Source organism: Cheilinus undulatus, linkage group 12 (assembly GCF_018320785.1).
Source record: "Cheilinus undulatus linkage group 12, ASM1832078v1, whole genome shotgun sequence".
Classification (NCBI taxonomy): domain Eukaryota; kingdom Metazoa; phylum Chordata; class Actinopteri; order Labriformes; family Labridae; genus Cheilinus; species Cheilinus undulatus.
The window spans coordinates 26,664,533-26,792,803 of record NC_054876.1 but is presented as its reverse complement, the minus strand read 5'-3'; the positions used below and the strand labels follow the sequence as shown (position 1 = coordinate 26,792,803).

Below are 128,271 nucleotides of genomic sequence, written 5' to 3'. Positions count from 1 at the left end.
CACGGACACAGAAACGCTCGTTCTGAGCAAGGCTGAAACAGAGGGTTTTTTAGCCATACAAAAATCCAATACTGGAGTTTTTTTCAGCAAAAATTTTCACAGGCATGTTTTGTGGACCTCTGAGACCCATATAAACTTCTCTTAAAGGGGTAAAATATGTGACCTTTGAAACAAGGGCAGAGAGCCACACTAAAAGCTTTTCATGATGAAAAAGATGTTTTCACTCTACTCCCAGTGTTTGCCGGTGTATCCTATGGTTGCTGGCGCAGTAGTTATTACCTTGGATGTAGCTGTCAGAAAGCAGAAGTTTAATTGGAACTAGCTGACATTTTTTTAAACAAGGGCAAAGAGCCACACCAAAAGTTTTTCACAGCAGAGAACATGTTTTTGATAGTCACCTGACCAGCCTTGGCATCAATTTTATTCACCAAGAAGTTCTGCCATTAACAATCTACCATAGCGGCAACCTGTCAGCCTTTGAGAAGTGCATGCGTAAAGCGTAATTTTTGTCTTGTCGCTCTGATTGGCCCGTCATGAACTTGACAGATGAAATGTTCCTCTAATCACCTTTCAAGATTTTTTAAAAAGTCCTGCCCTTCTCAAATGCTTTCAATGGCAGCTTTCCCCGATGAATGTGAAATACATCCATTCAATGGATATTTGAAACAAGATCTGGTGTGCCAGGTTACCCCTCCCGTGTCTGGCATTTTAACAGGCATCCCAGAGAGTTGCAGCCAGTCATATACTGGGTTTTAACCTTGTCTTGTTTAATTGGGCAATGGTCAGTCTGCCTAAAAGTATATAGGTAATTAAAGTAGTGATTTTGTTAGGAGCTAGAAAATAAAAGATCAACTTAACCTGCAGACCACGTTTTTTTTTTTTTTTGTCGCAAAAAACCTATATATATATTTGTATTTAGTGGTCGTGTTGAATGATTAGGGTCCAGCTATGGGTTGCACCAGTTATGCATCAGTTCAGATATAGCCTCATTTAAAGTTCTACCTCGCATCAACGTTTAGACTCTACTAACATTCAAGGTATTGCACCAGTTTAGATGGTTTAAATGTAAGCTTAGGCTATAACTTAAATTGTATACCTACCTCCTAGTAGGTGCTAAGTCCTCCATGAAAAAGGTTGTCTCTGATAGTTTTGAAAGTTGGTGTGACCAAAAGGATAACGAGGAGCAGAGGGTTTTAGTGTGGGCTCTCTGTGATTAGACTTTTCATTTTACATGTGTGGGGATAATTTCTGCTGTCAGACAATTAGTAGGCCACTTTATTACACTCCATCCATCCATCCATCCATCCATCCATCCATCCATCCATCCATATATCCATCCATCCATCTGGAGCTGAAGCTAATCCTTTATTTGGGCGAGATGCAGGCTATACCCTAAACTGCTCACCACTTAATCATGGGGCTGACATATAGAGACAAACAATCAGTCAAACTCACACCTTTGGACAATTAAGCATGTCTAATGAGCCTAACATGCATGTTTTGGACTGTGGATCTGAAGTACCTGAAGAGAACCCATGCAAGCATGAGGAGAAAGGCCCTCTCTGACCAGAATTTAAACTATGAACCCTCTTGCTGTGAGGCATTGGCACTAACCCCTGAACTACCATACAGCCCATGGTCTGATGTGTTTTGCATATACTTTCAGCACTTTTTTGAGATCAATGGCAGTTAGAAAAATTATCTTCAGCTGTTTAGAGACACCGTGAGGCAGTACGGTAACAAACTCCATGTTAAAAAATACTTCCTGATTGGTCAAATGAAGTTAAAACATGTCAGTGACAAGTTTTCATTAGTTCAAACAATGTTTATATCATTTCAAAAATAAGGTTATTAAATACAATCTTGTGTCTTCTATGGAAGCATGTACCATCCTTTCACACCCTGGTAGCTTATGGTAAGTCCATCTCAGGTGGCTAATAGTCAAATTTTGAAAGCAGCATAGACATTAATATTTGTTGCAGATGGCGATGGCACAAATACGTGGGTATGTACGCCTCCCCACTCTCAGCCCTGTCCATAATGGTAGCTAACATGGGCATAGGGGGGGAAAAGGGTGCTGAATATCTGGGCCCACAGTACGGAGGGCCCCTTGAGAAGCCTGCAATGAAAAGTGTGTTTTTATTTTTATTTCTTCGTAATTAGGGTCATTGTTGAATTAAAAGCCACTTAATTTATCAGTCAATAGACTGAAATTTGTATCAAATAGGATAAAATACAATACTGAGGGGGCCCTTAAAATTACCAAATGGTGTAGTCCAGTGCTGCAAAATAATGCAAGTAAAGTTGATTTAACCATAGTAAAAATATTGCTCACAAATGAGGAAATGATTGTTCAAAAATACATTAAAATGCATAGATATTTTTCAAAAATTAAGCAACACTTGTTGCTTGGCTAGTCAGTAAGTGGGGGGCCCCGTGTAATATTCTTTCTAGGGGCCCAAAATTCCTAGCAACGCCCCTGGTAGCTAGTAATGTCTAATGTGTTACTTTTTACAGAGTAACTACCCAGACACTAAAAATATAAAGCTACTAAAGATATAAGATTTTCAGTCTAAACTTTTTTCTTTTAAACAGGTATTGAACATGATAATTAATTTGATAAAAATATACATAATAAAATGAACGTGTATTGACATCCTGGGCTTTAGCAGTCAGACCAGTTTTTTGCTCTTTCACAATGCCGACATTTTCTGAAACTGTAGGTAGCTGCTTAATATTGAGAAAATGTGCAAAGGTTTTGATTAATCTTTTATTGTTCATTGGTTTATTAAAGGGAATAACAACACAAAACACTTTCTAATTATGTGGAGTTTATCCATGTTAAGTGAAATAGCTACAAATACCCAATACACTCAATTAAGAGTGTTCCCTCAATTTAATCCTTCCAAAGCTTTTGTAAATCCTTAACAAATATCCGCAAACTATTAGAGTGGGTGTGATCAGTTTTTATTTTATCTAAACATTTTAGGCTTGTCCAGGCTTGGTGGAAGTAAAGAAAGGGGTTGAATTACTCTGCAGTGCCTAATAAAGCTCTACAGCTTGTGGTCTTACTGCAGAGCTTGCACCTGGTTTGCTCTCAGCAGGTAACACCTCCCATGGATTCACTATCTGATATCAATCCAGCACCGCTGAGATGGAGCGGCAGAGTGCCAGAGCACATGGCCAACAAAGCAGTGGCATCATTTCACCCAGTTACTGTAATTAATCCGTCACTGGTACGCTCAATATACCAGTCATAGTTTAAATGTGTTTTAATGCATGTACTAAAAGAACTAATTGAGAAATGGTTAACATACATTACATTTAAAGAAAATCCAAACATAATTTGTCAGCCAGAAATGGAAACTGCACTGCCTTTCCCTGTAATAAAACACCTCTCTGTATCTCTCTTTTATATGTACCGCAATTACAGCATTGACATTGCTGATTAGAGCTCCTTAACTCAGCAGGAGAGCTCTATTAGAGGCTTGTGGAAGGCACATTTAAACGATGTCCTTGTAATTGTTGAGAGGGAGAGTATTTAGGTCAATGACACACCAAAGGAATTTAGAGACAAAAAACTGACGAGTAAAGCAGAGTGTAATTATAACCGACTGGGACATGATGGATTCTATTTATCTATTAATGTTTGCTCAAAGTACTTATTTATAGAGAGGAAATGCACTTAACCTAACACTCAGAAACGTTCAGTCATGAAGGAAACAATGAAATCCTTTGTCTCATTAATAGCTGGAAAATTAAGCTCAAGTATGTTGTTACAAATGAAAGACTAGGATACTGAATCTTTTTCAACCACCATGGTAACCACTATTTACTCAATCTTATTATGTGGAAATCAATGTGCAAATAAAATTTTAAGTCATCTGCATTTAGCATCATATTAAAAACAAGCAAAGGTTCCTGGGTATTTGTCAAGACACTGATGTGACTAGGCTGAAAAGATGAACAAGTATGCCATAGATATTTACCTTTGCTTCGTTCCCTAAGACACTGTATACTAAAAGCAACATTTTTTGTAGTGTTGTCTGTTAGCCTGACACACCTGTGAGGCTGTTTCATAGATCTATTGCATAGCTATGTTTCCCATTACACCCTGAAAGATCCCATACAAAGCATTTGGGAAAGGCAGGGCTTTTCAAAAAACACTTGGAAGGTGACTGGACGGATGTTCTATCCGTCACATTAATTTCAGGTAGATCAGGGCGACAAGGTAAGCATGCTCAGCTCTGTTATTAGCCTGAGCTCGGCAGAAAAACACTGTCGTAGTTTACGAACAATGGAGCTTGTTGATAGATAAAACTCATGCCAAGGTCAGTCAGGAGAAGAGCAAAAATAATTCCTCAACCAAGAAAAGCCTCCATTGTGGCTCTTTGCTCTTGTTTTACATAGAAATGAGGACCAGTTCTGATAAAACTACTGATTTACTACAACTACATCTGAGCTAATCACAACATCAGCAGCAGTCATTGTGTATACTGTCTGAGAGTATAACTAAATCCCATTTGAAACAATTGCAACAATTGGAAAGCAGAAGATTGAAAAAAATAACTATTTGTCATTCGTGAAAAGCTTTCAGTGCTGTTCTTTGCTATTCATAAAGTGATGTGGTCAGGTTCTGCTAAAACTGTCTCTGTACAATGACTAACTGGTACACTGGTGAAAGCCATTGCTTCCAGTTTTCAGAACAAATAAACCTATAGCTTCTGCCCCGTTCACCTCAAATAATGCTGATTGGTCAGTTGCATTTTCAGACCTGGCACAAACATTGTAGATTGGAGCTTTGCAAGATGGATTTGCCTGATAACTGACATGGAGTCTGGCAAATTTATTTGCTTTGCAAGGTTAACTGTCAGGCAATTTGGTAAGCCACCCAACATAAGCTCTTAGAGAGATTGCATTAGCTAGCTAGGTCAGACTAAGGATGGTCCTACCTCACTAATGTTAAAGTCAAATAAATGCAATGCAAATTTAGATTTAGACTTGTAGATTAATGTGAAGTGATGAAAACACTCAGTGAACTGTCACAATGTTGTGAAGTTTAATCTATCATGGCATAATAAAGGATGACAGTATCCACAGGTACAAGATGTAAAATTGTTCTACAGCGTGTATCCAGTGTTAGTTGTTCTAGTGCTCCCAGCCTTCAGCCCAGACTAGCATGCATGTGCTGGTTACTCATTACTCAGGTTAAGTGCTTATACACCATTTTAACCTGATGCAGCCTAAGACACAGCCTATATCAATCTTTTAGATCTACAAAAATATCTTCTTCAAATCAATGTAGTTAAATAAAAGTACAAAGTTTTGTTCTTTGCTAATTTACACACAAGTTGAAAATCCTTTTGGCAGTGTTACTGTAGCTACAGTCTGGGCTTGAAAATGATCTATTTATGCAGTTTTTTTTTCACTTCTTTCTGAGTAAAGACTTATTCTGACCAAAGTTATGTGACAAGATGAGTTACTTCACAATAAACCTATCTCTACAAAAGAAGGGCAGTACTGCATATTATTATTATTATTTTTGCTCTGTATCTTTATCGTCTTGATAATGAGTAACATCCGGCTATATGATTTCTTCCATCACTTATTCCTATCACTGTTGTAGCGTGGCAGTAAAATTTCACCACTCAGTTAAGCCACCACAGCCTTGAATGTCTCACATTTTATGTTTATGTTTAACATATTAAAAATGTAGTTAATGTACTTGTCTTGTACTTGACTTGTAGTCAGATGTGTTGTACTTGCTATGGAGTTGTTAAGAGACTTACTGCATCTGATACAACATTTTTTTCCTTTCCCATGAATGACCAATGCCATTGCACACTATCCCTTGATAATAAACAAAACTAATCAACAATAACTAAAACAGTGACAGGCACCACAACATTTGCCAGGCATTCTGCTGTGGACTAGTGAGTGTGTTGGATATTTGGCTAATCAAGCACCTCCCCCGTTAAGGTATGCTGTTAGGGTACTTCAAGACCAAACTTTGTAAAACTAGTTTTTCATCTTGATCAACTCAAGTAATCAGGATGACTAAACTGAAACAAATTCATTGTTTGCTGAAAATTTCCTCCTCTGTTTACCTTATTTTTCTTCCAGTTACAGTCACTCTTGTTTTGCCTTCAGGCTTCACTTTATTTGTTCTGTGGCTGACTCCCTGTTGTTGTTGTTTTTGTTACTGGTGGTTTGTCAAGTTGAACTAGTGTCCCACAATGTTGCTCCTGTACCAAAGCAAGACACTGATGGATGCATTAATGTTTAATTTTCTGGATTTTCAGGGATGCCTATCATGGGTTAACACTGAAAAACATCTACAGGCTGTTATGGGAAACCAAGAAGGACGGGAAGGATCTAATTATTTGAAGAAGGTGTCAGGAAAATCTGCCCCCCCTTTGAGTGTCCCTATTAAAGTCCATCTCGCCATTCTCCTGTCTCTTGCATTCTGGCCCCCTTCTTGTAACTCTGTCTTACAATGTGACACTTTCGATTAGCAAATTCTGTGTCCACAGCAGCATACATCCGAGAATAGGTACAACACAAGATAAGATATAGAAGAGAAAATTTATTAGAGTAAGTGCCATTTCAGGGCCCTGAGGCATCTGTGGTAAAACTCTTACATGTGTTATGGAGAACTTTATTCCCCCAAAAAGTTGCCATGATTTTTTGCCAATATTTTTCAATGAGTTTTGAAACACATCTTACAACCTTGCCCAGCCTTTACTGATGTAAAGGCTGGGCAAATAATATATATCGGACTAGATAATAAGTTAAATATTTTCCCTGTAATGCTGAACCTTTAAAGGTACAGTGTGTATAACTGGGAATATTTGCGACATCTTGCAGTCAGATATTAGACTGTGATGCTCACTTCTTGTGGTAACAATGGCAGCCATGGAATTGCTATTTGCTCTCTTCTGTGGTACTGTAGAAACATAACAAGATGCAACAATCAAGATGGTGGAGTTCGTGTAGGGGACCTCCTTATGTGTGAATAGATGGCTATTCTAAGATAATATAGATAAATAGATAAATGAGTAAATAAAAATGTCCACATCTTTGGGGCACAGTAGGAAATGGATGTTGCTAGTAAGTATGGATAGATACTTTAGAGAGATACTTTGTACCCCCACAATAACGGTGCCAGACCTGGGGACCCCCTCTGTCTCTAGAGGTGAGGTAAGGAATAGTTGCACAGAGATGTGCACATTCACTGATTGTAGTGTGCATTCTTAAATTTAAAGGATTTCTATAAACATTACTTTGATTTCAGAAATAGGTCTTAACAAACATGTATCGTTTCATTTTAAAATGAACTTATCTCATCTATTTTGACAATAATGGGTAAAATATTCAATTCTAATCATTCAAAAATTCTTTTTGTTTCATTGAAGGAATCCTGCGACTGTCTTCTTAGTGTCTTGTGACCCCTGACCTCCAATCCAGAAACCACTGGCCTGGGGTACTGTCTGTTTGGGTAGTAGGATTGCCACGAGCCCCTCGTCCTGCTGTGGATGTTCCTAGAGCCCCAAAACAGCGGATGGTCTCCGGGTGTATCGCCAAGGTGAAAAGGAATGTTGTTGAGCTTGACCTTGCGTGACTTTGCCAGCTGTCAAATGACAAATGTGTGTGGACATGTGTCGAGCTGGGCTCTGGCTTGTTCCCCCTTTCCTCCAGCCTGGAAGTGGCACTTCTGGCCCCGTGGAAATAACTTTATTTTCAGTGTTTAAACACTGAAAAAGATAGGCCTACTTATAGGTAGGTGTAATTTTTACCAAGTTTGTTTTTAATGCTGCTTGGCTAAAAATTACACACTATACATTTAAGGCATGAAATATTAAGAGATTTAGACTCTGAACAGATTTAGAGTTTGTTAGCTGGTTTTATCATTTGAATCTCATATTAGGCCATCATTATTTTTAAGATCAGATTTTCTTATTTGAACCCTTGTTTTGAAATAATCTAGTCAATATGAATTGAAATTAATGTAAAACCCTGAAGTTACATCTGTCCAAATACAATGCATCTGTAGCTGTTCTCCCTCTTAAGCTACCCCTACATCAGAAGACTTTGAAAAGATTTGGAAAAGACTCTTGGAAAACTATCAGCTCACACCTGCACACCTCACATCTAAAGACAAGTTTTTAGAGTTTTTAGTCACAGCCTAGTCTCAGACTGAGATTTAACAAAGACTGTGAATTTTGCAGGGTCACTATTTACAAGACTACTACTGGATTCTTTTAGCAATTTTTTTCCACCATGCAATTTTTTCGCCACTCTGTTGTGATATGTTGGACAATTCACTTAGAACAGGCTGGGCTGATCTGCCCACAGCTCCACCAGCCGCTCCTCTTTCTGGACGGTCCATACTGGTCGGGACCTTCGACGTTTCACTGCCGGTGCTTCTTGTTCGTCCATGCCTCTCTGCTGCTTTTGTGGTTGTTTTGACCGGCAGGTTTCCTGTTTCCAGTTTTGTCAGAGCTCATCTATTGGTTGTTTATAGTGTTACATCACTGCGACTTGCGATAATATCACATACGTTTGATATGATCGCAAGTCCAAGACTAGGAAAAGACTGATATAAAACAGCGCAGATTACCACCTTAAACTTAACGATAGAGATGACGGGAGTGTGCCATGACTCCAGTAAGACTCCTAAAATTTACTTAAGACTTTCAGCTTTTAGTCTGTGACTGTGAAAATCTTTTGGTGTAAGCCCAGCATTAGCTGTAGAAAGCAAGGATCCAAGGTTTGGCAGGATTTGTGAGAACACAAGAGTAAATGCTTGGACTTTAAGTAAAGAATACAATATGAGGACTTTTTATGGACTAAAACGACGAGAATGGTTTTCAATATTTGGTGTCTACAACTAGACTAAAACTATAAAGGGTAGAAATGACTGACAAATTCAACAGTACTTATACCATATGATTTGTTTTTTTCTTTAATAAAAGTTTGACTACCATGACATCAAATATATCATTTGTTTAAGGCCCAGTTAGGGATGACTTATTGCAAATTAGCTCAGGCTATAAATGCTGCAGTGTTAGGCAACCATTTCTTTTTTTCTGTATTGAAACTATTTTAGTGCTGTTATCAGACTCCAATATTTGAACCCTTACTTTAGAGTTCCTTCAACAACCTACACAACAAACACATGGAAAAGGATGCCTGAAAGTGAATTTTCCTAGCACAGTAGCCCTGAAACTTTGAAACACAGCAACCTATCAGCTCCATGATTAAGAGGCCCTGACTTTGACATATTTTGGTTTGACATTACAAGCCATTTTAAAATTACTATTAAAAAACAATAATCTCTCCATCTCAGCCAGAGCAGAGCAGCCCATTTGACACTGCACTACTTAATGAGGGACAGCATGGAAGGGATTCATGCATGGCTGGGATGGTTGATGAGAGACTTGCATGTACAGTAGGTCAAGGTTGTTAGAAATATTTATATCTGTAAAAGACCTACATATCCACACTCCCAGCTTATATAGTTATGTGACAGAACAAGCTTCAATGTTACACTTCACATTACCCCTGCTTTAATCAAATGCTTAGTGATATTAAACTGGATTTAACTGCAACTGCATTTGATCCTGATCACAAATAAGATTAAGAAAAGAAATTAAGTTGTGGTGTTGTATTTTTATTTCATTTCATTCATTTTTTCTTTACTTATTTTTGTGTATTTGATTGATCTTGCATGAAATGGTCTTGTTTTCTGTTGTGTGAAGGAGCCCAGGATGAAAAGAGTGGTAAACATGAATTAAGATCCAGTTTAAATGCTTGAATGGATAAATATTGACCAGTATTGCCAGTAATTATGTCCAAACATTTGCCACCATATTTAACAGAATGTAGTCCACACTAGCATTTAATCCATGTTTTTTCACATGACTGGAGGCATAAAAATCCATCAACATTGCCTAAGAGTGCCCATGGGCGATTTTTGGGCTGTGTTTTTTCCATGCAGACCTTGGCACCACCTGAGGGCCCCTGTTGGCCATGATCTCCACCTGTCAGGCAAAATGTCATGCCAGTGGTTTCAACCTCAGTAGTGTAGATAAGCAGGACAAACGAAGCCTATCAGCCAACTGTCATGCCTCATTACCCTCCAGCTACCAAAGGAGGCGCCACCTGCTACCGCTTCAAGGTTACAGCGTCCTTGCCTGCCCATCCACCAACCAAAACAACACATAGCTGGCCCATTACTCGCCTACCTTCACACATCCAGTCTTCCACTATGCCATGACAGACGTGGGTCATCATTGCCAAAACTGATGACAGGAGTCCAGGGTGAGTGTCAGCTTTAGCCACAGTTGGAGCCGGAGGAAAGATGGAGGCGGAGGAGGAAGGGGGGAAGGAAGAGAGGATTACTTGATGGTCTCAGCCAAAAGTCCCATTTTGGTGTCTTGGCATGAGAGGTGATTTAGGCAGTGACACGGGGTGATAACGTGATACTTGGAAGTGGTGTCACCATTTTCCTGGGCCATCTGCATATTACAAGGGCCACTGTCACAGAGTGAGTTACACTGAATGCCATTCCAAATGGCAGGATGCATGGATGGACCTAAAATCTCTTTACATTAGCTTTCTTTCATTAGGATTTCCTAATCTATACTGAAACAATCCCTCCATCTATTCCAGTAAAATTACAACCTTGATAACATTCAAAGTGGAATTTTACTACAGTGTTTTAAGTCCTCATACAGAATAGATCACATTTCAATAGCACAATCATCCTGCATTTTCTAAAGGTTTGCTTTACTCTCATAAGATTTACTGAACAGGCTGTGCACTTCTGAATTATTAGGGGAAATAAATAATGGAATAAAGAGGCTTTATAAAGAATTGTCTCATTTAAACCTCCTTTGAGGATTTTTAGCTGGTTATGAAAGAGAAGAAAATTAATTCTGATGATTCTTTATGATCTACCATGGCAAAACAGACCATCATAAAACAGACTGCTTGCTCCTTTACATGTATAAAAGGTTTATTTACAGCAGGGCCAGCTCTAGCCATTTTGATGCCTTAGGCGAGATTTCAATTTGGTGTCCCCATCCCCAGCACTTCATCATCACCCCAGAGAAAAGTTAAGAAGGTTTACTTCCTAATATATGCATGTAATTGTGTTCAGTTTTGATTTTTGTAGTTAAAAAAAAAAAAATTTGTAGTTAGAAACATTTTTCATATAATACACTATGAAATGACAAACAGGAATTCATTATTAAGATCTTGCATCATGATATGAGAAAACTACAATGTACAAAGATATGAGGATGTCACTGGATCTATCAAGACTTCAACAGCGGGTCTGTGGTGTCTCCCCCAGATTTTGTGATGAAATGCTCCATTTTAATGCTATTTTATACACTGGACACTATTTATGGTCAAATCAATAACTGAAAATTTGAAATGTGTACTTCAAATTTGCTTTGTTTTGTGTAAAAGCATCATTTGAGCAGGAAGTTATGCTTCACTTAATAATAGGCTTTGTCCTTGATATATTTCTGAGCTTTTATGTCTTTATTTATGATATAAAGTGAATAACAGTGGACAGAATCAGAGACAGGGATGTGAGGGTAGGGGAGACATATGCAGGAAAGAAGCCACCAGCTGGACCCGAACCCGGGCCGCCAGCTTGCATGGGGCACAGCCCAGCTATAAGGCCATCTAAGCTCCCCAGAGTTGCTGTTTTAACACAATATATGATCAGTCCTGACACTCTGCTCTCTTCTTTGTGTTGCTGGGTAGGCGTGTGGAGAGAGAGGGGCGTGGCGAGAGAGTGGTGAAGTGAGGATGGGCTGAGGGGTGCAGTAGGAAAGAACACAAGAATTGAAAACCAACATTGAAAAGTTTGTCAAACTATTATGAGATTCTGATGTTCAAATGACTTCTTCATGCCACTTTTAGACTCCTTTTCATCATTGTATCTGCCCATTTACTGCACTTTTTCCAAACTTTTAACTCATTTTGCCTCTTTTAGCCAATTTTTGTCACTTTTAACCTATTTTTGCTACTTTTTAACACCTTTACACAATTCTGGATGCTAATTTTTTGTGACTTCTTTGCTATTACTCCTTTATGCTAATTTTTGCCTTTGTCACTTATTTTTGTCACTTTTTAACCACTTTTCATCATTTTTTTCTGATCATTTTGCCCCTTTCTGCTTTACTAACCCCATTTATGCTGCTGTTTTCACATTTTTGCCACTCTGTAACTACTTTTCATTGCTTTCCTTGCCTATTTTTGCCACTTTTTTCCCTATCTTCCTTGGGGGGTTTATTTATTTTTTTTTGCAGTTGTTGCATAAATATTCCCTCAAAGATTTTTCAGTTCCTTCTATTATATTCTCTGTCATCTTGGTGTCTGTGCATGTCAGCTTAGTCTGGCATAACTTTCCTTATGGTTTATATCTGTTTGTCCATTCACATTTTTAACATGACTAAAAAAGGCAATTTTGTTTAAAGAAAAAGAGTTTATATTTTGAAAAAATATTATACTATATACAACATGTACAAATAATTTCTTTTGGTTTCTTTGAAAAGATCCAGGTTAAATATAAAATATGGCTATCAAAGATTAACTTTTCAATAGATCATGAATTTCCTTACCTCCATTGGACCCCATTTTGCTAGGCCCCAGAAAGCTCCCCCCATTTCCCCCCTTGGGTGGCCTTGCTGGTGCTTCATTCAAAGTGTTCAGGGATCACATCAGTGTGACACCCTGAGCAACTGTCTATATCATTTATGCCCAGAACCAGCCTTGACTTACAGGAAGCAAGAGGAGATTTTTCAACATAAAACACTTCTTTAAAATGTACAGGTAAATACATTTACTGCTTAACCCATAGAGATGGCCAAACACTTTGCAAAAAAATTCTTACAATAGCTTTAAAGTTTCTTTATTTACATGTCTATACTCGTAAATGAACTGTATCCTTCATGGGGAATAAGCTGCTTTCACCAGGTCAGGCTCAATCAGATCAACTCAGTTTGCTGATAGCTCCACAGAACTGGCAGAGTACCACCTCTGCAGGCTCGCTGACTTCAACTTGACATTGATTCTTTTTCCATAACTACAAGTGGTAACCATGGAGACTGAATACTAACTTTCTATTCTTACACCTGCTGAAGGAGGAAAAGATATGCACAAGCGATGGTTCAGAATGTCAGGACAAATTTAGCATCAACTATTTGTGTATTCTTCAAGATGAAACAAGTGTTGAAAGAAACATTTAACTCAAAGGATTTATGTCTGCTCTCGTGCACGCATTAGCAGCGTATTTTTCTTAATTCATGTGTAGTTTTTATGAATGTATCTTGAGTTATTCCTGTTAGCTTTTAGGTGGGTCTCTGGCTTCAGCCTGAGGATGTTTTGTGAATAGGTTATTGTGTAGGGGGCTTTGTCAGGAACATTTCTTTTTTATAATTGGAATACAGTTTTTCTTTTTCTCCATTTTGACAGAAGACAGAGAAGTGTTGTTATGTGTTAGTGATACATTTCTAAACGGTACTATTTCATTCAGACACAATAGTTAATTGTGTTGTATGAGATGCTTCTGAATATACTAAATGTTGTGCTCCTCAGTGTTGAATTGATTTTGATTATGTGTGCTGCCAGGCCAATTTTTTAAAGGTATATGTTAACTTCTTTTCTTAAGGCTCCTGAGGAGCTAAATCTAGTTATGAAACAAACTTATATGAACTCGGATGTCTCTTCCACACAAAAGCTAAATTTAGTTTGTAGTAGAAATATTTACTTAAAGAAATGAATGTCATGAAAGCAATGGCAGAGATGAATGAGAGTCTGCTGTCAAAGAAAAACCTTTAGAGCTGTAAATGTAGCCCACAAATGTAGTTTAGAATTCAAGGCTACGGCGGAGTGATACGTGATGTGAAAGCAGATAGTTTGGTCAAAACGAAGTGTTGTGTGCAAACATCAATTCCACTACACATTCCATGTAAAAGCCCAGGTTACAAGGGTTGGACATGTGAAGTGGGGGAGGTTTGCCTGCGCTTGTTCATAACTAGTGAAAGGATTGGACCTGAAACATCACATGTGATGGCATACTTCATCAAATGGGAATAAGAGCTGCTTCTGGGGTTTTGACTCAGTCTTACTTTTTCAAAACTGCTTCATAGCAAGTCATGCTAATAGATTGCACATACACCATATCTAACCCCTAGATGCACAAGTGGGCCAAAAATGGCATGGTGTGGTGTTTTTCAATGTTTGTTCTTCAGTGGAGCATCATGGAAGCCTTTGATTCTTATTAAAGGAATCAGATGATGGAATAATCTCAACAGAGAAACCAAAGAGTCTAAGTCAATAACTCTGTTTAAAGGAAATATTAGAGCTCGTATGATGAGAAAGTATGAAGAAAAAAGGTAAATTGTGTTTGGGGCCATGGTGCCATAACATTGATTATCTGGTTGGTATTCTTACTTATGAAATGGTTCCAGGATATAAGCCTCTGTTTTGGCCTGCAGCTTGTTTGTTTTATTTTGATTTCTTACTATGCATGTTATGATTTGTTGATCAATGTTTTGTGAAAATGGGGCAGATATTACAAGACTATTCTTCATTCTGCTCCCTTTCATTCAAAGTGGAAGATTTTATGTTGGATATAAATGGTTTGTTTTATTGAATGAAATATATAAATATATAGATAAAAATAAAAATAAAAAAATTAACTGGCATTCAAGGACATAGCTACTGTTGACCACAAATATCTTATCCAGAAGTCTACAGTTCCCTGCAAGGTCAGATACATTTAAGTATCACATTTAAGTATAGTAGTCTCACAATTAGTGAAATGGGATTCACCTGAGAGCAGTGAATGTGTCTAAAATGATTGTTGTATAAAGACACCTCTGTCTGGAAGGTCCAGTCACCTGTTAATCAGTATTCCTGGCTACCATTTCACCATGAGGACAAAAGAACACTCCGAACAATTTAGAGAAAAGGTTATTGAAAAGTGAAGTTACGGGATGGATACAAAGAAATTATTCCAAGGCACTGAACATCCAAGGAGTTCAGACAAATCCATCACCAACAAAGAGTTTTTTTCATCAAAAAAGCCAATTTATATCGACCAATCTTGATTTGTAAAATCAAGAAAAACGTAATCATCCAAGGGGGTGAATGATTATAGTCTCTTTTGTGAGATATTAATAATGATTTCTTTGCTTGTTTGTCAAAAAATACTCTCCTTCTATCCTTTAGGCTATATTACTTACCTGTAGGAAGTAAAGGCAGCTACTCACAGTGACTGGAAAGCTACAAACACACAAAATGACTGCAAAAATTTTTTAGTTTCTGTTTTGTTTAGTTATATTTTTTCAGTGATTACATGAATGACTGGACAGTCAGTCTCTCTCACAAACAGATAAACAAACACACATGAAGTGTCTGAAGGTTGGCAGTTTCTATTCAATGTTAGTATTTTTTCCCACCAAGGTTTTAATGTTGAAAATAATTTAAAAGGAAATCTTCTGGAGTGAAAAAAAAACCATATTGAATACAATACTGGAGAGCACTGTTAACTAAGATGGCAAAAATGCATATACACAGTTTGATTCAGGTCATTTTTGATCCACCTGTGACTATAAATGTGTGTCTCTTGTCTCTTTATACTTTTACTGTACATATGACTTGAATCCTCATTTCTATAAACAGCCACATCTTCATCTGACACCTACCCAGTGACAATCAATACATAGAAACAATAAAATAACTATAAAGAAATAGCCAGTCTTCATCCTGAAGGCTTTTTGTAGCTCATAAAGAACAAATGCATTGATTTAAACATTTTTATGATGAGCTAAAACATCTTGTTAAAGGTTGAATGTCAAAATATATTTCAACATAAACCTAAACTACTTGTATTAGAAAATGAGCTGCTAAACTAAAGGCATTGGTCTTTGGCACTGTAAACTTTGAATTATTCGAGTTTCAGTGGGGGCTGTTGGAAGAATTTCATACACACAAAACTTTCTGTATTCTCACTTATTCACTTTTGGTTTAGATCGACACAAGCAGAGGGAAAACAGTTTTATTTACAGAATTTCCTGTAAAATAGAAATATTTCTGCTAAAGCTGAACTGTAACAGATTTGCTTTTAATGTTTATTGGCAAAATACCTGGGATTAATAAATTCCCGTGTTCCCATGTACTGTACATGTACCCAACTCTTATATGCATACATTTACATTTCAATAACAACTTCAAACCTTAAGGCAGCAGAGTTTATTAAATTAACTTTCTTTACCGCTTCTTTTCCTTCTCTTTGAGCTGCAGGCTCTTGGAAGCTGTCCAGCTCCGCTCATTGTGAAGCTCTTGGCTTCAATCAGCCAAAAGGTCAACTGAGACAGTGAGGACAACTGTTTTCTGAAAATCAACATTTATTTTATCCTACTATGATATGGTTTGGTCTCCATGGAAACTGCAGTGGATTTTTTTTTCCCTGACGTCAAATCTACTGGAGGTGGTTCAGCACATCATGTCTAAGGAGAAGAGATGTTTAAAGAATTGTGGATTGTGTACACAGTCTGTGGATGTTTGGCTAGGGGGGTTGATAAAAAGGACGAAAGTTTATTCAAGCTGAGTTGGGAAGTTTTTTTAGCCTTCTAGTTTAATGTGGGACTGAAACAATGAGGATACTGACAAAGAACGACTTAGAAACTCATAATACTCTTCTGTCATCCTACCTCAACTGCATGCACACAATACCATGCCCAATATGTAACCGCTTATCTAAAAACACACACTTATGTAGGACAAATCATCACACTTTTCATTCCTTACCCTTCATTCTAACTTTAATCTCTACTTTTCCCCAACAATGGCTCATTTCAAGTATCAACCATTAAAATACTTCAAAAGAGATAGTGTAAGTAAGTCTGAATATCTTTTTTTCCATTTATACTTTGATAATCAAATGCCATCAAAGACACTGAAGCAAGGACATGTAAATGTTTAACCTCTACCATCACTGGTCATAACTAGTTAATATAAGCGCTTTTTACAAATGCACTCCTGAAAATTTCTAAAATATTTCAGTACAGCCTTCATCAGAAATCTTCATGAAGTGGTATTTCCCACAAGATCCTCAGTGTTATCTCTGTCAGGAAAGGGGTCCAATGTTCTCAGAAGACAAGAGATCAAAATAAAACTTGTTGTGAAATGCCAATGGGATGTTTACAACACATCCAAGATTGCTGGCAAAGCAGAGTCCAATGCTATGATGACAGCTTTTGCCTTTATATTAATATAATGTATAAATGAAGTATCAACTAAACAAAAAAGGAGTAAGAAGGAGCCTAATGACATGCAGGATACAACCATCATCCACACACTTGCAATGAATTTTCATGTTACCATCTGTGTTCAAACAAGTGCATGCCATCGTCCTGCAGAATTGTTTCTAGGGCACTGGCAGGAAAAAGTAGAGTGGTCTGTTGTACCAACTATGTATAAGTTATGACTTAAGTTATGGTTTAAAGTCCTTGTAAAGTGAAATCCAAACTTTGTATCTTAACACACTCGATATGTTGAAATAAGGTTGCCACAAACACGTGAAAACACTGAAATCTATGTGTGGCTGAGTTTTTAATTAGATCATTGGAAAGTTGTTCACCTTTTTCCTGGCTTGGTTTAATTTGAGCAGGGCTAATATAGGGGCCTACCATGTAACCAAAGCTGAGGGAAATTACCCTGCCCCCTTAATGCTGCAATAATATTAAATCACCAAGCAGTTCATCTCAATATAGCCTGTTGTTAGCTGATGTCACTGCCTTCATTGAAAGTCAACAGCCAGTTAGTTACATGCTGTCCAGCCATGGTGGTGTATGGGTCAATAAAAGTCTCATAATGGAGTGATATGTACCAGAAAACAGTAAATTTAAGCCCCAACTTCTGTCTTGAAATTTGAGAGAATTGTATATCTCCTGAGTGGGTGCAGCTTCAGCTCATTCAACCATCATGCCCACACAAACCTAAAACAGATTCTACAGCCTCATTTTCCATGATTTTGAAGCTTATAAACTTTGAGATGTTTTATCATGACTGAAATTTGGCCCGTGGGTTCAAAACACAGTGGCCTTTCATACAACTAACCTAAAGTAGAGATCTTTTATTTCTTTAATCATTTTACAGGGACTTTAAAGTTCACACTAAACTCTTCACTGAAACTAAACCTATGTTGTGCCATTGCACCACAGAGACTCAATGTTCATCTTTACTAGTTGAACATAAGGTCCAATGAACCAAAATATTACCACAGATGACATTTACACTGCATTTGACCAATCGTTGAAACATATTTTTTTAATTCAGTGGTTGTTGCAGTGCTGTCTCTTGTCCCTGATTATTTCTGAACAGTCTATGATATGTCAAAGCATTTAAATTAGATGATAACTAAAGCTATAAGAACTATGATGGTATGAATGGTATCAAAGTAGATAATGAGCTAATTTAATGATACTTTATAAATGAATGGATGGAATTATTTCACTAATAAAAAACAAGGGCCAGAGTCCAAACAAAATCCTCATTCATTTTAGAGGGATTGAGTCTATCAAGGAGATTGTGCTGGCACCAAATAGCTGCTAAAACTCATAAATTCTCATCACACTCTGACTGATCCCTCATTTCAATGAGATACACCATGGCAGCCCCATTTATAGAGGACTGCACACCTGTTAAGAGGTGTCAAATTTTAAGTTGCAATTCAGGCTTAGGTTTAAACTCTCAGCTGGTGCAACACTTAAATTCACAGTACACAAATTCTGCCACCAGAAGGCTCTCATTCAAAACAACAATAAAGATAAGGAGAAGTTATGCACTGCTTAACTCTGCCTCTGGTGCTTACTTGTTATCTTAAAGCATAAGGGATTTAAGACCCTTTGTAGGTGCTGAAGCACCCGGGGAAATTTATCTCAGCACAACTAAAAATAACAGAGGTATTACCCAACCAGATTTCATAATCTAACTGGTATTTTGTTAATATCTTTTAATTTACTATTATTTTTAATGAAGCAAAATAGAATAAATACTATGTATTCTACCTATATTGGCGCGCAGATGGCCTAGCAGTAAGGTTGCGCCCCATCCCGGGTTCGAGTCTGGCCTGAGACTCCTTACCTATCCCCTAACTATCCTCCTCCCTAAAAAAAGCATAAAAAGCTCAAAAAAATATCTTTGAAACAATACATCTAAATATATGTGGCCTTCATCATGACTGAAAAACTCAACTGCTCCTCCTCTTTCTAAAGTAGGCTTCATCCAATAACCATGCTGGAATTGGTGTGCTGGTGTTCAGTTGATTTCTACTATCTATCAAATTGTGCCACTTTCCATTGCTGTGCATGGGTAAATGTTAAGGTTTAGGATTGGGCTAAGGGTTCAGGTTGGGGTTAGGTTTACACTCTGCTTTTGTTTTGCCCTGTGGCAGCATTTTTCGACAGAGCAGTAGAAATCTTCAGCACACCAGCAAGCAAACAAGCAGAGACACAGAAACGACACAAAGCAGTGAGTAGCTGAAGTTGTTATTAAAGTTCTGACTTATTAAAATGTGTAAATATGAAATATTATTACCTTAAAATTATGCACCAGCTTAAATATTAGCCTTCCCTTATCCGGGAGCTTTAGTAACTCATTAGCTTTCTTACAGATAGTTTGTAATGATGTAGGAACCAGTTAAACATTGATCTTTTGATCGTTTTTTTTTTTTTTTTTTTTTTAATCTATTTTAGGATATCCCATGCCAGGATGCAGCAAAATGTACTTCCTTCTTTTATAAATGGCAGGACAAAAAAATAAAGCATAATGCAGAAGAAAGGATTCCTATTGGCTAATAAGAGTTATGAGCTAAAATCCTGCTGTCAAAACTTCATGATTTTACAACAATTTAGCATTTGAATATTTCCAAACCATAACTAAAGCCTCTGTTCTACTTAATGAATCATTAAATCATGATATTCTATATTACCTTATTATAAATAGGCTTATTATGCAGGAAGTGTTAGTTACTTTAATATCAGCTGGTAAAGATGAAGCTGCTTTTGTTTATTAAAACTGATCAGTAGTCTCATTCTCAGTTTCTCCAAAACATTCTCATACAAATGTAATCTTTTTCTTTTACTTTGATATATTGTCATGATGACCTGGCAGAAAATACTCAGATTATTACCAAAGCAGATCAGATATGGTCAGAGATATAAAAACGGACTCTGTGATAATGTAAGCATGCTTATTTGTTTACCTATTTACATTTACCACAGGATACCAGCCTCCCACAGGTGCTGATCTGTGGGAGGCTGGTAAACATGGCTGAAAGTTTTAATGACCATGGAAACTGTAGAGCAGAAGCAGGTAATTTTGCTGCCAAAGTGCATGGAGGATGAATAAAGTCTTGAAGAAAACAGACAGCTCCTGCGAGAACACCTTTATCAGACTGACACATTTCAGCTCAAAGCATTCATCAGGGTCACGACAATGGCAACTACATGACAGTAATGACGAATGAAATTCAATATGTAAAAAACGTATATCTTATTAGGAAAAATACATGTTGTGATGTAAACTCTCATTACTTAATTTTATTGTTGTTAATTTAATGATAGATGTAGAAAAATGTGACTTATTTTGGTAGATATACTGAACACTGACATCTCACACAGACTTAAAGTTTTGATTCTAAAATCGCCCATGTTTTGAAGCGGGGACCCGTTTCACATTAACTACACTCCATAAGTTTTATTTGCTTAAAGTAAACCTATGTTTTTGTTTCATGGATGGATTTCACATAATGAAGGAGAAAAGCTGTTAAAAGTGGCCTTTGTGCCATGAATTATTTGCAGAACATTCTGTGATCTCTCACAGCAAGAACCAGGAGGGCCACTTTTCACAGCTTTTCTCCTTTGTGATGTAAAATTCATCCAAGAGATGAAAAAAGTTCACTAAATACACCTCATGGGGTGCAATTTTTCATTAAACAGATTCCTTCATTCAAAATGAGAAGTAAGGAAATGCCTAGTGGGACGAGGGGAGCTTGGCAACAGATCTTGGAGCTAATGGCAGAGAATAATCTTGGTCCACTACAAGAAAGCAGCACAGAATATAAATAAGATACAGCGTCTGGTGACAGTTCATACTTCCACATAAAGAAGTCTTTAATTAAACATCCAAAGACTAATTTTTGATAATATTTCAGGTTTTGAAAACTGTTGTAAATATCTGTGTCATCTGTGATTCGGTAGATTTTTCTCAGAACAGATTTAATTCCTAAGGTTTTTTTTTTTTTTTTTTTTTTTTGCATCTATCAAAGTCCTTTAAATGGGGGATTGACTGTTAACAACAGAGGCAGCAGCTTTCTTTTAAAGCTCCTTTTTATATAATGAGCTTTGCCTATGTTGTCACAGCTCCAGGATAGTAGTTTTATTTTATTCCCTCATGTGTTGTCTTGTTTCCTGTTTTATTTTGGTGACTTACTTTTTGTCTCTCTGTTTTAGGTCTGTTTCCTGCCCTTCCCCCGTGTGTGAGTTTCCCGCCTCTGTGATCACCCATCGTGTTTCACCTGCGTCTCATTGTCTTCCCCTCCCAAGTGTATTTAGTCCCTTCCTAATGTGCCAGTTCGTCTTCAGCCCTGCGTTAAGAGTAGCAGCCTTTTTCCCTCGTGTTTCTTAGTAGTTTCTGACCAGTTTCCTGAATTAGATCTAGTTTTCAGCCTAACATTTTGGATACCTCTGCCTGTTCTTGATTGACTACTGTGTACCGACCTCTGCTCTTCATTAAACGGACTTTGATTCAGTTTCCAGTGACTCTGTTGTGCTTGTGGGTCCTTTTCCTGGTTCAGTTGTGACATATGTATCATGTTGACATTTACAATGTTAACCATGGATCATGGATAAAGGCCAAAACTTGTACTCAGAGCCACGTAACAAAGAGATTGATTTGAAAAGTTGGGCTCCAATTCTCTGAACTAGCACAGCACCATACACAAGCTTGTGGAAAAACCTCATTCGTGCAAAGACATGCAGCAAAATGTGCATGTGCTCGCACGTTAGATGATCTTTCGCAATTTAGAGACTAGCAAAAAAACAAAAAACAAAAACAAAAACAAAAAACAAAAAACAAAGGAAAAATGTACTAGCCAAACACTAATGCTACTGATGTCATCACAATATCACATGAAATACATTATTATATTTTGAATATGATTGAAGTTGTCAATTGTAGCTGAAAGAGGTCATGTAAGTTCTAAAAGCTGTAACCCTTCCTTCTGCGTAAATCAACATTTTTTTCAGTAAGAATGATAGAAGCATCTGCCTATGCTGCTCAGCTCTGTCTGACAGTAGGATGAAATAACTTTGACTACTTTTCATCTAAATGTCCCAAACATATAGTGCGTGTGCCCAGCGGACTTACTTTTTTGTCCAGGAAGCATTAACAATTTACAGATAAATAGCTTTGGTAAATGGACCAAAAATCAGAGTAAGACTTGGTGTAAACTTTTTTATTGAGCTTATATATTTAGGTGTCTGACATTCAGACATGCTGCTTCAACATATGTTCTCATACTGTAAGATATTAAAAAAATTCAAACTCATTGCTTGTCCTTAAATACTTCAGCCAACAGGGTTTCTTTTAAACACAATAATACTGCTTTCTGATAGGAGATGAGGGGCACACATGGAAGCAGTGTAAGATGTGGTCTGCAACAGACAAGACTAAAATGTCCCACCAGAGGTCTGCAGACAGATCCTCTTGGAAACAGCACTGATTTAATACCTGGTTTCATTTGGTGTTAAGCTGCACTGCTTTTCTACCTGTGGCAGCACTGGCCTTTGTGGATTAGTTGCTATTTGTTATGAGGCTTATCTACATATGAGGTGAGCAATTTTGCACCAAGTTTTTGAAATTTTAAATCCACCTGTTCATTTATATGCAACTGGGACATGGTGTTGTTTGCTTGACTGAGCGGTTTCCATGCATTTTTGATTGCAGTAAACATGGATTTCCCCTTTGCATGTGCTCCTTGGATCAAGTGCTAACCACTTGGTTTATTTATTTCAATTATATATTTTTGGGTTTTCACAGCTGAAAACATGCAAAAAAATTTGCTTTTCTCTTGTGGATCTGCCCCTAAATGTGCAAAGACAACTTATGTTCCATCAAGGCTACATTTAAACTGGTGCATAGCTGGTACAACCCATAGCATGTAGAGTTGAGATAAAAATTGGATGTTCACATTTTCACACACGCATTCCATCCTGAAAGATTTCAGGAAATTTTCAGAATTTTTGTGCATGTGTCAAAAGGCTGATGTTTTAATGCAAAGCAGTTTGGAAGGAATATGCTTTGGATTTTTATGCAAAAAAAACAAAAACAAAAAAAAACAGAAATAGAACAGAAAAATAAAACACAAGAAAACAGCATTTCTATGGTTAAAAAATGGTTAGAAATTAAATTCTTGATCAAATATGTAACATACCTGCTATAAAAGAAACCTTTTGTCTAGTAAATTTAAGTTAATTTGAACTCAAAGCTGTAATCTAACCCCCTATCTGCAACTGAAGTCATTTTCAGAAGCAATGAGCAGAGATTTCTCACCTTTCTATTCTTATGAGCATGTTAAGTTCTAAATAGTCTACAAACACACACACACACACATTCCAGCACACAAGCAGCAGAGTTTCTCCTATTGTAAGTGGTTACCATAGATACCACATGGTGAGGCTCATGAAGTACAGTGGGTCCATCTCACGTGGGAGATATCGAGTATTTATAGAAGCACTGTGGTGTGGCCAGAAATGACTTTAGACAATACACTTTTTTGGGTAATAACAAGCGATGAAGTGCTGTAGTGTGTAAGAGGCTGTACGCTGTGCAGTACAAGTGTCTCAGCGGTGACTTTGAATTGTCATTGTGTGTCGAGCTTTAGTGTGATAAAAATAAAGTGGATGTTGGAACTGTCCACGGTGCTGAAAACATGTACAGTTACAGCATTCAGAGTGTCTCTTTCCTTTTCTTTCTTCTATTTCTTTCTCTCCCTGTCATCTGTTTCTGCTGATTTTTCTTCTCCTCACTGTGTGCTTTTATGTATGTCAGTGTCAGTCTGTTTTCCTTAGAAGAAGAAGTGGATGACTAGCACTGAGCAAACAGCTTATGACAAAAAAATACTCCGGTTCTGCCATCTGAGAGCTCTTTTCCCTTCACAAAGGTCAGCAAGTTTTTGAAAAAGTTTCTCGCAATAATCTGCTTGCTCGGCACAGCGGCTGCATGTTCGGACGACTTGAATCCACAGTACATATCGTGACATGTTTAATTAAATCCTATTTAGTGGAATAATGAACTAATTAACAAACTCCAACTGAAGCCGCTTTTTCCGTCATCAAAACACGCCTGGGTTTTGAAGTATGTCCCCTTATCTTCCCAAAGTAATTGTACTTCTGAAATTGACATAATTGAATTGCTACCCACCCTGGCATACGTGCTGGTATTGTTCTCATGGAATGAGGCATTCATAATTGCAATCCATCACAATTGCTGCGCCTTTTTCATCTCAGTTCAGACCTCAAGTCCAATGAATGGTTCAGTGATTATATTTTGTAGAAATATTGTCTACAAGGGATAATAGCCTGCACTTATTAAACATTCCTCTCTTTACATTGGCTACACAAGAAGTATAATTTAGCCTGGATGGAATAGACAACGTGTCGTCAAAGTATGAGAGGATAACCTGCTAAAGGACTCACCAAAACAGGCAATCATCTGTATTGACTTGCGGGGCTAAAATCTGTTCAATATTATGATCAGCATTTATGTATCTCTAAATTTAGCCAGTCTCACCATCTGCTTCTCTGCAGCACAAACTGTGGATGCTGGCGCTGTGACTGACAGAGCATGCTTGGTATCCGGGGAGATGGTGTTCCAGTCAGGAAGACAAGCTCTTACTTTTTGATAGCCGTCCATAAGTCAGTCATTCTGTTTGTTATTGGGCCATTTAGTAGAAGCATCTTGCTACTTAGCATGCTATTTCATCAATCAGAAAGCCAGACAATCACCGAGCCAGCAAGCCTGTTTATCTTGGAAAATAATCCCTATACTGAGAGGCAGGAAATAAAGTTTATGCAGAGCACATGTGTGAGTGCACATATAAAACCTGGTTTAGTCTAATGCAATCTAATCTAAATGACACTGAATGTCTGCAGACCTTCTTAGCATCAAGGATGCAGTCTAAATCCAAGTATGAGCTGAATTTGACTGTATCATGCTAATTTTTTGCAAATACTAACAGATTTTATTATAGGTCACATGCCTAAAAAGCAGAGATTAATAACGACTGCGTGGGTGTGTCCAGTGCATGATACTTAAAGCTACCAGCTATAGAGGTGGATTAAGAGTAATGGCTCTCATCTATGTCATGTGAGTAAGTATGTGTGTATCTATGTGTGTGCAGTACACACGTGGTCCCGCTTGGTTGTTTTGCTAAAGGCGTAGCATGCTAAGCACAGGAACAGTAATAAGTGGTCCTGGCTCGTCCACAAGCTCATCGAGTGCCAGCAAAGTGAATCAGGTCAGGAGCGTTTGGTGGGCAGCGCGTAAATGAGCTGACCTCGCTTGATAAGATCAAGTTGATCACAGCATTAGGGTCAGGATACTTTGTCAAGCAGCATGCCAAGGGGGGAACTGAAACAGCAAATTGCTGACAAATTATGCAAAATTCATCTGGAAAGACACAAGATGAAGCTGTCACTTCTCTTACTTTATTACAACTTTGTCTTCCACTCCTGCTATCTCTTTTATATTACATAAAAGAATGCTGCACCTGCTACTTCTACTCCTACTCCTGCAACTTTTGGATGCCATGCTTCATGCATACAAAGAAAAATCATCATAAGATGTTTGATTTGATCCCCAGGACTCTCAGTGTGGATGCACATGTCCCAGATCGACAGACCATACCAACCAAAAGAGACTGTTTCACTGTCATATCTCTGAGGAAATACATTTACTCTGAAGTATCACATGTGGAAACAAAGTTTTACTTTGTGCAAACTTTGAATCCTGCAGAAAATTCCACCTTTGTCTGAACTATAGAGCTAAATCCAGCAGCTCAAACCAGATGTTTTTTTTGGTGCAATCCAAAGGGCATATTTTCATCAGATCTGCTACCGTTGTATCTAATCTCCTTTGAACGGACTAACTCTGGGTTCACTTGACCTGAAACTGATCCATTGTAGTTTGCATATGATTTTAATCATATTTTGAGATCATTATATAACTTCTGTTTGGAGTACAAAAGACCGGGAGTTGAAGGATTATGTTGCGTAATCAGTCCCCACATTTTAATGCTGTCAGAAGAATATCCTATATTTTTTTTCTGCCTTGCAGTGAATTATTGATAACATGACTGTGATACCACTTCTAATGAAAAAGTAATGCTGTGCCAAATAAAATGTATTCTAGCTCACTGATCAATGGAGATCAAATGGAGTCGAGACATGCGCTGATGCTGGAACATCAGAAAACATCAGATCTTGGATTTGCTTTGCTTTCTCATATTTTGCAGTATCTTTATTGTTCTCTTTGGGGTCAAGTATAGTTAAAGTAACTTATATGTTCAGTGCATGAGTTATATTTAGCTCTGAAACAAGATAAGGTGGTACAGAAGAAAAAATACTCCCACACAGTGCTTGGTTAACCACCTCTCTTTAACCATTACCACTGAAAGGAAGTTAAGGGGCCACTTTTCATCCAATATTCCCACTAAAATATCAAAAAATGCACAGATTCTACATTTGCAAATCCTAATGTGCCATCTCTGGCTGGACTTATCATCTGACACATGTTTGGAAAGTGACTGAGCACAGGTAGAAATGATGCACTCTCTTGATGTGCACAAATGAAGAAATGCCAGCCTGTTTGGAACAGCTGATTTCGGCTGTGTGGTGTGTTAGCCTATCTCCTCGTCTATGGATATTGTGAGTTTGAAGTTGCACTAAATGTATCTACCACCTACTCCACTCAACCACCCAACCAGTATATGAATCACGGTTCAGTGTGCTTTATCTCGAGTAGCAGTTTTTTTGTCTTTGTATGGCCAAAAAAAAAAAAACAAAAACAAAAAAAAAAAACAGATTGTAACAGCTTACAAGTTTTCAGTGAAAAAATATAACTAACAAGACAATTCTGGATCCATAAGGTTCCTAAATATGCCGTCGATTTATTTATAAGTATTGTATTTATGCAAGCATTCTTCTTCCACTTCTCCCTCCCCTCTCTCTTTCTGTCTCTATTTCTCTCCTTTCTCTTAAATCCCTTAATCAAATAGAGACAGGATCCATTCACACGCGCGCTCCCAATAAACACGTTACATTTCAGACCAGTGTTATTTCTTGTCAAATTCCTTCTCCGGTGGATGGCTGCTAATGCCCCCCTCGTCCCTCCTCTTCACTCTCTTAAAAACTCTTCAGGTTTTTCCAACTGAGCGATTCAGGCTGAGGCGGGCGCAACCGCACTAGAGGGAAAGTCAAGTCGTGCTGGACTGGCGCGATATCCTCGCACGGTTCACAACTAAAAAGAAGACCTGACGCGCGTATTAATCATGTTTCTTAACGATGGAATATGCTGATTTTAAAAGTTGACCAGGGATTTCTAGTTGTGGGGTGTTTGCGAGGGATGGCTTTCCTTTTAACTTGCTTATTCTTGTCTTGGTGAGTATGAAAACTCTTTTCTTCTGCATGTTCTCCGACTTTTACGCACAGAAATGAAGGTCTATGGCTCGGTGTTATTCAAGGAAAGTCTGTGTTTTCTATTTCTTGTCCGTTTGAATAAGCTGTCATTGCTGCTTATGTACTTTAGTTACAGTGCGAGCTTTGTTTGGGGAAATAAGCACAGTGAGACCAGTATCTATTTGGATAACATCACGCGCATATTGGATAGATTACTGGATGGCTATGACAACAGGCTGCGACCTGGATTTGGAGGTATGTCCATGACTGTGTCATGTTATATTCTAAAACATATAGTCACATAAAAGATGGTGTCATTTTCGTCTAAAAGAAAAGTTTTACTTCAGGAGTTGTGAATGCATCATTTTGTGCTAGAGTTATCTAACATGGTTTTTATTTTCTTCACACAATAAAGAAAAAAATAACAGCTAATGATTGGAAAATTAGAAAAATAACGCCAACTTGGACTCAATTTTCATGCTCCTTTGTTGCCTAAGTGGATTTAAGATGATCATCATTCAGCCTTTAAAGGCTATACATTAAAAACTGGTCTATTTTATTGTTATTTTATTCAAAAACCCCTTTTCCAAAGTTGCTCTTTGTTTTTCTCAAAGCAACTACTTATCCCTCCGCTGCAGGTCCGGTTACAGAGGTCAAAACTGACATCTTTGTCACCAGCTTTGGACCTGTGTCAGATGTTGAGATGGTAGGTAAAACATGCTGACTGCTGAAACCCTCACACACCATAACACAGGCTGATTTCACTGGCTGACATGCACACGCACATGTTTCATCACTTGTTATCAAAGTCAACGTCAATACACAGACAAGAAAAAAAAAGAAAACAAGAATATGTCCAGTTTTCTCCGTGCATTGGTCTACTCAAGTCATGTTTCTCCCAGTATTCATTATTCCAGCATTTGGGCAGGATGTCATTAGTGCAGCTTAGGATTTTAATCTGGTTGACAATCCCCCCCCCTCTCAGAGAGGGAGAGAGAGAGAGCTAGAGAGAGATGTGGCTGATGTTGGGATGGGGATAGTTTTCTACTCCTGACATGGGATAGGTTGAGCGCTGTATATCTGTTGTCCTGTGCTTAGGCTTTAGGCTTTAGACACAGTTTGCCTGCATCTATAGCCTACTTGAACTCATCATGTGATAGGCTGGTGACAGTTCCATAGAGAGGCATTTAAAAGGCTCTCCAGGGAATCAGGCCATCCATTTGATCTAAAAGCATCCAGGATAGACACTTATTGAAGAGTTTATGCTTACTCTGTAGATGAAATAAAGTCTATAAATAATGATTCATGTTTAAAAGATTATCAGTCACAATCAGTATATTGAGTTTATTTTAATATCTGACAGTGCGTAGAAATAAGATAAAAGCCGCAATAACCGTGAAAAATGAAGGAAGTGATGTCTGAAGATGAAGTATACGGTCTTTTTTTTCAATCACTTCTAATGAGGACAGCCTCTTTTATTTTTGAACTCATGCAGCACCATATGAATAGCCCATAAATAATAAAAAAACAACAGCTAATCATTTTGCCAGAACTCCACCAGCAGGACCAACGACACCACGGCTCATAAACCCATCTGTTATTCTCTCTGGGGGTACTGGAGATGCTAGCAGCAGGAGCAGAAGCAGCCCCAGCAGCAGTAGAAGAAGAAAATGCTAGACATGCTTGCACATAAATTCACGCTCTAACCCTCCCGCCCAGGAATACACCATGGACGTGTTCTTTCGTCAGACGTGGATCGACGAGCGGCTCAAATTCGAGGGCCCCATCGAGATCCTGCGGCTCAACAACCTGATGGTCAGCAATATCTGGACGCCGGACACCTTCTTCCGGAATGGCAAGAGGTCAATCTCGCACAACATGACCACCCCCAACAAGCTGTTTCGCATCATGCAGAACGGAACTATCCTCTACACCATGAGGTAAACAGTGCCGGACAGTCAGCTCCAAACACAGCCAAGACCGGAATAGAGCACAGACCTGGAAAGCAAATCAAACAAACAGGCATCCAAGAATGTGCACAGACATGAAAAGAAATGAGGAGTGCTTTTCCAAAATACACGATATGTGCCATCTGATACTGAAAACAGGCCCTGGAACGCAATTCAAACAAACATGACTCCACTTTCGTTCCAAAAAGGAGATGTGTAGCATGAAAAAGTAAATCCCCTTGAGTTACTAATGGCACAAAACACAGTTTTAAAAATAATTAGGTGAATCAAGCAAACTTAAAAACATTTGATAATTAAGAAATCTCAGCCAAATTATTCCCTTGAATGAAAATTGACCCACACTTGAGGTAAACTTACTTCTCCCTCTGCAACAGGATGTGATCTATTTCTGATTCTTTATATATTCACATCTAAATTTCACATCTGTTTCATTCTTTCAGATTAACAATAAACGCAGAGTGTCCCATGCGTCTGATGAACTTCCCAATGGACGGCCATGCCTGCCCACTCAAGTTCGGGAGTTGTGAGTTTGTTTATTTGTACATTGCTGGTCTGACAGATGGTGTCACTCTAAAATGATCACTCAGGCGCTGAGCGACTGACTGATGGGGTAATCTGACAGCATATCATCAAAGATTTCAATTTGAAGTGTCATACACAGCACATGTGGGGAACTAGAACTACATGAGCTTAGCCAATCTTTAAAATGTGCTCAAAAATATTAAATCTAAAGGTTATCTGTCATCACTGTTATTTTCTATCAGCATTAAAACAAGGTATTTGCAGCTTTCTCTTTGAATAAAAGTGTCATAAGTCGAACTCTTTCAAAGAATATGGGAATACTTTTTTTGGCTCAAGGATGATGTCTGAGTTGTTTTTCAGTGTAATGACACACAGGTTATTATTTTAAGGCTAGATGGTTTGTTTGCTTTTTTTATCTGATTTCTTATTTGTTGTAATGCAGACTAGAAGGTCAACTTTGAAAGCCAGACAACACTGAAGCGTTACAAAATGTTGTCTTTTCATGCAGTCCTTTTAAATTTCCTAAGTCTCTTTGCACTTTGGGTCCTAAGCAATTTCAAATTGAGCATGCTTAGATACAAGAAACTCATGTTTCACATGATGGATCCAGCATCTTTACTATAGCTCTTCATGTATCTCGCCTAGATGCCTATCCTATCAGTGAGATCGTGTATACATGGAAGAAAGGTCCCCAGTCGTCTGTGGAGGTGCCACAGGAGTCATCCAGTCTGCTACAGTACGACCTCATTGGTCAGACAGTGTCGAGTGAGCGGCTAAAGTCCAACACAGGTGAAGATAAATTTTTGCCATAAGTAATTTTGCAATATGTTTCAGGATTGTAACTTTTCACAGCTCTGTATTGTATTGCTGGCTTTGGGCCAAAACCTTGTATCTCCAAAATCTCTACTTTTCATGGAATGAAAAAAAAAAAAAAAACATTGTATTTTTCAGTTGATTTAACACTTAATGGTCACAATAAGCATCTTTTTAAACACTTTTTTTATCACTTTAAAATTGCTTAAAACCTGCAGACAGATATGACCAATAGCAATGATTTATGATTTATGAAAAAAAAAAAAAAAACTTTTAGATCATGAAAAATGGAGTGGTATGGTAATAACAAAAACTACTTCTCTTTGGTCATAGCACTTTCAGTAAAATAAGGCATGCAAGACAAATGAAAGATTATTAATGCAACTTTTTGGATTCTAATTCTACCTTAAATAAATAAGTAAATAGACAGTAATATTAAAAGTTTATTTGATCAGCATTAAAATTCAATTCTCACAAGCAAAAACAAAAACTATATATCTATACTAGTATGTGTTGGGCCAAAACCTCATATTGCCAGAATCACCACTTTCAGGGAATAAGAAAAACACTTTATTTTGCAATTGATTTAACTCTGAACAGTCATAGTCAGCATGTAAAGGCTGACCAATAGCACTGATTTATGAAAAAAAAAAAAACATGAAGTATGGAGATTTGAGGTTTTGGCCTGACGCCAGTGATATTTGTATGTGCATTATGGTGCTTCTCTGTGGTCAGTGTAGGCTAAGGTTTAAGCTTATTATACCATTATTTAAACATAGCATATACCTAATGGTAACTCTTCAACTATTAGGTTTAAGTTACACCATACAAAGCAAAGACTCCCACATTTGACACAGGAAAAATACAATGCAAAATAAACCCAAAGCTCAAGACACTTCACACTAAAAGATTAGAAAGCCTAAAAGAAGATACAACCAAGTTAACATTGTTTCCATTTTTACACAAAATTGTGTTTTAATATATTAAAAAATGGAACACCATGACTGTATTTGCCCTAAAATGGCCAACTAATCTGGTGCTGTCCCCCTTAGGTGAATATGTCATCATGACCGTCCACTTCCACCTGCAGAGGAAAATGGGTTTCTTCCTCATTCAGACCTACATTCCCTGCATTATGACCGTCATCCTGGCCCAAGTCTCTTTTTGGATTAATAAGGAATCGGTTCCAGCTCGGACTGTGTTCGGTAAGCTTATTTTGAACTCATTTCATTCTGTATGAGTTGTCTTGTCAGATCTGAGCTCGTTTTTCCCATCATTTCCAAGTGTAAAGTGGCTTTTTATGCAGAGTGAAGAAGAATGGAAAGAAACACATGCTGCACATTACTTTCTGGCTGGTTTTGGAATCATTTGGACAATCAGAGGCTATTCTTGTGCCAAAATTTGCAACAGAATGATTTTGCAGATAATGGAGCAGTCGTCTCAGTTGTCATTTTGCAAGATTGAAATCACTAAGAGAGCTGTAATGTGGAGAAAAATGGAAATCACGTCAATTTGCTGTGTAGAACAAGTGACTTGGGTATTCTTGTCTCTGAAATATTCCCTCCATATATCGTGTCTTTCTTTGATAAGTCTTTATCACAGGTTTTTACCTTCTAAAACTCAGCTTCATTTTTATTTCAAGGATCCAAACTCAAATGAAAATTTTCTAGATTTATCAGCTCACCGCCCACTGCTTTCCCCCAGTGTGTCTTTCTCTGCAAAACTTTAAGCCAACATACTTTTCTTTATTTGCTGCACTCTTATTGGTTCAAACTGCACAAAGTCCATAAAAACAACCCCGTCGTCTGCAAAACAAGGAAACACAAACACAGTCACTGCAGTATGTTTGAACCTCTCTTCATTATGTTTATTCCTCCTCCACTGTGGTGCGGCTGAATTAATTGGGAAAAAATTGTCCTTTCTTTTGAAAAGATTGGTCATGTAAGGGGCCGGGAGAGGAAGGATGTTTACTTGGCCCTCATCCGAGCACTCACAGGTTCCACTTGCTCACATTACATTACGCTACAGTTGTCATCAAGCTCTAGCCTCAGGAGCAGAGAGGGTGAGAGAGCGAACAAAGACAGAGACTTAGTGGAAAGAGGGAGACAGGAAGATGGAGATAAACTACAGAGGAAAAAGTGTGCAAAAAAGTAGAAATTCCAGCCATGTTTTTCATGAAATTTCTCCTTGTGTTAATTTTTCAACAAGCTGCAGCTGAGCGGCTAAGCACTGCCGGCCCTGATAGGTTTTTGGTTCTGTAAGTCTGCACTCATCTTTGGAAACAAGCCAGAGCTCCGACAAGCCTGCACACTTCTACGGAGAATAGATCCCAATCATTAGTGATGGTGCAGAAGTTGAGAACCCCATGCTGAAAGCACATCTGTGGAAACTCATTAACCTCACTCATCATGCTGTTTTCTTTTCGCTCAATATTGGGGAATAAGATGAAAAAATGGCTCTTTCTCTGTATTGGCTGTTGTTCTAGAGGAGCCCTGGGCTAACCCAAGGGACTCTCACTATTTTAGTAGATGTTTAACTGAAGAAATAAAATACCACGTATTGGATTTTTCATGGCAAAAGGGCTTCACTTTATCTTCAAACTGTGATAAAGTTTGATTCTTCTATTAAAGGATCCGCCTTATGAGCTGCTAAACTGCTTGGAGCTACAAAAAGTAGTTCCATATGTTTCTCAGTAAGGATCAATAATAGCTGTTGTCCTAAAAATACTTTTCTAGATTTTCTTTAGGTACTGTATGAGCTATGAAGTTGAAATTGAGGCAAAAGTGAATTTGCCATATGGATGTGCTCCACCCTAATGGCATATTTAGTACTAAGCCATCGTATGTACTGTGCTGGATTGTCAACAACCTCTAAGAGCTCAAAGTCCCTTGAGCACAAGTCTCACAGACTTAATTGAGTGTGGCCTAATTTGTACCTTGCTTTTTTCCCTATAAAAGCACATAAACGCCCCAAGCATTTCATCTCTATCCTGTCTTTATATTTCATCCCCCTCCCTCCCACACTTGTTCTTTCTTTTCTTTCTGTCTTTTTCTCTTGCCTCTCCCTCCTACCCTGACAGGCTTTTCTTCCCGTGTCCCTCCTCCCCTTTAGCGATCATTTAACTTGTGCTTGAGCTGGAGACAGTCCGTGTTGCTCGTCTACGGGAGGAGATTTCATAGGAGAGCTGCTAACTTTCACTGTCGGAGTGTTGTGCAGAAAGAAAATGCTTCAGAGACATTAGTAGGTGCATTAAATCCCCCATAAGTTTCTCCACTGCTAATGAAATGAGCACAACTACAGTGCACATTTGGTAAAAGCATGGACAGCAGTGCTCAATGGACCTTTTTCCCTGCTTGCTTTAGCTTGATGAAAGTGAATTAGATATGTACTTTGTTAATGGGCCATTAAAACGGATGTTCATTGTCAGCATCTTTCTCTGACTTAATAAGGATGGAATCTGTGCAAGTCGGAGGAATATCCTCCAAATGAGTAAGGTGTTTCTTTGGAGGCAGAATTCGCTCTTCATATCTGTTTCATTTTAACACATTCTGATTGTTTGATAGGTCAAAAGTGCCTCTAAATGCACCACCAGAGACCTTTTGTTTGGGCAAAAGCAACACTCATGTATCTAAGAGAATTTATGAATGGCCTTGAGGCTGAGCTCAAAGGGATCATGCAGTCCAAGCCTCTATGTGGAGCCATGGCCAGAAGCTTCCAAGAACTTTTGACAGACATCAAAAAGCATAATTTTGCAGAGAAAAATATCAAAAACGTGTCTTTTTCCCTCTCTGGATTCGTTTATTGGTATGATCCCTTTGTCTAACATCTCCATTGAATTGTTAAATGCTTATTAAGGGATACACAAATGTTTGCAAATGCTTTGTGGCTAAGGTCCGATCATCCTACTGGACTGCTTTCTTGAGAATGTTTACACATATTTGGCCTCTTTGCTAAGTGTGCCAGGGCGGGGGCATGGGTTAGTCTGCTTGTGGACGGATTACTGACGTGTCCTTTTGGCAGACTTCAACTGAATTGAAATTCTGCATGGCCTGAGTTATGCGCCATAAACATAACTGCTGCCATATGTCCAAGATATTTCTTGAGAAAATCAATTCTTTACTCAGTGGATTCTCTGGAATTTAATTTTCATAATGTATATGACACTGCATTTTAACAATTTCTATCATAAACATCATATAATAGAAATATACTTAAGAAGGACCAGGGCAGTTTTTGAACAAGTGATTTATGCAGGGTTTAAATGAAAATTTCCATCATTTGTTTAATCATTATTCTTCATTCATATGTTTGAAGCTATTAAGCCTTGTGATTTCTTTTGTGATTTGGACAATGTGTGCTACCCTGGTGGGTCAAATTTGACCCTTTCTGACATTGCAGTTTTTAAAGAAAGATAGCATAAAGTGCCAAAATGTACTGTATGTGTTAAATCATTTATGTCACAAAGGTTTTACACTTTTTAGATTAAAAATATAGTCAATATGACTTATAGGTTATTTATAGGACAGTCATTAGGAATGAAAAAGAACTGAGAAGAGTTAGTACTTAACGCCTCTAAATGGACCTCTAATATCCTCTAAATTGCCTTAACGCTGCATCCAAATGGACTTGAAGCACTTGTAACACTGATGTTGTTTCTTCTTGTCTAGATCTTTGCTTGTGTTGTACTTAATCTCAAATGTACGTTGCTTTGGACAGAAGCTTCTGCTAAATGACACTGGTACATTGTGAGAGTCTAGAGGAGTCTTGTACTGAGCCAAGAGGCTAGCTGAACCCTTGTAACATATTATTAAAAATATTTGTTACAAAAATGATTTTAAATGGAATTGTTATGTATGGATAAACCTTGTGGGGTAAGAGACCAAGCAATGATGTTGCAACAAAACAGCTCTTTTACATTAGCTGCCATAGCTAGCTGCCGTTTGAGTGCCAGTTTCCTTTCCTCCATCCTTTGTTTTTATTTAATCCACATCTAAAAAAACAAACTGGTAGCAAATGAAAAGACATTAGGGAACCAAACAACCAGCTGTACCGAGCTGAGCCAACTGTGACAGACAGAGGAGAGAGAGGCTGGAGGTTAGAGAGACAGACATCAGATGAGGAAACACCAGTGAGATCAGAATTTATTGAGTTAAACAATGACAAACTATGCTGAAAACTTGACCACTTTGTGGCAACGGACCATACACAAGTGTTGTGTGACACTGCTCATTCAGGCTTTAGAAAGGGGCTTGTTTAGTTCCTACCTGAAACTGTTTCTCTGTGAGTTTTTTTAAATTTAAAAAAAAATCCTTGAATATTTCAATATTTTAAGGATGCAAAAGTATCTTAAAAAATTGAAAATGTTTCTCTTTTAAACAGCTCAAAATCTGGCTGTTTTCGTAGAATTTCTCTATGTAGAGATCATTAATTACCTCCCAGGGGTTTTTCTCTGGGATTCCTTATCTTTTGCAGACTGTCTCAAGTGGACAGTTGAGGAACTAAAGTTTTCTCGCATGTTGTATTTGCTTCATTTTTTTTTTTTTTTTTTTTTTTTTTAACACAGGGTGTTTCTGCTTGGTGTTAAAATGAATATTTAAGATTTGATTAAAGACCACAGGTTATTTAGAATACAACACATTATCTAGTTAATACTACATCTTAACATTTCTTTATGAAACACAACACTCAACCCTAAATCCTAGTAATGAGTAGACTGGTACTATTTTTTAAGGGCTGATACAATTAAAGAAGTTTATAAAACCATAAACTAATCTTTGGATCTGATATGCTTTTATTTTGAATACAAGTATAAAATGTACTGAATGTGGCAAAAAGTGAAATGGCATGATCAAAAAACAGAAAAAAATTAGGATATTCTGCCCAAGCTCTATCAGAGTGAGAAATGGCACAGAGCAACACAGTCGCAGCAGGAAAACACAAAGTGATGCCGTACACTCACTGTGCCAGTGGCACTCAGGTTTAAGTGTTGATTGGCTAGTAGTCAACTGGCATCTTACCAATCCGATTATGTTATATACAGGACATATGGTGAGACGTTAAAAGAGAAAATAAAGCCGGAGGGAAAGACACACTTTGCAGTGGAACTAAAGTGGCACACTTTTTTAAATTAACTAATTTCATTGATTTTTGGTTCGATAAAATGCTGATATGATATTTGGTCCAATGCCAAATATTGGCCTCCACATCACCTTAATGAAACAAAAGCTCAAATTGAGCCACTTTTGTCAACTAATATTTTCAATATATATGCCAAAACATAGATTACACTTGAGTCATTTGGTATTTTTATTCACAAATCAGAAAAAACAATAGTTCTGCAAGGAAACTTTTAGATCACTTTATTGAATGCTGATTGTCAGTCAGACCTGTGTGTAAATAATTAAAGTATATGCATCCTCCTAGCTATGATTCACCCTGCAGTATCATGGTCTAATACATACAGAAGACAAGAGTGCTTCAGTGGCTTCCTCTGTGCCATACTGAAGTGATCCTAGACATGCTTAGCCAGATGGTAGATTGTGCTAAGAGAGCTGAGATGGAGAAATCCATAGAGATGCAGCAATTTTTGTTTGCCACTTAAACACTAAAACAGCTTTGATGAGACGACCTGAGAGATTTGATGCATTGATTCTGAGAAAAGGTACCCTGGAGTCCAATAAGGGGCTAAATGGGAGCTATTAATCCCCCATTTTTTTCCTAGCATATTGTGCAGAGTTACATTGTGATTGTAGGTGTGTTTGTCTGTCTGTGTTTGCTCAGTTTGTGCATTCAAATCAAGCTGATTGCAGTGATCTCCCATAATCAAGCCTCTCCATTGTTGTTCATTGACAAACATTCCCATGTGTTGAATCACATGACAGAAACAAACAAAGACATTCAACACTCCCTATCTCTCTAGAATTCCCTGCTCATTTAATTAAGAATAAAGTTAATGTGTAAAAACAATGGGGCATCGATCAATAGTGTGGACCTCTTTATTCTGAGCAGGACGAGGACACCTCATACCAACTGTGAAACCGAATTAGGGTGAAAACAAACTAACAAACACCTGACAATAGAATTAAATGTGAGGGATAAGATCAGATTTTGCATAGTGCTTGATGCAGCCATTTAATTAAACCTTATTAAAGCTCCTGTGAGGAATTAACAGGCCTTGTTGACTTTGGTGCCCTCTGTTGACAAAGTGAGTTCTCTTCACCTTCACAGCAGCGATTACTGACTTAAAAATAACCATGCAGAAAGGATCAGTCTTTTTGCTGAGGTGTTTGAGGTTATAGAGAGCCATCGATAAACAGTTAATGTCCTTTAGTTTCTGCAGTAAAAGAAAACAATAGGAGAATTCTGAGCTCTTTCCATGATGTATAAAACCTCAGCCAGGGGACACTTAGCTATGTAGGACAGAAGTTAACCTTGCTAGCTGATAAGTAATATGTAACTGCTACCAATTCTTGGCGGTTAGCTTTATAGTTTTTGCAAGCAGAAGAAAAGAGAAACTGCTTTGTAATCTTAAGTAGGTTATGAAGCCTTCACCAGGAGGTGCATATCTTAGCGTAGTGTTTACTATAAGTGGGACAGAAATTGGCTATCTGATAATCATTTTGTAGCCAATATAAGATTTGGAGGTTAGCTTTATAGTTTTTGCAGACAGGCTAAAACAGATGTGGCTTTCATAGGCATTCATTCCCAGCCTAAAATAAACTTCAATCTTACTATCTCTATCCATTGTGTAGCTTTAGCCCCTCTACTGCCTCTACCTTAGACCTTTGAGAAGGTGCACTCAATTTGCTTACCCAGCTGTCCAGGAATGATATTACAATTATTAATTATTATTTCGTGTGCACGTTGTACCTACTTCGTGGCCACAAATTAGTATTTCAAGCACACATTATACTTATGTTGTGGCCACAATTTAGTATTTCGTGGGCAAGAATTAGTATTTTGTGGCCATGAATTAGTATTTTGTGCGCATGTTATAGCTATATTGTGGCAACAATTCAATTTTTTTTTGACCATGTCATGTCTGGGGCTCCGTACATTTCCATTCTGAGATATTAGGCATCTTAGATGAACGGTCTGTGAGAGTGGCCATCTGAGATGACCAGTCTGCAGCTAGACCCCTCTTAAAGTATCTTTTTATTAAGTAGCCTATAAAGCCTTAGGCTAGAATGCACACAGCTTAGCATCAAGACTAAAACGGGGTAAAATGGGGTAACATAAACCTAGTTAGCTATTAGGGAAGATGTATGTCATAATAATTCTTTGTAGTTAATTTCTTATTTTTGCTAACACCAAAAGTAAAAAAACAGCTCCTTATTGTATCAGGAATATAACTAATAAGACTATTAAACTTAGCATTGAGACTGTAGTAGGATTGTTTGTTTGCATGGCTAGCTAGTTATGTAGGAACTATCTTCCTTTTTTTTGCTAACAAATGAAATGCAAAATGAATTTTCATGGTCTTTTCTGTGTGTGGTCAAATTTGCAAGGTAGGACTGCAGAATATTTCGGATCAGGCAAGTTGTTTTAAATTTGGAAAGAAACCATTCTCGGTTTTTCATGTGCTTCAGTTTTTAACCTTAGGATCAGCTAACCACTTGAAGTGCCAAAAAAACTCTGCTGTATCTCATTTCTCAAAATATAAAATGATCCTTTTTTCAAAAGAAAAAATATACTTACTTTCCACAAGATCGAGTCAAACCCATGAAGCCCATTAATATAAGACAACATTTAAGGACACCATGTTACTGTCTCCTCCCTGTTTGCAGGTATCACCACTGTCCTGACCATGACAACACTCAGCATCAGTGCACGCCACTCCCTGCCCAAAGTTTCCTATGCCACAGCCATGGATTGGTTTATCGCTGTTTGCTTTGCCTTCGTGTTCTCCGCCCTGATTGAGTTTGCAGCTGTCAACTACTTCTCCACCCTTCAAGCCAACAGGGAGCTCCGAAAGGCAGCAGCCATGAAGGCAGCAGCTCAGGAGGCAGCCGCCGCAGCAGCAGCTCCGGCTGCAGCCACAGGGAACGATACAGAGGTTTCCTCAGTAAGTCTGCTCTACTATTTTTGTACTTTTTGTTTGGTCAAACAATAAAACAATTCTGAACTTACGCTGGATCATTCTCATAAAGATTGACATACACACTTTGAACTTACTGTCCAGGTTGTTTGCATGCAGGGAGAGGACTTTTGGTTTTGTGCTTACATTCATGAGGTTCCATAAAAAATGATGATTAGTGCCAGAACTGCTCTTAGAAGGAGAGGAAATCTTTCACTTGGCATTTTAAAGTGCATCAGCTCATCAATTGTGCATTAAAACTTTATATTCTTAGAAGTGTATCAAAATCTGTAAGAAACAGAAAATTATGATTGCAGTAACACACATGCTTTTCTTTGGTTGCGAGGAAGCAGTTGTCGACAGACACTATGTAGATATGTTCTGGAGAAGAGAAAAGCAGTTTAGAAAGGGGTGTGTAACTGATTTTATTGTTTTACTATCACAACGACATGCAACCACAGGCCAGTTTGACATGTAGTCAGTTAGCAGCTTATGCTAAAGCCAGATGAATGAGCTAGAAATCAGAGGACTCCCAGCTGTGGTTTAGAGGATTAAAGGAGGAGTGGATCTATGCTGTATTTTTTAATGATAAAAAAATACAGCATAGATCCACATGGCATAATGTAGCACAGTCCTAAATGTATATTTTAATTAGCTTTTGAATCAAATTTACAGCCTACTCTGATGACACAAATGATTAATGCATAGTCTACTGAATTAATCTTATAAATTTGCAAAGCAAGTGGAAAATAGCTAAAACTACCTGCTTGTATTCAAATACATGCACTTTAATATGGAGTTGGTCCCTTTTTGCAGCTTTAACAGCATGTGGGAATTTGTGCCCCATCATTCTGTAGAGCATATTTGAGGTCAGGAACTGATGTTGGAGGAGACGACCAAGCTTGCAATCTCCGTTCAGTTCATCTCAGAGATGCTGGATGGGGTTGAGGTCAGGTCTCTGTGCAGGCCAGTTCTTCCACACCGAACCATGTCTTTATAGTTCTTGTTTTGTGCACAGGGCACAGTCATGTTGGATTAGAAAAGTGCTTTCCCCAAACTCCCCTTTGTTGCCACAAAGTTGGAAGCATAGCATTGTCTAAAATGACTTGGTATGCTAAAGTGTTAAGATTGGCCTTCATTGGAGATCAGGGGCTTAGCTAAACCCTGAAAAACAGCCCAATACTATTATCCCTCCTCCACCAAACCTGACAGTTGGCACAATGCTGTCAGACAGGTGAAGTTCTCCCGGCATCCGCCGAACCCAGACTCGCCCGTTTGACTGACAAACAGAGAAGCATGATTTGTCCCTCCACAGAACATGTTTCCCCCCTGCTACACAGTCCAGTGTCAGTGTGCTTTACATAATTCCATCAAACACATTCCATAAAGCTCTCTCACTGCACAGTTTTTGTGCTTACACTAATGGAAATGGGTCCAATTGAAACACCTGAATTCAATAATTAACAGGTGTTGCCAAATACTTTTGTCCTGTAGTGTATATGAGCTCAGCTAGCTTAGCTTTCTGTAATGCATTTCTCTTTTGCTTTTATTCTTTGTGTTCAATGTTCTATTAAAGGATTTTTCATCTATAATGTTTCAGTCACAATATTAAATAAACATTTGTATCTCTTTTATGTATATTGAACAAAACACATAAAATATATGTGCATTTTAAGAAAATTTAAGATTAAAGAAAATTAAATTCACTCACCAGGATGCTGCTATGTTTTAGTTGGCACTGCTTTTTGGGTCATGTGACATGGTCTGGGGACAGTTCTATTTCTATGCATTAGTTGCCCGTCTACTGTTCATTGTGCCAGGCAACATCATAGTGGTCACATGTCTGCTAAATATTCATATGAAAGTGGACACATTGAGTTTTTTCAACAGATTATTTTTTTGGGCTTTTGCCATTATTTAGACAGGACCGCTGAGGAAAGACAGGAAATACAGGGAGAGAGAGAAAGGGGAAGACATGGACCAAACTGCACAGAAACAGGGAATCAATCCCACAACCAATGAGTTGAAGACAATATGGGTGTCTGGGCTTCCCATTGAGTTAAACTGGCGACCGCTGAGTCCAGTTTAACATTTGTGTAATATCATGTTACCTTTAGTTACTTTTATTTCTGTGATGTGCTGCTGTGCTGTCATTAATCTTGTCTCATTAATCCCAGAGGATGAACTTAAAAGGACACTTTTGGCAAAAACGTACCTTTCTAACTGCTTACTTTTTTCCTGCCGTTGCTATTTGATTGTTCTACTTACACTTTTCAGTGCTGTAGAGTTTTTCCATTCAGCATTTCTTATTATTCATTTGTTTCTGGCTGTCTTTGAGAGGTCAGGATAAAATTTCCAAAAAAATGGGGAAGCCACCAGGGCTGTCTTAAGGCACACTCGCTTGAGTCAAGGATTAAGTTAAAAAGCCTTTATTTGCTCAGGGCATATTTATTAAAAATCCAAGAACACACTGACTGGTTTCGACCTACACAGGGTCTTCATCAGAGTGTGGTGGCACAGATGAGGTTCATTCAAAAGAATCAGGGGCTGAAGCAGCAACGGCATATAGATAAAATGTAGAAGTGGATTACATAAAACCCCAAATAGTTCATGTATATGATTCATATTTCCAATACCAGTATCATGATGAATCCAAAGAGAGAGAGAGAAAAAACCCAAAAATGCGTAAATATGTGTAATTTTTATTGTTGGGAAATAGATAAACATGTAACAAACTGTGGTAGAAATCAAACAAATCCACTTATTACCATAAAAACAAAAAATAAATAAATGAATAATTTTCCTAGGATGGAATTTGTGTTGCTGCATTTGTGATTTTGTTGCAAAGGGTTAATTCAAATAAGAAACAACATTGCCAGTAGCTTGCAGTGCTGAGACTGGGTACTATTTTTGTTATATACATGAAATGTGTCTTCCTGCTTTGTTCAGCACTCATCATGTCATTCATCTGTCTACATCGACTTGTTCAGTTTGAATCACTTGCTAATCTTGTCTCTGCTTCCTCCTCCTGTCTGTCGTTTGCCGTGTGTCCGTCCTTATGTCTTAATCCATTCTCAGCTCTTTCACCTTATATAACACTTTGAATGGTCTGCTCTTTTTCAATTTCACTTTGCTTTATTTGCACGATACGTAAACACATCTGTGCCACAAGGTATGCTGAGTATACGGCAGATGAGGAGGAGGAGAAGAAAAGCGAGGGTAAATATAACACAGCTGCTGATACTGAAAATACAGATTAAAAATAAAAACTTGCCATAAGTAAAATAAAGTACTTCCCAGATTGTGTGCATATGTCTGATATGCACAGCAGCTGTCTAAAGATGTGTAGTCAATGTCTTGCATTATATAGAGCCATATATAGCTCAGAAAAATACAAATTGTCACAATTCTTGGTAGTATAATGAAAATTAAACATTCGAATTTTCTGTGTGTTATATTTGGAATATTGTCAGAAAAAATCAGCCGTGTATTTTCACTTGGGTCAGAGTTTAAGTGCTCAAATGGTATTAATGATTTTCTAGAGCTAGCTATTTAATCTGCCCTTCTCTTTGAGTGCTTTCTGTTTTGTAGAAATGTTGCCAGTTGAATATCTCATCTTAAGTTTCAGCAATAGATTAAATTTGTTGTGGGATCTGATTTCTCATCTTCGTTGTGCTCTGAAATCCTCTTGAGGTGCCTTTGAAATGTTTGTATGCATGTCTGTGGTTTTAAGGCTGGCTTGTTGTTGCTCAGTTTGAAAAGGGTCATGGCCTGCTGTAGTAGTTCGACCACTGCACACAACTGATTGCTTTAAAAAGTTCTTTATGTAATTGTGTTTATCTTACATCTCTTCAGTGTTTGTCTGACTTTCTCCAAAGTTCTTTACCAAGACTATTTCATCTCCTCCATTTCTTTCAGCCTCAAGCACACAAACAAAAATCACACCAACATGTAACATTATTCTTTTCCTGCCTCTTTTCCAGCTCCCTGCTGGTCTCTTCATATGAGCCTTCTATGCTCTCGACGCACATCCCACATGCACAAAACACATCTCTTGACCGTCCTTTTGCCTTTCTCTCTATCTCTTTATGCTTGACTGTGCTGTCCACACAACCAAAGTGAGACAATGTCCACTTTTTCCACGCCTCACAGTCCCACACATAATCTGCAGGAGACATTCAAACACATAAATGCACACATTTAATCTGCGGTAAATGATGCCGCACACATCCATGCATTTCAATCATCATCCATCCATCTACAGTATATCTATCTGTCTATCATCCATCCATCCCTCCAGGCCAGTCCACTGCCTGTAACTAAGTGATAACTGCAGATAGTGACACGAGGAGACAGGCAGTGACTCTGTAAACGATGTTGCTGCAGATTATGTAAGAGCCATAGATTAAGGGAATATCCGGCAGATCACTGCGGGTTCAAAGGAGGAGGAGGGCAGCCACCACAATGAGGCCAAGCGGGAGGGGGGGGCAGAGAAAGCTGGCCCAGTGTGGTTCCTGTGAGCGGGACGGAGAGATGGATGTGAGGGGCCACTGTGGTTTGTGTTTTTCTGCTGTGTGCTTTCAGCGTGTGTGCATGAGAGCGAGTTACACTGAGAGAAAGAGAGAGTGGGAGGGATGCATCATGGAAAATGACTGCTTTCAACAAATATGTAGGAGGGAAGACTCTTCATTACACAGAGAAAAAGGAGAAAAAAAACAATGGTGTATCATCGGGGATAGAAATAGCCCTCCACTAGTCACGATTTGAAAGATTACGACCTGTTGTGACTGTCAGGTAAAGCCGTATCAGGAACGGAAACCTCACAACAGAATAAGATAAATAGCCTGTTTAATGAATCAAATATACAACTGTAAGCACAAAGGGGAAAGGGCTTTTTTTCTGTGTGTGTAAAGGCCACTGCATGCTTTGTCAGTGTGTTGTGTGCGAGTAGGTGGTGCAGTATGTGGTGCAGGAAATTAACAGAAAATAAAAACAGTCGTGGGAGGAGAAGAAGCAGAAGAAGAAGCGAGAAAGAGAGGGAATGAAGAGACCCATATTTATAGGCTCAGCCACAGGTGCTGGGAATCCAATGACTAGTGATCACCACATCATCACAGGAGGGGAGACTTCATGAGTAGGTAGTTGTATCTCAGTAATTACTAAAGCTTACGAGCTCAGTTAAGTGTACAGATCACTAAAGAGACAGGGCATGTTAGAGCCCCACTCCCAAAGGGGAATGTAATGCATCGCTTTCCACTGACTTTGTACTGCACTTAGATTTTTTTTCTGTGCCACTTTTGCCTGCTAGCATTGATGGAAAAATAGCTAAAAGCTGCATTTTGATGGGATACATTACCAACAGGGTAAAGCACCCATAACTGAGCTTTTCAAAGTACCCAGGAAGAAAAGTTGCATCCAGGCAAAGAGGAACTAAATCATTAGCAAAAAATGCAGGAAAATGGTAAAATCCAGACACAGTCCAGACAGTGATTTGGCCAGATTATAACGCCTATAAAAAGTAATCACTTAGATGTTTTACTCTTTTATTGGTTTTATAAATCAGTCATGGTCAATAAAATTTGGCTTTTTGACAACAAAAAAATTACAAAAGAATCCCTTATTGTCAAAGTGAAAACAGATTTCTACAAACTAATGTAAATCACATAAAAATACGTAATGTTAAATAAGTGACTGCATAAATATTCACCCCTTCAAGTCAGTATTTAGTAGATGCACCCCTGGCTGCAATTACAGCACTGAGTCTGTGTGGATAGGTCCCAATGAGCTTGCACATATTGACGCTGCAATTTTACTCCTTTCTTCTTTGCAAAATGTATCAAGCTCTGTCAGGTTGCATGGGGATCAGGCGTGAACAGCCCTTTTCAAGTCCAGCCACAAATTTTCTATTGGATCGAGGTCTTTGACTTGGCCACTACAGCACATTCCCCTTGATGTCTTTAAACCATCACAGCATAATGCTGCCACCACTGTGCTTCACACTGGGGATGGTGTGTTTGTGGTGATGTGCAGTGTTTGTCCGCCTGACATGGTGTCTTGTCTGATGGCCAAAAGGCATCATTTTGGTCTCATCAGACTAAAGAACTTTCTTCCACTTGACCATGGGGTTTCCCACATGCCTTTTGACACACTCTAGTTGAGATTTGATATGAGTTTTCTTCAACAGTGGCTTTCTCTTTGCCACTCTCTCATAAAGCTTTGACAGGTGAGGAACCTGGGCAACAGTTGTTGTATGCAGAGTCTCTCCTCTCTCAGCTGCTGAAGCTTATATCTCCTTCAGAGTAGTCATAGGTGTCCTCTTACGGTAGTCTCCGTCTTGCACGGTCCCTCAGTTTGTGAGGATGGCCTGATCTAGGCAGATATACACATGTGCCATATTCCTTCCATTTTTGATGATGGGTTTAACTGTATTCAGGGGGTTGTTTAGTGCCTTGGAATTCTTTTTGTATCCTTCCCCTGATGTACACTTTTCAATAACCTTTTCTGTGAGTTGCTTGAAGTGTTCTTTTGTCTTCATGGTGTAATTGTAGCCAGGAATACTAATAAACCAGTGACTGGACCTTCCGGACACAGGTGTCTTTATACTAGAATCACTTGAGACACATTCACTGCACTCAGGTGACCTATTTTCAGTAAATGTGAGACTACTAGCACCAGTTGGCTGGGCTAGTGTTGAATTAGGTCAGTCACTTTAAAGAGGTGAACATTTATGCAGTCACTTATTAAACATTACACATTTTTGTTTAACCATTTACCTACTGAGCCGGCGCCAGCGCTGTGTTTTATATGTCCGGGATATTATTACCGTAACGCTGTCAAAGTTTGTCCGATCAGAAAAATTCCAACGGTGTTGGAAAGCTGAGAATTGTGGGCATGTGCACATATATGGTTCAGTAAGGTATTCACAACCATATGATGTGGGCATTCATAGCAAAACACCATAGCAAAACACCAGAAGTATTGCAAGACTGCTTTGCAGATTCTCAACACTGTAACTCCTTGAAAGTTTGCTCAATCTAAAAAATTTCAACGCTGACAGAGAGCTGAAAATTTGTGCTTTCCGGCAATGTATGATGTGTGGTATATATATTACAGTAATGTCAAACAGCACCGTATAAACGGCAGCTTTGGCAGAAGACGAGTGAGAAAAGGAGAGTGAAGGAAGAGAGTAAAAGGAGAGCGAGTGAGAGTGGTGTTTTGTTTTCAAAAAATAGCGTTAGATATTGGCATTTGTGCGTCTGTCATGTGCAATAACAATATGTTAGTTGAGAATGTTGAGAATGCATTTTTTCACCTTTATTTGCACTGCTTTTTGCCTATGTATATAGTTATCGTTTGCACTGTGTTTTGCACATCCAGAGTCCTAGACTCAAAAAATGACTGGTGATTGTTCTAAACATGTATAGGTTCACGTTTCAAATGTCAAATCAAAACTTCATGAGCAATAACAAAATTTCTTCTCATAAAAGCCATGAAAAACAAATCAGTTTTTGTGTTTTTCTTCTTTTAAACTGCTGACAATTCCATATAATGTGCAATCATCATTAACCAGATGTTGAAAAGTCAAGTTCAAGTACTCCTGGGAAAAGGGACCGAAGCTCTCAGACTTAGGGAATTTCCTGACTATTTTACAGCCATAGTAACAAAATATGTCCTAATCTCCATTTTTAGACTCAGTAGGTAAAGGGTTAATTGACATTACTTTGTAGAAATCTTTCACTTTGATATTGAAGGGGTTCTTTTGTATTTTTTTTACATTCATAAAAGTCAAATTATATTGACCACAGAGTTTTAAAATCAATAAATAGGTAAAATATCCAAGGGGGTGAATACTTTTTATGGCACTGCATCTTTAAAGGTTGAGACTAAACTTAGCTAGGCCTTGATTTCATTCCTTTGAAAGTGGTTGATAAACTCACTGGATGACTCTATCAAATAGTTGTTGAAATTAGTGATAGGCATTCCTGCTATTTTGAATATTCATGCTTTACTCCCATTTTTGCATATCAGGTGAAACCTGCTCACTGGTTGGGCTGTATGCACTTCTGGTTTAAAACATTAATGTTACACCATCAAGCAGGGATCCTTAGTGTGTGGTGTGCCTGTTGTGAAGGGATGTGGAGAAGGATCATTGGCATTCAGTAGAGACATGGTATAGGAGGGGATACTAACTACATCACTGAGATTGTAAATGTTATTTTTCTTTCCAATCAACATGGAACACTAAAGTGCTCTTCTGACGTGGCTGTATTTAGCGTCCTTTTTAGCTAGAAACAATTATTTTGAAAGCTTTTCAGTATTTGGATGTATAGCACGGCTCAAAACGCTTCATCTTAAGTGGGCATGATTTATAGAATGTGATCTGTTGTGCTGTTTTTATATCCTATATTTCATTTGGTGTTTACCTGTCATAATGTGTAATGGCCCAACAGTATGAAGTGTAGCACAGTTCACTGACATAGCTTGAATCCATGAGATTTTAATGATTAAAAACTGTCAGTTATTAAAATTAAACCCTGCTGATATTTTCTAGATTAGCCATGTCTTTTGACTTGTGTGAAACATTTCATTAAAAGCTTGGTAACTGGGAAAGTGGGTTATGTAAATGTTGAAGTTGTGCCCTTGGCTAATTGGGTGGCCTTCAAAGGTAAATGCAGTGAAACAGTGAAACTGATTTTCTACGGGAGAAATGACCTGCAAAGAAACCCAGATCACAAATGTATCAGGAAGAAGGAGCATATTTAGTCACCAATGGCGGCAGGTAGATTTAGAGATGTGGAGATGTATTGTTTTATATTTTAATATTCTTTTCAGTATTCTTTTCAGAAGTATGTTCTTCTATTTTCACCCTTCCCCCTTTATTTGTTTTGGATTTTTGTACACTTCTCTATATTTAAGCAGGTATAGCAGCCTGTTTCTACAAATGCAATGTTAAATTTGTGCAATGTAATCCCCACCTTTCTAGACTCCATAGCTTTTATTTCAATGTGAATCCAATAAATAGTGATTTGAGTCTACAAATGGAAAACACGTGATACACAGTGTATTGATATTTGTATCGCTGTTGGGATACATGACCTTAGATCACCAAGTGCTCTCTGCTAAAACCTAAAGCCTGAATTAAAAACATTGTTTTTCACCTGCTAACCAGTAGAGAGTGTGAATCTATAGGTCATGATTCAACAAACTGATTTTTGATTGAAACCAATTCCTGATTCAAAACACATCTCATATTTCTTATAAAGAGTTAAAGAGTTACTCTGATCACCTCCACATGTTGAGCGCCTTTAAATAAAATCTGAAATTGTCATGTGACCATAGCTTTGCCACCACTGGCCAACTAAATTGGCAGTGGTGAAAAATGGAGAAAACTTTTAGTATCATTATTAAATGCTTTAGAACTTTTCTTTCTACTCAACAGTCAGAATTACTAGGATGACCACACAACAGATACAGAGCTATGTTAATGACCACTTAACAGTCACAGAGTGTCAGAAAATATAACTTTAACTTAACAACCACCTTAGCCCTGTCTAATGTAAAATATCCTGCGTCTCTCTTTTGGCTTTCCTGTCACTCCTGTAAAAATGCTGTAGATAGCTCAAAGTTAAAATGCCTCACCTTATATGGACATTTGCACTTATTAATGTAAACTTTCTTATGTTATCTTTTCTACCTCATGTTAATCTGCCCAAATCCATGGATATTTCATACTTCTGATCGTGTCTAGTCAGCATTCTTGCACTTCTTGCACATCTTGCAACCATACAACCATTTCCATTTCCATTTGTATATACTAGGAAAAAAATACCTAACAAGGGCTTGTAAATATTTAAATCATTTTTATACTATTTTCATTTTTATATACAGTGCTTAACAAATTTATTAGACCACCCTAACCCTAATCAAAGTAAGGTTTATGCCACAGCTGCCCTAAATTAACAGCATTGGTTTTTTCCAAAATCATTTTTTATGTTTCTGCAATGGTTAATACACCAAGATGTAGAAGCTCTTTAACCCAAATGGTATTTTTAATGCTAAAATATAATTATTGTTGTTATCCATGAATTTCCAGATTTACTGATTTATAAAAAAACTGAAAAAATAGTAAAGCACATTAATGTTTCTTGATTAATATGTCAAATTGTAGTTATTTACTTGCATTCCTGAAGAGAAAAAATGAGTTTTAGTGGTTGAATGTTATGCTTGATTCATTTCTGACTTCTCAGAGAAGCCCAGTGAGCCGGCTCAAATTTGGGGGAATTCAGTTTGAAATCCCTCATTCCTGTTCAAAATGGTAAAATGTGGAGAGCTGACTGAAAATGAAAGAGTCCGCATTAAAGCACTTCATGATGCTGGATGGTCTTTGAGACAAATATGACAGGTGGTCTAATAAATTTGTTAAGCACTGTATTTATTTTTTAATACCTGTGCACTGAGTGCAAAGGAAACTGGAGTCAAATTCCTCGTGGCGTAAACATATTGTACCTGGCCAATAAAGCTGATTTTGACTATGACGCTAAAACAGAGAGCAGAGAAAGGTAATAGTGGCTTACATTTAACTGACGTTAGAGTTGGAAAGTAAAAGAGTGTATTGACATGTGGGGATTTCAGAAAAATGGTTTACTAATTTTAGCACCCCATTTTATTTGTAATGAATGTAAAAAAATTGTTACAGGGGACTTATCCAAGATACTTTCTACACAGCCTCTGAAGTGTCAATAGAAAAAGTACATTGGCATACATATATTAATCTCCTCCACCTACTAGTAATCATCCATATGTGTATTCACACCCACTCAACACCTACACAGATGACCCTCCATGCTATTACTCCATTCTGTAAGGGTAGGGCACGGATAGAGTTACCTCACATTCGAACAACGAAACGCTCATAAGCACTCTCACATGTAGTTTCCGTCAAAACTCAAACATACGTTTATGCCTACACCCAATCAGCCTCCATACGCACATCCATCAGTCCGTGTCCATCCTCCAAAGTGGGTTTTTTAACTCTAAAGTAGTGCATGGAGAGAGCAGAAGCTGATCCTCTGAGGTTTGACCAAGGAGAAGCCAAGCGAGTCTGTTGTCAGCATCAAAAATAGCTTGTGCACATACAGTGCATTCCCACACATAGGCATGTGAACACGCTGCTGTACATTATTAAAAGTGAGACTGAGCTGATATTTGAAGCACAAGCCTGCTCTTGTTAGGAAGAAATAGACCTTCAGGGCCAAAATTGTCATCCGACTTTTAAAACTAACCTTGAATTTATTCATGAGCATGCCTCAACATGAGAAAGTATACCTAATATTCAGACTCTCGTTCTAATTTAGTGATGAGTAAGCTTAACAATAGCATGACCAGCTGGTAGATCATCTGGACCCACTCCCTCTAATAGCCCTTCTGTCATGTTATTGTGGTGTTTAACAAATCCTGATGTATAGTTTTTAATCATTTTTTTTTCTACTTTACACACCTTTCACAGCTCCTCATCGCATTTTTGATACATGATAACAATGTAACAACATATATTTGATCAATTCAAAATGACATATAATGATAGAATGATTATAAATACTATTTTAACATAATTCAGCATGTGTCTTTCTGTCCCTCTCTTTATTTTATACCTTGTTCTTGGCTGATAAAGGTTCTATTAAACAGTTTAAAATGATCCTGTACATTACATGTATCATTACTGACACAGTTATGGTTTAGCTAAAGAGAAATTGTGATATCACTTATTTGTTTTGGAGTAAAAGTAGATTAAATTTTATTCGTGACCTAAGTCTTTATCAATAAAATTAACATCACCCTATTTATGTAAGGCTTTAGTTCAGATCTGTGAACTGCTGTATATGGGATTATTTTCTGCCTGTTATCTGCGTGTTTCCATGGTTACACTCCCAACGTTAAACCATCATACGGAATCAGGATGACTGGAAGACTGGCTTTAATCAAACACACAGATCAAAGTTTTGCATCTTGAGAAATCTGCCATGCATCATAAAAATACTACTTCTTTGTAGAGGAACATCAGTGTAAAGTCAAACTAGTACACCATAATTCTATCATTTTTTAAAGTTTAAAGAAGAAGAAGATAACTATTTGTCTTTGTAGAGGATGTAAGTTTTTCTCAGATGTTGAACATGCTCTATGCAAATAGGTCAAAATATACACACACAAACAGGCTCCTACAGACATCGTGTACTACTGGAGAGGTATAAACGTCATGTGCTGCTCACAAACCAGGGCACAAAAGTTGTGGGGTCCAGTGTCTTGCTCAAGGGTATCTCAGCAGTGCGTAAAGTGTAAACTGCCAACTCTCCAGCAACTGGAGTGCTTGTTTTGTACTGTAAGCAACTGTTCCTGAAAGATGTGATTTATATAAAATATACAATATAAAAATAGTTTTAGAAGTATAAACATAATGATGGAGTATTAGGACTACCCTAGAAGACTGAAATACTAGGAGACAAAGTTGTAAAGTTGTAAATTGACAAGAAAAAAAAAAACTCAGAACTACAAAGTTTAAAGGCTGGAAATTTACCAGAAATACTTGAAATTTCTGAGATTAAAATGCCTTAAATTTTGAAATAAGAAACTCATTAATTTCTAGTTTTTGGCATCATACATTTACAATGATGAAGTTAAAAACTTTTAAGGAAAACAAATTTTCAAACGGTGGCTTGACTTTCAACTTTTTAAGTTTATAATCTCAAAAATTCAAAGTTTTGGTCCAAGTACATTCACACATTTAACATTTAAAAAAAAAAGAAAAAAACAGTTTTTGTCTTGTAAATTAATGACTTGAAACTTGAGAATGTTAAGATTTCTTTTCTTGAAAGTCACCAGATCCTCTTTATTTGATTTTTTTTCCCTTACAGTGGCCCTAATGCCTCGTCATAATAATAGATATCTTTTTTCAAGAACAAGTGTATGTAAGCCTGTTATGTTGGAAATAGCTATGTTATATTTCTATGTGGGTCCTTGGGTGGCTCAACGTTTATCTTAGATAGGAGTAGGTGGGGCCTTAAAGAAAGAAAAAAGGTTGTTAACCCCTGGTCTACAGGAAAGGGTGATGAACAAATTCTCACCAAAGTTTGTTTCCCATATCTGCATTCACCTCTTTGCCCCATCCTGAAAACTCCTGACTTTGCCTCGGCTGTCCAATAAAAATATCACCCTTTGGTAATTTATAAAAGTATGTTTCAATGTGTTAATTATTACAACTGTAAAAACTTGAAGAGTCAGTTTTTAACTCCAAAAAGAGTCAACAATGACACTTCATCGGTGTTGCACCAAAAACAGTTAAATCAACTCTCTGTGGTGTGGACCGATATAGACACTCAGCTCTTATACATGTTTAACCTGACTTTAACGTCATTTGTTTTTAACCTTTAACAGCAAATATGAAATTAACTTACTTAAGACTTACTTAAAATTTAAAATGAAATATTATGTCAGTCCCTTTTAGGTCTAAATCAATATGAAATGCATTTGATTATTATTTAGGGACATTTCCACTTATATTTTGTAAATACAGTAAACACATTCATTAACTTGACCACATTATGTTGATGAGAACTTGCTAGCCCACACACGCTAAAGTTAAACAAATCTACGATTTAACATTTAAAAGTAGCTCTGTAATGTTGAACATGTAGACAAAATAAAGTACAACGCTTGTTCTCCAAACAGCAGCGTGCTTAACCAGAAAAATCTCCATCATTTATATCTTTATATCATTGTTTGAACCTGTGAGAACTGCAGTTCTTACAGACTGAGTGATTTCCATCCCCTTCTTACATTACATTTACTGTTCAGTAAAACCCTTGCATCTGCAAAAATGCCAGATTTAGTTGAATTTATAACTCCAGGGATTAATCTGGTTTATTTTGAGATTGACCTCCATGTGAATTTGGAAGAGTTCCCCTCAGGGCGAGGACTGTAACAGTTCCTCAACCAAATCCAACCTAATTCTTCTAACTTCAGTTTTGCTCCAAAAATGCAGTTTCAAAACAAACAAACAAGCAGGAAATAGAATAACGAAAAGAAAATAAGCAAGGGTTCTCTGTGATAACAACCTGCTCCCTAAACATTTTCCTGCATATCACACGGCTACTTACTCAGGAAATCAATCCTGTAAATAAATATTAAATGAGGAAAAACTTTGCTCTTTCAAAAATGATTTAATTCTTTCACTAAACAAGACGTTTGTCAACAACAGTTAACTCTGTAGCCTTCATAAAATGAGCAATCTAGCTTTCTTTACTCACATTAAAGAGAGTATTATTTTAAGATGCTAACCTTGGTGTCATAACTCACATTTTGAACACAGATGGTGACGAGACAAGAGTCTAGTTCACAGCATCATATAAAGATGTGATTTTAATGCCTCTTTGACGCTCCACCTTTTTTAGTAATGTCGAGGAGGCATAGTAGGGGAATGAAGCCTGTGCTTTCTTTAGAAATAGAAACAGAGATGTAAAAGCTTTAATTATAATTAAATGCATGCTTTATTGTCCCTTTCAACCATTATAATGTCTCCCTGCAGCCACATTGGGGAAACATAAGTAAACCACTGCTCCTTAATGTCCCATTTAACTTTAAAAAACCCTTACAGACAGCTCAGTGGACAAGTCGAAACACATCTTTCCCTTGTGAAATCAAACATTTGACTTTTTACTGTTACCTTATTTTCTTTTTCAATTAATAAAAAGTTCCTTTTTTAAAGATAATCTGGGGGATTTTTGCCTTTATTTAGATAGGATAGGTGTAGATAGACAAGAAAAAGAGTGGGGGGAAGACATGCTGCAAACAGCAGAAAGGCAGAGAATCAACTTAACAACCAGTTAGGGCTGTAAATAAGCAGCTGCTTTACACACTGAACTAAAACAGTAAACTAGTAATAAACTAGTCAAATTTACTTCCTGACACATCTAGGTGGAGTAGACACCTACTTTGCATCATGTATCCTACAAAATATCCTCAGATCGACGTTTGAATTAATTCATAATGATAACAGGAGCACTAGTGTGTGATATAAAAGGACATATCAGATATAATGCAATGTTTATTACTGATGCATAGTGAATAAAAGAGTCAGCTGCTTGGGACCTAGTGACTGGAAGGCACTGTTTTTTTTCTCTTCTAATCTCTGTCTGTCTGCAATACACTAACGCTGATGTGTACTTTTTATTGCATTGGACATAATACTTGAACGTACCAGATAGTCAAACAGGCCACAGGAATTGATGTTTTGACGCCACTTCAGTACAAACATCCTGCATCTTTGTGTCGAGTCTATCTCTCAAATCTGCATCTCTTAATAAGTCAGCTGTGCGCTCCCACCGTTTCATTCTCACACACGCTCGCACTGCCAACAAGCAGGATCTTGGTCAGATGTGAGCTAATCGACCAACCAACTGACCAACCTGCTGGAAGGTGTCAGCCCTGATGTCCACTTCAAGCTTCTGTAAGGGACATCGTTGTAACTCACTGAAAACGCCCACACAATCCTCTTTTGGGTCTTGACCCACCATTTGAGAGCCACTGCTCTAGAGTCAGACATAGATAGGCCCTAGCAACTGTATATTTGCTGTATTTTGGTTGTGGGATATCCTTTAAAGCACTGGTTCTCAACTGGTGGGTCCACACCCAGAAGAGAGTCTTCTTCAGTGGGTAGCAAATGAGTTCCAGGATACAAATATTGTGCCACAAATATATGCTTGTTTTGTCCTGTCTCTTTGATTTGTCTCATGTTTTGGACTGCATGGGGTCCAGATTGCACAACTTTATTAAACAAATTCAGTTGGTCCTTCCTCAATAGATGACTTCTTTATAAAAGCTGTAATCTATTGAGGAATTAGCAGACAATTGCGATGCATGGTTGGCTGATCAGAATCAACTTAGCTCAACTGGATGATAAAGTTATACCTACAAAGTAACCTATAAAGTTACAGGTAAGAATAGATCATTTCCAACAAGAGTGACTGTATAAACTTGGCAACACTGTCTGCATAAAAGTATGCTTTGAAGGACATATTTTACACATGTTGAGGAAAGTCCTCATGAAATGTGATAGCCTACTGGTAAAGTGTAAAAATGACTGGTGATGGATTCTGTTTGAAATCATTTCTAAAGTATATAACAACTGTATGACTCTATAGAAAATTGAGTTTTGTTATTTTTCTCAGCTCCACAATAAATCAATGAAGCTACAGTGAGAAATTACCTTGACCCATCACTATGACTGTACACATATGGATGTTGAAGATGATACACAGAAATATACCGTCTTCTCGGGTTTAAAAACAGGGAAGCTTCTCTGTTTCAGTCAGTCTGACTCTACCTACAGGCAACTCTGTGTTCCTTGACCCATTTCCCAGGCGTACTCTCCCTCCTCCTCTCTCTCCCTCTACAGATACTGTAGCTGATTTACAACTATTGGAGCAGGGAGCATGTGCTGAGCTCTCACTGGTTTACTGAAAGTTGATGAGGCATGGCGATAACCATGTGTCAATACACTGTGAGCCCTCTCTTGTTTAATATGTTTTGTTTGCTTCCCACAACTGCATCAATCTTCATGCAGCAGGCTGATTGAAATCACATCAAATCTGAAACAAAACAACATTGATTTCCTTTGTTGGGCTTAATTACTTTGCTGCTCATTGGTATTCTGCTCGGAGTTTTGGACACACACACACACATTTCCCAATCACTGATCATCTCACAGCTGGGCAAATATGGCTTTAAATTAGGATAGATTATTCTAAGTTTTTTTTTTGCATAATTTTGCCTAATTTCATATTGTCATTCTGGGTGTACTGTGTGATACTATAAGATATCTTTATATTTTAACACACTGGGCTTTTTCATGCGGTTTCAACATTATGAGCACATAAAATATGATGTTTTATGATGTCCTGGATACAACAGCACAGCATCTGTAAATTATTAATGCCCTTATATTGCATCATAGAATATTCCCTTTAATATGAGTTTCCTCTCCTCTTTTCTCTGCTAGGTGGATGCCAGCAGTGTTCTGAAGAAGAGGATGAACTCTGCCCCAATATTTGACCGCCCTGCAAAAACATTTCCCAACCCACCCGTAAACGCTCAAGCCTTCCTGCAGCAAGGTTCAGCTGTTCCTGCCAACAACGTCCTGACTGGCACCAGCATCATCGACAAATACTCTCGCATCCTCTTCCCTCTTTCATTTGGCGCCTTCAACCTGGTCTACTGGATCGTCTATCTCACCAAGGACACCATGGAGATGTCCAGGTGAACAGATGGCACGGTTCTTACAAGTTATTCCAGCTCCTTCTTTCTGATTATGATTTCTTTGCTTAAGTCTTAACATCCTCAGCCAGGCTATTTAAAAGCATACGAAAAAGTTTCATACTTAAGGGTGCTTAAAAAATTACCAGTAGGTTTTAATCAACACATTTTCACCTCCAACTTCTCAATCACAGCTGCTTGGTTAGAGGCCAAAAACATCAAAAATTGGTGGTCCAGGTACAACTTAAATCACAGTGTGGCATGAATGAGGTAACAAAACCGAGTCAGGTTGGCTGCCAAATCAAATTTACACTATAAATCTGAGTTCTTTTAATACAAAATTGTCTAGAAGAGATTTTAATAAGTGCAACATAAGCATGCGTTACAATTGATGTGGCCTTTAATGATTTGATAGCAGACATCACTTTACACTGAGCTTTCTGGAGCACATCAGTCTGTTAACAGAAGTTAACAGTTGCTGTGCTCTCTCCCTCATTCATCTCCCACTGCACTATTTCACTAACTGAGAGAGGAGCAAGCTGACGGTGACATTTTTATTAGCTTCTCTCCTTCATCAAGTCAAAAACATACATTTAAAGAAAGCAGAGGTATAATTTTTAGTTTCTAGAAAAAGAAAGAAAAAAAATCATTGTTTAATTGTAGTTTTAGTAGAGGTATTTGAGTAGTTTTTTTTTTTTTTTTTTGAGGCACTTGTATTTTGAAATCAGCATTTTTAGTTCTACTTAATTAAGTTTTAACCAGAGTGACTACACTTTCGTTTGAGTGCAGTACTTTTGAACTTTTTCCACTTCTGTTGACATCACAGTAGCACACAGCAAGAGAACAATTTCACATCATATCCTAAAACAACTGTTGTTATTATAGAGGTGTGACTTTACCTGTTTGCTCCTTTTCCCACTGTTTGATAATTGAAATAAATCACTGATATAAAATTTTAAAACAAAACAGTAAGTTCAGGATTTTGAACAAGCAAGATCTAGTTTAGTCTTAGACATGAAGCTTGCTGAAAAACTTTTCACTTTACCTGTGCAACAGACAACAAGTAATTAGCCTTACAAAATTGTCCTTTATAGGTTACGTTACGGCACCAAAGCTACAGGTTAAGGTTTAAATAAAAAAAAAAAAAAAGTTAAAAATAATGAGTAATGAAAGCATTCTTAGTATGTAACCAATATAAACTGTATTATATAAGTAATAAGCTGAATAGGAAAAACATAATACATCTTTGGTTCACTAACATATTCAAAGCTACTTTGTGATTTTTTTTATAGATTATGAAAAAGACTGAAATCAATATTGATGCCTTTAAAAGCAAACAAGATAATACTTGACAAAATTAACATTTTTTTTTTTTTACTGCTGCACCAGGTATATGTCACCTACTTCAAATAACAGCATGTCTCAGTAACAGCCTTTAAAAAACATCTGGGCCAGTAGCATTATGATTTGTTTGACGTTGGCAAGAAAGAAGGGTGACAGTTCTACTCAGTGAACATGACAAAACCCTTAGAGCTGAAGTAAACTGGCAAAAAATGGAACTTCTTAAAGAAAGTAACATTGACTGGAATCCCTCTCAAAGGCTGTTGTGTTTTTTCCCATTACCACCACCAGATTTGCGCCTCTCATACTGTGTAACCTAACCTTAACACTCAACACAACTATAAAACAATGTTAGAGTGGTACCTAGAGCATCATACTGTGACTCATTTGGCCTCTGACCGAGCTGCAGTGGTTGACCAGAGGGACCAGTATCAGGCCTATATGACACATTTATTCTACAGTAGTCTCAGCCAGCCAACCAGGTTGAGAAATCCAGCAGATGAGTAGCTGCTGTGAGAATTCAAACAAGGACAAACTCTTTTCTACTTTTAGACTCCTTATCTTGTGTACAAAGTGTTTTGCAACAGTGTTTTAAAAATTAAACAAAATAAGATTTTAATGAATTGCTCTGATCAAATAAGTAAAAGTTTCCCAAATCTGTTCATAAAAACCTTCTTTGGCAGCTCACAAAGCTGATGCTCATGTGGACGAGCTGCCTGATATCATCAGAGTTCTTAGAGCTGGCCTTAGTTTTTAATGAAATATTCACAGACGCAGACATTTATATCTGTGTTATGTGTGTATTACATTAGATCACAGATCAAGTATGTGTGTGTGTAGATGCTGAGTATTATAGGAAATGAAATAATCTGAATTAAAGGCATATTTCAAACTGCATTTCATGGCTACATATGTAGATTTACCCTAATGAGGAACAAATACCGTACATCTTATGAGATATATTGCTGACTTGCATGAGTGTGTTTGTGTGTGTATGATAGAGGGTAGTATGTGTATGTACAGCATGCTTCTGCCTCCATTACAAAGTTATTTTCCTTTTTTATGTGCGTCTGCCAGCCTGAGAGCCCATATATTATTCAGCAGCTACACAAAGCACTTACAGCTCTAATTATTTACCATATGGCTTTTCTAAATGCATCAACATAGTTGAAGAATGGTCACAGTCTTCATACAGTCATTGAATTATAATTGCATTTCAAGACCACCCGGCAATACTGGCAGGCTTTGTATTTGTCATTCAGTGTTTTGCAATGAGTCCAGCACTGCACTGCCAACAGGCTGAAGTCCTAATAGCCTGTAGGTGTTTGTTTTCTCCACACACAGTGAACTATCGCTGCGATGGTGGCACGGCAAGCTCACTAAATTCCAATTTGTATCAGAGTAACAGTAAAAGATTATGTTTTTGTCTTCCAGAGGCTATTTACAAGACAGAATATACTGGTATACAGCTGAGCTCAGTGAAGGGCTCTGCAGTCACCGCAGTATTCTTTAGGCTGAATGCAAAGATGTGAGGCCCATGGAAGGACACATTTTCAGCATTAAACTTAGAGAAATTAAAATAAAGTAGTTACCATTTAAAAGTGTTCAGCATTTCAGTTTTGACTGGCAAATATTTCTTGAATCATACATCATGACAAGTGTCACCAGCATTATTTATTAGCTGTTTTAAGAGCCATTACACAATTAAACCTTTGTTTGGGCCCTGGGCAAACACACTTAGTGAACCCCTTAAACCAGCAGTTATAACTAGTGTGTCATGGAAATAAATTAATAAAATAAAATAAACAACACACACATACACAAATAATAATCAAAGTATTTTTGCTTTATTATTATTATTATTATTATTATTATTATTATTATTATTATTTGTTATTGGAAATTTTGGTAGAATTTCTGAGCCACATGGCAGAGCAGGGGTTAGCGCCGTTGCCTCACAGCAAGAAGGTTGCTGGTTCCCTTCCTGGCCAGGGCCTTTCTGTGCAGAGTTTGCGTGCATGTGTGGGTTCTCTCCAGGTTCTCCTCCCTCCACCAAAAACATGCTTGTTAGGTTAATTGATCACTATAAATTGGCCGTAGGTGTGAGTGTGCCTGGTTGTCTGTCTCTACATGGCAGCCCTGCAATTGACTGGCGACCAGTCCAGGGTGTACCCTGCCGCTCGCCCAATGGCAGCTGGGATAGACTCCTGCACCCCTGGTATAAAAAATGTATGGATGAGTAGAATTTCTGACTAATTAACTTCTCTTTCACTGAGCATGTAACTCATAATATAAATTTCATGTAATAATATAATACGCACGGAGCCCATAATGTAAAGCCAATTCAATGTTGCAATGTAGAATCTGTAAAGATGGGTTGTGAGTTTCTCTGTTACATGTTCTGATTTCTATCTATAGCACAACTATAGTTCAGTTGTGTTGAACAATCTCGTATCAGCAGGCCCTGGTGTATACAGACTAAACACTTTGTGTTGACAGCAGCAACCACAGAGAACTTCATCTGCGCTAAACAACTCACATTGACAGTATTCTAATTATGAATTTGTCCCTATAAAAGTATCTGCATCAAAGCTAACAATCTGTTATAAATCAAACATTTGCCTTAAACAAATCTTATTGATGCTGTGTGTATAAAGCCAATCAGCAATTAGACTCCCTCACAACCTGAAATGCATCAAGAATTATTGAACCAAACCACATTCATAAAGCATGAAGTCGTTTTCTTCTACTCTTAAAAGAGAGACCAGACAAAGCTTGATTTCCTTCTTTTTGAATATCTGTATCATGATGGATTTTTTTCCAGCAAACTTAATTGAGCTGAACTGTGAGCAATTCATTTTGAATATATACAGCTCTACCCTTCATTTCCACTTACAGTGCATTCCACATTTATGTTTTTTTTTTTTTTTTTTCAAACTCCAAGCGGGTTTTCATGTGTTTTGTACTAATGAGACTTCCATCTAGCCTCTCTGCCTTAAGCCGAGGTCGGTAGTTGGCTGCAGTGATGTTTGTCCTTCTGGAACTATGTCCCATCTCCACACAGGATCTCTGGAGCTCAGTCAGAGTTTTGCCTGCTACTTGGACACCCCCTTAGATAGATCTTGATGACTTGATTGCTCACAGGATTAAACACTGACTTTTTAAGAAGCAGCAGCAGGTCAATATTGAGGTTTTTATTGAGATGAAGAACCAGTTTGTTAAGCTGATCAAGGAAACTCACTAATAGCAGAACTGCCCCTAAGAAAACCCACAGAATCTGTTCTTCCGTTTCTTCCAGTCATCTTCAAGTCTCTCTAAATAGCCTCTGAAAATGTTTCTTTTGAGAACAGAAAACCATAAAGGGCACATACATCCTCCAGTTTGGAAAATCTGTCATTCAAGCTGTTCAGGAGAAAAAGACAGGGACTGAAAAAGGGCTCTTTTTTAAAAATGCTCTCTTGGTCAGCTGGGCTGTCAGCTGTCTTTTTGTATTTCAGGGATATGTCCTGTCATCATCAAAATATCTGGCTTTCCTGCTATCTCTCCAGCATCAGTTTTAGAGGCAGCAGATCCACTTTCCTTGAAATTGTCCAGATTAACTGTACGAGCTTTCAGGTGTTGAAGAGAAACACTGAGGCTTCTGCAGATTCTTGCTGACATGGTTGATCTGACACAATGTGTTGTACAAGATTACACTGCACAGAACAAAACTCCATGTCATTGCTTCAGCTGCAGTGCTGGTTCTGCTATGGCCTCTAAATCCTCTAATCACTGAAAATGTTTTACTGTGTAGATCTCAAAGAACTCTCGAAACTTTTGGTCTGCATGCCCGCTCAATGTTAGTCAAAGCCTTTATATACAGTATTCTAAATGTTTATAATGCACTTACAGAAATAAAATATAGATTTGTAGTTTGCCATACCTCACACAGCATAGGAGATATGTGGCTTAAGTGATAATATGATATGTGCCACATTTTTAGACATTAATTAATAGTAAAGTTTGTAAGCTATGGAGGACACCTATCAGCTGCCAGATACCTGCCATGACTGTTAATATGGTAGGCAACCATGAGACACCATGTGATGTAAAAGTGACAAATTTAGAAATCCACATTGGAAAATTCTTGTGCAAAGGAAAGTAAGCAATGCCAAACCCATAATGCTGCTGGCAACATTCCTTTACAGCTAATCTATCCACTGTATGTACATCATATTTGATCTGATGTACATTTCTTACACAATATAATACTGGGAATGATTGAGGAAGCAGCAAACAAATGAGACAGTGTGAAGTCGAAGATGCCCATTATTGTCACTGTAAACAGAGACATATTGTCACTCACAGTTGTTCCTGATAGCAGATTAGCATAGCAGTCTGTATGACATTGGAATTGCCAAAGCAATGTCTGTCAAGAGATGAGACAATGCAGTCTTTCAGTGACATCAGTCTATGGATACTGCTTTCATACATCACCTCTGTGGATCCTGTCGGGTTTGACAATTTGACAGAATGCTGCATTATGCTATCTGAAGAAGAAATTCATGTTTATGATGCTTTCTTGCATTCACTGTCCTCTGCTTGATTCGTAGCAACCATATGCTCTAGACAGCTGCATTGGCTTGATTATGCATTTAAATGCACACTATAGATGCAATCTATGACTCCAGGGCTTTTCAGCTGTGTGGGTTTGGGTCCTCGCTCCTTGTCTAAATAGGAGAAGCCCTGAGGCCTGATTTAAAACAGGTCCAAGGACAGAGCACTGTAAGCAGGCATCAGGATAGCTAACAGACTAAAACTTTGAGCTGCACTCACGTTATGATTTTTATTACCTGATAGGAATCAAAAATAACATACTGATAGGCCTTTATTTTGAGGAAAGCAGCAAATGCTTCTTAAATGAGCAGAAATAAGAAGAAATATGCCATATGCTTGGCACATGAGTGTTTAAAGCTCATGTACAGGCGTGTATTGTGCAGAAATATCTATACAGTGGCCGAGGAAGTGCACTATGAAGGAAGTGATGAAAGGAAAGAGGAGGTGATACATCACACAGTGCCTCAAGGCTTGTAACTAAAATTCCCAGTGGTGTTAGAACCTATAGTGCAAAGAGCAAATACAACCACAACATGTCACTGTGACTGATTGAGGCTACAACATTTCTCACTATAAAACTCAGAATGTCTAGCATGGGTGTAAATTGTCTCCAGATATAGCAGGTGCACCGAGCTGTAGAAGTTTCTGTTTATTTCAACTTTGCACTCAGAAAAAGCTAACACTAACTGCTGCTTCTTTAGGAAACGAGACAAAATTGTATGATGTTACCAAACAGGTTTTAAACATTCATTTTGAAGCATTCTGACTGATGCTTACCTACGAAAGACCATAGTTAAATTGCATGCTTACTATACATACCTCTGTCCAAGCTAACTGAATACTATGACAGCATTTTCTAATCACAGGTACTGGTGGCCTACGGAATTCCTTGCTTTATCAATGTGCTCCTGATAGGTCAACACGTTTTTGACAGTTGAGAATTAATATTCTAATATATTCTGAGTAAATTATGGATGAATGAATTCCTAAAACAACCCCCAGAAAAGTCAAATTTGCCCTGGGTTTGTTGTTTTCAGCTCTGTGTTTACAAACAGCATTTGGCTTATGTCTGCTTATGTGCCTCTAAGAGGCTCAAATATGTTTCATAGTTGTATTTTTTCAAATGAACCCTTTACTCACTCAACCAGCAGCCCTATCAATATGGGAAGGAACACCTGGACTACTAAAGGACTGTTTGTAGCGGAACTGTAATAAAAAAAAACCCTGCGTTTGGTCCAAGAATTTCAAAGTCATAGGGACCAAATCAAATTTTAATGAAAATCAAATGGGACACTGAGGGAAGGGTGGGGGATGGATTTCACTGAGGAATGGTGGAGACACAGCCAAAGAACTGTGTTTTGGTCTGAGAGACCACTCTTCTACCCTTGATTTTATATTCTGCCTCAGATGTCATGCTCTGAATTGAGCAACTTAAAACAAAATCTCATCAGGAAATGTCATTGTAGATCCTAATTATACTTGCTGTTTAATATGCATTTGTGGACACATCATGGCTGCTATGCATCCCAAGCATTGGTTTTGCACATACTCAAAAATTAATGCAAGGACAATACAAGATGCAGTTTATACCTGATTGGTAAAGGTGGAGGAGGTGTAACGGTCAACACAGCATCAGAAACAATAACTGTCAAAAGTTTGAAAGACAAAATTAATAAATAAGTCCATGATTGTCCACATCTTTATGATGTGTTATTGTCATTGCACATAGACAAAGACTGTCAACTGGCTGGGGCAGATAAATGTTGTACAGGAGGTTGACACTTGAACTTGCAAAATATGGTGTTACCGTTGAAAAAGTGACTGTGTAAACTGGGTACTTTCAGCCAAGGATGTGTGTGGCTGTTTGTATTAGTTTATTTTTCACTGAACACATATCTGACAAGGATATGTTGCCATAACAACAAAAGTAAACAAAGTGGTATGCACAAGGACTCCTTTCTTGAGTTGAATTTATGGAAAAAAAATGGCTGAAAGTCATCAGTTAACACTGTCTCTTATTAAACCACTACACCTGGAGCATTACATGGAGACATTGTTTTGTGACCACCAGTCATCCATCTGAGCTGATCTGATGTTACTATTTGTTATTAATATCTATAATGTTCATTTGAGCTCAGAATTAACACCATTTTCTCTGTCTCCATGTTTGTAGTTACATCTCACACATGTTGTTGTATACGCCTGAACACTCTTTATGTCCTCTAGTGTTTTTCTCCAGAAACAACACATTTAGGCAAGTATACTTAAAACAATGCTCATGACACAGCTGGACTGATACAGGAACAAGGTAAAACAGCAAGTATAGCTCCTGCTGTAGGGAACAAATTGACTAAAAGAGTAAAAACAGCCTCATGTGTTTGACTGAAGTCTGCTGGACTTTGGTACATCTTGCGCTGATTTGCATTACGCCTGAGGTAGCCAAAATAAACTCACTCTGATTTGCATATTGCTAATGGAGATGCAAAAGAATAGGTGGGTGTAAACAAGAGTTAAAATTACAGTGGTGCACATTAATTGAGCTGAAGTGTAAGTCTGTTCAGAGAAGACACCGGCTGTAGTGTAAAAAAGAAAGCAGTCCTGCACAGCTGAATCACACTTCATGGTACAATACTTCACACTTCCACAATTAACACTTTACGGTTCATTACTATTTTTATTCGGTACCACCCACACTGGTGACCCCTCAATTCCGAGCTAGCTCCATCTTAATCCAAGTATTATATCTATTTAATAAAAGCAGACAGTCCTTTCACTTTACAGAATAAATATCCAGCTCAAGTGGCTGGAGCTGGAAGCAGATCACAGTGCATGCAGCAGGTCCCTTTCATTCTTTGTAGCTTTGCTTTTTTATCACTGAAGGTCCTCTTGCATGGATGAGCTGGACCAGAAGAAAACTCACTTTGTGTCAGAGCGTGTGCAGGTGGATTTGTGTGCGTGTCTACTTTTGTGAGGACACAGGCATAGAAGTATATTAATGTGCCGTGGCAGCAGCGACTCCTGACTTGAGGCTATTTTAATGAATAGCGCCATTCAGGGCGAGACATGAAGGAAGCAAATTTGCTGAAAACACTTCCTTCTTTGAAGGGCCACAGCTGGTTTCTGACTGCTTGCTTGCTGGCTGGCTGGCATGCTGGCTGCTGTATGTGTGTCAGAGCGGGTACACAGCAGGTGATAAGCCCTGCTCCTTTTATTGCCCATCAGAGTGCCAGGCTTGAAAAACAACTTCCCTATTGTTGCTCATAAATCAAAACCACTAAATGCCGTTTCCAACTCAATTCCTATTTTCGACTGCCGGGCCGTCACCATAACTTTGGTGTAATGATCATTCAATTACAGGCCACTCAGACAGGAAGCAAAGAAGACCGATATAAAGAGCGATCCCTCATCTATCATATTTCTCTCAGTAGCCTTGTGGGAATTGTTACATCTGCCTTTGTCACCTAGTTTGTGTGTGCTTGCATGAATGCATTGCTCACAATCTACCTGTGTTTACATGAATGCCTGTGAGCACACTGAGGCATGGAACATTTACAAATCCTTCCACAGAGATAAATTGTTATCACACCAGAAAACTGCTCTTTGTCCCTGACTTTGTCTTCTCTTTTCCCACTATCCCTCACACTCAATTGCTTTCTCTATTTCCAAATTTATCTCAGTGCCTCTCCCTCAGACGCACTCTCCCTCTCTCACCTCTCCCATGCTTAACTGCCTGTACTCTGCTTCTTCTTTAAAACCACAGGACAGCCCAACAAGCTAAGCAGAGTGATGTTCCTCTACCTCATCTCCACAGCATTATCGTCCAGTCATTTTAGAGCGTTGAGGAATCCCTTCTGCACTGACTGCATAGATATGCATTGGCCATCTGTTTGCTCGAGCGAGTACAGTTAATATAGCAGGGCAGCCTCATCTAAAGAGAAATGGTCCAATCACCAAAGGTCACAAGTTCAGTCTCTGCAATATGAGCCTGTCAGCAGCTACATGACCTGCCAGTGAGCCCTAAAGCAAGACACTGAGCATAGCTCACTCATTTATGTCATGTTGGATACAATAAGAAGCCACTGCTTAGAAGAAATGCCTTCTTTAGTTATAAAAATATGATTATCTAAAAGCCTATCAAGAGAAGAGATTGGCAAAAACAGAGGATAGCAATACAGAAAAGTGCAACTAAAATGATCTCTTGATCACAAGAAAACCAGCATTGGTATCCTGATGTAAAAAGATCTGAGGAAATGAAATAAGTAAATATAAATGGCTGAACCTCCTCCTAGAGCTTGCATATTAAACAACACACATTTCATACACTTGCAACAAAATTTCCATTGCATTATCAGCCATGCCTGTGGGTATCCCCATAATATGTTTGGTTAGTTCTGTTGATTTCATATGTGCTGTTACATCCCTTGGGATTATAAACTTAAGGAAGGAAATTTAGCACACATTTAATGTCAGCTGAAATGCCTTTTTTGGACACCATAACAATACTTAATATTCCCATTGCAGTGGTAGCTAGTCCCACATAACTGAAACACTAAAATCCTTCCCAACCTGTGCTTAGTTCTGACTAGTGGAAAACAGATCAATGACAGCCCACACTAAACCCTAGACAAGATCAATACCAGTCTAATTAGACAAAATGCTCCCATGAGATTTCCTATTATCTGGTAAAAAATTAATAATGTAGTTGAGATCTTAAAATAACCATACAAAATTTAAACCTCGCACATCAAGAATATCCACAGAGACTAAGCCTAAAATGATTGAGTTTGATATTGAAAGTAGGGCAGCCCAGTTTCTACTAGTTTCATTGTTATTGCGATATGGCTATTGCAATAAGCACATCCCAGAAGTTTGAATTTATAGCTGTAAATACTTAAAACTTTAATGTAATATGTTTTTTTTATGCAGGCCTTGAGTCTGTTACAAAAAAGCCTGAGTATAAATGTCATGCTTCACACCATTTGGATACATCTGAACATGCTGAAACTTCTTATCTGCTGATTAATTGATATGTATTTTAGTATTCTAATACAAGTTTTAGGCATGTAGGGTGCTAAGGATTCATCACAGGCCTGATGCACAACAACCAGGAGCTTGAGAGTGGGAGTGTGGCAGCCAGAGTCGGGCTCGACACATGCAATACATGTGAGTCGCTTGGCAGCCAGCTTGGCCTCTTTTTTGTCCAGGTCTTTCAACCCTGTTAATACGCCCAGGGACTGCCTACGGTTTTAGGGCCCTTGGGACTTCTACAGCATGACTAGAGGCTCCCGGCAACCCTACTGTCAATCCTTCTTCCTGCCTGGTGGTACCTTCATGCAGCTTATTGCCACATCTGACCCTTACTTCAGTTTCAATTTTTGGCTCAAACATGCCTAAGAGTTCTGCACAATACTGTTTATGTCATTAAACATGACATAACTGAAAAAAGACAACGATTCAATGGGAGTTATGGTAATTGATCACACTTGTAGTTATAATCTCAGTTTTGACAATGCTTTAATTTATGGCATATTTGTCTCGTGTAGTGTAAGTATAATTGTAACTATTCTCTTAAACACAACGATAAACAGGACACCCTGTACTCAGCCAGCCTACATACTCAAGTGCTGGTCAGTTTATGAAACAAACTGTTAGAAAAGAAATAATGTGGTGCACACTGACAATGACTATGATGATTTGTTTGTGAGAAAACAGTATGATTCAGCTGTGGTTTCCTCAGGTTTTGCCCATCATTATCACTTATTCTTTTAAAGGTGAGATAGTTCAAAATTAAGACACAGTAAAGTCACATTCAGTGTACAATGCACATGTAAAATAAGCCTCCAACTTGCTTGCTTGGTTTGTTGAGATTTGTGATACTGCTTGTATATTAACATGACATAGGGTACTATGCACAGGAACAACACATAGATATACACATAAACAGCTGCTTAAGATGGTTTATGTAAATCAAGTTATCTAATTTACACCAAAATAATCTATACAGAGTGACAATATTCACTGACAACACATATAGCTAGATAAATCTCTATGCAATATACAGCATATGGCAGGGATATCTATTCAACTGCTAATATGTTCACACTATCCCACTGTTAACAACATAAAGATGTCTATACATATAACATACATAAGAGATGTGTTAACAGCTTCATGTGAATCCACCAGTTTGTCAGTACGGAATAACATATTCAATTAGATGGTATGCAAACACAACAAAGCACTTGCAGGCCACCAGTTAAATGCTGCGTTTTTGTTCAGTGCATCTTGATTGCCCAGCCTACCAGCCATAATGGAGTGATCTGTGGCAGAAAACAATGTCAATTCAATGTCAGTTCTGTGAGTTCTGCCTTTTTGGCTCTGACACAGAGATAGGCAGCCATGCTCTGAACACAGACTTTTTAATCAAAAACTCAGAAGTTTTGGTGAATGTACATTTTAAAATACTTTTAAAACCAAAAATAAAAAAACTCTATTTTTTTCACTTAAATTAATGAAGTTTTTTTTTTTTTTTTCTTGAAAATTAAGTTACTTTTCATTATTATTATATTTGGGTGGCCTTAATAGATACAATAATGGATAGTTTGGAAATAGATTTTTCTTTGATCTTAATTTTGGATTTTGTCAATAAAATTAATTAAAATCAATGTGTACTTTTTTTAAGCGGGTTCTGGGGCGGCCCTTAGGAAAAAAAGTTTGGGAACCACCACAGTTTGTCCCGTCTTGTAACATCACTTTTTATGCTGACATCACTCACTTGCATGAAATAGTGCCATTACATTTCATTACACTAATGTGAAAATATGCAAGGTTTAGTGCTGCCTTTTTCATTGGCAATTTTCATAAGTAGGAGCAATGCAAAGGTAATGTAACTAGTAGTGTAACTTGTTACTTTTGGCTGTGAGTAACTAAGTCATGTCCCACACTGCTTTTTTAGAGAGTAACTTGTAATAATGTATTACCTTTTTTTCAGTAACTGTCCCGACACACGGATTATATACACATTATGTTTCTCCACAGGTAAAGTTCCTGCTTCTCATTAGCATGTTAGAGCAGATATTGCTGCTTCATTTTCATGATTTTGAACCTGTATTTTTATATACTTAGAGGTGTTTTTCAATACTGAAACTTGGCCTGGAAGTTAAAAACACAACCTTCTGTCATACAACAAATCTAAAATACATATTCCTATTCTACCCCAAGTTCCCTCCATGTCTACTTATCTACCAACCCCATACCAAAAAAAGTTGGCCTTCTCCATGCCAGCAGCCTTGTAGGTTCTGTGGCTGAAAAAGGCTCACAGTGCTGTCAAAAGTGCCTTCTGCTTTAACACATCAGGCGGAGGAGGTGGAGGTGTGAACTACCTGGCAGAGGTTCCCAGACGAGCTTCACAGGGTCTCTGTGAACAACATTGGCAGCGAGGGACTGAATAATTCCAAATTTTGAATTCAGCCTGGAATGAATGCCAGCCTCCACAGCAAGCCTGAACCAGAGCATGCTGTTACATCATCCCCACTGTGTGTTTGTGCTTGTGTTTGTGCAGGCAGATGTGAAATGGAGAAGGTGTGTGTGTAGGTGTGTATGCATAAATCTGTATGTTTGAATATGTTTAAAGAAATCCATAATTTGAAGCAAAAAAACCTTTATTTACTCTGTGCAGCATACCAGGGTGCTGCTCTCTTTCTTCCTGTTTGCTTAACACACACTGTAGCCATCTTTTTACTCACTCTGCTTTTATTTCTCCTCTTTTGTCTTATAGGGAAACCGTCTAAGCCAAGAGTTCGTCTCAAGTCTACAGAAACACAAATACGTATAAATATATACATATATAAATACTCAATAAATAGATGACAAAGGTTTGCCAAGCACTCTTTTATGCCGCCTCAGTGCATTGTATTTCTTTTTAACTACTCCCTTGGAAAGTGAGTGTGCTTAGAGCAGATGAACCAGCTCCAACTGCCACCTTGACCCAGGAGCTCACAGCCTGCGGGCCACCGGCTCTGGAACATTTTCAAACAGGTATTAAATCTCTTTCTGTGTCTCTCATTTTCTTTATTTTACTCCCCAAATATTAAAAAAGCCACACATGGGGACACCTTTTCAGTATCTGTCTCGATTCCCTGCTCAGACTGTAGGGGAAAGATGTAACTGCTAAGCTAGCTAGGCTGCAGAGCCAGAGGCAGAGCCACTACTTTGTTCTGTGTTATGATTTCTGTTTGTGCATGCTTCCCCCACACATAAGAGTGATTTTGCATGTGTTAAAAATGTCACAGTCCCTACAATGATACTTGGAATGAGAGAATGAGTGCTCTTGTTTCACAACTGGATCCAAAAGAGACTGACTGAAGAGCAACTCTCTCACTTTCAGCCCTTCTTCTTTCTGTTGCTCATTTTTTACCCACAACAGCACCCGTCGGTGACAGCATTTTTTGGTTCATTGGCTTAATTTCCCCTTGCTGATAGAGTACAGAGGATGTGAGGTATAATCTTTAGTGTTTTATTTATGGTGTGTTCAAAAAAGACACGTTACCCTGGTTGAATATTCACTTTCACATGCAAATGTGTGAAAATATCATATCATATGTCAAAAAACAACCACTAAGACATGCATGCATAGTAATAACCTACACTTAAACTTTTTCAAGTATGCCACACTCGCAGGATTGGTTGCCCTAGATTTTATAAGAGGTACAAAAATCTGAAATGTCAGTGCATAATTTAATGGTTATGACTTGTCTACGCTCAAAGCTGTGATATGTCTGGTAATATGCAAAAAAGATTCCAGAAACACCCTCCAGAAACAGAATATGCAGGTCACACTAGATATTTAAAAGTAGCTGGAGGATTTAGTTTGAGCTCATAAATGTATGACACTCTAAACACCTCCTTGTAAACAAAATGGAAGGAAAGTGTGGCAAAAAGTGATTAAAAATACAGACACTTCCTTCCAAAAGTTTTGGGACAGAGAGGCCAATTCCTTTATTTTTACTGTAGACTGATAACACTTCGATTTGACATTGGAGTGAGACAAGAGATCAACATTTCAGCTTTTATTTCAAGGTATTTACATTTGGATCTGATACACAACAGAAGATATCTTTATTTGTAACGGAACACCACATTTTTAGGTGAGCAAAAGTATTAGCATGGATTGACTTAAAAAAAGATTAAAGTGAATAAGACATAATATTTAGTTGCAAATCATTTGCCTGCAATAACTGCATCAAGCCTTTGATCCACTGACATCACTAAACTTCTGCATTCTTCTTTTGTGATGCTTTTCCAGGCTTTTACCACAGCCTCTGTCAGTTGTTTGTTTTGGGGGGTTACTCCCTTCAGTCTCCTCTTTAGTAGGTAAAATGCACTATTGGGTTCAAGTCTGGAGATTGACTTGACCGGTATTCCACTTCTTGCCTCTGACGAACTCCTTTGTTGTTTTGCCAGTGTGTTTTGAGTCATTATCATGCTGCATGATGAAGGATCCCCCTATCAGTTTGGTTGCATCTTTCTTGGTTGACAAAATTTTTCTGTAGACTTCTGAGTTCATTTTGCTGCTGCCATCATGTGTTACATCATCAGATTAAGGATCAGATTAATGAGCCCGTCCCAGGACTTTGGTAAAGGTTATTCTTTGTATCGTCAGTCCATAAAACTTTGTTCCGGGATTTTTGAGGTCCATGTCTTTACTTTTTGGAAAATTTCAGCCTGGCCTTCCTGTTCTTCTTGCTAATGAGTGGTTTGCATCTTCTGGTGTAGCCTCCGTACTTTTGTTCATGAAGTCTTCTGTGAACAGTAGATGGTGATACCTTCACTCCTGCCCTCTGGAGGTTGTTGCTGATGTCACTAACAGTTGTTTTAGGGTTTGTCTTTACAGCTCTCACAATGTTTCTGTCATCTTTTACTTAGTACACAGTGGTTTATTTTATCTTCAGGACATTCCAAATGGTTGTACTGGCTATGGACAATTTTTGTGCAATGGTTCTGATTGATTTTACATCTTCTCTCAGCTTCACAATCGCTTGTTTTTGTCCCATAGACAACTCTCTGGTTTTCATGTTGGTTGTACTTCTAACTATAAATGTAGTAGGCACAGACAAAACCCACACCTTAAACTGAGTGTAGACATTTAGCGCTATTGTTTTAATACTTAGTGTAAAACACCTAGACAACAAACACACCTGTCAGTCACATGTTCCAATACTTTTGCTCACATGAAAAATGGGTGGGTTTGAACAAAAGGTGCTATCTTCTAAGTTGTGTATCAGAACCAGATGTAAATACCTGGAAATTAAAGCTGAAATGTTGATCTCTTGTCTCGTATTCACCTTTTGATGTCAAACCCAAATGTTTCAGTCTACAGCAAAAATAAAGGAATTTGCCTCTCTAGAACTTTTGGAGGGAGCATACTTATGAAGTTAACCCTCTGCTGTGCTTTTACTCATCAGGATCTAAAGTCTTCATGTTTCCTAGCAGCAAATTGCCATTCCCAAGAGAAGATTAAAGCCTTTATGTGCTAACAGTGTTGTCATTTTCTTGTTTATTGTTGCTATTTATTGTAGTCATTTAACTGAAGTAAAAGGACTTTTACTCTGGTTGCCAATTAATTCTGAAGCTGGCAGCTCCGGCATCTGGTTTTCATTATGAAAGCAGCAAAAAATAGCAACCTAAAGCTATCATCATCAATTATACCCAATGCCAAAAACACATTCATTAATAATCCACTTGTGTGGATTTGCATACGATTACACACCATTTCCAATTAAGCAGAGAGGGTAACATGTTTAAGCCATGTGGCTTCTATATATAAGCTGATGTGTGTGTTTGCTTCCTCATGACATCCATCATCCACAAGGATGTTCTCATTAAAGCGTCTCTTTATTAAAATGGCCAGCTTTTGAAATGGAAAAGCTGCAGAGCACAGCATAAAGGTTACACAAGCATCTGAAAATGAGCACTTCCATTTTGTTTTATTTCAAATGAAAATTCACACAGAATAACTGAACTGAAATGACTTCCTGGTCCTTTATTAATGTGTAATGTTTATTTTTCTAATGCTGGTTTGTAAGGAATCTTTTTCTGTTGTAAATATTTGTGTATTTGTTATGAGCACTTTAGTTTAGACAGACCGACATAGAAGAGCTCAGTTCAACAAAAAATGACATAACAGATAAAAAATGCATGATTAAAATGTTGCTTCATGAACTTTTTAAAGAATCAAAATATGCAATGCAATAAAAAATGCAATATAGCCTCTGGTCGGACTCACAGGGTTCAGATCCAATGCTCTGAACTTTTTTTTTCTGAAGATGAAAAGCTTTCAACAAGCAACTCCTCGCCAAACAAGAACATCAGGATTGGACTTTTGTGCAAAACCTCGGATGACATCCAGTGCCAAGGATTTTTAAATGGTTGTTTTTTACAATATCTGTGCATGGAAACTCTGGTTTGCATAACATTAGAGTCATACTTAAAAAATGCTAAGAGTATTTAATTTAAGATCATCATTTAATGTTCTAGATTAAAAAAAAGGCCTCAAACTACAATTAAGGACTCCAAAGGATGTTATGAAGGCCTCTTTATGCATGTTTTCTTCCATGTGTACACCACAGGACTAAAAGAACAATGGTGTCAGACTGTATGAACTGTCTTTGTGTCGTCCCATTTCCTCTTCTGCGTTTATCCCCCACCCTCCCACACATATCTTCAGTCTGTGAGCCAAAGGCTGAAGAGACGGCCCATTTATGCGCTCCATGTCAGGCTCTATTGTGGGAGCAACCTGACTACCAGTGAACTTGGACTGCTGAGGAACTGCTGGAGCACACCAGTGACCTTCCTCTTCCAAAATAAACTCTGAAAGTCAAATGAAATATGGCTGTGAATGATGTGTGTGAGTGTGTGTTTCTAAAAGGACCTAGCTCGTTTGCTTCCACCAGTGACCTGGTTGATCTGCCCTCTGACCCCCAGCCTAGCAGCTCAGCTCCATCACTCTACCCTGAGCGCTGCACTTGCATGACCTCAGACCGTTTTGTGTGCTTGTTAGGGTTGTTGAATGTAAAAGGTTGTGAACTCCATAGAACATAGAAGTCTATAGCTATGGTGACTGCGGCCACAAACTGCCCTTTATGTCGTTTTGTCTCATTCCACAGGCATGAGCATTATCGATGTCTCATTTAGCTGATGTTGATTTTTCTTTCTCATTCGCCTAGAGAATATGCAGACAATTTAGAAGAACACGAATGCTTTACATTGTTGCTTTATGTGTATATTTTGTGAATATCAAAGATTATCTCTGTAGGTTGGGTATTTGTTTTCCAACTGTTTGACCCTGCTTGATGATCAGCTGCACTGCATTCACCATGATTTGGATGATGTCAACTTTTCTATCTTAGCAATTAAGTTGCTCTATATTTGCCCCTTTATTAGTTTTTAATGTCATGAGGGTGGCCGTTTTATTGCAAAAGAAAACAGTAATGGCATATTCAGGTAACTTTTCCCCCTGTTAATAAATGAACGGCTACTCACTTTTCCCAGCAGGATTGTATAAAACTATGTTCAATAAAGAAAGAGTATGTATATATATATATATATAAACACAATGTGCTTCCTCCTTTTCTCTTTGCTTGAAATTTGTAATCTTTAAACTATAGCATGCAAACAAAGCCACATTTTGCATTGCAATAACTCTGTGTGGACAGTGTGTGTGTGTGTTTTTTACTTCAATAGGTCAGTTAGAACAGGAAATACACATTTGTATTTAATATGAAGACAGTAAGTTAAAGTAAAAAAAAAAATAGTTGAAGTTGTACTGAAAAGAAAGATACCAAACATGAGCATGGTTAATAATGTAAAAAGAAAATTAACAAAAGGCAAAAAAAAAAAAAAAGCCTGTGGACTTGTAAGGGTTAATGCTATCTCTGCTGCTGTCCCTTTTTTATCACCACAGTTTTAATTATCTGACATACAAGAGAGTTTTCATCCTAACAGATACCTAAAATTCAGTTTCTAGTTAATTATAACAGTCTATGCACATGCAGATAGTCATTATAACTCGTTTAATTTATGATGTTTAACCACACATGAAGACAATAATTCTAATTTCACACATGAATGCTATTGCACTCCTTAAATGTGACTCCCACAGCTCCCAGTTATCACACAGATGATGTAATAGGAGATGTCATAAGAGAGCAGTAGCAATGTGGTTCAGTCAGTGACTCACACATTTATATAATTCAGTCTCAATACGTTCTACTTGTGGATGACTTACATGACATTAAGTGCTGGCTGACACTTAGTGACACTTTGTAAATTGTGTTGGAGCCACTATATATAACTATTTACAGTGCATGCCCTGGTGAAGATGAAAAGCAGCCAAAGAAACCTTTCAACCCATAAGCTGGACTGTTTTTTATTACCTGGAACGCTGTAAAGGAGCACAGCCCTTAACCTGGAAGTGTTAACTCTCCATTCATCGAACCAGAGTGGTGTAACCGCCACCCCCACCCTCAATCACTCTCTCCTCTCACTTTTTCTTTCATTCCTCCATACTTGCAGCAGCCAGCAGGCAGGAAAAAAACAGAGGACCGGGAAAAGAAAGGTAACTTTTATGACCCAACTTCCTGTTCCCTTTGGATGCATGTGCTTCCAGACCCGTCTCAGTCTGGGTCAGCATAACCAGTCACAAAAGGGTAGAGTGCCACCTATTGGTGCACAACCTGAATCCTCTCTCCTCTTTTCCCACTATTTCTCCCATCTCACTCTCTCTCCTCCCACAGAAGCACTGGCGCTCGACTCCTACACACTGACTCACCATATGTTTTTTACACACGCACAGAGAAAATCACAGTTTGAGAGCACACAGTGGCTGCACGCACACAAAGACTGACATGGAGGGAAATGTTAGTTTGTGTGTGAATATGCGAGGATGCACACAGATGCTCATGCATTAAAGACACACAGCTACAGCAGAGATTCATTCCTATGCAAAAACAATGAATACATTTTAGCACTGAAATTGTAAATCAGTGTAATAAAGACAGGTTTTCTTTTGTGTTATTGTTTGGTAGAAAATGGGGTCTGTTATTGCCATTCCTTGCCCCTGCCTCCACCTTCTTTCCTGTAATTTCTCTTCCATCAAATATTTAATGAAAGCATAATGTGGATTGAAATATTAAAAAAGGAGTCTCAATAATGTTGTGTGACTTCTGGCCTTAAGGCTTATTAATCATCAAAGAAAAAGTCTACTTAGTATGCTGGTACACCTCTCCTTATATGCTGGTTTTTGATTAAATTTCTTGAAAAGAGGAAAAATAAGTAATATTCATAACAGTCAAGGGATTCTATAGAAAAACAGTGTATCAGTATTGATCCTTGTGTTTCATATAATAAGAGGAACCGAAATAATTTTATTCTTAAACTAGAAAAGCACTCGGAGAGTGCAGACCTCCGCCATTAGACCCAGCTCCCGATAATAAAGAATCCTTTAGAAAATTCCTGGATCCAGACAGTGATCCGGATCACTCCCGAAATCTAATCAGTTCTTCCCTATGCCATTCCTGATATTTCCTGAAAATTTCGACAAAATCCGTCCATATCTTTTTGAGTTATGTTGCTAACAAACTAACAAACCCTGCTGATCACATAACCTCCTTGGCAGAGGTAATAAATAACAACCTATGAAGTTCTCATTCCACAAGATCCAAAAAAAAAAAAAAAAAGAAATGAAAAACAGACAATTCTCATGGGCCTAAAGCAAAAAAAAAAAAAAAAAAAAAAGTACTGCTTGATTTAATTCTTATAATATGTAACTGTAAATCAATTGTTTTTTTTTTCGTTTTTGCAGTGTCACATGGATGATGCCAGTGATTCAAAGTGATTCTGGCAGGTAAAAGCCCAACACAGTTTCTGCTGTGGTAAAACACACAATAATGTTCCCTAGCCGGACCCCACAGTGGCTTCTAGGGGTGAAGCCAGGGATTATGGGCCCCATGAAAAGACATCAAATTTGGCCCCACCACCACAGCCCAAACCAGTCTGAACAGAAGGCATCTGTCTGTAAAGACAATTTTGAAGACTGCAGTATATGTAAAATTTTTCAGTAGTTTGCACAATTTAGACCAGGGGTGTCAAACTCAAGGCCCAGGGACCAAATCCGGCAAGTTCTACAGTTCTACCCAATCATATCTTTATTATAACTGGCCTACTGGTATGAGGTCTGCTGATTTCCTCCAGTATAAAAATGTAAACGTAACCATGATGATTTGGAATATCCTTAAATAGTCATAAAAATTTGAAAAAGTAAATTGTAAAAATAAATACATAAACAGTCAGGGATATAGGAAATTAATTTATGTTTTCATTTCATATTTTCAATTTTGCATCTCAAAATTACGTATTAAACTAATGATTTTGATGTTTTGTTTCAAATTTTGACTTTTTAAAATCATAATTTTGACTTTTTTATCTCATCTTTTGACCTTTGAGATTTACAATTTTGAAAATCAAGTCATATTTTGGCAGTTCAAACTCATAATTTTAAGTCACATTTTCATCTTTGATCCTCAGGCGGACTTATTTGCCACATCTTTGCCTTACTTCAGCCTCAACATTGACCCAAACAAACCTAAAAGCTCTGCACAGTACTGTATATAAAATTATTATTTAGGGTCCTTGATAGGGTCAATGATGGGCTCTTGGGATTGTCCTGACTACTCTTCATACTACAGCACCCCTGGTGGGGTCACAAAGATACCTGGAGGGCATGAGGCTGTGACTGCTGGGAGGCTGCCGAAATTAGATCTTCCACATAATAGTTAAAAGAGATAGTGTTCTCCTGCTAGGTATGCTTTGTATGGATCCTTGGGTCTCTCAGGGGAGTTTCAGTGGATAACATAAGCTGTGTGAGCCCTTACTTGAGTCTTGTAGACCCTAGAATGTGTTGAACTGTGGATACGACCAGCAAATCTTGTCCTCTGTCTCTGCCATAGTGAAGAAAGTTCTTGAAGAAGCAGCAGGATGATACCTATGGGCAGAGAAATAGGAAGGCAGCTTATTCTGCTGACATTTGACCCCCCAAAGAGAAAATGTTTGTACACACAGATATGCACACATGCACACATTGAGGGCAGCCGGGCCTTACGAGAAGCTGTGCTCCTCCACTGTGAACAATTTCCACAGCTCTGTCAGCAGGAACCATATTAACCACATCAGATTCACTCAAATGCCAGACTGTCACATGCAGTCTGATTCATCAACTCTCCATACTGTCAACGCAGGAGAGAGCAAGATAGAGAGACACATGTAGTAGGAGAGTGAGGGCGGGGCGTTGGAGAGGAAACATGAGAAGGGAGGTGAGAGGGAAAAGAGCAAAGATGGAGAGGTGAGAGGAATAAACTGAGAGGAGGCTAGTGGAGGGAATTAGGGAGGGAGAGAAATTATACTTGGAGAAAGAGGGAGAGAGATGGGGGAATTGGGAATCTAGATAAAAGATGAATAAATAAAACGGGCGCACACGCAGCTCTCTCGTGCCTGACTTGCCAAGCTGCTCGTGGAAGAAGCACGATGGCACAAACCAGCCAATAACCCAGAACACTGAATGTCACACAGATGGGAAACACACTCCAACTCTCTCTCTCTCTTTCTTTCTGTCTCTCTGTGTGTGAAACACAGCCTCAGAAACACTCACAGCTGTAGTGGCGTTTTGTGCGAAGGTGCCGGCTGACTCTCATTTCATTTCGTTCCATCTCCTTTCCCTCTGAAGGATGTAATGTGGTGTCATGCACACAGATCTCCAGTTCCATTTGCTGCCTAGATGCAGTACAGTGCATTAAACAATGCTTAGGCGGCTGCACTCCATGTGAATGGAGCTAACACCAGGCAGATCACTCTTCAGCTGTTGAATATATGGAAAAATGTGGCCCTGAAGTGTTCTAGAGAGCCAGCGGTGCTTTCAGGGTCCCTATTGGCAATATCTTTCATCAAATCCAGAAGAAATCCTCGGTGTTTAGTGATATTATGTAATGTGTCACTGTCAGAAATGTAAATGAGGTCTGAAGGAGCTCATCACAGCTGGAGTGACTTTCTAACTGTCACTTGTTGCTAAATGATTTCAAAAGGGCGGGATTGCTCTTCAGGTTGATGAAAACATGATTCATCATAAAACAACTGTTTACCTCCACAATGTTAGCATATTTACTGATCTAAGGGTACTGTAAGAGGAACGCGTACACAACAGCAGGAAGGATGAATGAAGTGAATGCAGAAGATACAAGGGAAATGACTTCACTGAGAGGTAGCCATTAGGGGTGTAATGGTTCACAGAGCTTGGTTTTTCCTCAATGAATGAACTTACTAAAGAGACGCACCACCAGCAGACTTCTTCTGCTCTTTCGTACGTACATTCCTCTATTGTGTGTGCACCCAATGGAAACAAAATACGGATTGAAAAAAAAGTTTGCATTTCATTTTGGCAAATAATGCCTGTCTTCCTGTAGGAAATAGATTTATTCTTGTAACTAGCAATAAACAGAGATGTTTTTAAACCCTAAATTTATGGATGTAACAGATCTCAGATATTCAGAAAGCTTGTTCCACAGGTGAGGAGGACGAAACCAAAAACCTGTCTCTCCTTCTGCTTAACAAAACTGCTTATCTGAGAGCTACATCAATCTCTTTTAAGCACTTTCTTTCTCTGCTTAATGTCATAGTCCCCCCAACATGGCTGCCACGCCCCATAACGCTACGTGACATGATGTAGGTTCCCAAGGCCTTTTTTTTCATGTAACAAATTCAGTTACCCTTTACTCTTTGCCAACATAAACCGTTACCTTTACTTATGCATCAATAGGAATTACACATAGTTTAAGAAAATTTGCAAATTGTGACAGTCTAAAAGGTGCATGCTTTGTGGTCCTGGGTGTTCTCTTCACACAACAGGAATTTCTGAAAATTAATACTGAAAGTGTTAGATACATAGGATTTCAAATCACTGTATCCAAGATAATCTTAGAAGCACATCAGTCCCCGTACAATCACGTGTAACACACCTGGGCTGCCCACAGATTTGGCTGGGCCCCTGAAAAACCCAGAGAATGGGCCCAAGTTGTGATGTTTTGATGCATGTGTGTTGAAACAGTGACATTGGTGCTAGCATTTATCCTGGCTAACAGTTCCCTCACTTTGGACATAAAACAATGTATCAAACTGGGTTCTGATGTTGGAATTATTTATTTGTGCTACTTTTAAACAACTTTTCACAACTTTTTTGCATCCATTTATGATACTTCCTTTATTTGCCACCTTTACATATTATTTGCTGTTTGTTACTTTTTTGCCACCGTTTTGCCACTTTACACCCATTTATGCCACTATTTGTAATTTTCCACTTATTTTTGGCTTTCTGTTCACGTTTTTGTCCTTATTTTGATCATTTTTGCAAGTTTTAAAACTTTCGAACAACTTTTATCCCACTTTCCATCTAATTTGAACACTTTTTACCCATTTTCATTTTTGCCACTTCTATTTTTTTGCTGCTTTTAATAAATTTCTGCCACCCTCTGTCTATTATTAACAATTTTCACACATTTTTTGCTGCCTTCTGTCCACTTTTGCTATTTTTTGCAACCTATTTGCCATTCACCGCCCATTTTTGCCTCTTTCTTTGCCACTATCTCATATTTGCTGCTTTTCACCTAGTTGCCACTTCTTCTTGGCATTTTATGTCTTTTTTTACTGCTTTTTGCCACTTTCTGTCCATTTTTAACACTTTACCCATTTTTGCCACCTTTGCTCATGCCACTACTTTTTGCCAAGTTAAACCCATTTCTGAGTTTTTTTTTTTTTTTTTTTTTTTTTTTTTTAACACAATTACACTATTGTTTACAAGTTTTCTCTGCTATTTTTCTGGTATCTTGAGGTTTATGTACATAATGGGCTTGCTGTGAAGACTGACATTACTCCTAATTCTTAATAATTTAGTTCAGTGTGTCCATCCTCATAGTCAACATCACCAATAAAAACCTAATTCTGTTTAAAATAAAGGGGGGAGTTATATTTTTAAAAGACTATATTGTACTACTGAATAAAAAATATAATTCACTTTTTGTTCCTTTGGTAAGAGTTATTATTCTGGTTGAAAATTAAAACAATGTTACCACATCTTAATTATATAATGGGCTATGATTTTGCTGACCTACGGGCCCCCAATTTGGCTGGGTGCCAAAAAGCTCTCCCCTGTATCCCCCCCATGGGTGGCCTTGACCTCAAATTGCAGGAAAATCTTGTAAGATAGTTCAAAGAACCATCAGAAAATTTAGTTTTTTGCTGACTTTAGTCCAAAAGAGGGAAATCAGCCTGGCTATAGTATGTTTCCTGCTTAAGGAGCCAGTCTCTTCAAAACCAGGCCAATATTTATTTCCCTTAATTTACTCAGGAATATAAGCACAAAGGCAGAACAACGTCAAAACTGGGGGAGTATGTTCTTGCATTATTTTATTGTTAAAAGTTATTTCAGACATTTATGGATTTTTTTAGCCTTTTAAAGGAATTCCGAACTACATTTGACTAACAGATCTATTATTAATGGGGGAATGTAAAAGTAAATTTTTGTTACCCACTAGAGACTCAGTCTTCAATATTCCATTAAAACACTTGTCAATGTATCTTATCTGACCACTGAGGTGTTTCGGTTTCTTAGGTGTGAGGTATGCTGGGATTTATCGAAGGAGGTCGTTTGTCACTGATCCTGTGGTTATTTTTAACCGCCCCCTTGTGCAGGTCTAATCGGAACAGGATGTTCTTCGTCAAATTAAGCAGGAAATATATTTCATGAAATGAGGCTGGGTCTGTACATGTGTAACCCACCACCATGGAGCAGACTGAGGTCAATTACACAGGAGGGTTATTAGGGCTAAATGCAGATCAGGGTTTGGTAATTTCTCTGCTAACAGCTTTGCATCAGAGGAGGTTGAGCTCATCAGTTAGTCCATAATGGGGAGTAAACCAACAGACAAAGTCAGAGTTGCAGAGAGAACTCATTATGAATTTAGGTTTTAAAACATTTCTTCACAGATACTTTTGATGTCATAGTTTCAAAAGTAGATTTCGGGGAATGTTTTAATTCTGACCATAACATTACTCTTAATTAAACCTTTAAACAAGGATCTGAAAACATTTACGCAATTTAGTTTAATCTCTGTTTTGTAATAATGATAGGACTTTTCATTGCATTGTTTTGGGATTACCACTGAGATAAAAATAATGTTAGATATAAACTATATATAATGAGCAACAAGGCAGTACAAAAGACTCCGAATAAGCTCAGGTTTGCAAAATACCACTGATAAAAAGGTTTACAATTACAGCAGCAGAGGAAAACTGGGTCCCTGTTGTAGAACAGCACTACAACTTTTGGCCATCATCGATCATCTGCATTATCAGCTTTAGCTGGAGTAGCCTCAAAACAAGCCAAAGAAAGTCCCTCCAAAAACAAGCAGTGTGTTCCCAGATATATTTCAGTGGTAACCTTGAGGTCCTCCTTATTTTAAGGTTCTATGCCACTTTGATTTTTGAAAAGCAGACCTCCATGTCTGATCAAGTCACCAGTGTTCTTCTGCACAGCCTGTTTGCCAGGAATAAAATTGCACCTGCTGTTGACATGAAGTTTCATAAAAGTCTGCCTTAGTGTGATAGTTTTGTGCTATTTTCACTGCCATTACTCAAGTCTTAGCACAAGTCTGGTCCAGACTTTCAGACTTTTCAGTTTGATCCGAACCAGAATGACAGGTGTGAAACCTCTTCTGGACCACTGAATGGAGCAAACAGCCGGATCGTAATCTGACCAAAAGAGATGGTCTTGGCCCGTACCAAACTGAACCACAGTTGAGGTACATGTCCAATGTGAAAGCACTATTTTGAAAGGTTTGGACCTTGATATCAATAACAGAATATAATAGCATGTAAACCAGAAAAAGGAAACCCAGCACCAAAACAAAATGAGCGAAGGAAGCTCATGGGGAGAAGAGGAGACGGTGTTATAAGTGTCCAACTGGAAAAAAGCACACAGAAACACAGACTTTCCAACAATTTTCAAAGAGGATGAAAGAGAGAAGACACAAAAGGATGGAAGAACAGCGCCACCTGAAGATAAAGGAACAGGATTATGTACTGTCTTCTTTCCTGTCTACGACGATAGAGTTGACATCTAATGAGGAAGCTCATATGGCAAATTTGGCTTAGTCATACATTCTGCTCTTCAAGTTGGAGCTGCTAGTAGTAGTAAATTAACAATAAGATGATTTTTCTCTATGTACAAGCTACATAAATTATTCAACATGTTGACATCAGATGTCAAATGTAAAGACAAGCAACCCACATCATTGATGATGATATCAGGTAGATTTATCATGTAGAGTCTGTTCGTAATAATTATCGTGTGAAACCAAAACCAGCTGATCTGGATTTCAGCTGTGAAACACCCTTAGTATAAGTCCTGGTTCAAAATATACCGTTACACTTTATATAAGCCACATCCACCTGACATGTCCAGATAAATATCTTACTCTATATTACAAGTGGGGAAGAAGGCCTGAATTGCTGATAATGTGTAAAAATGACCACAGAAGGAATCAGTTTATTTAACTATTTTTATGGGACCCTTATCTTATTCCAAGAAACCCAACAAGCAAAATTTACTTGTTGTACTGGCATTTATTTTTACTAAGGCTGTTAATGTAAATGCATTAATGTTTGTGATTAATCTTGAAATTTTAACGCATTAAAAAAAAATTATAATAATTTTAATAACATGACTAAGTTTGGCCACAACTTCTTCCCGTAGTCCTCCAGCATGCATGTTTACGTGCCTTGGGGGGAAGAGATGACAGGCAGGTGAGACACAGCCAGCAGTGATGAGTGAGCAGACAAACCCAGGAGTGCTTAACAGCAATTTTCTCCTGTGAAAAAAAGTTGAGATAAAAGCAATGCTGTGTGTAAATACTGCAGTGATGAACTGTCTGAAGCACAACGAGTCTGAAGTACCACCTTCGGGTGAAGCACGTCTTTGCTAATGTTAGCAAAGATGCTAACAACAACAACACAGGATCAAGCCACCGCAGTCAAGCTACACCGGCGGCATCCAGCAGACCTGGATTTGTCCACAAAATGACGACATCTAAATAACTAACGCGATTGCGAATGGCTCGCCAAAGACCGCAGACATCAACATTGTTGACGACAAGGGGCTTCAAGATCACCAGGTGACCCCTACCACAGAACACCAAGAATTCATGAACTGCACAGCAGCGAAAAGGCAGTGAAATTGGAGCAGCTGGTCCGAGCTACATTTATTATACTGACAGGAGACCGCTAGAGATGTTACATCTATTACTGAGATGTGAGAGTTTAAAAACTATAGTTTGTCAATATGTCTTTATTCAAACACTTACTTTTACTTCTTTAATCTGAAACAAAAATGTAAGTAAATGATAGTATCTAATAGGTATTATTTATAAATAATAATGTTTTTTATGAAGCGCTTTCAAAGTGCTGTACATAGAATTAAGAGAATGAAAATAAAACACTTGACAATAAAAAAGTTTAATAATTTTAAAATGTATAAAAAAATACTGAAACTATTTTTAAAAATGCTGTGATTTATCATGATCACAGCATAGTGATGTGATTAACTTGATTTTGTTTAACCTATTAACAGTACTAATTTCTACTATTTGTTATTATTTAAATTTGTTTATTTTACCCGGAAAAAACTCATTGAGATAAAGAATCTCATTTACAAGAGTGTCTCTAAAGTAATTCAGGCCCATTTTTCCCATACAATATCTTTAAAAATATTGGTACAAAAACAAAGGGTTTTAAGAACCAGATTTAATACATTGTAAGAGTATTTTATAACTTTGTGAAGCCAGTAGATTGGTCAAATTCCTTGTCTATCATCAGGCAGATCTAGCTTGAAAGCTTCAATTTAAAACATTTGTGCCAAGTAAGATAACAGACAGAGCAACCGGTGTCATCTGTCAGTTTTAGGAAATAACCATTAATAATTACACTCTATTATATAGTCAGTGATTTAAACCATTAAGTATAAGAAGACATAAGTGACTTCTTAACTTGTTTATAAAGAGTTAATTACTTAATCTTATGTCATTTATAAGCTAAATGAGAAATGCTTTTGATGCATTAGTATATCCTTAATAAACATTTAAGTCATCATCCAAAAAAAACATCATCACTACTTTGGCCTGATTATGACATATTCATTGCTATTTTAGTTTATATCCTTATAAAATAGATGGAAATATTCACCACTCAAACCTCTTTATTTTAAAAATGAAGCGTTGCTCACTTTTTCCACTTTAAAATCCACTTCCACTGTAGGCATGCAGATATGGTGCACTCTTTACAGCATTAAAACTCCTCTCTATAAACCCTCTACATAGCAACACCTCCAAGCATATCATTAAAATTCCTCCCGAAACCATGGCAACCAAGTTTTTCTCTTTGCAAGAGGTCAGCTGGAGCTTGTAGAGAAGATGGCAGAGCACCAATGCCTGGGTTGCCCACGCTGGTGGGTTAAAGGTCACATCTCGACTTCTGCATAAGGCTTGTGCTCTGCGCTGACAAATTATTCCTGAGTACACATCTGTTTCTTTATTGGTGCTGCTCACATCCCCACCATGTCTCACAGACTCTGAATATCTCCTATTATATGCATCATTCACTATTATTATTCTGCTTCTCTGTGTTTTTCTTAACACCTTTACAAACACCTTCTGCAGAGACTGCTGCCATAGAGGTGGTGTGTAAAGACTTAATTTATCCGCTCCCCCAAGCTTCACGCTTCATACTTTTCACTCAGCAAGTTGGCAGGTTTTCTCTGCTTAATTATATCTAAAGTAGTATAAATAACCCATGTACTGTCTGGAAGTAGCAGAATAGCTTTTGGTAGGATGAGATGAATTCTACTTTATAATGAACTGCTGCAGATTAAAACCATTTATTTATAAAAGTTATAACAGAAAACCTCTGCTGGACTTCATGTTTGACTACACATGCCAGACAAAATGTGCCCCCTTTTGGTCAGCGTTCAGCTAAATAAGGCTACCTTTTAAATGAGCTGCAAGTGCATGAAGAAATGAATAATGCTGAGAGAAAATCAATGGGTCATTTTAAAGTCATGAGGTTCTGGCATAAAAATGTGACAAATACAGCCTGAAGTGCTTCCAGTTAGAGAAGTGAAAAGCCAGAGAAGGTGACACACACACCTTCAGAGAATAATCACAGTCAGTGAGGGTGCAGGTTATGTGCAACCCAAATTATTAGCCTGCGTCTGTGCTCCTATCAATCAAACAACATGCTGAAAACATGATCACAATGTGAGGATTTTTGCCACCAATCTCCTTTATCTCATTTAGTTTTGTTGTCATAGTTACACAAAATCTGTTCTAGCAAAGTTTTTTTTTAATACATAGAGACTCAAAACACAACTGAAACAGAGAGAAAGATTTACCTAATGGTAGGTATGCAAATAACTGCCATCTTCAGTAGAAACACAAAGGGACCACAGTACATTTTAAAATCCTACACTTATTAAGTATTTCTCTAAAAAAAGAGAAATCTTTTATTATTTCAAAATGTTTTTTTATCAAGTTTTTGGGGGAACAATGCAAAAAAAGTAACCACAATCAGAAATGAATACGTAATTTTAGAATAGTTACATAGTTTTATATTAATAAGCATACTCATCTAGTAATTTCTCAGGAATAAGGTGGTAATTACGCAGTAACTATTTGAAATGTTTCCAAGTTAAAACTTGGAAATGTGGTCACATTAAGGAACTATTTATCCAGTAATAATGTATTAATAATCAAGTAATTCCTCATAATGTTGAGGCAGTTCAAAATTTAAGTTTTTTTCCTGGTAATGTCTGAATACACTCCTTCACAATTCACAAGCAGCTTATAAAGAAAACTATCATCTTATTTCTAAAAAAAGACTTTGTAAAATACCACCTAATTACTGGAGGTTTGCAATGATATTATAAGGATTAAGATTAGGCTTGGAGGGTTAGAGCTATGGTAAAATACCATCTAATTACCAGAGAATTGCCACAATATTATGAGGGATAGGGTTAGAGTTATGGGGTTAGGATGTGTAAAATACCACATAATTGCCAGGGAATTGCCACAGCATCACAATGGTTAGCTTTAGGGTTAGGCTTAGAGAGTTAGGGTTATTATCAGTGAATTACCACAATATTACTACATTATTACTGGGTAAATACTTTCTTAAAATTTTCAGATTTCCAAGTTATTGCTTGTTATTTTCCAAGTTATCACTAGTTTATTACAACTTTATTATTGAGAAATTACTTAATAACTGAAATTACTACTATTACAATATAATTACTCTATAATTACTAGGTAATTACTATGTAATTAGGGCCCTCTGAAATACAGTATTACCTAAAGCTCTACTGTGTGATGCACTTGAAAGTGGTTTTACTGTAAGTACATGTTTTCATATGGAACTGCCATAGCAGCAAGATGAATAAATATGAACAGATTAAATAATATCAATCAAAATATATGAAGAGAGGAGAGAAAGAGGGGAAATTGTCAGGTAGAGCAGAGAAGGGTTACTAATCTAGGGTGCTGCATCAAATTGGTTTGGATAATATTCTAGAAAGGGGGGCCAAGTTTTATTTAAATCTTCACTGAGCCTTGAACCATCCATCTGATTTTTTTTCTAGTTTTAAGGGATGACGTAAGAGAGGTGTGTGATTTCCAGCTAATTAGAATAAGCCTATGGGCTCATAGTGTTAAAAAATGCTATCCAATCTGGTTGATGCCTCATTATCCCACCGTTAACAGGAGCAACCCCAAAAACTGCAAAACAAAAACTTTTTTATAAAAGATGGGCATGTAAATCCCTAAAGTTAAGACAAAACATCCCGGGCTCCCACCTCTGCCTGGCTGCAGTATAGCTCATAAACAGATGGGAAATAGATGGATGAACTTCTTTACATTTTCTGATTTGATAGTTTCTGTCTCTAAGTTTTTATTTTGCTCACTTATGTCTAAAAGCTTGTTTTTTTCTGAGAAGTTGGGTTTTCATTAGACATGGTTATTGCTGCTAGACATACTGTTACCATTATGGTTATAGCTAAATAGAAGAAAATAGGACTCCTCTGCTGCTCTGTTTCTATCAGTCTCTTCTGCATATTTCTCTATTTCCTCCTCAAACCTCCAACACAGCTTCAGCACATGGCAGTTCAACATGAGTCTGGTTTTACTCAAAGTTAACACCTGTTTAAAGAAAGGCTTCTTTACCCCTGTAACTCTGCTAAATACTGTGCTCAAAGTGGATTAATGCTTGCTCTTATTGAGCAATAATATAACAAGAGTATGCTCCTTTTGTAAAGTGTCTTGTGATAACATTAACTGGCATTAAACAAATACAGATTAAGTGATTGATTAATCATAAATAGGGGGTGTAACATTAGGACTGACAGATCAGTTTGCTCCTGATGTGCTGAGTGAACTGGATTTCTATAGTAGAGGCTGAAGGAAAGGAATAATTTTACGAAAAACAAACACCCGAAATCAGTGAATTTTCCACAAATTGGATTCACTTTTAAACAGATGCAGGAGGTGGAGATGCATTATCTATCTTCTTATCAAGTCAGTGTTTAAAGTTCAGAGCCCCTCCTTTTTGCTTTCATCCGGGCCTGCCCACAGAATTGGCTTGGCCTCTGAAAAACCAAAAGAATTAGGCCTTCCCAGCTGTGACCTATTGTTGATGTGAATGCATGTGTGTTGGATCAGCATTGGTGTTAGCGTCCTTAACAAATACCTCAGGGTTTTGATGTTTGAATGATTTATTTGTGCTATGTTTTAACCCAAATCAATATTTTTTTGCTCTATTTCTGCTACTTTTTTGTGACTTTTCACCATTTTTTGCTGCTTTTTACCCTTGTTTGCCACTTTTCGGCCATTTTTTTTAACCAAGTTTTGCAAAACTATTTGGCCAGTTTTTTTTTTTTTGCCACTTTTAACCCTTCAAAGAGTTTCCCCTATTTTGCCACTCTAACCCAGTTTTACCCATATTTGCCGCACCATTGCCTTTTTGACTAACTTTGGCAATTTTATTTGTTATATTCTTCCCATTCTTGCCACTTCTTTTTATCATTTGTTACTCATTCTTGCAGGTTTTTTTTTTTTGTTTGTTTTTTACCTTTATCCCACTTTTAAGACATTTTAATATTTTTTCCCCTCATCTTAAGACCTTTTTTGTGCCAATTTTCAGCCTTGTTTTCTGTCACCTTTCCACTAATATTTAATTATTTTCTATTAAAGTTGTATCAGTTTCTTTACTTCATTTTCTGACATCCTGAGGTTTGTGCAAGTTCTGGCCTAGCTATGAAGTCTTACATTACTTTCCTAATAGTTTAGCTCCATGTGCCCATCCAGATTGTTAATATCACTAATGAAAAAGGTATTCTGTTTTAAGAAAAGAGGTTTACTTTAAATTAAAAAAAAGGAAAAAAAGTTAAATTGTACTACAGCATGTAAAAAAACATTGTTTTTGTTGCTTTGGTAAGAGTGGTTTTTATTCAGGTCAGAACAGAATATCTTTAACAGCCTTACTTAACAATGGACCATACATTTTTGTATTTATACACGGTGGTCAACCACAAGGTCACTCTGGTTTCCCAGTGTTTCTCCTCTCTTACCTTCACAAGCAGGATTGTAACTACCAGATAAACTCCTGAGTTACCTGAAAGCAACAACTAAATTTACATGTACAAAATGGAAACAGAAACACTGTTTAAATGAAAAGGTCCCTTTAAAATAAATAGAAGAGGAGCTGATTGTCAGAGTCAAAGGCTTCCTGCTTCTCCATTATTTATCCTTAAAAGGCTCCAGCATGTAAGAGTCCAGCAGGCCCAGGTTAAAGGGGAGAGGGGGAGTGATTGTCCGGGCTTGATTGGTTGTATTGATAATGTGTCTGATGCCGCGGTGAAAGGAGCTGATGGCCTCCTGACCTGTTTGTCTTTTATCGGGTGAATTCACAGAGGCACTAAGGACAGAAAAAATTAACCTGGATTACTTTCATTGATCCTAAAGGATGACAGCACAATAGTAACATTATTATGAAATGATTGTCTTTCATTGTAACAGTGTTTATAAAAGTGTGATTCTAATATTTTAACAAGGATCTGGTCGAAACAGTAACTGCTCTCTCGCTCCATTTTAACTTGGCTGGTATGAGTATGAGTATGACTGTTGGCAGTGAAGTTGATGACCAGTCATACTTTGTCACCACTTCTCTGCAACAAACTGTTGCACATTAAATCAACCCCACATCTTATTCAACACTTATCTTACAATGTCAATAATGTGAATAATCTGTGAAAGATTGAATACCTGGAAGCCACACTTCATTGAAAGTAAACTATTCAATGATTTGAGTAAAAGTCTATTAACAGATAACAGAGCACTTATCTAAAGTATTGTATTTTTTTTAGATAATCAGTGATCTTAATTATTGAATGTAAAAAAAGTTGATGATGAAATTGAAAAGGACAATGATAAGTTTGATGATTATAAGCTTAATTTCTGACTATAAAAAACCTTTTAAATGATCTCACTGAAAGAAAACGGCTTTTTAACCATAGAAAGTATAAAACAAGGACATATTATCAGTTATGCCCCCGGTGGTTACTGCAGCACTCTTTTGATGGTGGCTGTAATATTAGAAATGCTGACTGTCTAGATTGACTCTACAATGTGTCCACCATCAGTCAACACAGTCGTGCAATACATGATATGGTGTTTACAGCAGAGATAACTATAAAATAAAAAAAAAAGCAAAAATAGCAAAGCTATAAAACAGCAGTTTTTACCACATCAACACTGGCCTACTTTTCAACACCAGAGGCTGCCATTTGTTCCTCACAACTTACAAACCCCTATTTAAAATCAAGGTTTATACCTTGTCAGAATGTCCATATTTTTTTAATATGATAAAGCATGCATTATAAACAAAATCTTTGACCTTCCAACACCACAGTCAACACCTTCATCTTTCAACAAAGGAGCTGTTGATGCTGCTGCTGCTGCTGCTGTCTCTGCCTTTATCATGCATCCACTGTCACTGTAAAGTCATATTCTTCTCATGTTTCTACTGCTCCCTTGCATCTGACGTGCCTTGACTTGACATTAGAGCACCACTGCAACTTTTAAATCCCTTGTTGCATGTTTGCACTTGATTTACCTTAGTGCTTCTTTCCCTTCTTTGAGGTTTTTATGCCAGTTGGCATCAATGATGCTGTGTGACTGCCACCCACAGTTTTTAATCAGTTCTATTCATTTAAAGTCATATTTTAAATACATTAAAATCCCAAATCCTTAATTTAAAAAATGCTTTTACTCCATTTTGAGTAATCATGGTTAAGAGGTGAAATATCTAAGAGTAAAAGTCAAAATATAAGTACATATTTTATTAAGAAAATGTGGTGGAGTAGAGTCAACTATTATCCTAAGAAGGAGATAAGAAACACAAGATAAACACAGATACTCCCAGAGAATCATTTAAGTAGATTTACAAATAAATATTACTGTTTCATCACATCGTTTCAAATAATCACATTATTCAAATTTTGATATAAATGTTTTAAAATGGTTGCAAAGCGGTGCCTCACACACCAGTGCCTCACACCAAAACATGCTTGCTAGGTTAACTGATAACTCTAAATTGCCTATAGGTGTGAATGTATGCGCCCCTGGTTGTTTGTCTTTATATGTCTGCCCCACGATTGACTGGCGACCAGTCCAAGATGTACCCCAACTCTCGCCCAATGGCTGCTTGGATTGGCCCTAGCCCCTGTTACCTGAACAGGTTACGTGGAGTGGATGGATGGATGTATTTTTAAATATATATTTGGCCATTATCTTTACATGGCTGAATTGAACCTTTGTCTGCTTACTGATTGCTCTGCTGACCAGCCAGTCTCAGAGCCCCCTTCATAGCAAACGTTGCTGTTAGGGATGTATCAAAAATCTACTGATATGATAACACCTTTGTAACATGTCCAGTAACAGCATTTATTGCAGTACAAAAAATAAAACAAACATAAAAAACAAGTGAAGACTTTAGAAAAGTCTTCAAAAAATCATTTAACCACAAATCCAGCTACTTATTCTGGTATTACTGGAGACTTTTAGATACCCTGACGTGAAAGTCTGTATCGTTCTCACTCTTCTCAATGAGCAGCAGGTGCTGCTGTAAGCCCTGACCCATCCCAAATCACTCACAGGCGGCCCAGTCCTCACGCTGCAGTCCCTCTAAGCTGCAGTCATAGCGGGACATGCGTTCAGACTGCGAGGCCTCCTTGACAGGGTTTTCTGTTGTCTATTTTTGGTACACTCAGATTGTTAACGTAGATTGTATACAAAAAAATGTTAAAATGTTATAGTTAAAACATTCATGTCTTACTGTGACTTGTTATAGGCTCCTAAGTGGACAATGAGGTTAAAAACAATGGATTTGAACTAGCTGCAACTGTTAACTAAAGCCTGCCCACGAAAATTAAGAAATCCAACCCCTAAAAATGACGAACGCCACAAGGCAACGCAAATTTATACCAAGCAGCAGCTTACGGTCCTGAAAACTGAAGCCAATGAGGAAGTGCAAAAAATTGCAATACAGCAAGTGTCTACCTGAGGCTGGCTGCAGGAACACTGGAAGTCACACAACACATGTTAAAATGTTTTTTTTTACTCTAGAAATAAACTGGTTTACAGCCTGGTGCAAAAAACTAAAACAGTCTCATTAGCTAATGTCTTCATGAGCGGACACTGTGCGGGGGATGAATTAACTTGTGCCACAATTGTTTTGAATAGGAAAAAACTCAATGCGCACTGATTGGTGCTTCTCTTTGATTGGTAGATAGCTTGACAGACAGACACTACCTATACGTTAACCAGAAGGCTAGCTAGCTTAGCTGACAGGATGTCGAGCTAGGTGGGCGGGCTCTTGTCTGTCATCAGGTTGATCCAAAGTTCTGTTAAGACAGCGATTTCTATATTGAAGCCACCATGAACTAGCTTCAAAGCTGATTGAGTCTGCCTATTGCAGTCAAAAGGCTGATGTCACACAGGCTTTGTCCAATTCTTCTTTTACAGTCTATGCTTTTACATGGTAAGTTGAGTATCTACTTAAGGTTTACTAATGCTTCACTAATTCTTAACAGTGTGAAGTTATTGTAAAGTGTTTCTGCAGGTTTTAATCTTGATTGCTATTAAGAAACATTAGCTAACTAGTATTAAACTTAACTAGCAAACATTAATACTGGCCTTTTAAGGCAGAGAGGAATATGCAATACACTTTGTTTATATCTTTTTACAAAGAAAGAAAGGGAACCTTCACCAAGGCCAAGTTTATTAAAGAATCAATTCAATCTGAATAAAACTTTAATTTGCAGGGTTTTATATAGTGACAAGAGATTTTTTCTGACCTAGTAACAGAAACTAAGGAGGGCAGGATTTGACTTAGGGTCAGCTGCATTCAAACATTATTGAAAGCCATCTACAAATCTAAATAGTACATGTTAGTTGCTCAGCTGTTCTGTAATGCCTTTTATTCCTTTGCCCTGACCTCATGGTACACAATCCCACTGTCATTCAGAGAATTTATTGTCACTCCTGACACAGGAGTTAAGGCATAAGACATTCATTGTTAGGATTAAATCAGGGCAGAGAGACTGACAGAGAAAGAGAGAGAAAGTGGAAAAGAGAGAGATAAATCATATTAAAGCCGATCTGTACTTACAGAGGAACCAGTGCTATTAAGCAGCTTGGTGTGACCTCAACATGTAGATTATACTGTAGATACGACATCAGTACTGCGTGGATGCACTCTGTCAATAATCCACATCACATCGAGGAAGAAAGCGGCTGATGTCCTATATCTCAATGTCAACTTTGGTTTGCACATATATTTTGTTTGAAATTGGAGCAAGCATCAGAAGTCTTAAACTAGCCAAAAGGTGATGATATGCACACATCTTTAATTCAGCCAGCATGTACAGTAACAGGAGTCAACAGTTTATTAGGCAGCATGATTTTTGCATTAAAGAGCATCTATACATCATCTTAGCTTCCTGGCATCATGCACTCAGGTAGAAAAAGACACTCTTAATGGAAGGAGAAGCTGCAGTGATAGCAGATAAAACTATTAATGCATTTCTCTGGCATATTAGTTACGGCTTCAGAGAAGGCTGGAAGAAACAAAGAACAGTCTGAGTCAGAGAGGAGAGAGTTCAGTGGCCAGTGGAGGAGGAATTTTAACAAAGTTTTAGCAGCTCTGAAACTGTGGCTTTAGTGTCCACAGTGTAAAAGTTACAGTTTAATTAATTGCACCCACTGTATAAACCTGAAGGGACTGTTTGCTTGTTGGAGTTAACAATATGGTTTATAAAGCATCTGTGGTTGTTAACACTGTGACTAATGTCTCTGGGGTTCATGTAGATGCTTCTGCAATCTTTTTTCTTCTTTCAGCACCACAAGCATCGCCTTGAATCTGGATTTTTAGTCTCTGCTATTACTCATAATGCAAACTAAGTAAAGTTTCATTTGCGAGAAATATTCCCCTTTAAATATCAATGAAAGGGAGGATAAATATTATGGTATTTTGGCTGACTAGGGTTTTAAATTTGAGTTAATAGCCAAAATAATGCAGCAAATTGAAGTGGGGTCCAAGATGCAGCTGCTTGTGTGCATCCTGGTGCATGGCAGTTTCTGAGTAGTAAATTAATTCTCATGTAATAACATAATTGTTAACTGTTTATAAAGATGGATGACAAGTTCCCACCTCCTCCTGTTGTACATTATGAGGCCAAATTACCCCTGGTGAGATGCTGACATCATTTGGATATGGCACAGAAGGGACTGGCTGGCACAGCACAGTGTTGCTGTCACACCCCTTCTACTAAACAAAACACAAATTTAACTGACTGATAAACATAAATATCTCTCATAGTTTCCCTAAGCCCATAGCAGAACTGATTTTAATGTTGGTTTGAGGCACTCAGTGTCCATTATTTGTTCTTACAATTATTTGACCCCCACGTTTCTGACTCTGTTCAGTCGTGACACATAAAGAGGCAGAACAACACACACAATAACAAGATCAATGTAAACTGTGCAGGCAAAGTGCACATTATAAAGTGCTATTTCGAGTGCAAGGAGAAATTTACACGTGTGTGTTGCTGACACAGGTCAAGTATCACATGTTAGATCAAAGAAGAAGATTATAAGCAGATATAGCAGATGTAAAAAGCAAGTAAACATTCTCGTTGCCCCATCCTGCCGCCTGGAGTGGACCAAGACAACGAGAGAAAGCTACATAAAAAGGTACACTGACACATATATGCCCCACACATGCCTACAACAATAACATACAGACAAAACAAAGAGCCACCAATACACATAGCAGGCTGGTACAATGTATGCATATATACATACATGTAAGCATGCATTGCATAGAAACAGAGAGAATATAAAGTGCAGTGCAAGGTGGATTGGTACAGCATAAACATAGTATATGTACACACTCACTGCAGCAGATCTGCCTAGCAGTGAGCCCAGGTTTGATTTGTTTGAACTAGTTGAGAGAATTGGGACCATAAATACTGAGATTACACAGAGATGCAAACAGTGCTTTGCTTTCTTTGAATGTAGCCAAAAACCTCCTTGAACTATATGAGCTAATGTGAATATAAAATAAGCATAAATATCGACTTTATTGAACTTATACAAACCCACTCTGCAAAAAGCATTACAGTTCCATAAGACTGACCGACAGTCTTCTATTGGCTAATTCCTTCCCCCCTTTTTTGCTCCATCTTTGCATATCGTAAGTGGGAGATTGATGACAGGGTGCATGCTGTGGACAGAACCTATGCAAATGAAGAACACCAGAGGCCTCCCCTGGGTTTAGAAACAAGTTGAATCAGAAGAAGCAACAGTGACTTCAAGCACAGCAGGGTTCTGCCTTCTTCTGCCAGAAAATTCTGTGTACGTATCTGCATGTGCATGGGTATTAGTGTGTGTGTTTAAAATCATGCTACATAATGTGTGCATGTAATAGATATGGCCATATCTACTGTATCTCACTTATTAAAGGAAGGATTAGGTGTAGTGAAGCTGAGGGGGAACAGCAGGAATATTAGACACAAATAAGGTCAAACCCACATTACCATGGTTACCTACCAGAAGAGACCAGCTGGTCCATCTGTTCCTTAGCTAACTTTGAGTCGGTTCTCCCACACCTCATACCAGCTGCTGTTGTTACAGCCATACAAGATCTGCCTGTTCACTCAAGCAGAGACATACAGATTGACTGGGAGCCAAATCACAAAACAGGGAAAGTGGGCACTCCTTGACTGTGTTTAAAGCCTTAACTATCATTAGATAGAATAAAATACATGTCAGTATCTACAGTCACAGGTGATGGTAATGCCCCAAAGCGTTTAAAAACAGCTATTAAATAACAAACTTCACAAGAACAGTACAATTATACGGTTAAACTTGAAGCCTGCCTGCTTCTTTAAATCAGTATTGTGGGAATTTCAGCTTCCCAGTGTGGCAAAACATTTGAAACACATCTAACACATTAATGAATACTAGAAAACATCACCCAGTGGTGCCAATCACAGGAACAAGGCAAAAGAAAACAGGTGTCCAGCAATTTATTCCTACTGTTTTTAAAAACTGAGCAGACAGGGTCAAACACATTATTTGAAGCTTCTACATTTTCAAGGCTATATGCACATGTGCGGTCCTGAAGGACCTTTCTGTCCCTGAGATACAGTATGTCTCTGTAGTTGACAAAGAAAACACAACTGGTTCTCAGCTTGTGGGTCAGGACCCAAAAGTGAGTTGTTAAGCTCTTTGCAGTGAATCGCATAAGTGTGCCAGGAGAAAAATGTTGCAAAATGTCTACATACCAAAGCCTCGAGTAGATATACAGTAAATTCCTACTTGAATTTTTAAGTTTTTCTCTGATGACAAGTAAATTTCAGTATTTGTCTTTCAAATTCTTATTTATCTCCTTCTTTGGATAGCACAGCTGGTGTTCTCAAAATAATGAGGAAATTCCTCTAGAAAATTTCCATGCTGTCTCGGGAAAATAAAGTAAAATAAGGTGTATGCATGCATGTCCTTCTATAATGATGTTCTTTTAAAACATGAATGTTTTTTTCTGGTTTCTTTAATCAATATGTTTTTCACATTTAGGGTCCAAACTAACATTTTGGTTTAAAGGAATTTGAGTTGTTGAACATTTTCAAAAGATTTGGGTTGCAATTTCTCTTAAGGGGGCAGTGGCGGGTCCTGATGCCTGACCAGCTGGGAACTGGAATAGACCATGTTATAACTTATAAAAAAGGATAGAAATGTTTGGCCTGTCTAGTTGGATAATTATTTTATTAGGGCAGTCATTTTTTGAAAAACAGGATTAATCTCTGATTAATCTCCCTTTTTATCACACTTTGTAATTCAACTATTTGCATTTTTGTACAGGGTTACACTAAGGGTAACTGACCTCTGCTTGTGATACAGACCTGCTTTTATTTAGAAAAAGAAAAGTAAGCCACTTCAGGTATATTGAATATTATGGGATGAACTTAATAACAGAAAATGGAATGTCTTATCTCTTGAAAAGCAAAATAATTGAACAGTAAAAAAGTAATGTGCTGTTTTGACTTAACTGCTGAGTTGTCTGTGAGTTTTTGAATGTGATATGACACATTGAGCTGCAGTGGTGTACCCTTACAACTATGTGGCTGCAGGGAGATGTTGCAGTGGCTTAACCAAAGTGCCCTGAAAGGGAAAATAAAGCACGTGATTAATATGATGTAAAAAGAATTAATGCTGTAATTAGGACCTTTATCATGTCACCTTTAATGCATTAATGTTGACAGCATACATTTTTTCCTCCATCAATTATCTGCACTGCTTTTCATGGAAGGCTGGAGCCAGCCCTCGCTGTCATTGGACAAAAGGTAGGGTGCACCCTGGACTGGTAGCCAGTCAGTCAAAGCACTGACATAAAGAGACAAAGAAGCAGTCACACCCACACACACCTATAGGCAATTTAGGATCACCACTTGACCGAAAGAACTGTCTTTGTTCTGCAAGAGGAGGGCCAAGTACTCAGAGAGAACTCCTACATACATGAGGAGAACACGCAAACTCCACACGAAAGGTGTTGTCCAACATTAATTTGATCTGGAAGGTCACTGGTTTGATCCCCAGCTCATGCAGTTGATGTGTCCTTGGGCCACTTTGCTCCTGCTGCTGTGCCAGTGGTATGTAGATGCGTACGAATGAGATTCACTAATACTGATGGAAACTTAACGTAGCAACCTTCACCATCAGTGTGTGAATGGTGAGTGAATGAGTATGAGTGGGTTTGTGCGACCTACAGTGTAAAAGCACTTTGAGTAGTCAGATGACTAGAAAAGCCATACAGAAGCTTAGGTTCATTTATCAAGTCTGTACATATAAGTTAGCTTGTAAGATTGGAGTTATCTTTGATATCTTTTGGGAATATTTCAAAAAAGGAATTTTTTAGTAGCTAAGGCTCTTATATAGGAAACATTTCCAAGCACTGTCTGCAAAAGAAAGTACACCAGAGTCCATATCCATTCCCATGACAGAAATTTTTATCAACAAAGAACATTGTAATGAGCTACATCAGATCCACAGCTAAGCATCCCAAGTTGTAAGTCTGAGAGCATGCAGTCACCACTTTCTTTTGTTAAAGTGTCTTTTGCCCAAAAAGTGCAAGTGTAAATGTGAAGAGAAATGCGTTACCTGTCCTTCCCAATCAAAACTTATTTTCAGTAGCAATCAGAGTCCAGGTTAACATTAAAATGTTTTTAATCTGTATATCAAATAGTTGTCTTATTTTGTCACCATTGAGGCCATCCTGCTTATCATTTTGATGTGAACTGCTTACATAAAATCTACCAAGGGTTGTCCCTGTTCATGAGGACGTCTTGGATAAGGCTCCCTGCTCAGGGGGGATGTGTATAAGCAAAAAGAAAAAGAAAATAACAGATGACCCATTTTAGATGGCTGGTTAGGTAGTAGGATGGAGGAATTATAAAACAATGGATGAGTACACAGAAAAGATTTGAACATTAGTTGATCCTGGTTGATGCCTTGATGGATGTTTCCAGCTAAGAGGCTGGAGAAATCTGATCATGAAAATGTCATGAGCTGTTTGGAAAGAATATTTTTGTAATGACAGTCATTCAACTGCCATTACATTCGCTCTGAAAAGTGAAAAATGGAAGTCATTCTGACAACATCTGAGCAAACATTGACAAGATAAATACATCAGAGTAAATCTTTCTGAATAAAACCTGGCTATGTCTCCAAATCCATGGTGAAAGGTCTTGAATTTGAGCTTCTGGTATGCAACTATTTTCACCCATGATTTATTATTGTTTTTATTGTTTAATGTGTGATCTTGAGGGTTGGTGTTATATTAACAATATCACTGCAATAATTTTTTAATTGTATTTAATTATATGCACATGTAATTCTTATGTTATTAACATTATTTTCATGTTATTTGGGAATAAGTTATAATTGTATCGCTTTGTATTTCATTCCTATACATTTTTTCATTCATCTTTCATTTTCTATGTTCTTCCATTATAATTTCATATTAGCATGTGTCTTTTTTTGCCTTCTTTCTTTGTCTGTTAACTTTTCTGCTCTCTATAAAAAAGCACATTGAACTAAACTTGAATTTGTCTAAAAGGTTCTGTATTGATAAAGCTTGATTGCTTGATCTATTCAGCCTTTTAATGGAGTCTACCAGTGAAAGATTTTTCCCCCAGATGTACCAATAAACTCTTTGAATATACTTCATAGTGTCAGTCCTGCACATTACAGAGCTTATATAAATTAGTAGATCACATATTGCGCCTTTTTTCACCTGTGAACTACATTTTAGACATTTGATTAGAAATATTTGTAGGTTTCACAATAGTATAAACACACTCATGGTATTTTGGCCAAGAAAAAAACAAAACAAAAACAAAAAACAGCAACTGAAATGTTTCTTGTGACTGCAGCACTAACGTGCTTTTCCATTATAAACTGACATTTTTTTCAAAAATAGATGGTGTTTGTTCTTGTACCACTTACAATCAATCAGAAGTCAAATATGCAAATCTATTGACTTAAAACCCCAGAAACAAAACTCTGAGGACTCTGTAGACCTCACATGATTAAAGAATATGCAGAGACAACGAACTGTGAGTCGATAACTGAAGCTCGATCAATAACATTTGTGATTCTTGACTGGGTTCTTTGGGCTGTGCAGTCGATCTTATATACAAGCTTTGTGTTGCCCACTGGTGGGCGGTTTTGCATGACCAAGCTCAAAGCAAAACCTGAATAATCCCTGTTGAGCTTACAGAATAAAAAAGATTGATTTTTTCTCACATTAACTTAACAGCTCTCTTTGCTGGCAAGATGTTCTTTCTGTCATCTTCTGGTCCAACTGTGCAACAAATATGGAATGATATGGCTTTGTATGCAGGGAGAAACTGCATTTTGTGAAGGTGTTTGTGATATGCAATACAACATCAGCTGCCTTAAAAAGAAGATTATCTTTATTCATGTTTATATATGAGTCATTCACAAATTAGGTTACTAAAAAAAATTTGCTTTAAAACAAAAATAATGTGCTCATAAACCAAAGTGTAAAGTTGGACATATAGCTGTATTCTGTCAATGTATCTTACATGGAAATAAAATCTGTATATACTCAAATGAGACTGTTGAGTGCACACTAGGGGGCATGTCGGATTTAAGAAAAAGGAAAGCAGGGAGGAGAGAGGAGGGAGGAGGGAGCAGAGGAATAAGGGAGAACTAGACTCTGTCGCCAAAAATAAGAGCGGCTGCAAGCAGCATAGAGAGTGAGGAGTGCGAAAGGAAGATGGAAAATAATGAAGAATGATATTTACAAGGCAGTTCTTTGAGGTTAAAGCATAAGAGGGAAAAGTGGACCAAAAGGAAGAGGAAAATAGACAACAGGATGTAAGAAACACTAGTTCTACGATGGGAAAAAGAAGGAAAAATCTGATGGGCAGCAGTGGAAAGAAAAGGTTCATGGTAGAAGACTGCTGGGATTGTAGAAGAAAAAGAGAAAAGATGCATTATAGGAAAGTGGCAAGGGGAAAATGTGGAGTGATAACTTAGAAATCCCTCTTATCAGGGCTTGGGAGGAGTTATGGGTAGAAAAAAACTCATTGTAGTGAAATAAAAGAATGTTAGAATGGTCTGAAAAATGGTGCAAAGAGCACCAGACAAGTGAGGAATACAGGATATTAAAAATAGAGGGAGAGTGATGGTGAAGGTAGAGGGTCTGAGCAAAGAGCAAACATGGGGAAGATAAATTGACACAAGTGTGTGAAGAAGGGTACAGAAGGATGAGATGTCGGACATAACAGGTGAACTTTGGATAAGCGATGAGGAGCAGATGTAATGGACACTGTTAGGGAAAGATAAGGGATTGGCTTGATAGACTGATGAATGTCCATGTGTAAATAAATGGATTGCGTGGCTGAAGGGCTGGACCATGCAGGGATGGATGGATTAAAGCTGGGAATGAGAGAAAAAGGAGATGCCACGAAGAGAAATGAAAGACAGTGAAACAGATCAGTGAGAGTGGAGAGGTAAGCACAACACGATAACGGAGGCTGACACAGGCAGAGACATGTTAGCAAAATAAGAGTAGTGATGCAATACATGGGTAAATAACAAAACCTATAGTGATGAAGATTTGCCTCATAAACTTTAAACTGTTTATACTCCAACTTCCTGACATGAATGGCCTTCTTTTCAGAGATGTCTTCATATATGAAATACACATCATTGCTATTTTACACGTCCCTTTTCTATGTCAACCCAAAAAAATGAAGAAAAAAAAAACTGCACCTTTATGCTGACGATGCTGTAGTATTTGCCAGCTACAAGGAGAACCTTCATGCCACTATTGAGGTGACATATTTTACCTTGACAGTATATGTTTGTAGGCCTGATGCCAAGCCAAATTAGAAGCAGAGTTAACTCTTTCTATTGCCATCCAACAACACCTTAGCAAATGATAAATCCCTAGAAAGTTATGTCCTCCAGGCAATACAGCAAAGATTTGCTAGCTGTCATCATAAAGGTCAACATGTTTTTTTGGCACAAGGTGGATTGCTAGGTTTACATTTTTTTGTAAAAGTATGTTAAGGTGAAAATGAAAAAATTATATTTGTAGGTATAAACATAATATTTCTGACTGACTATAACTACTAAAAAGAAGTCAAACATAAAAAATGATCCACAAAATTAATAAAGATGGACAATTTGAAGAAACAAGCAAAAATATAAACCAAACAGATGCACAAAAAGTCAATTAATTGATCAAATAAGCAACCAGGACTTCTGGTGATGGCCGCAAGCTGAAAAGTCATGTTCAAACCTGCTCCGCTACAACCCTGAATTAAATCTTGAGTAACATGCACCTGCTACCAAAAATACAGCAGATTAATGTATTTGTGGCAGAGATGGCAAATTCTTGGAGAACAAACGCAGGCAGAGGGAGAACACGGACGCAGTTGAGGTTAACTAACTTTGGTGCACACAGTGCAGAGCAAAAAGCTAGCAATGAGGCTAGCATCAGAGTAAGGCTGGGGTGATCTCATGGAAGCCAAGAAGAAATATTGGGAGCTTTAAAGATCATGAAAGCCGGATTTGCGGGAAGATTTGACGGGATAAAAACTGTTATTGAGGATATGAGAAAAGATTTGACCGCGTGCACTGAAAGAATGATGCAATCCGAGGTATGCATATCTACAGTGGAGATGGACAAGCTGGGCTACAGGAAATGGCTCATTGTTTGGAGAGGGGAAACAAATTGACTGCTATGGAGATGAGATCCCATCTTAACAACCTAAGGATAGTTAACCTCCCAGAAGGAGCCGAAGGATCGGACCCCTGCTCGTTTTTGGAAAACTGGATACTGGAGGTGCTTGACCTGCTTCCCTTGAGGAGCATGTTAGTGATGGAGAGAGCGCACTGCGTTGGTCTGAGGAAGGATGATGCAGCCCCTACCAAGAAATTTGATAACGAAGTTCCTGATCTATCAACAAAAAATGCTGGTGATGAAAGCGGCCAGGGAGAAGAGAGACATCCTGTATAAGAACCACCAGGTTAGATTCTACATCAACCTCGCGACTGAAGTGCATAAACAGCGGAGGCTGTACAACTTGGTGCGAAAGCAGCTGCGGAGCCTTGGGCTCAGACATGGCATGATACCCCTGCTAAGCTGGTGGTAATGTACAGGGAGCAAACACGCACATTCAACTGACCATCAGAGGTACAAGATTTCATCAACACGATTAAACAAGACTCTGGGTGAGCAGTATGGGTATTGAAAAGTAGCCATTAAGTGTTAAAATTTGTACACGTGAAGGACAGTTCTTCCTCCCTCTCTTTCTCTCATGCTTATTAATACAAATCAAAAGTGGTTCAAACAGTGAGAGTGATTGCACTCTAATAGAATATACAGGGATGTTACTGGATTTACTTTACTGAGGTCTTGAACCAGCATTGTGCACATTTTTTTGTATCTAAGTCACATATTTAAGTTAAAGACAAGTGGTATCAGGGCTTGGATTATTGCTTTAAATTTGCATTACATAATACTTAGCAGCTTCATAGTAGTAGCATGGAGCAGGGGGATGCTTTGATTTTTGTTTTGTATATTGTAAGCTTTGAGAAGGCTGTGAGACTGATCCAGGTGATGTGTCCATAAAATATCAGGAAGCCAAACAAGCATTTGGGACAATGTTTTGTAGCTCCTCCTGGGGTATTCCAAGGTGTTCCCAAGCTATATGGGATGCCTTATCCCTCCAGTGAGTTCTGGGTCTTTCCAGGATCTCCTCCCAGGTGGACATGCCTGTGAGACCACCACAGGGAAGCAACCAGAAGCATACTGATCAGATGCCCGAACCATCTCAACCGACTTCTTTTGGCACAAAGGAGCAGCGGCTCTATTCCAAGGTTCAACGGAATCTCTGAGCTCCTCTCTAAGGCTGAGCCCAGCTACCCTCCAGAGGAATCTTATTTTGACCACTTTTATCAGCGATCTTATTCTTCCAGTAATTCCTAATTATGTAATTTCTGTAGAGTTTAGGGTCATGCTTATATCTGTGGATCACAAGAAGAGTAGATGGTACTTTGGTAATGGCTAATAAGGAAATGAGAATCCAAGTAAATAAGCAAATTACTCAGTTAAAATTTTAGGCTACCTTTTATGTTGTTTTAAAATTAGGTGCAAATTTGTGATTTTACTTGTGTTCATCACTTGTAGTTTTGAACTCACTACATATCCTAAACTGGATTTGACTAGAGTAATAAAACTGGGACAAATAAAAATATAATATTTGCCCTTGTTTTTGGAAGTTTAACCTTCAGGGCTGCTTTGTCTCAAGTATTTGTTTGTCGGGCTAAAACTGCCACGTCAGCAGCCCATGTGTTAACTCTTAAGCCTTGTCATTGAAGAAGACACTGAACCATTCCTGCCCATTTTAAAGAGCTGTGGCTGAGAGCATCAGCTGCATGCCAACTTGTTAATAAATATGGGCGGCCGCCTCTTCAGTGATTTTCTTTTAGAACGAGATACAAGGGTCAGATCCCACCCTGTTACTCCAGTGTCAGAGGGTAAATGTAGGTGGGCTTAAGACTTTGGCCGAATGTCCCCCATCTGACAACCCTCGCTTGAAGTAGGTGTGAAATAAAAAAGAGAAAAAGACACTCTTTAGCCAGCACATTAACTCTCCCATTAGATCTTAAATTTGTGCAGTCCTACTGAGGATAGAGAAAAACAGCAACACCTAGTTTAAGGTCAAAAGAAATGAATAAAGAAAAACAACCTGCCAGTTCAATTTAACCCTTTCAATTAAAAAGGGTTACTTGCATCTTTTTGCTAAGTGCTGTGCCCTGAGTTCCAGATGAATAAACATTCACCTTACCTGTGCCTGTCAGTTCTACCTGCCCGTCTATGTACATGGCCATAGCAAACCTGCTCATTCTATCAAAATAAAAACATCAAGAAATACACAGGTATATTAATGATAGGGATGTTCTTTGGCAATTAATTTCCCATTAAAAGCAAACCATAATTGCATTGAACCAACTAGTTGAAAGTAAAATAAAAACATTTTCGTTAACCAGCTTCACACTGTACCAACATCACAACGTAACGATGCAAAGTTTCACTCAGGGTGACTAAAGATAGCAAAGCTAGCTAGCGCTGCCAGCCTCGGATGCTTTTTGCAGGTTAGTGTCCACACTCCCATGCTGAATATCGTCACTCATGCTTCAGTTTTATGTGAGTATAACCTGACACAGATAATGCTTAACTTTATCCCCATTTTCAAGATCAAAATAGTTCCTAGCCGGGCTGTTCACATGGGAAACTATCAGTGCTACAAGTAAGCTGTTATTTATTTCATTGTAAAAAGCTTTGTGGCTGCAATGGAAACCTCAATAAAAACAACTACAATACTGCCTCATTGTCACCGCGGACGTGGCCATTTCAAATGGTAGATCTTCATGGAGATTTTTTTTTTTTTTTAGTGAAGCAGAGCAAAGGGAAGTAGGAACTACAGTTCTCATCTGCCCTTACCTACCCATCATACTTGGTGCTCAACTCGCTGGCATGATCTAACAGCTCGAAAATGGTAGATGCTATGACTGGCAAGGGAGAATCAGTCAATAAGGAATCCCTTGGGACTGAAGTTTTTGAGACTGTGGAGGCTTCAGTGACTTTTAAGTCTGGTGTGTGGAACCACACTTTCCCAGTGTCGAGAAACAAGAAAGGAGAAAAAGGTGATGGACTAACAAGTACAATGTGCAGTATGCAGATTGTGGTGACACACTTGATGTGAAGTAACATAAGGAGCCATTCGGCGAATCATCACCCCAAAAAGATTCACAAGGATGCAAGGCACAGAATCTGGCCAGACCAAAAGACTTTTACACAAGCTTTCACAATCCCACTTCCCCACAACAGGACAAGGGCTCAATAGATCACAAGGTGTATCAGTGATTTCATCACCAAAGACTTAAAGCTATTTGCAGTGGTGGCTAACAAATGTTTTAGAAAGTAAGTAAACATGCTGCAGCCAAGGTATAAATATATATTTTTAAGCAAAATGCACACCTATGGTAAGCTGTAATATTCAAAGTGCAGGTTTTGTTTAGTAAATGCTGATGTCACTTCTTTTCCTGAGTTTTCATTTGCTGTTTTGGGTCTTTATAATATAGCGATAAACACTGTACCGTGGACTTGTTACCGAGGTATAACCATCCTGTGAGATTTTGATACAGTTACATCCCTAGTGGCTGTGTTACAGTTTAAACAAAGCGTTTGACCGGATTTATGGGCTTGAACTGAAAGAAGAAAAAATTAATAACAAGATTAGGTTAAAACCTAGTATATGGCTGACCTCAGTTATCTGGGATGTCTGCTGAAATGCCAGACTGAATTTTGTTCTGTGTTCTGGCAGTGATTAGTGTTTGGGGTATGTAATTGTGCTGACCCTAATGTTTGTAGGTTGAGAATTGAAGGACTCTTAAGGTCTAAAACATAAAGGTCTGTCGGCAGGAAACAGCTAACCTGACACGCCAGATCGACTGAATATATTTCACAATCATCCGAGAATGCTCCCATAGAAAATGTTTTTGAAGGGCAGGACTTTTTAGAAAATTTTCAGCATGCGAATGAAGGAATGTTCACATTCATGATGGACTATCAGAGCCACAAATGACATAGTGCTCATGCGCTAGTCTTGTGTAGGACACTGCTGGCTTAATAGTGGACCTTCATGTAAAACTGATGCCAACTTTTTGTCTTAGTAACTTCTGTGCCAAGACAAGCTTTTGGTGTGACTCTTTGTGCTTGTTTTAAAAAGAAATTTAGGCCAGTTGCGATGAAACTGCAGCATTCCTACAGCTACATCTGAGCTAACAGCTACCGTGGCAGAAGCCTCTATACAGCGGATAACCCTACCATATTCCAACACCCATGCCGAAACAGAGTGGGAGAAGAGCAAAAACATTGCTTCCGTCACGGAAAGCTCTCAGTGTTGCCCTCTGCGCTTGTTTTAATAAAGAGACAAAACCGCTGCTGTGGCTAAGTCCAAGGTAATCACTAACAACTAACCCTTTCCCCGTAACCATCACATACACATGCCAAAGCAGGTTGGTAGAAGACCAAAAACAGCTTTTCTGTCACGGAAAGGTTTCAGTGTTTCTCTCTGTCCTTGTTTTTAATAAAGAGATGTCGTCTAGTTCTGACCAAACTGCCGCTGTGGCTAAATCAGAGCTAATCACTACACTGGCAGACATTGAAAAGGCATGAAAAGCTTTTATGGCTGTTTTTATTATTTCATACAGAAACTTGGTCCAGTTCTAGTACAACAGACGCAATGCTAAAGGTATATCTGAGGCATTTACGGCAGTGGAGGCAGCCTTTACCAACGGCATTCAGTACAACGACGCCCCGGCCATAGCGCAGCTCTGTATGTATGGCTCTGAAAGTATTGTAACTCACTTAGTCAGTCAGACACAGACAGACCCATGTGTAGGGCTGACCTCAGTGGTCAGCCAATAAGTTTAACTGTCTTAATTCTGGTGCTTACTAGAAAGGGATCCTACTTTAACCATTTACATAGCTGGCTAGTTGCAAATCCCTTACTAATATTGGCACAAATTACCAGTTAGTGTTGTTAAATTAGGAATATTTTCACTATTACGCTAAGATGCAGTTACAAGGTTTTGATCAGCAGTAGTCCACAGTGGACCAAAGTTCCTTTGAGCCAAAGGAATTACAGGGTTTAGGCACAACCTTTTTTTTTTTTTTTTTATTGTTTATTGGTTAAAGATTTGTAAAAACCCACTAACCAATAGCAATGATGTCCATAAAAAAAATATATCATGATAAAATTAAAAAAACTACTGAAAGATGAAGATACAAGGTTTCCGCCAAGCAGCACTAATTGGGATCCTGCTCAACCAAATGAGCCTTTTGGGAAAAGTCAATATGGACTTCATGCTCGAATAAAACAACAGTCTCCTGCATGAAAGTCCTTTTTGTTCGACCAGACAATCACCCCCAAAAAAGTCCATTACTACTGTTTTTATGTCAGCTGACTTCAATGATGTACTGAAACAAAAAGTTTAGGGGTGATTGAACAAAATTGTTACTAGATTAGAGTCCTGAAGTTCCACATTTTGACAAATTCAACCACTGACAAATCTGCAGTTTAAAGAGTTTGGAGGCAAATGCTGGATGCATGGGGGAAATGTTCAAAAGTTCTAAGTAGTGTCAAAAAGCTTCAATAAAGCTGCCTCAAAGGTGTGCCACCACCAGCTGGGAAGCTTAACTAGCCCACCCTGCCCTGGAATTTACTACCTGCTCTGACACCATCACCATAAAGTGGACAGGTTATCTTAGCGAAGTGAAAGGCTCCAGGTGGTCGACATGATTCTATTCCCTCTCCAGAGATTGATGTTGCAGCCCTGGAGGTCAGAAAAAGCATTAATATGACAATTCCAAATCATAGCCTGGGAAACGCCACAGGTGTGGGAAGCACACAGGACACAGGGGACAAAACTGAGGAGGATTACAGAGGTGACTTCAGGGCTGATGTGATAAATGGTGAGTCAATGCACCTCTTGAAAGGGAATACACATTATTAGGCAGCAAATGTGGCTCAGATGTATTTGTTCTGAAGGACCAAAGCAACAATTCTTGTAAAAAGACATCACATGTTTGATGACTTGAATAGATCTGCCTCTTATAATCAAACTGAACAATGAAATAACACACTTTTTCCAAGGCCCATTGAAAAATGTCTAAAAATATAGGACCCTATAGCTACAAGTTTCCCCCATCAGGGTGGCATCAGGTGGCAAGCCATAATGTATAAGGAAGCACATTGATGGCAGACAGGCACCACAGTGCAATGCTATGATGCCAGTGTTTGTGTTGTAAGCTAAAGAGGACATAAAGTGAGCAGGAAAAATAATGAGGCACCTTAATTATATGCACAATCTCACTGCAGAATATATTCATTACCCTGGCCTGCTCCCTCGTGGTGAATTTTCCAGAATATTTCATGCTACCTTCACACATTTGCTCACCCAGACATTAGCAGAAAGTTTACAAAGGGGTTGTTGGTAAGAATGTTCAGTATCAGGAGGAAAAATGTGGTTGTTTGTGCAGCACTCTTCTAATTTACCAAAAGTTTCTTAGTATTGTGAGCGTGGGGTTTATATGAGGAGTACCATCTTCAGTGTGAGTCCAAAAACCAACAACCAAAATTTCAAACAGCTCATGCCAGTGATAACTTAAGCTTCTTTGATGAAATTTTCATATAACTTGATTATAAAACCTTTGTATATTGCAGTCTAGTCAAACCACATACCCACATACATGACTATCTAACTGCAGCAAACTCAACTCTTCCTTTGTTTCTCCATAAAACTGCTATACTAATATAACATAATGTTATATATATATAAAGCAGCTTTGGCTAAGATTACTATAGAAGACAGTGTGATACTGCATGTAGTAAAACCTTCTCAGAGTTGATGTTGCATCACTCTTGTGAGGTTCAATGAGCAAACCAGGTCAGAATATAAAAGGAACCTCCTTCTCATTCATTTTTTATTCCTCCTCTCTTTGTTCTTTACTTTCACATGGACAACCAAAACATGTTAACAACAGAATATTACAGTTCCTGTCAAAAGTATTCACCCCCTTGGATGTTTAACCCTTTATTGGTTTTATAAGTCAATCATAGTCAATTTAATTTGGACTTTGACAAAAAAATGACAATAAAACGCATATAATGTCAAAAGTGAAAACAGATTTCGACAAAGTAACGTCAATTAAATGAAAATATGTAATGTAAAATGAGTGACTGCATAATTGGTCAGTATCTAGAAGTTGAAGCTTTGGCTGCAATCACAGCACTGAGTCTGTGTGGATAGGTCCCAATCAGGCTTGTACATCTGGACACTGCCTCTTTGCAAAATTGCTCAAGCTCTGTCAGGTAGCACAGGGATCTGGCGTCAATTGTCACAAAACCCGGTCACAGATTATCTTTTGGATTGAGGTCTGGGCTTTGACTTGGCCACTCCTGAACATTATCAAGTTGTCTTTAAACTATTTCTGTGTAGCTTTTGCTGTATGATTCAGGTCATTGTCTTGCTGGAAAAAAATCTTTTCCCAAGCTGTAGTTTTCTTGCAGACTGAAAAAGATTGTCCTCCAGGAATTTTCCTATATTTTCACACAATCATTTTATCCTCTACCTTTGCAAGCCATCCAGGGCCAGCTCCTGAGAAGCATCTCCACAGCATGATGTTGCCACCACCGAGCTTCACTGTGGGGATGGAGTGTTTGAGGTGATGTGCAGTTTTTGGTGTGTGCCAAACATAATGTCTTGTCTGATGGCCAAAAAGCACCATTTGATCTCATGTTCTCACACATCATTATGGAGTCTCCCACATGCTTTTTGGCAGTGTAATGAGTTTTCTTCAACAGTAGCTTTATCTTTGCCACTCAACCAAAGCTAAACTCAACTAAAGCTTTGACTGGTGAAGAACCCAGGCAACAGTTGTTGTATGCAGTCTCTCCCATTTCAAGCTCACTCAGATTGTGACAGCCTAATCTAGGCAGGTGCCACAATCTTTCCATTTCTTGATGCTCAGTCGCTTGGATTTTTTTTAAATCCATCACCGTACTTATACTTTTCAGCAACCTTTTCTCTGAGTTGCCTGGAGTGTTCTTTTGTCGTCATGGTGTAATGGTAGCCAGGAGTAATGATTAACCAGTGACTGGACCTTCCAGACACAGGTGTCATCATGATACACTCCTTTTGAGACACATTCACTGCACTCAGGTGACCCCCATTTCACTAATTGTGGGACTACTATCAACATTTTGCTAGACTTCTATAAATCAGGTCAGTAACTTTGAAGGGGTGAATATTTATGCAAAGGCCTAATATAACTTACATATTTTTATGTAATTTATATTACATCATAGAAATCTGTTTTCACACTGACATTAAAGAGGTTTTTTTCTATTTTTTCTAATGTCAATGAAGACAAATTATATTGACCCTTTATTTAGAAACCAATAAAAGGGTAAAACATCTAAAGCTGGGCTTACACCAAAAGATTTTCACAGTCACAGACTCAAAACTGAAAGTCTTCAGTAAATTTTAGGAGTCTTACTGGAGTCACGGCGTGCTCCCGTCATCTCTATTGTTAAATTTAAGGTGGTAATCTGTGCTGTTTTATATCAGTCTTTTCCTAGTCTCTGACTTATGATCATATCAAAGTGTTTGATATGATCACAAGTCGCAGTGACGTAACATTATCAACAACAATACATGAGCTCTGACAAAACCAGAAACAGGAAACCTGCCGGTCAAAACAACCACAAAAGCAGCAGAGCGGCATGGACAAAAAAGAAACACCGGCTGTGAAACGTCGAAGGTAGAGCAGCTGTTGCCAAAAGCTGCTTCTCCTCCATTTTGTAAGGGCACACTTAGTTTTTACTAAGAGCATGATGGGAAAAAAATTGCATGGTGGGAAAAAATTGTTAAGAGAATCTAGTAGTAGTCTTGTAAATAGTGACCCTGCAACATTCACAGTCTTTTTAAAATCTCAGTCTGTGACTAGGCTGTGACTAAAAACTCTAAAGCCTTGTCTTTGGATATAAGCAGATTGAGCTGATAGTTTTCCAAGAGTCTTTTCCAAATCTTTTCAAAGTTTTCTGATGTATGGGTAGCATAAAGGGTGAATCTTTTTTATAGGCTCCTTATATGTGCTGATTATTGACTGCCTGTGTTGAAAGGGTTTATCATTTCTTCAGTTAATGTGCATGGCCATTACAGCATAGTGATAGTGATCACGTAATGCAAAAAAGGTCACATTAAGGGATATGCCTGTATAGATAAAACATAATTATTGAACAAAATTTGCTTTCTCAGGGCTACACACAGCACAAGGAAAAAAACAACATAGAAGAAATGTCGTTGCCTGCATAAAAAATTGAGGTACATTTCAATAATTTAGCTTTGAAGTCTTCAGTTAAAGTAATCTCCTTTGGAGAATGAAAGGAAAGAGCACTGAGAGAGGACTGACTGAAGGAGAAGCAGCAAATGAAGAGGTCTCAGTGTTCTTGCTGTTCTGTACATCCTGTTGAACTCCAAAGCTCATCTAATGCTAATGTTTTTCTTCCCATTTGGAATACTAGAAAATACAAATGAGCCCCGCAGAGGAAAAAAAAAAAAATAAGTGGACAAGCATTTCTAAGCTGCATTTCAAGCTTTCACATCTATAAACTGCCTCAAATTTAGTCTGTTAAAATGTATCAGTTTCACTGTGGACTGTTGCTTTTCTGCAGCAGTGGATTTAATTTATGCAGTGATTTTCATTTTATAGTTCTTGTAAGACTGCCTGGGCTGTGGCTTACACTGCATAAAATTTCAATTAGTTACTTCAATGAAAAGGATTGTTATTCATGCAAACAACAATAAAAAATATTAGTACTTTAGTTAAAGCAACTCCAAGGACTGAGGAATCCTTGCCTTGCACACACATTAACACACTTCTCTTTTCTTCTTCCACTGTGAGTCTGTCTCTGCTGCTGTACATCCGAACCCTAGAATTAACCTCAACCTAACCATTCATTTACCTTCATCCATAAGCACAGGAATAATCAAGCCTTATTACCCCACTGTAATTTTGACATAAATACTAACATCTAGACCACCCCTGTTTGACTGAGCTCTGAACAACACCTCATGTTTTGTTTTTTTCCTCATGACACCATGTGCATGTTAGCCCTTCACAAAGACAGAAAATAGAAGGCCTTGCACAAACACACATGTGCTGCTCATCTGAGGCATTGTCAGTGTACCTTCACCGACAAATGTATCCATTACCATGGAGACAGTTCGCTACATCCATGAAGCTACTCCCTTTACCAGTGGCAGATAGCCATTAAAAAGGAACCTGAAGTTTCAATTAAAATATGTGATTTATTGGCTTATGTATCCTTTATCATAAGAACATTTTCCCCTGGTTTATTTGTTTTGTTGCTGAACTTTCTTGAAACCAGGTGAAATGCTTCCAAACATCACCATCTTCATAAGATTGTATGCAAAAAAAAAAAAAAGACTCAAAATGAATAATAATGAATAATGTTTCTGAGCTGAATCATTTTCCTCTCCAATTTAATTTTGTTGTTGTTCCTTTCCACTAATTAGCCATTACATTATGATGAGCTGCCCAATGCTATGAAAGTGCCCCTGTGACAAGTCAGGGCCAAAAAAGCCCTTTAAAGCTATGCTTTTTTCCAAGAAGGCTTAAAAAATTGTGTGTTCTACAGTGCAGGCAAAATATTCTGGGTAAGCATGCAAGGCCACCTCTGGCCAAAGCGTGGCCCTGAGCAGATTCTGGTATGAGCCCCCTGCCTTGGCTGGCATCGGTGAGCCTTGGCCCCCTATGACTTTGTCAACAGTTCACCAATTTTCCATCCTCTACAAACTTGGAACACTCTATTAGAGCTGCAAGAGTTTTGAAGATGCTCCAAGCTAGTCGGCTGGATATTTCTCTAGCTCCCAACACATCAAGTTCAAGGACAAAGGCCTGAGTCACAAAGCTGCTGTTTTTGTGTGCCCACTGCCCCCACAACCTTATTCAGAGTACTTATCACCAGGATTATTGTTGCTAGGTAATGCAAGACCTATCAGTAAAGGTGGTTAAAAAAGGGAGTTGTGTTTACTTATAAATCAAAAACAGCTCAAAAACAGAAATCATTCATATATTTTAGTTAACAGTACTCAATTTGAGTGTTTTATGCCATTGTCACTCATATTATTTGACTGCCGTCCCTTAATCTGCACAGATTTCCCTGAATGCCTTTGGTCATAAAACCCTTTCGCACCAGGAGTAAAGCCTTTTGGGGGCAATGTTATCACTGAGTGGATGGCTCACTGAACTTATTGAGACATCAGCTGCTGGTTTAGTGGGTCACTAACAGCCATTGTTGCTTATGGTTGCTTAAATTTGCCTGCCTTACGTACACTTGAAATGTCAAAAAATGGGCATCTATATTTTGAGTTCTGGGAATTTATCAGGCATTACAGTGCACTAAAAATATTGAATTAGAGGTATTGCACACTCGAAGACGATAATTTAGCTGAAGTAATGCATGCATCCATCCATTTTCTATACCTCTTATCTCATTGGGGGTTGCAGCAGCTGGAGCCTATCCCAGCTGTCATTGGGCGGGAGGCGGAGCATCCTGGACTGGTCGCCAGTCAATCGCGGGGCTGACATACAGAGACCAACAATTAACCTAATGAGCATGTTTGTGGTGGTGGGAGGAAGTGGGAGAACCCACCCATGCACGGGGGGAAACATGCAAAGGACATGCATGGAAGAACCTGACCAGTAAGTGACCCAGGGACCTTATTGCTGTGAGGCAACCGCTCCAACCCCTGTGCTGCTGTGCAGCCCATAACCTTGTTGCAAACTCAAATTAACATTTAAATCTCAGTTTTGAACACCTAAAAACTACAGTTAGGATCAGTATTTATCATCCAGAAATACAATAAATAACTAGTGCATTTAAAATAAACAAGTCATATCAACTCACAAAGTCAAGTTTAGTTTATTTCTTATTTTTTAGGTAACGACTTTCCAATTTTTCTAAGGTAAGCTCAACTTAACCCTGTAAAGTGAAATCCAAAACTTGTGTCCAAACACACTAGATATGTTGGATTAAGTTTGCTGTAACCATGTGAAAACACTGAGACCTACGTATATGTGACTGAATTTTAAATTACGACCTTAAGAAAGTTGCTCACCTCATTCCTGACTTGGTTATATTTGAGAAGGAAAAATATAGAAGCCCACAATATCACCATAACTACCCTGACCCCAATGCTACAACGATAAAAAATCACCAAGCAGTTCATCTTAAAACAGTTTGTTGTTAGCTGATATTACTGCATTCATTGAGAGTTAACAGTCAGCTACATGCTGTGCCTTTCCAAAAATCTATCAGCCACGGTGGCCTACAGTTCACTAAAAGTATCATGATAGTACGATTTTGAAGTTTAATTTTATAAACCTAAAGATTTTTTCATGGCTGCAATTTGGCCTGGTAGTTCATAACACAGTGGCCTGTCATACAATAAACCCAAAATAAAGTTGTTTTTTTAATCACTTTACAGGGACTTTAACCTCTGCTATCCATAGGGACATTTTGAATGACTTTGCAATGAATATTATCCTTCATTCAAGTTCAAGTATACATTACTAAGAAAATATAAAAGAATGTAAAAAAAAAATATTTTCTGACATTTGCAGCAGCTACAGACCTGGAAACATTACCCAAAAAGATAAGACATTGTTGTTGACAAAGCAAGAGTCCAAAAAGGGAGGAGTGGCACTGACAAGTGTGGCGCTGTCACAAAAGTTGAACTTTCAGCTTACAGTGCAGTAAGAGCTTCATTAAAAACTGCTGACACCAAGCACATTTTTGTGCTAAGGATGCTGAGCACTGAAAACGCTGGAATGCGTAGGTTTATGTGGAAAATGAGAGCTGTCAGCCTGTCGGGACAGGCCCTAAATTTCCACTTGCCAACAGGTGCCATTCTAAATGCACAATGTATTTTATTCACTTTGACTGTCACTATTCTTAATGTTATGGTTGATGTGTGTAACATTACTGTTAGTAATCATATGGAATTTAGTTAATCTAACAGTCAGAATTTGATTAGACATATTTATTTAATTATAAAAGGAAAGATTAAATCATCACTGTAAGCAAATTGAGAAATTTGTCAGCTGTTGCCAAAAAAGGCAGTGATTCTCAACACTTAAGTTTTAATTTGTTATTTCTGCAATATTGAAAAACTGTAACCTTTCTGCGAATGATTTTTTTTTCTGTTTTACTGCATTCATACTGAGAGAAAAGAGCCCTCTGAACACAATAAGCAGTCAACGTCAACTTTAACAAACTGTCATAACTTGTGAGTTCTTATCAGCTGGAGAGTTTATCCAAAAATGGGATTGATGCTTAAGAGAATGTGAAGCTACAGTCTACTGTATGTGGCACTAATACATCCAGTGCGGCATCTCAACCAACATCACACCTTATTACCTTTCCAGGCTCCACTGGTCACCTCTCCCTCACCAGCGTGGTCGAGTGCCTTTCATCAATCACAGTCAACGAGCTATAGAGGCTGAGTGGAGGCTCGGTGGGGGTTGAAAAGCATTTGGGACGAGCTAATGTAGCCTAAACACACAGCCTGGAAACACTGTTTACACATGAATGACATATATAAGTTTTATTTAGACTTCTCATGCACTTTTGGTATTTTTTAAGCAAATAAAAAATCAGGAATGAGCTTCAGACATGATGAAAATTCACTCTCCGTGTCCACATTTCTCTCAGGCATGTTTACACACAAGCACACACACCCACACCCCCACAATGCCACACTGTCACTGCTGTCAATTTAGACCCACATCACACCAACATCAATCTTCATTAAGCACCTGACCTTGAATATGACCGGTGAAGCATGGATGATATCACCTAGCACAAAGCGAGAGGGCCATTGTGCACTTGTGTGTGTATTTTGTATAAGCAGGCGTGTTTCTTAAGGTGTGTGTCTACGTGCGTTTCTGTAGGGTCTGAGATGCATTGTTATGTCCCGGCTGCAGAAGTTGTTTCCTTGCATCTTTCCTCCTGAACAGCAGAAAATAATGTTGTTTACAAGACTATTATGCCAGGAATGCATGTCAACATAGATAAAAAGACTGCAGTGTGTGCAAACTTTGAAGAAGTCATTGGCAGTAACAAGCAGGAGCATCGTTTTGTTTTTGTTTAATGCTATCAATGTATTTTTGATTCATCCTGAATGAGTCTTTATGTGGAGACTGACTGGATGTTTGAGTAATAAAAAAACGTTCTACTTCAAAACAGGTCAAGCTTGGTCTTCTCATGAATTTTACTTGTGGAAAATATTTCAATAGTTATTGATCTCTCTACAGATAGAGACTCTGTGTTGTGTATTTTTAGTCCACATTCCTTCAAGCTAACACTACCACATCACTCCTCTTTCTCCAGCTCTTTACAGGAAAAGCAGAGTTGAAGGTCATGGATGACAGCAGTGCATTCTGCCAGGAGGGGATGGTGCTCATGCTAATCTCTAAGGTTTGAGTCCATAAGGGCTAAGAGACACAGCAAAAATTAAAATCAGGGGTGTGTTTTTAGTGCCCTGCACTCTTTGTGATTGGATAATAAATGGGGTAATCATATTAAGACCACTTACTTTGATTTAGACTGTGAGATGACAACTAACCACTGTTGCTTTCTGTAATATCAGACTCTATCAATGACAAGCCAGAGTTGGGCCTTATAAATTGCTTAACTATTCCAATTAGTAGCCCAGATTGCTGTTGATGGACTTTGATTTAAGCTACCAGATTGTGCTTTAAAAGAAAAAAACTGAAACATTCAGTCTTCTTAAATGCAAGTTACTTTTTTAAACTTAATTTTGTGTGTGATTGATTTTTATTTCACTGAAAAATCCTTCTTTAAGGACATACAACAGCAGTGAAAGTGGGATGGTAGACTCAGAGCCAACAGGTGGATATTGTGGGGGATTCAGTTCAGTTCAATTTGTCTATGTAACATATTTCATACAAATGTAAACTTGATGTGCTTTACAGAAAACAAAAACAAAAAGGCAAACAGGAAAACAAGCATAAAGGTGAATCTACAAAAATTTGAATATCACATAAAATTTCATTTTTTTTCTCAACATTTACTTCAGAAAGATACATTTCCACAAAGTCTAGATTCAACTCATAATAAGTGAAACACTTCAAGACTTTTTGTTTTAATATTCATTTTGGCTTACAGCTCATGAAAAAAAAAAAAATAAATACACTATCTCTAAATATTAGAATATTGCAAAAAGGTCCAATCTTTAAAGGTTTCCAGAGCCTTTATTTTCTCCGTCTGGTTTAGTTCACACAACCACATTCATGGGGATATTCTACTTTTTAGATGCACCTGTAATTGAAATCATGGCTGAGATGAACGTACTGTGTTGAAGTTTGTGAGACGTAAAACTATATGACATCTGGCTGGTGATGCTACAGGGTCTGCTAGCTCTCATGGGTTATTGCAGACATTTTAGAATTGTTGATATCAGGTTTGAGTTCAGGGAGGCTCCAATGTGGTTAGGGGCAGTCAAATAATTGACACCTACACTTCAGGATTATTTGGAAAAATAAGTATTTGCAACCTCTCCTCCCTTAGGTCCATAAACATGAATAACACAATAAAAGTGCAATAAACAGAGTGATTAAAAGAATCAGATTGCCAGCCTCAACTTATGATAACTTAAAGACAATGCAAAGAGGCTGGCAAGCAGGTCTAATGCTTACAGGCAGATTGCTACATGTTTGGAGCAGCCACAAAGCTCTGTCATCTCTGGTTTTAAGCATGGATCTTGGAACATCAAAGAGTATCTTGTGCATGGACCACAGCATGAAGGTACAACAACTCTGACATGTATTGTTCTGCCAGCACAGGTAGAATCATTAAGACAGGTATTATTAAAATCTTAAACTGGATTCAGAAACATAGAGGAAGCCAGTTAAGAGAAAGTGTTATGATTCTGGTGTCTGTTCTTAGTCTGAAGATGCACAGCTGCATTCTGAACAAGCAACAAAGAGAAGAGTGATCAACACCAAAAAAAAAAAAAAAAAAAAAAAAAAAAAGTCCAAGTGAGAGGTAATAAAAATATGGATGACTCTTTTTTGCCAAATTTAGACAAGCACAGCAATTCTTCATGCTGTAAGACATTTCCTGTTTTTTTTTTTTTTTAATCCACTGTCAATACCAATGAAAATGAAATAACTGATCTGCTTTTTCTGTTTTATTTTTATTTTTTTTTGGTTTTGTTTTGCAAACCTGTGTTGTGTTTGAATGTATCTCTGCCCATTTTCCACTGCACTGCCTCAGTTTAACATCACATAAGTGAAGCTGCTTAAGACAAGCATCTGTATGACAAGCTGACAGGCTGACTGACAGGCAGACAATTATTTAGCTGTTATGCCAAATATGACTCTCTCTCTCTCTTTCTATGTATATCATGGTTTTCTTTCCATCCCTCTAATGTGTTCTGAGTGGCAGCAGATTATGCACAGCGAGTGCTAAAAGAGTGACAAACAAAAACAGCCGTCAAGTTTCCACTTTTGTTCCCACTATGCTCTGATCAAATGGGGGTAATTGTAGGTCTGTGTCTGTCTGATTACTGGCAACAGGAGACGGAAGTGACGATATTTGACGTGATTTGACAATCAAGCAGGGCAACATGTTTAATGTTGTTTAATGTTGATGATGTTGCATTGCTTCTCCCATGGTGAGGTCAACAGATTTTCCCATTCATTTTTAGGGAAGTAAACGTTACTAATTTCAGGAGATTTAGCTGAGAATGAAATGAATACTAATACCTACAAAAGCAAAACATTTCTATACTTGTATAGTCATTTGCTAATAGTTCTAAAAACTTACAAGAAGACAGCATGGTGTAGAAACAGTAAATATCTGTAGTGACTTTTAAAAACTAGAGTTCTTCACCAGAATACTCGAATTACATGAACCAGACAAAATCAGCTAAGATAAAGTGTAACACTTTGTCCACAGGGGGTGTTGAAATCTATCAGAACAATTAATCAGAGCAGCTTTAAGCAATTCTAAAAACAACTTTTTACTTTATACAAGCCTGTCATATTACATTTCTTCTGTTATTTTTTGCAGAGCATGTTTTTATTGTTATCATCTGTTATTATTCTCAGATTACCAGTTAGCACACTATGATTAGAGATGATTAAAGATTCCATAAGAATTGTTTTATTTCATGTAGATTATAATATCCCCTGTGGGATAAACACCACCGTTTATCTCTTTGCTGATTTGCCCTGTACATGTAAAAGTTGTGATTTATGACAAAAGCATTTACACCCAACCTTCTTTAAAAGCAAAAATATATTAAATTTTTGCTCTAATTTTCTACATAAACTTGGAAATGAGTACATGAGATAGGATGACAGAGTTGGAAACAGGTATGAAAGAGCGGGGGGGGGGAGAAGTGCAGTGAAGGAGCCACTGGCCAGACTTGAACCCCGGCACCCGCATACGTGGGGTGTGCCTTAGCCACTGGGCCATCTGCACAACCCTTAAATACTTTAAGTACTTCACATCAAATAATTCAACAATTTTCAAAGCCAGAGAAAATCTTGATTTCAAAGTCAGCTAAAGCTAATGTAGCTAAAGCGGGCCATCGTACTTGATATAGTTCTAAGATGGTTTGATACATAATTTAATCACAGATGAGACCTCTGAACTTTTTCTTAGTTTTACTTATGAAATGTTGCTTAGTCTGTAACGTGTGCAATGTTGTTATTTTATGAATGTAACCGCAACACTTTGTTTATGAATAAACCCGAATTTTTTTTAAAAAGTCTAATGTTGGAAATACATTGTACCGGCAAATTATGGCAATTCCTTTCTGAGATATCCACAGTCTCAGTTGAATGATCTGAGAGAGTGACTGTCAGAGATATACTGGTCTGCAGCCAGACTGTCTTGAATATTTTAATCACATTTCTTATTCTGTTTAAAACCAGTCACATGAGCCTACATGAGAATCTTCAGAACTATGTTAAAATCTGCTTTTGGATTTTTTTTTTATAGTTTTCAACTGCTCATACAAAAATTGTCCCTGAAACTATGGCTTGGATCGTGGGTCATTTTAGACCCTTTGTGGGTATTGACATTTATATTGGTTTTAAAATCTGACAGGTATTTTGCCAATGTCTTATCCCCCTCAGCCATCGAATTCATTTCGAATACATGTAACTTAATATCAGGAGGATTTATGGTAACACAAATAACATGATTATCATTTTATAGTAACTGTAATATGATTACTAAATAAGTGACAGCAACATTTTACACTACTGTGTTACAGACAAATGTAATGCCATTACAGTAACATGTTACTTTGTAACATGTTACACCCAGCATTGAGCACCAGTAACTGTCAGTGCACCATTAAGGTGGTATAGTACTCTGACTTATCAGCAAACGTTTAACCTTTCTATAAAATAAAATCAAGTTTAACACTGATAAGAAAATCTCATAGCTGTGTGAACTTTATGACAATGGGCTGAAAAGTTTCCTTGCTGCAACAGGTAAACTAAGTTCTATATCATATTCAATGTCAGGATGCAGAGAAAATCACTCCCATCTTTGACAAATGGAAGAAAAAAACAGAGGTTTAAAAGGAAAAAGATATCACTAGTACACCCATTCACTAAAACGTAGTCTTCACAGTGAAGTGTAGCTTTGTTACAAGGGACACCGAAGGCTTTCAAAACTTTAATTATAGTATAACAATATCAGCATTAAAAGATGTCAAAACAATGAGTGATAGTTTATATTATGCTGAATGAGTCATCATTGAATAATATGCTATTATTATAATCAATGCATTCATGTCTTACCCACTTATTTTAAAGCTGTAGAGATGAGGCTGACTTTATTTTAAACCACTGAGCAGTCTGTTTCTCAGATTCTTCACACAGCCCAATACATTCAGTTCTGAATTAAATATTTTTTCTTTTTTTTTCATGATATTTGGGCTTTTAACCTGAATGTGGAAAGAGAGTAATCAGATAGAGAAGCTGAGTAAAAAAGAAGACATTTGAATCAGATATAGCTGAGCAGAAGAATAAAAGCTTATATCACTCAGATTCATTGTTATTAAATTGATAAATTATACATTCAGAAATATATTACTTACCATTCACTGACATTGGTGTTAGCAGGTCTATTGAAAACTTGTAGAGATGTCCAAGATGTCACAATGTTCTGGGAGCTGGACCCTCAAGTTCTGATTCTTAAATTGCACATTTTAACCAGAGAGTCAATACAAAGGAAATTTGTGCTTGTTTTAAAGCAATTAAGCAGAGTAAAGTGATCTTAATGGGGAAGCAATAAATTAATAGTAGGGATTGATGTTTCACAGTGCATGCTGTCTTTATTTAATGTAAGGCACTGCAGGCTGCTGTTCTGCACAGCTTACCAGTCGACCTGTAAAAAAAAATATGCTAACGACCGTTCCTGAGGCATTCGTCATAACAGTGTGAGTCAAACATCCCTAGTCTGGGCTGCATGGTGCAAACTAAGGAGCAACTTTCTGTGGCTGCAACCCAGAATAGCACCTCCATACTAATTCACAGTTTTGCTCAATGACTAAATGATGGGCTCTAACGAGGTAGGAGATGTGTGAAAAATCCTCCTTTTTACCTCCCCCATCACTGTGTTTTAGAAAATGCTGCCACTATCTCTCTTGTTGCATATCCATGCACATGGTGACACCATTGGTTTCTCTCTCAATCACAAACACACGCATGCACACACAACTCCTACACCTCCAGAAATAGAGGCGGCAACAGTCTCAGTGAATCTCTCAGCCCACATGTTGATAATGTCACCTATTCAGTGTTTCGTTACCCTGTGCTAACAATCAGAACATCTCTCTCTCTCTGTCTGTCTCTCTCTCCCTCCTGCTCTGTCTTTATTTTGGGATTAGCGGGGTGTACAAGAAGAACTGTCATTCCATATAATTGCCATAGCTGCACTTATGGTGCTGACTGCAATTTCTATATTGCATCTGGAGAGGGAGGGGAGTTTATGATCCATTAACGTCTGCACTCTAACTTGTAAACTGCTCTCAGAGGAAATATCGAACAAATGGAGGACGGAGAGGAAGCAATGGCCATTGCAAAGGAGATGGAGTGAAAGTACAGATGCAGAGGACTTCACAGCTGTAACAAGTTAATAATCATACACAAACAACTGCTGACATAACCACAGAGCACTACACAGAGGCATACAGAAAATTGCCACAGTTTTTTGGGTATGTTACATCAGCCAAAAAGTGAATAGAAATTAAAACACTGATGCCAAATCTGAAGTTGGGATCAAATTTAGTATAAGGAAACCCCTGAAGTACATAAAAAAACCCTGCACATTCCATCACTGTCTCTGTAATAAGTTAATCAAAAATGCATGTCTTGTATTTAATACATGAATAAATAAATGACATATCATCACAGCACAAAGAACATCAGGGTTGTGACCTGTGTTTCCTATGAAGAGTTAATTTTCTGTGCATTTAGTATGAACTGAAGCCAATGCAAGTGTAAAAGACAGTATGGAAAAAATAAATTGAAAACATGTTTTTATGAAAAGAATTCTGTAATCACAAGCAGATAATATGCAAAATGAATGCAGAAAAACACAATTACAATGTTTTTTTCCAAAAGAAAAAACCTTCCCCCTCTAAATAAACAGTGTATCTATTATTTATTATCTCTCTAAGATGCCTGAGTATTAATGAAACTCTAATTATTCTGTGAACACAACCTTGTAATTGTAAGGCCATTTTTTTAGCCAAACCATTCACTGCTACACTTTTACAGTTCTGTAAAAAAGTATTTGCACCGTCACTACTTTCTTATTTTTTGCATATTTGTCAAATTCAATGTTTAAGATGATCAAACAAATTTTAATATTAGGCACAGATAACCCAGGGGAATATGCACTTTTTAAATGATGATTTCATAAAGCCATCCAAACCTACCTGGCCCTGTGTGAAAGAGTAATTTCCCCCCACACCAAATTATACTCTGAAATAACTTTGATATACCTTATCTTTTTTCTTTTTTTTTTCTTTTTTTTTTTTGCAAAACTGAGTTCAATTTCACCAGCCACTGCCAGCCTTGATTACTGCCAGACCTGTTGAATCAAGAAATCACTTTAAGGTACAGTGTGTAATTTTAGGTCTAGTAGCAATGAGCGGAACAAATTTGGTAAAAATGAAACATAATATCTTAAGTATGTTGTTCTAAATTAGTTTAATCACCTGAATACAAAAAAAAAAAAATGTTTTTTTTTTTGTGTTTTAATTAACACTTAGGGAGGGTGCCCTCCATGGATGCTGCCATTTTGGATTATTTGCATTTTGCATGTTTCTGTTGTACCACAGAAGGAACTAATTAACAGAACCACTTTTTCTTATTACACTGATTGCCACAGTTTTCCCCAGTGAAAGGAGCATACAAATCTTGAACTGACTGTTACATTATGTTTATATTCCCAGTTTTACACACTGCACCTTTAAATAGAACCTGTCTGACAAAGTGAAATAGACTAAAAGATCTCAATATGCACCACATCATGCCGCAATCTGAAGAAATTCAAGAACAGGGGTCTACTTTTAAAAAGTTACGTATGCACAAAACAGGGCCAGAAGTTGGTGTGCGCCACTTCTCACACAAAGTTTGTCATCTATGAAAAAGAGACCTGGCAAAATGTGAGCACCTGTAAGGCAACTCTGACCCATGCGTACGAACATTTTGGAGACAGTGGGAGACTGGTGACACACACAGTGACGTAGTTAGTATACAGTATTTATGCATCTGAAACTATTAATTTCACTAAATTCAAGCTTTAACCTGCTTTCTACATAAGCAGTTTAATTTTTACACGTGCCTAGCAAGACATATTTTTCTTTCTTAAGTCAAATATGTTCATATTTATCTTTTAAAACCAGCCATACCTTTTATTATCAAAGTCTCGCCATTATTTGCCCTGATCTAGGTGGTCAAACCGTATCTTCATCAATTGAGTAGAAATCCAAACACCAAGAAGCAAGAAAACACTGCAGACCAAAGCACCATTGTTTATATTTATATGTTATATTTTCCTTGTTATCTCAGTGTGATTTTTGTTTGAATAAATTTCACTTTGCTGCAAGACAGAGACAGAATGGAGACACGGTGTCTGCTTCACATGTGTCTATGCCCTCTCATCACTGAGCACATCTTTCTCTCCTGCGTGTGTTTATTCATATAAATAAGCAAATTGTGCAAATGAAGCCCAGACAGCTCTCACACAATCAGAATATTCTAATTATCAGTCATTGTTCAAGCTGAGCTCATCAGAATTAAACAAGACTTTGTAGATCAATCAAACTTTTATACATTAATATCCTGTACTGATCAAATAAAACTATTTTATAATATTCTATACTGGGGAAGAGATCTGACATAATGTGAAGAAATAAGTGTGGGCCCGTAAACAAATAAAAACTGCAGTGATGCTCTTGCGTAATGATAAAGGTGGATTTTTTTGCACTGTAAGAGGAGTGCGTACAGCAGCAGTGTAGTGTCAATCTGTTTTTTTGTGACTGTTTCTGTAATAATGTTGTCTAACTGTCCTTCCATTTATAAGTAAGTTACAATGTTGGAGAGTTTATTTTCTCCAACTTCCTTCTGGTTGTCGTTGTGGTTTGCCAGCAAAAACTTTTGATCTGCCTGCTCATGTATGCATTTTCATTCATAAGCAACTTTGTATTGACCGTTTCAGGTTGAATGCAGGAGTGCAAAGGGCAGTACAGGAGGCAGACCTAAAGTACGTGTGCACATTTCCAGGTGGACCAGAATTTATAAAGAGAGAATTGCGTGAAAATCTGTGTGGGCGCGCACCATTTCCAAGGTTTTGGTGCACATACACTTTCAGTCTGGACTTTACGTACTGTTTTATGAATGAGACTCTTGATGAGTCTGGAAAAGGTTACAGAGTCATTTCAAAGGCTTTTAGGACTCCAGCAAGCCACAGTGTGAGCCATCATCCACAAATGGAGAAAACTTGGAACAGTGCTGAACATCCTGGACCTGCTTCAGGACCTGGATAACTTGTTGTAATTGATGGAACCTTGAATTCTTTTCTCTATCAGATAAACCTGATATGCTGTGGCATTATCTTAAACAGATCATGCATGCTTGAAAACTCTCCAATGTGGTTGAATTTTAAAAACTCTGCAAAGAAGAGTGAGCCAAAATTCATCAACAGCAGCTGATGCTGTCAAGGGTGGCACAGCCAGTCATTAGCTTTATGGGGCAAATACTTTTTCAGATAAATCCAAGTAAGTTTGGATTGCTTATTTCCCTTGACAAATGAAGTCGTCATTTAAAAGCTACATTTGTATTTACTTAAGCTGTCTTTTTCTAATATTAACATTTGTTTAATGATCTGAAAAATTTAAATGTGACAAAATACGCAAAAATAAAAAATAGGACTCAAGAATGGGGCAAATACTTTTTCACTGCATATACCACAACACAATCATATTCAACAGCACAACAGATTACCCCCACTCACCCAAACCCTCTCAAAAAAGGAGAAAGAGAGAGATCATTGTTTTATTTTACTTTTTTTTATTTAACCAGCTTTCCTAATCAAAAAGCTTAGGCCTGAAACACTTTCAAAACACCATGTAGAGACACATCGTTGCTCTCTGATGTTTGATTGGCAGTGGTGTACATTTTAGTTCTCAGCAGCCATGAAAACTATTTGAAGGAAAGCATTGTAACAGATGGACAGTGAGATTTTAAAGCTCAGGCCAAACTGAACTGTTGCGCGTTGGTTGGTTGGCTAAATCTCAGGGTTGTAATCAGTGTTATGTAAACTGAGGAGAGAGAACGCTGCTGCTGCTGTGCTGTCTGCCTCCGCTCCGTGGCC

General features: G+C 37.9%; 1 protein-coding gene across 1 annotated transcript; it reads left to right on the top strand.

The window, feature by feature from the left end:
* Positions 1-27,484: 27,484 nt before the first annotated feature.
* Positions 27,485-75,933, top strand: gabra6b (gamma-aminobutyric acid type A receptor subunit alpha6b). The gene is made up of 10 exons (XM_041801151.1): positions 27,485-27,749; positions 27,898-28,022; positions 28,406-28,473; positions 29,487-29,707; positions 30,178-30,260; positions 30,905-31,048; positions 32,125-32,277; positions 39,859-40,136; positions 57,199-57,455; positions 71,167-75,933. The coding sequence occupies exons 1-10, from the start codon at positions 27,661-27,663 to the stop codon at positions 71,177-71,179; spliced, it is 1,431 nt and encodes a 476-aa protein (XP_041657085.1). The 5' UTR covers positions 27,485-27,660; the 3' UTR covers positions 71,180-75,933.
* The last annotated feature ends 52,338 nt before the right edge of the window (positions 75,934-128,271 follow it).

Coding starts and splice junctions, on each gene's coding strand:
- gabra6b (XM_041801151.1), top strand. CDS start 27,661: ATGCTGATTTTAAAAGTTGACCAGGGATTTCTAGTTGTGGGGTGTTTG. Junction 28,023..28,405: donor GCTGCGACCTGGATTTGGAG/GTATGTCCATGA, acceptor CCTCCGCTGCAG/GTCCGGTTACAGAGGTCAAA. Junction 31,049..32,124: donor GCGGCTAAAGTCCAACACAG/GTGAAGATAAAT, acceptor TGTCCCCCTTAG/GTGAATATGTCATCATGACC.